Below are 119,930 nucleotides of genomic sequence, written 5' to 3' on the forward strand. Positions count from 1 at the left end.
CCCCCGCCCCCCGCCACCACCGCCGCCGCCTTGGTCAAAACCAGCAAAATTCGGTGGAACAAACCGTATAACTCGATTGGGTTTCAATAACCCGGTTGGGTTTGTGAATTGTGTAAACGTACATTAATTGATTCACCTCATTAACTTCTTTACTGTTTAATGCATGATGATACAACAATTTAAATAAAAGAAAACCTAAATAAATAAATGCATTATTCTCTCACTTTTCTGTTGATTCATACTACTATACCGTCACTTAGTCATTTTTCGCTGTTTTAGTTCCCCAAACTGCAACTATGCATCAATTCTTTGTTTTGAAGATATCAATTTTCAATTTCACATAACTAGTTAACACTTAGGTATGAGTATATCAGTATATGTTATATAGTTTATTGCTTAAACCTTCTTTTCTCTTCTTTTGTTTACGTTTTTTATGCTTTATTTGTTTATTGCTTTAAGTTTAACCTTAAATTTTTTTTTTCTCTTCTTTTATCTATATTTTTAATGCTTTATTTGTTTATTGCTTTAAGTTTAAGCCTTTAATTTTTTTTTTCTCTTTTTTATTTACGTAGTTTGAGATTTGCCTTTTTTTTTTTTATGTAGTATTTTAAGACAAGTGACAAGATTTTATTTAGCAAAGACTTCATTGCAATTTTATGACATTAATTTATATTGCTTGTAATTTTTATAAAATTTCTAATGATGTTGCTTGTGAAACCTTGATTTTGAATTATAATGGCAAGTTTAATTTAGGTACATGCCTCTATTTTTAAAAATACATATTCATGCTATGATTTCTTAAACTTAATTTTATATATACATACATATATATATATATATATAATTATAAAAGTTATCCATAAACTAATAGATTGCACAAAATGGTAATATGTGTCCTTTAGAAAAAAAAAGAGGAAATATTTAAACAAGAGCAGGATGATATAAATAGTTTGGTGAAACTATTATTATCATTGTTGTTATTGTTGAGATGATAATGAAGTTACTCAAGAAAGGTACTAAAATACTTTCTCTTAATTTCTTTTTGTCATGTGACTCCTTGAGACAGATAATTACTTTAAGTAAAATTTTATTATATATATTTTAAATGACTCACAAATTATTAGTATACTTTCAATTCATTTATATATAATTTTAATTAAGCCATGCATTGCACGAAATAATACTAGTATATACCTAAAAGATGAAGTGTAATATTTATTGTTACTACACTCCTATTGAGTCACCTCATCTGCCATATCATTAGCCATATCATTCATCCTGTTAGGACATATGTGTTTCACTTGTTAAGAACATATGTCACTTATTTATGTAAATTGGCTAATCCTTTGACAAAAACGCACTCTACTTGTAATGGGTAGTTCTAGGTGTTTTTAATATTTCAAGAAACAAGGTTTCAAGATCAAGTGTTGAAGTCATCAAGTCTGTCCAAGAAAAACAAGCTGAAGTGCAAAATCATTAATCTCGACACCTGCTCGATAGCTCATCGACACCTGCTATCTGTCGAGAAATATAAAAATCAGATTTTCTGATCTGATTTCTTGGATCCGTGAATATATTTTTGGGCGTTCTTTCTCCAAACCCTAAATATATAAAATGATTGTTTTAAGAGCCGTCAAGATGGATAAAAGTTGCAAGCATTGAGCAAACTTTGTTCAAGCAATTTATGATCAAAGACGAAATTCTTGACCTAGTTCATCTTCTCTGAAGAATTTGTTGTGTATTTGCACCAAAGGTTTTGTGACCAAGCATCTTCCTAATCTTCATCGTGTAGGATGAACTGAAAATTTTTGCAACCAACCTCTCCTTCTAAGTTGGTGTTTGAAGTCGCGTACTGGGATTCGCGCATTGGTTAGTTACGTACTTGGAGCTGTGCATCAAAAGGGAGAGCTGTCATTACAGATCAAGTCCAATTGGGTATTGGATAAGGGTTCAACTGTAGGTTGGTAAGGTACTTGAGATTTCTTACTTGTAACCGCTTGATTTGATAATAGTGGAGTTTCGGGAGTGGTGACCTGAAAATCACTCGTGTGAGGTTTTCGTTAAGGGTTTTTCCCATTCGTAAACAAATCACCGTGTCATTTAATTTCCGCTGCATATTTAGTTTATTGGTGATTTGTTTGTGCTTCACGCTTTACATGATTAATTGATTAATTAATAACTTGGCTAATTAATTAATTGGTATAATCACAAGGGTCATTCAGTTTGTGGCCTATCAAGTGGTATCAGAGTAGGCACACTCTGATTAGGGTTTAATCTTTGCTGTGTTTGATCCATTGACCCCTGTTTGTCATGGATAGAGGACAATCATTAATATACCTCTTTTATTTGATGGACTAACTACGTATACTGGAAAGTACGCACGAGAGCGTTTTTGCATTCCTTAGATGAAAAAGTGTGGCAAGCTGTAGAGATTGCTGGACCAAGCCAAAGGAAGCGCCGGCCGATTGGGATGAAGCCAAGATCAAGGCGGCAAGCTTCAACAGCAGGGCATTGAATGCTTGTTCAGTGCGGTCACTAATGAGGAGTTCAAGAAGATATCCTCAACTGAAAACTGCTAAGGAGGCGTGGACCATCCTCTAGACAACCTATGAAGGAACAAAGCTGTCAAAGATTCAAAACTTCAGAGGCTCACTACAAGCTTTGAGAGATTAAGATGGAGGAGGATGAGTCGTTTGATGAGTTTTATGCCAAACTCAAGGACTAGTAAACTCAGCCTTTAATCTTGGGAAAACCATCCCTGAACCCAAGATTGTGAGGAAAGTGCTCAGATCTCTACCCGAGAGATTCCATGCCAAGATTACGACTATTAAGGAATCAAAAGATATTGACAAGACTCTTTGACTGAGCTGGTTGGAAATTTGCAAACCTTTGAGATAGGTTATCTAGGATTGCAAGTCAAGTAAAGCAAGAGCATGGCTTGAAGGCAAAGACAGTGATGCAGATGAGTCTTCCGATGATGAAGATTCCAAGATGAAGTCCTACATCACCAAACAGTTCAAGAAGTTTATGAAGAATGCCAATGGAAGAGCATCGACAAGGAACGCAGGCAGTCCAGTTCTTCTCAGTTAAGAGCCAGACAAAGGGAAGAAAGATACTAAGGATGGCGGTCAGTACACTGTTTCGGCTAGGACCAAAATATTTTGGATTCATGGTTTTGTCACTTGAAGCATGAATGCCCCTACATATCTCAAGAGTATTGGGAAGAGTAAGGCACTTGCTGCAACCTTGAGTGACACTGATCCTGAAGATGATTCTGACAATGAGGACGATGAAAATCTTAAATACCTTCATTGCCACAGTTAATCCTACTGAAGGGATTGTTGAAGAAGTGGACGGAGAAAAGAACTGGTGGAGTTAAAATTCGAGAAGATGGATGATCAAGATGATATCCATTCAGCCTATGAGAACTTTACAAGCTCTCTGAGAACCATGAGAAATTGTATAGGTTGCCGCCACCAAGAAGCTTAATGATGTGGAACTTGATCGTGAGGAGTTTCCAAAAGTTTTAGAGAGAGAGAGAGAGAGAGAGAGAGAGAGAGAGAGAGAGAGAGAGAGAGAGAGAGATGGTCTCTTTCTTTTAACTAGTACATATAATTAGATGTTTTCCACACACAAAAACTTAGAAGAGAGAAAACGTAAGTTAGAGAGAGAAGAAAACTTACAGAAATGAGGAAAAGCTCCTCGGACAAGCTTTTTATGCTGAAAAGAGACATAAGTTTGGTTGGAGATTTGACCGAATTCAGGATATGTGCGCAAGAACTCTTGAGTGTAAAATTAAAGAGGCAAATCAGTTCAAATGGATATTTATACCTCCAATTAAAAATAACCGTGCGGGTTTTCCCACCCATAAAGTTAAAGAAATCTCCACTGTTAGATTACCATCACACTGTTGAATGTGGGAAGCACAGAGCCACCAAAATTTAATGAGGGCGCACTCCGTATACTGAATCACCAGGAATGTGTCTTGGACAGGTGAAAAGACTCTAGCACTGACGGAGGACAAGACTTGACAAGCCATGACAAAGGCCTGAGGACATCAAAATCCTCCTCTCCGTTCGAGGAGTCAGACAGCAGGATTTTGAGGGGCTATTGTGGGGTCAAAGAATTTGGCAACCCCAACCCATTTTATACTAACCCCAAGGCCCACGTTGAGAAGGAAGAAATGTCCAAGGACGAACGAAGAGAGTCTAAATTGCCAAGAAATATCGCCGAGGATAATCCCGTTCTCAACCAACCGAGATCATAGAAGGGAAGAGCGGCACGCCATTAAAGGCAGCCTCTCAGAGCATCCTAAGAAAAAGGACAAGTACAATGGGTCAGCCATGGGAGCATGGCAGAGGAGCAATTCAAGGAGAAACTGTCACCTCCGCATTAAATACCCACAACTAACGTTCTGGTCGCATTAATGAGGAAATGACCCCTGAATAGTGCTACCTTAGTTGCTGCAACTCACAGAAGGTTTGGGAAGGCGGCTAATGGGACAAGCACTCGAGTAGTGACCTGCATGATAAACAAATGGAAGGCCAAGATCAACTGAAAGGGGATATATAATATAAGAAATCCTCCAGGAAAAGGGAATCGGGAATTAGAAACAGAGAATACTGTAACAATTTGTATCATCTTTGAAACCTTTGTAACCAAGCACTGAAGAAATAATAAGAACAACAAGCTCCTCAGATGAGGGTCGAGGACATAATTTCACACTTTAGTCCACGTCCTTGTTATTCAATCCACTCATAACCATGTCTAGTTGTTGTAACCCTTACTAAGGCCTAGTTCTTAAACCCATTCTCTATAAATTTATCGTATTGGACTAGTTGAGCTTGAGTTCACTCATCCAATAGAAGCAGTGCTCAAACCTAGTCCCTACATGTAACATACCTTTAATTTAGGATTAAATATATTACCGCATATTAGATGTGATGTGTTATGAAATGATTACTACTTGCCATGTGGCACCATGTTCCACATCATTCTAAATAGATAGAAGATTATGCCACTTATCATCGTTGTGTGTATCCACCAATTATGGGATCCGACTTTTATATTATACTAGCAATGGGCCCGTGTGATGTGCAAATAATATTGTAAGCTACTATGTGAAAAGATTATATAGAATATTCAAAATATTTTAAATTAATAACATGACATAGTGTTGCGATAATATGAAGATGTTTTTGTTTAATTAATGATGTAATACAAAATTAAGGAGATGAAGAATTTAGAATATAGAGTAAATGTCATCTAAATTAGATATTAGTTATTATGTGATGTAACTCATAGGTTGATTCTTTTTTTCTTTTCTTTTTTTCCTACGATGCATTGGAGTTACTATAAATTTTTTGTAATATCATGTTAATGTTTATTTGGCTTATGGAAATATCTTAGAAAATTTATGATATGTCATGTTAATGTTATTGAAGTATGATAGTGGTGTCCAACAATGAGCTACATGTTTGGATTGAATCCATCCCTGAAGATGTAGCTCCCCTTGTTACACAAGATTATGTGTAATCTTTTCTAGGCTCTTATTGTTAAGGACATATTTTATGTAGTTGGCTAATCCTTTGAAAAAACGCATTTTACTTGTATCTGGGTAGATCTAAGTTGTGTTTAATACTTGAAGAAACATGTTGTTCAAGTCTAGTATTAAAGCCATGAAGATTGGACCAAGAAACAAGTGAAGAAAGGGTGTTCAATAAAGCTGGACAGATATCTCGACACCTGCGGATAGATAGCTCGATAGCTTCTCGATAGCTCCTCGACACCTGGCTATCTGTCGAGATCTTCAGCTGATGCTTATCGCAATCTCGATAGCTTCTCGATAGCTGGTCGATCGATCGAGAAAGTTTCTGTCTCCTCGACACCTCCTCGATAGCTGCTATCTGTTGAGATTCATTAAATCTCGACACCTCCTCGACACCTCTCGATTGATCGAGGTTACGAGAAATCAGAATTTCAGCTTTTTGATTTTTGGGCCAGGCTTATGTATTTGAGTAGGGTTTCTTTTCTCAAAACCCTAGACTTATATAAGGCTTATTTTAGAGGCCATCACAAGAGAGAATACGAGGAGAACATATGCAAAAGGTGATTGATGTCTTATTCTCTCTGAAAGAAGCTACTGCGTTTTTGTGCCTTAGGGTTTTGTAACCAAGTGCTTCTTGATCTTCATTGTTGATGAAGTGAAGAACTTTGCAGCCAACATTCTTCTTCCTCAAGTTGGTGAGTGAGTCACGTACTGGGATTCGTGCAAAAGAGTTAGTCACGTACTGGGATCCGTGCAACAAAAATGGTGGCGTTCATATATTGAAGAGTTCAGAGGTTCTGAAGCGGTAGAAGGTTTCTGCTATGAGTTCATCTACGGGGATTGTAGAGTCTAGGGACAAAGGTTTTGTACTAGATCTGAAACTTCTCTTTACTATAGTGGATTGCTTTTCGAGAAGGTTTCCCCCCAGGTTTTTTACTATGAAACTGGTTGGTTTCATTGGTTTTCCTGGGTCATCATATCTTGTCTTATTTATTTTTTTTCGCTGCATGATTTTGACATGATATTGATGTTTGTTTGTTTTAACAAGTTTGATTCATAATAAATCTAATTAACAACTTGGGTTTAAAACTTGTTAATTCTATTAACCGAAGTCTAAATTTTCTAACACTTATCAATAAAACATGGCCTCTGGGTGTGGATTCTCACCCAAAAAAAAAAAAAGAGGTATGATAGTAGTATGTTAAACACTAAGTGAAATAGTAATTACCTAATAATATAATTTTATTACTGTCCAAAATATGTAAAGAAGTGAAGTGGAAAGTTAAACAAAAAATTAATCTAACAAATCACCACATAGTAGGACTGCATAATTTCCCACATGAGATTTTTGCTTTTTTTTTATAAATTTTTTTTTATAAAAAATACTTATAAAATAGGGGCATTGGGGTTGTAATCCGTGACTCCCTGGGCTATCCTATAGTTGCAATTCCCCAGCAGGTCTCACGCTGACGCAGGTACCTGGTAGCAGAAATAGAGACCATGGTAGCAACAAGAGCACTCGAATTTGCTTTGGAGATTGGAATAACGGATACAGTGATGGAAGGGGAATCTTTGCTCGTTACTTAAGCCTTGGTAGCTCATACAAACTCTCTGGCTCCTCTTGGTTATTTGATAACTGATGCAATATTTTTATCTAATAATTTTATATAATTACACTACACTCATGTAAAGAGAGAAGGTAATAAGGATGTACATAACCTTGCCAGGCATACAAAACATATTGTGGACTTTGTTGTGTGGATGGAGACTGTTCATCTACCCTCTTTTTCTGTTTTCCAGGCTAATTTAGCCTTAATACATTAATGCTATAGCCTCTGAGGCTTCTTTCTCCAAAAAATAAAGAAGTATACATGACATGCTAACATAATGGCTGCCAATTATTTATTTTTGCATCCATCATCATTAATATGACATTTGCATCACTAGCAAATCATCACACCTTGGGCTTTACGGATCCCATTTGGTTAAAAAGAAGAACCATAATAATAAAGTTTGTCAAAAGATCTTGTTGCGAGTGAAATCTCATATTGAATAAGAATAACAAAAGAGAGCTGTTAATATAACACAATTGGATGTTTGGGCCCAAACTCATAGGTCTAAATTTTTTGGGTTAAGTGATATACTTACATATTATATTAACTACTCAATTGGAGGTTCTTTAAGGTATTAGCTCCCCAAATTCAGATCGTAACACCCTTAATTAAGGCATATGTTATATAATCATCACTCAACCTCCAAGAGCAACTACTCAATTTGAAGGGAAATTAAATTATCTCCCCAAATTCTTATCAGAACACCCTTAACTAAGTCATATCTAATATAATCATCACTTAACCTTCAATTCAAGCTCTCTGGGTGAGTGCAATTTTATAATATCTTTCAAAAAATATGGTGCACGCCTTAGTAAGTAAAATCAAGAAAAATATGTTGTGTTTCGTGACATAAATTTCCTACCCAGCTAAATCTTCCCCCACATCAAACTATAAAACAAAACTGTCTCGAGCCATGCATCTACATGTGGAAGAACCAAGAATTACCAAAAACCTTTTTAGTGAAATTATTAAAAAAATTACTCTGATTCAATAAATTAAGAACACATAATAACTGAAAACCTTGTCAAAAATTCCTTTTTGCAATGAGGGGACTTTCTTTCTCTCTCTTTTTCCCTATTCTTTGAAGAAAGTTGTTTGCTAGTCATATATTGTGTTAATATATGACTAGCAAATGCATGTCAATTTATTGTGTTAATATTTTAAATTTACCCTAATATGTAATTTATATATGTATCTCTAATAACAATTTAGGGGTTCAAACCTCACCTCCTAGGTTGTAACTAGGGAAATTTCAAGATGGTTTTTTTTTTTCTCAACAAATTCAAAATATTATTTTACAAAAGGTTTTCTAAAATATTAAATTATTTTCAAGATTTATTTTTTTCAGTCCTCCTATACCTACTAGGCTCTACTGGTGTAGGTATTTTTCACTTGAATTAAAGGAATGTCAAATGGTAAGAAACTTTAAGATCCTAGAAAACCTATAGTCTTATTCCTGACATCCAAAAAAAGACATTTTGGTGCACGGGTTGAAGAAAACTTAGGCTTTGATTTGCACTGGTTTGGTGCATGGTAATAGCCACCTAAAAGCCTTTTGAGTCATGCTTATAATATGTCTTATATATGTTTGCATGTAGTGCACGAAAACTTAAACAGCATGAGTTTTAATGGCACACACCAAATTTTGAATTCCCAATCAAACGTTAGTCAAAGAGCTTGTTAAAAAGTCTTCTATCGATCGAGTGAGTAGTTGTCAAATAATTGTTGCCAAAACATGATCGATCAGTCAAATATCGATCGAAGGGCAGTTAAACTCCTGAATAATATCTTCTTTTGAGTTGCATCATAAACTTGGATTTTGATTTTTGACACTCATGCAAAGTCATGGAATTTGTCATCTCTAAAACCTATCAGAATTATTTATCTTTATTATTTTCTTAAGAAAAAAAAAGGCACAAACTTCATATGGTGTAACCTTCTCAATAACACTACCTATAAATCATTTCCATAACTAAAAATATCAGTCAATTGATAATTTGTTTTGGTATACATACAATGAAAACATTTAAGGGTTTTTATTTGATAGGTGAATTATAGAGAGGGTCAAGTTAGACCCAATCCACTTTTCAGGCTACAACACTACCTTATTTTTCTAGAAGTCTGACTTCTTTGGAATCATTGAGGAAATTTTTAAATAATTCAACTTAGGTCTATCTTAGGGAGTTAATACTTTCATATGTAATATTAATATATATTTGATACTGATTGATCTGTAATATAACTTAGTGTGTATATATTATAAAATAAACTATTATTAGAGTATGTGCTCTGCACATGGGAACTTTTTAGTGATCATATATCTTAGTAGGAACCATGGGTTGGCAGGCATGCAAGGGTTCCTTTCTTTTTCTTTTTTTCTTGTTCTTGTGTGTCATCTACAGGATTACAACGGAACTAAACAGGGCCTACCTTACCCTGTTACCCACTATGCATACCAGTCCTCAACCATGTTATGAGTTGGACAAAATGATTAATAAGTTAAATGTATGTAGCATCAGTGTCATAGTACTCATGAATGGGGAATGGTCCAGGCATCAAATTCATGCCAGAGTTTGGGCCACAAGGATTAGTTAATTTTATATTTTTGGGAGCTTCTCCTGGCAGCAACAACACCCTTGAACTTTTATCCCCAAAAAAAAAAAAAAAATCCTTAAACCAATCATAAAGGCAGTGCTTTTTGTTTTTGGTGGTAAAGCAGCGTGTATTTTCTTTTTAAACAGAAGGAACAGCATATTCCTCAAACAACTTTAAGATCTACCCAATTCTGTACACAACCCCATTGTTTTGGGTTCTTCAAACCACTTTCATACACAAGCAATAATCTCTCCATCTACAAGAAACCAGAGTAAAAATGAAAAAATAAAAATTGAAGAACCACCTTTTTACTATCCCCACCAACCCCCTCTCTCTCTCTCTCTCTCCAATGCCCAGGTAGGCAAACCCAAGTATTCAATGAGTTGGAAAAATTGTAAGAATTACCCTCACTTCATATAATCCCTTTAGATCCTCAAAATGATCACTTGTTTGATTATGTGCGCTGGTACCCTCTGCTGTTCGATCTTGAATCTGGGTTATCACTCCGATCAGTGTCAGAAAATTCCTTCTGGGACTCGATCTCCATGCTACCCGCCTGATTTCTTCGGTGCCTTCGATCCTGAAAAGTGGAGGGACAAAATTTCTAATTTAAAACTTGGTCAGGGACCATCTGTCTGATATAAAGTTTCCCCTTAGCAAAGGGGTCAGAATTAGATGTCCAGCATTTGATATGCATTGAAAGGGGACCATGATAAACCATCAAGGAAAATCAGCATTGATCATATGAGCAGAGGAAATTAGAATTATTTAAAGCAGCAGGGAACAAAATGTGAGATGAATAGAAACGTGGTTGGTGTAGGTAGCTTGGCCACTTGAAATGTCAAAAAGAAAAGCGGCTGTCAAACCATAGATTTATAGAGTGAAATTACATTTCCATGGCAAAGACAAATATAATTTATAGCAATAATTGAAAAGAATTTGATGACTTCAATTCAACATAAAAAAGGGGAAAAATTTTAATGAATGGGAGGGGCCAGAAATAGGGGAGGGGTAATAAAATAAAAAAGAAAAGAAAAAAGAAGCAGCTTACTAGAAAGACAGAACTAATCTGTTTGATCATGCAAATAGAAAAGACTCAAACACTGGAAAATGTGTGCAGATTTCAACATAGGACTGCACCAGCAATCAAATCTGATATTACTAAAGTTACAAAAAGATATAAATATATCGTTCATGCTATTGAGAAAAATTCAGACGCTAACCTCTCTTGGTATGGGATACTCTTCAGATTCAAGCATGCGGACAACCTGGCTCATCTTAGGTCTTTTCTCAGAATCTGGATCAACACACCTCAAAGCAGTCAAAAGAGCACGTTTAAGGGCTCTTGTTGATGGCCTGGCTTCAATATTTGGGTCTACCACTTCTTCTGATCGCCTGCTTCCAACCATCATTTTCAGCCAATCGACCAGATTTACCTGCAAGTATTGCAACTCACATCATATAAAGCGTCAAAATCTCATTGGACCAAATAAAAATTACAAGTAAGACAAATGTTTTAAAGCCCAAAGTAGACTGTTAACCTGTCCTAATTCAATTGACCTACTGACCCTTTGAAAGTTTTGAACATTTGCTGAACCAGTTCAGGCCTTACGTTACCAACCCATTTCATTTTCAAAACAAAAACATGAAGATGTAGAAAATGTTGACTCAGAGGATTGAATATCAACATTTGAGCAGAAGATTTTACATGCAAACAACTTCTTTTGTTTAGAAGGACTAATGTTAGACATCAAGAACTTTTAAGTATACATCGCTCTTATAAAAGAAAAGCAGAAATCTAATAAATCTTTCCTTTAAAAGGCCAAAGAGATACATAGCAAAACTCTGTTCCATATTATCATACATAGAAGCTTTCTAATTGTCTTGAAGATAGGATCAAGGATGAAGACAATGAAAAAACATCAAAAGATAGGCTGTTTTGGTTTGTCGGAAAAAATGGGAGGAATTTTAAGGTTTATGACAAAGCATGTCACAGGCTTGAAACAGTGTCATTAGCCTACGAGCCTGCATAGAATTTTAAGTGTCACAAATAGGAAAGGTACTAAAGAGAGTCTTAAAAGCATAAAGTTGTATTACATGCAGACTCTTTTAATGGCATCCCCTTTCCATTTAAAATAATGGAAACTTTTGAATAGAAAGACAGTAACAGGGTAGGCATTGAGGTGCTTCCCATGGCTATAGCAGCCTATTAACAGGCAATTCAAAATAATAGAAGGGGAGCAACACATTCACACCAGCAGTTGGAGGCCATGGTAGTTCCTGCAGTAGTTACAAGACAGGTGGGGGGTCTTGCCAAGGCTACATATGATAGAAACCATTTCCAGTATAACAACAATTGACTCCAGTTGTGCAGGATTTATAATTGAATGCCAAATGTGACTCTAAAAGGTTATCAGGTATAGAAGAAAGTGTCTTGCTTTTTAACATTTAACATTTGAAAAATAAGTACTACAAGGAGTCATTCCACAGGCTGTGACTTTACTCTATAGGTCAACAAAATATCAGAATTAACCTTAGTTTTCCATGTCTACCAGCCCAGAAACAACAAGAACAACAACAAAAAACCAAACAAAACAAAAACAAAACAAAACAAAAAAAAAACAAAACAAAAAAACAAAACAAAACCAAAATGCAACATGGAGTTAAAACCAACTATAAGGAGACAGGTAAAAGAAGGCCTTAGGTTGCCCTGAAACAAGTTGCATTCCTGATATATAAAGAGAGATCCAAATCATGAAATCTCAACTTATAATTTACCACTACCCACAAATCAGTGACTAGTACTAAAAAGAAACATGAATCAAGCTCCTGTATGATTCCTGTATAAAAACAATTCAGTCTTTTGAGCAGTTACAACTTAGAAGACATATATACTAGTGAAAAATATTTCATTCCATACCTCATGGGCAGGACGACCATAATCCACTGGATCTCTTCCAGTAATTGCTTCTAAGAGCAGAACCCCAAAGCTGTAAACATCACTCTTTTCATTCAAAAGGCCAGTATTTGCATATTCAGGAGCAACGTATCTGCACAGTTTTTAGAGAAGCAGAGAAGGTGAGGAAACGAATACAAAAATGATTACTCCAACACAAACAGTCTAGAATTAAATTGAAACATTTTTAATAAAATGGAAATAAGATTTTATGGACTTGAAGAATTATTTACCCAAAAGTTCCCATAACTCGAGTTGTGACATGACTTTTTCCAGCACCCAGCAACTTGGCCAGACCAAAATCAGATACCTTGGCATTGAATTCATCATCAATCAATATGTTGCTTGACTTGATATCTCGATGCACCACTTTTGGCTCAATGGCCTCATGCAAGTAGGCAAGACTGCAACAAGCACACCACATTAAATGGGAACTAGAATGCCTAAAAAGAATTTGAATGAATTGACTTACGCTTTAGCTGTGCCAAGAAGAACCTTCACTCGGGCCTCCCAAGTAAGATATCCATGTTGACGCATTGCTCCATGAAGCCACTGCTCTAAGTTTCCATTGTTGACATACTCATAAACCAACATCCTGAAATTTTACCAGTATGGATTTATTAAATCCTTTGTTGAAGCTATCTCTCACATATCAAACCTACAAAAGATTTTTTTTGCTTCGCCTAATATCTAGTAACTAGTACTTGAATATCTTACTTTTGTGGTAACTGATTTGGATTGCTGATAAAAATATTTAGTAAAAACTGAAACACAATGTAAAAGAAAACAGTACCTGTGAGTCCCTTCAATGCAGTACCCCAAAAGACGAACCAAATTCTTATGACGCACATGACCTATAGCTTCAACTTCCACTCTAAATTCTTTCTCTGCTTGGCCCCTGGAGTAAAGAAGTTTAAAGAGTTCAACTTTAGCCAAAGTCACATTAACAAGAAAAAGAAATTCATAAATAAATCCAGGAAATCAATAATCATATTTAAACTCACAGATTGTTAAGGATCTTTTTAACTGCTACTGGAGTCCCATTAATCAACTGCCCTCGGTAAACAACTCCGTAACCCCCCTCACCAAGAACGTTATCCTTAGCAAATCGGTTTGTAGCAAGATCAAGATCCCTTAGCGTAAACCAGTGGCCCCAACCTAAGTGAGAGAATTCAGGCAAGCCAGATAATGGGGAAGGAGCGGTTATAGGATACGATGAGGAAGGCTTATACACAGTAACCTTACCAGAATCGTCACCAGATTGAGACCCGCCGCCATCTTTCTCTAAATGATGAAATGAACCTGACTGGCTGCTATTGTCTCCATTCTTCACTTTCCCCATACCCAGATGGACTAAAACCTTATCTGATTCCTTCTCACTGGATTTATCATGAATGGTGAGAAGAATACCATCACGAGGAACAAATTCTTCTGCTGATACTTGCTCCACTCGTACTTCCTTAATTTCCTTTGAAACAGTTGGGATTTGGGTAAGAGGAATGTTGTCCCTAGCTCTCCTCGATTTCTTCCTCGAAGTAAGACACATTGACAGCACAGAGAGGATAATTACGATAAATAACCCGACTGCAATCCCAATTACTTCCCAGACCTTAAGATCAAAAATGGCAGTTTTCTTTGATAATTCAGCATTAAGATCCGTGGCCATCTTTACAGATGTTCCAATGCCTACAGAATTTAACAAAAAGAGATATGACAAATGCAAAATTCATCAATGCAGAACCTCATTTTCAGATTGACTCTCTTCCACCATTCACATAACCATATTAAAATCTTGAACTCCTTTTCTAATCTTAGGCAATCATCCACAAGTGATAAAGTCTTCTAATCCTACCATGTCTTTGTTAGTATTTCAAGATATTTTTACTAATCCACACAAAACTAGAAATAAACAGAAGAGAACATGCTACAACCACAGAAACAAATAAGAATCCGAAGGATCATGAAGAACAAACATCAACATAACAACCTGAATTGATGCATTTCAATTAACAAATTCTTAGATCATAGTCTACAATGCAAACAGAAGATATAACAATGATTAGACCACTTCTAACATCACACAATTAGACAACTTCAAGCATATAAACAGAAACTTTTTTTCAACTTTTACACCCACAAACAGTCCCAAAAATAAAAATGAAGCCTTAAAATATAACAACAGCAACAAAATAGAATGAGAAGCAGAGCATTTCAAGTCCTTACCTTCCTACGATGGAAGGGAAGTAATCACCAAATGCCAGCTTCAAAAAAGTTCAGATCTTTGAAACCCCTTCACCATACTTTTGTAACCCAACAAATCTCAGATCTCTGACCCAACAAACCCCAATCAAGTAGAACCCATATGGTAAAAACTCAGATCAACCCAATTACCAGAAAAACCAATTGTATAGCCCAAATGAGTTTATTTCCTATCTGGGTTTTTTGCTTCTGTGGAAGCAAAAATGTGAAAGTGTGTGAATTTAAGCTGAAATGGAGCTTTCAGACACCTGCAGCACAGAGAAGCTTTCTTTTTTAATATAAACACAAACAGAAGAATGACAAAGAAAATTGTCCTCTGCTCTACTGCTTGTTGTTGCAGAGAGTAGAGTGAAAGGACATGAGAAAATTCAGAAAGAAGTGGTGGGGGATAATAATAAGAAGAAGAAGGGGTGGAGTTATCAGTGGTAGGTGATGGGTTTAGATGCCCTTCCAACACATATACATACAGTAAAAGAGAAGCATGGAATTCTGTAAGTGTAAGGTCATCTTGATTTGTTATGAACATGACTGATTATCAGTAATTAAATTGACTACTATCTTTTTCTTTTCTTTTCTTTTTTAATTTTCTTTTTTAACTTTTTGTTTTTTGGTTTTAGTTTGGGCAAAGTGTAATCTAGTGAAAGAAATGTTAACAATTGTAAACACTTCTATTGGTTTTGTTTTTAGTTGGGGGGTTTTTTTTTTTTTTTTCTTTTTCTTTTTTTTTTGCTTTTGTTTTTTTTTTATTTTGTGGGAATAAAGGTTTGTGTTATTGGTTTTGTTTTTAGTTGGGGGGTTTTTTTTTTTTTTTTCTTTTTCTTTTTCTTTTGCTTTTGTTCTTTTTTTATTTTGTGGGAATAAAGGTTTGTGTGGAGTGGAATTTTTAATGTATTAGTTGGTCAAACATCCTAATTAAGACAAGCAAAGTGATGATTACGATGTAGAAGAGGTTAGTAATGTGGCATTAGTGGAATTTTAGAAGAGTTTAGTACTATTTGGATGGTCAAATTAACAAAGATGATTACAGATTACAATGGGGGGAATTACAATACAAATTTTTAATGTCATTGGGAGATGAAACCGTGGTTTTTTTGAACTTTTAAGACTTTTTAAATTCTTTCACACATAGTAGTGATTAGCTCATCAAGAATTTTTGTCTCAGAAAAACAAAAAAAACCCTTTAGTGAAGTTTAGTGTTCTTCACTCATATGTGATTATGAGAGTTTTTTTTTTTAGTAGTTTGGTTTTACTTGTAGAAAAAATTACCACTTAAAATCAGCAAAAGTTCACATCACCAATTTTAATTTAGTGGGTATGACACTTGTCACCTTAAAACTTAAAAATAATAGAAAGTGCCCCAAATTCAATTGTCTGAAATAGTCCTTCTAACTCAAATCAACTTGGCAAAGAAAAAAATGGATCCCTTTTAATAAAGGTTAGCATTAGGTAATGACTTACTATTATTCGAATTTAAATTCAGTGAACTTTATTTGAGAAAAGGGAAAATAAAAAGGCAAATTGGATGAAGAAATAATAAATGTATCTGTCCAACTAAGCCAACTTCTACTGCAATTGATCCACATCCACTTACATGAGAACAATAACATATTGGGAATTGGGTAAAACCATATTGGTGGTGACAAATGCATTACCACTCTCTAGAATTTTTTATTTTTTTTTTTAAAGAAAAGGAAAAGAAAAAATCCATGCAAATTGGATAATTAAATGTCATCCAACTAAGCCAACATCTAGTACAACTGGTCGACTTTTACAACTGTATCATGGTACATAAGACCCTTTTTGTTGATGACAATTAACCAGTAAGTGCAGTCAAGTCACTGGACTGCAGAGTAAATACATACAAACCCCTATCCAAAATGAAAAAATAAATAAATAAAAAGGTCTAGTGCCACAATAATTACACACTTCTTTGTCACAATTGTAACGTGATAAAGTGTGATCAGTGAAAAAAATTATAAGTCCTTAAATAAGTTATAAAAAACTAATCACAGTCTGTTATATCATAATTGAGACGTAAAATTGTAAAATAATTTATGGTCTTATAACCCGTCATCCAAAATTCATTACATCCTTCTGTCAAACTTTTGGTGTCCCTTCAACGCCAAATTGGGTAAAGCCTTTAAATTAAATTGAATAAAGCCTATCTCACTCTATAAATGGATTTGATTACTGACTAGCAAGTATTACCAAGGGTTATTTTGCTAAGCAGTAAGTTTGCACTTTTTTTTGCACTCTATACAGTCAAACAGCCAATAACATTTTTTATATGTCTATGTGTGTATATAGAGCACATTAAATTAAATTGAATGTTATTGGCTAACGTAACTAGCAAGTATAATCAAGTACTCCTATGTTTTTGCCAACTGTATATATACTCGACTAGCCAATAACATAGTTACCATTTGCTTTATACTCTTGTGGTAACATGGGGATAGAATTCAATGGAAACTATCAATGCCATAAAAGTTGATGAAGCAAACTACTAGCTACAAGGGTTATTACTGAAGATGTCTAGATGAAGTCTTATCCACTCAAAATTATGTTGTTGAATGCTTTTTGGCGTTCAATGTTTGGGTAGCATGACACTCAGTACAAGAATTTCTCAAACTAAATGTCACATAGAATGTTCAGAGTTCAGACAGATTGGTATTAGGAGCTCCTTCACAATACCAAAAGTTTTTTTTATTTTTTATATGGAAATTCAACTTATGGCGTCTGATAACTGATTTTGATAATTGTACTCATTACCATCAGACTAAATCATCAATTAATTTTTGGTATAAGAAATTATTGAACCATAACTTTCTTATTCAATTATCAAAAACTTTACTAATTAAGTTACCTATAACTCACTTAACAATAAGAATATAGTTTAGTCATGACCATTATATACTTTTTTCTTTTTTTTTTTACAAAAGAGGATATTAATATTGGCCACAGCTGGTTTGGAGGGGCCGAGGCCCTATAGGCCCTATATATATATAGCCTAAGTCCACAGAGTGGCTGCACCTATTATGCACAGTTGTCAATTATAATGGTAACAACTTTAATGCCCATTTCCTATCATTGTCATGTAAAGGATTTTGACAAAAACTTTATATGTCTGAAAATTGGATAAGCATTAAATTACTTAATTAAATAATAACTCCCTTTTTTGATGATTTCTTGGGCATTTTTTGTTTTATAAAAAATTTCAGGAAATGGTTATCATTTGGTCTCAATTTTAAGAAATGGCATAGCAAAGACGCTCATTGCTCACCAACATCACACAAACTTCATTTTTGGCCTCATCTTATTTTGTGAGGCAAATTCATGAAAAACCACGGACTGAGATCTTTTAGGTAAGCTAAAGTAATCAATGTGTCTATCATCTAGCTAGCCTCTAAAGGGTGTGGATTTTCACATGCTCAATAAAGTTTATATTGAGTGTCTTATCTTTTTTTTTATATATGATCATAAATTTTTGTGGGATGCCATGTCTCATACGACCCCTCATTATAGTACAGTATTTAACTATATATTATGTTGAATAAATAAAACTTCTATATAATTAAAATATATATATATATAGATATAGGAGAATAGACTCATGAATAGATGACAGGAACATTTTCTTTGATTCATAAATAAACTATCTAAAAGATTGTTCAAATTAGGAAGAAAATAATCATAGGGTTACATACAATGATGCAAGTCACAAAGAGAAAAGGGTCATACCTTTAAGTCTAGCTGCAAATTAATGCAGAAGTGGGTCACGGGGTGCAAGGCATGTGGTGCTACATTAACATTGCTGGCATTATATATAAGGAGAAAGATGTTAATCAAATTTCTTCTTATGTGCAAACATGCAGAATAGATGCTTCAATTTAATGTGTCTTTAACTTAGCTACCTTTCAAAAACTGACAAATTTTTTTTATCTTGTACAAACAAATTGGCAAAAATTTTCAGCCTCTAGTGAGAATATGTATTTACTATCAAACTATCCTTAATCCCCTCCAAAGTAGAATGTAAATAAATTTACAAAAGCTAAAGCAAAACAAGTAATATGATATCATAACCTCTTCCTCTATCACACTAAATGAACTTCTTCTTTTTGAATTAGCATCTTTTTTTTCTTTTTTAAACTTATTTGTGTATGCCCAATTTTTTTAAACTTTTTTTTTACGAGAAATGCTAACAACTACAATAAGATGCTCTTTAAAGATGAATTATTGTGGAGTCCAGTTAATAAAAAATTGACATGAATTAATGAAAGAGCTTGAAAATACTGCTGAACTGATAAATGAAATTCAAAAAGTTGGCTTTATTTGCTGCAAACCCTGTAAAGCTAGTCAAAATTTTGACAAAAAGCAAAAAATCTAACATAAATTAATTTCTTAACATGACCCATTTCTAATAAGTGTAATCCTACTTTTACAAACTCTTAGCTTTCAACAAAAAGTTAACCCAAATGCACATAAATAATATTTTTTTTTTTGTAGCGCCTTTCCCATAACATATATATTTCCTTCCATAAGAGTTTATATGTGTAAAATATTTTTCATTATGTGGGTAGTGCATTTTTAAATAGTAATAACATCTTTTATAATGTCTCTTATTTGTAGTTCGAACCTCATTTCTCTCTTCCCTATCTATGTAACAAAACATTTATATATTTCTAGTTGTGAATCATAAAATATTTCTAAAAAAAAAAAATTCTTTTACTCAATATTCAGTTGTTTACCCCAAATATATTATAATAGGATTAAACTTCACGCTTGTTCTGCCATGCACTTCTACCTGTCCAAAACGTAGCGTAGGGAGAATTTCAGAAATTGGGAGATTGAACTATTCAATGATTTTAATTTTTGTATATAGAATTACATGTCCTTGCTGGCATTTTGGTGTCTATATAAGCTGTCAAATATGTCACATTATAAAAGATGTTACAGCCTAATCTCAGTTTCACATTTTAAAAAAATAAAAATAAAATAAAATTATAGGACCACTGTTTTTGGCATTGTGTCCTAGATAATATTTTCAAAGATTACACTATCATGAGCCCCATAACGGTAATTATAAAAATTAATTATTAGTCCGGTTTTCGGTTACCTCATTGTTTAGTTTATGTAGCTTTTGTGTTATTGCTCAATTATTTGTCTAATCACAATGAACCCAAATAATTAGAAAAAAGAATGCCTTGTATTTGAAGAAAGTTATTGTTTTCTTTCATAGAACCCAACAAATATATATATATATATATATGTGGAATCCTCTATTGTCTACCTTCTTTGTTATGGTCTTATGCCCTATGTTATTGGGCAGACATGCATATGGGGCCCTAAACATTCAATTAAATTATGATTATGGACTTCGTATTCTAATTGGGATTGCGTGTTAGCTTGTAAATGTATGTGCATCAAAGGCCTAAGAAGAAAATTAATACAATTCAAAATCAAATTTGATTTGATGTGATTAATTTTCTCATATTGTATAATGAAAATTATAAGGTCCAATCATGGAATTGAAGTCTCTAATCTATTATAGGAAACTAGTCAATAAGACACCTCTATAAAATAGGCCAATATTGCTAACGAATATAAATAACTAAATTTTTTTATATTAATAACCCGAAATCTATTACATGTTTCATTAGATGAGGTATCTTATGGAGTGGCTCCATTATATCACAATCATGTGGGACTCGTAGATATCTAGGTCTCACATGCTGTAAGAAAATGCTCTCATAAGACCGATCTGTAAATAAGAAATTTTCGTTGCAAAAATTCACTCAGTCCCTGCAAAATATAGGCACGTGAACATCAATGCTATGGATTTTTTTTAGTTGTGGCCTAATTTTGTGACAGTAAAGATTGGCTGTGGGGTATTGGATCTCTTTATTTTCAACAGTGTATTTATGGACAAGTTATGGCTCCTTGCAGAAGGACAAAGGAATCATTAGAAAGAAGCCTATGCAAGACAATTAATTTGCCTAATTGGGAGCTATATGTTTGTACGAACATCTAATGAATGCTATTGATTTATTTTTTTAGTTGTGCCTAATTTTGTAACAGTGTATGTTTGGTTTATGCGTACTGGATCTCTGTATCTTTAATATAGTCCAGTTTTAGAAGAAGATTTTCCCTTGCAAACGAACATATAAATGATTAGAAGTCCTTATTGGCTTGGCAGAATGGCAGCTGCATATATGGTTGTATGAGCATCTATGCCATTGAATTTTTCATCAGTTGTGGTCCAGTTCTGTATCAGTAATGTTTTGGTTGAACAGTACTGTTATCTATTTATCTATCCGTATATTTTGGATAAGGTGTCCCTTGCATCATTGCATGATGACAAAAATTGACTACAAAAGAAGTCCTATGCCTACGCAAGTAGGTTTATGAATCAATTTAACTTAATTCTTTATTAAAATTAAAGATCAAACTTAATTTATTCTATTTTATTTCGCTTATTAACTCATCATCAAGTTAGATCATATGTTTCAAATTTGGTACTTTTTTTTTTGTCGAACAAGTCTCAATTTATTTAGGAGCTACTTGAGTAACTTATTTGTTCCACCACATAGTAAATACCGCAGTTAATTTCATTATTCTTTCACAAATTTATGTTAATAAGTAATAGTTAACCTATATGTAATTTTCACTAGGTATAAATAAACCATTTATATTATTAATATATAATAATTTGATTTTTTTTGAATTTATTTACAAACTTATACGATCCATTTACAACTCATACAAATATATTTTTATATATATGTAAATACTCAAATTGAGTCTCTCAATCATAAGCTTGTTTATGAAAACAGGGCAAAATTTGTTGAATAGTAACTTTTAAAGAAAAATTTAGGTGAATAGCATGTGTTTGAAGTTATTTAGTTATGTAGACTGTTTTTGAAACTCGAGTTTAGTAAACTCGAGTTCCAACTCAAAATTGAGTTTAACAAACTCGAGGTCCAACTAGTATAGCTCTGATGTGGAATTAAAAAATAAAATAAAATAAAAAACCATGTGGAACTCGAGTTTAGCAAACTCAAGTCCCAGACTGTAAAAATTAATTTACAGAATACTAACACACTGTTTCTTTGCCTGCTTTGTTATCTTTTCGGTCAAAGTTAGTGCTTCAAATTTCAAAAAGATTGGGCTTTAATCATTTTCTTTTTGACCATGAAACCAAATGCAGACTAAATTCAAACCAGTGCTTCAAATTTCAAATAGGCTTGAATTTTTTTGTTGGAACTTGGAAGTGAAAAGCGGTGGACGCTTCATAAGAGAAGTGAAAAGGAAGGGCCTGGAACTCGAGTTTACTAGTGTTCCCTCGTGGTTTTTTATTTTATTTTTAAAATCCACATCAAATGACTACCAATTGGAACTCAAGTTTGCCATACTCGATTTTGGGTTGGAACTTGAGTTTAATAACTAACTAACTTTAAAAAACGGTTTACATAACTAACTAACTTTAAACGCATGCGATTCACTTAAAATATTCCTAAAAAGTTAGTACTATTCAGCAAATTTTGCCACGAAAACAGTATTATGTTTGAATTTAACTTGAATAATAGTCAAGCCTAAACTCGACTTGTTTTCTATATAAACATATATGAACAAACTTTTTATTTTCAACAAATTTTTTTATTTTCGAACTGAGTTATGCTCAGTTCATTTACAACCTTACAGAGAATAAGACAAATTAGGTAATTTGCTTGGCAGCATATGGTTGCACAAACATCTATATGCTATTGAACTCTTTTAGCTGTGGCCTAATTCTGTAATGATGAATGTTTGGTTGAAGAGTACTGGACCTCTTTGTCTTTTGATAAAAAGTGTGTTTTTAGTTAAAAAAGTAATGGATCTTTAAGCTTTTGTGGACCTAGCAGCTAACTTGCCATCCTCTCCTTTAATGGTTTTGACTTTTAAGTACATTTACGTGCCAAACCTGTGTGTTACAGCTAAACCCACAATGTCCCTTGCTTAGTTAGCCACTAAATACGCACCATATGTCTAAGAAAATCTAAATTAGAGCAAAAGTAAGCAGGCTTTGTAGAGGTTTTTTTTTTTCTTTTTTTCTTTTTTTTTTTTTAAAAAATTGCATGTATTTGCTTTCACATATTGTTTGTGGTTTGAAAAGTCTACTCACAAAACATTGAAAAGCCAAATATAGTCTTTGGAATAAATGGAACTTTTATCATCATAACAGGTACAAGGTACAAGAAAGTGGATGAAGTAGAAGCTGGGACGGATCTATATATTGACTGGCGGCAATGGCCCCTATTTTTTTAAAAAAAAAATTTAGTATATTAAAAGTGAATAATTTTAACAATTTTATTCAATAAAATTATATTTTGCATCTCTTTAATAATGTCATTGATTCTTTTAAGAGTAATATTATAATCACACACTTTTTTACAATATTTTTACAAACTATTGAGGTAGTAAATTTTTATTAGTTTGCACACTTGCATCACTTTTTACTTATCAATAACCACTCACTACATTAGCAATTTGTAAAAATTTTGTAGTTTTAGCATTTTCCACCTTTTAAAGGCCATAAAAATTAATAGATTAAATCTAAAATAAAATATATAAGTCCAAAAAATTAGCCCAACAACAAAAATTACCAATAATAAAGCTAAAAAAAATTAAACCCAATTAATCTATTTTACCCAAAGCAAATAATTTGTCCATTTAAAAAATTTTAAATAAAAATCCTTAGTAATAAATTAGTAGAGTCAAAGGCCGGAGCTGTCACACACAGATAGCAACAGAGCCGCCCCCCTAACTCTAAGTCCTAACTTCGTCCCTGAGTTGAAGATTCACATAATCTTGGATGCAATTAGTAAAATATTTACCAAGAAAAAGAAAATTGAAAGACATTTTAAAAAAAAAATGAACAAGGTGATTTTACTTAAATTACTCAAATTTTAAAGTGTTAGATGCCTGAAAAGTTATGCACTCACTCTTTTATGAGTCACTTCGAAAATATAGGCCTTAATATCATTCAACTCCCATCCAAAAAAAAAAAAAAAAAAATGTATCATTCAACTGTACCAACCAAGGAAGTCGATACCGTACCGGTACCGGCCGGTATGTACCGTACCGGTTTTTTTTTTTTTTTTTTTTTTTTTTAATTGCATGTATTTGCTTTCACATATTGTTTGTGGTTTGAAAAGTCTACTCACAAAACATTGAAAAGCCAAATATAGTCTTTGGAATAAATGGAACTTTTATCATCATAACAGGTACAAGGTACAAGAAAGTGGATGAAGTAGAAGCTGGGACGGATCTATATATTGACTGGCGGCAATGGCCCCTATATTTTTTTTTTTTAATTAGTATATTAATAGTGAATAATTTTAACAATTTTATTCAATAAAATTATATTTTGCATCTCTTTAATAATATCATTGATTCTTTTAAGAGTAATATTATAATCACACACTTTTTTACAATATTTTTATAAACTATTGAGGTAGTAAATTTTTATTAGTTTGCACACTTGCATCACTTTTTACTTATCAATAACCACTCACTACATTAGCAATTCGTAAAAATTTTGTAGTTTTAGCATCTTCCACCTTTTAAAGGCCATAAAAATTAATAGATTAAATCTAAAATAACATATACAAGTCCAAAAAATTAGCCCAACAACAAAAATTACCAATAATAAAGCTAAAAAAAATTAAACCCAATTAATCTATTTTACCCAAAGCAAATAATTTGTCCATTTAAAAATTTTTAAATAAAAATCCTTAGAAATAAATTAGTAGAGTCAAAGGCCGGAACAAAGCCACCCCCCTAACTCTAAGTCCTAGCTTCGTCCTTGAGTTTAAGATTCACATAATCTTGGTTACAATTAGTAAAATATTTACTAAGAAAAAGAAAATTGAAAGACATTTTAAAAAAAAAATGAACAAGGTGATTTTACTTAAATTACTCAAATTCTAAAGTGTTAGATGCCTGAAAAGTTATGCACTAACTCTTTTATGAGTCACTTCGAAAATCTAGGCCTTAATATCATTCAACTCCCATCCCAAAAAAAAAAAATGTATCATTCAACTGTACCAACCCCCAATCAAGGCATCAACTAGTACTTGAGAATGGATGCATGAAAAACCAACAAGTAAAACTTCTTCTTCTTTTTTATTATTATTATTATTTTTTATCCATAAAAATTCTTAACATTAATTTTCTCACACAAATAGTAAAGTGTTAGAACATGAAAAGGCCAAAAAGTAAACTTTCTCTAAAAAAAGTTTTATGCATAAAAATTCATAACATTATTTTTTTTTTCCAACACAAAAGTAGTAAAGTGTTGACTGCCAGTTAGTTGATGTGATCCTACGTGGACCCTCAATTTGTTTTTAGTCATGGCTTAACCTCATAGCTCTCACTTCTGTGTGTAAAATAGCATAATGTGTTAATTTTGCACATTCAATTCCAAAAATTACCAATATTCATCAATTTAAAAATGTGTAAATTGACATTGTTACTACTTACTATAATAATAGTGTAAATATACATAGTTGTTATTCGTATGCAAGCTTAATTATGACATTAAGTTAAATCAAACAACATACAAGTAACATTTTATAAATCTTAAAAAAAATTGGATAACCTGCATATAACATTTTATACAGAGTTTATGAAAAGTTCAACTTTTTCAGGGCTTTATGAAAGAGTTTAGCTCAAAGTCATTCTTGTTATTGTTATTTTTCTTAGAACAAAGTCATTGTTAGTTGATTTTGCTGCATTGATGTAAAATCAGTTCTCGTGAGCAACTCCTTTATGTAATTCGGTGATTCCAAATCCGTGAAATTAAACAGCCAAAGGCAAATAAATAAAATAACCAAATTTATTATCTATTATCAATAACTCGTGACCTCAGCATTAGTGTAAAATTTTCTTTCTCAAAAAAAAAAGCATTCGTTTAATATTTTCATTTTGTGAAAATTGTTGTTATTTAACTTATTTTCATTCTATCGTTTTGCAATATATATATATATATATATATTTGAAGCTAAATAATTGTATAAACCTAGGCTTTTCATTCATATTTTATGTGTGAATCCCATCCAAATTAGTATACGTTTGAATTAATTTTTTAGAATATATATAAAATTTAAAAAAAAAAAAAAAAAACTGTACATAAACACGCTAAAAAACCAATCCAAATTTTTTCCCAAAAAAGAAAAACTTAATTTAAAAAAAAAAAAAAAAAACTGTACATAAACACGCTAAAAAACCAATCCAAATTTTTTCCCAAAAAAGAAAAACTAATCCAAACTCAACATTTGCTTCCAAGATAAGCACATATAGATAATATGTTCTGCAAGTACAATCATTTTAAACAAAAATAAAACAAAACAAAAATCTCTAGGTATCCAATGCACCCACACACCCCTACAAAATCAACAAGATTGTCATATCATTCCGTAATTAAAGCCTATGATATGAATCATATGATACATCTGTCTCATAAGATAAGGGTTTGCTTTTTCCATGTTTTGCTAAGTCATATTGTTAGTTCATTCAGTGTGACATAAATAATTATTATGTACTCTATTTTTTTTATTCTTCAATAAGTAACTGCGTTGAAAAAAGGCAAGAACAAACCTGAGATTATGATTTTGTTTTTTTTGTTTTTTTTTACCTTGAAAGTCATTCCTTAATTATGTATATTTCATATGGATATATAACATATATCCCGTGACCTATTCATGTTGAAAAATTTCATTGCATTTGATTCCTGAGATCCCGGTGATTGTGAATTATATCTGTGTTAATGATAATGAGTAGTTTATACTTTTTATAATATATAATAATGATATGTACTCGGCCATGATAAAAATCATGGACTTACTAAACATGAAACTGCTATTCTAATTATGAATTTGGAGCATTTGGACCCACTTCACGGGCCAGTAAGAGTAACTATGGGACAAAGATTGCAGGCATTATTTGTGTCTGTGATGCTTCAAAAGTTTATACAAAATTTCAATCTTATGCATTCTTTTTTTTTTTAATAGAGAGTTTCAATCTATAGCGTCCGCTCTTGATGATAACTTTCTATCATCAGATCAAGACACCAATCAGTTTTTAGTGTAGACGGAAATTAAATTCCAAATCTCTTGTACAACCATTGGAGATTTTACTAATTGAGCTAACTAGAACCTACAATCTTATGCCTTCTTTGCCCTAACATATGGTATAGATTCTTAAGAGAGTTCATGATTCAAACATGGGTTATATAACAAATGCACTTAATTACATCTTCTCCTTTATATATAATTCCTACTTGTACAATAATCAAGAATGTTTTACATTGAAATATTCATGCTTCCCAACCAAAAAAAAACACTATATCACATATGAGTCCAAACTCCAAAGTATAAAATGGTACAATTTATGTTTCTTCTATATAATAATTTGAAGCTGCCACCTTATACTACGTACTCTTTTGACTCTTCTATTATACCATGGCATGTCTTTTTCCTATTCCTTGCTAAATAAGCATGTATTTTGTTATGTTTAATTATATGAGAGATAATTTTCTAATATTATTAGTGGTCTACCTCCTCTAATAGTAATAATATTATGTATAGTTCATAATTGTCCTTAATTTGACCAATAAGTCCCAAATTAAAAATTACATAAAAAATGAGAAAAAGAAACAAAGAAAGTAACTTGTGAATCATCAAATAAATTCAGATATATAATAAGGGCCATAAGGTGCATATAAATATAATTAAATAAATGGTATTCATAATTTCTCATTAACTAGCTAGAAGAAAGGGTAGGTTGGCTAGTCTAAGTAGTGCATAAAATTGAAAAGGAAACCCTAACAAATATGATTTGAAAGGTATTGTCCAGTATCAAGAAATTAAACACAACCCCAAAATAGGCAAATATTGAAAAAGTTGAAGGGTGACCCTTTGCCTCAATATAATAAGAAAAAGTTCCAAATGAGGCTCAAATATATATATATATATATATAGATTTTGATTTTTGAGAGACATGGCATGGTGTGTTTCTTAGATGGTAGCAATCCCAGAAATTTTCAAGAATCATATTCATATATTGGAATGTGAGAATTTGATTGCTTGAAATTAGATGCACCGACGGAGCTTGAGTTTCTCACTAATTTCCTATTGATAGAGCATGTGTTTCACGGCTTCTTCCTCTACTACAACAACTACATATTGTGTCAACATCGATGTGGATGCGTATATGCACATAGCTTAAGAAAATAGTGGTTAACATAGCATTATCTAAAATCTCTTGGGATCTATTGGGTTGGTGGTTCTATCTAATTGTCACAATGAAATGATTTATATTAATCATTTATATATATATCTCAATAACAGTGTCAAAAGCATGTATGATAGCTTGATTGATGCCAATATATGGTAGTGGGACAGGACAATTTGTGCAAAGATATTGGCTTTTACAATATTAATTGGAAATTTCTTTTCAACATTGATGGTGGATGTTATTTAAGCTGAACTAATAGATTTCTTTTTTCAATTTTATTTGTTTTTGTTTTATTATAAACTATTAACTTTTTTCATACAATCAGTATATTAAGGAATATCCAGAAAGGGATTGAGGAAATCAGTCCAAATGCCAGTTTTTTTTTTTTTTTTTTTTAAAGTCCAAATGCCTGGTTGGTTTTGCTTTGGAGAGATAAAAAGTGCTTTAAGTGGTTAAAGCTAGATGAATTTTTCTAAAAGTAGGTGAATTTTTCCAAACATTTGGTAATTTTGCTAAAGAATTTTAAGAAGATCTTCACTTTTAACCTAAAGCTGAAATTAGGATCTTTTGAAGAAGGGGAAAGAAAACTTTACAATTCACTGTTTATGTTTTATAAATTTAGAATTTTAAAATACTTCATTGTTAATTTGCTAAACATTAAAAACATTTTCAATTAAATTACTATATCTCAAATTTTCTACAACTAAGATTTTGTTTGGGAATTCATTAGGGAATGAAATAGAATGATCATAATGAAATGGAAATGAATGATATTAAACAGAATATATTTAAGTAAGGGAAGAATTTGAGGAAATGGAATAGAGATTTGTTAGTCATTTGCTAAACTCTCAAAATGCTAAAAACATTTTCAATTACCTCTCCTTCCTACAACACAATGAACAAATATTAATTTAATATGTTTTTTTATAGAATGACTTTTCATTTGATAATCATATACATTATAAATCATAATTAAAATAATATTCTTACACCTTTTCCCATTTCAAAGTCTGAACATATCATACAGCAGTACAAAAATCTAGAAATATTTTATGTTTGGTGCAAAAGACTGTCCACCATACATGAAAAAAAAAAGAAAAAAAAAAAAAAAAAAAAAAAAAAAAAGAGATAATAAATAATGAAATACATACAAATGAAACAACCAAAACACCTTGGGCCATATGTTTTGACTTTTAGGAGCCTTAATTTGGTTTATTGTTTAAAACATTAATTCCAACAATTGGCTAAGCAGAAGCTTCGAACTTAACAATTTCTTGACAAAATTAAATTTTAAGCATTCACTATTGTGCTGGTACAATATATATGTAGGAAAAGAAAAGCTAGAGGAATGTGATAAGAGATGATAATGGTGATGAAGATGTATGAGACTTTGAGCTGTGTCATCAAGTCATTTAATAAGTAAGGAGACAGTTAGGACTGAATTTAAGCTTGAGTAATGTGTCTATATCTCTGCTTATATGTCAAGAAAATAATTGGAAAGCCATTTTTTTTGAGAGGTCAATATTGAGGTTGATTGGAATTTGTTCAAAGCAAAGCTTCAATAAGTTTCTCATTGATTTTCTTTGTTTATTTATTTTATAAAATTCTGAATGATCTTTATTATGCCATTACCATACGAAGGTTGAGATATATATGCTGCAACAGAAACTGAGGTTGATGGGGGAACAAAACCAATTGCAATATAACTTCTAAAAAATTCTCCAATAGGCACATCAATGTGTTGTGTCATGTGTGTGTCAGTGTGTATTAAGCACCAAGCAAAAAGGCTAAAAGATCCCAATTGTTGCAGGATTATATAGCCAAAAATCAAAATATAGCATGGAACCTGTAAATTTTTTTTTCCTAGATTCATATAAAAGTTAGGACAAAATTTAGGTACAGTATATTAGGTGTTGTTCCTTAGGTTTCTTTTTTAAAATTCGACCATGTGGTTAATTAATTAAAAAATATACTTTCATCCCATGAGAAAAAATTCACATGACAGAATCTTAAAAAGAGAACCTAAAAAACAGCACCTAAATACTGTACTTAAGTCTTCCCCTAAAACTTAAACATTTGCACTGCATGCATGGGATCTATAAACACTTTTTTTTCTAGACAGATCATATAATGTTTGATTTCCACTTCCAGCATGTCATATGAACCCTAAAAACAATCCATATTTTTCTATGGACCTCTAAGACTTTACCATTGTCCAACTTTGAGCCCAAGACTTGACCCAAAATGAATTCAATTATAGCCCTAGTTACACACAATCTAAAAAGATTCATAATTTGACTTTGAAAAACACATTGTTTTTATCATGAACAAATTATTCTTATCTACTCAAACCAACTAGATTTCAATAATACATTGGTTCAATATTGCTTATTAACTTCATGAACCAAGCCTAAACTAACTCATATTTTTCAAGACTATGGGTCTATTTGGATAGAATTTATTTTGCTGAAAACTAAAAATTGAAAACTGAAAACACTGTAGCTAAATAATTTTTAAATGTGTGAATAATGTCGTGAGACTCATTTTTAATGAAAAAATAACTAAAAAATGAAGTTTATGAGATCTGTAAACAGTGCACAGGTGCACTGTTCACGGGAGAATAGTCAAAAGTTGCGATTGAAAAAAAAAAAAAAAAAAGCTAAAAACGCGTGAAAGCAAAACACAACGTGAATCCAAACAGATACTATCTCTCATACTTGGCCATGGGCTAAAGCTGAGCCCAAGACTTGGCCCATAATTGTGCTCAATTTTTTTTTTTTATAAAATAAAGTCATAATATGACATGGAAAAATTTATCTACAAATGGTAAAATAATTTTTAAATTTAGTATACAATACATAACTAAAGCTAACCCGAATACTATAGTTGACCCGCTTAATCAAACCCAATTCCCTAATTTGGAGTCACCCAAAATTTCAATCGACTTAACCATGGGCGGCGGCTGAGCCCAAGGTGTCCCAAAATAAATTCATTTCGGCCCAGATTGAGTTCCACACCAAAACGCACCGTTTTGACCTTCCCCAAGTTGTCTTTGACAACCCACTCCCGCTTAGATTGCCATTTTCAAACTCTCCCTCTCTCTCTCTCTGTCTCTGATAGTCCTATCAGTATCAGTCATGGGTTCCAAAGCAGGTAGAGAGAGAAAAGTTTCTAGCTTTTCATTTCCAACGTTAACATACACACACACTCACACTATATGAATGTGTTCATTTGTTTCAGGTGGGAATTCCATTGATCTTTGGTCAGAAATTGTAGACAACGAAAACCCAGAAAAGCAAAATCAACCCAAGATTGATGTAGTTTACAGAAGAATAAGACCCCAGAAAATATCTCAAGATGCAAACTTGTAAACCTTTCAATCTTCATTAAAGTTGTTGTCTTTATTTGTTTTTTGCTTTGTGAAAACATTGGCTGTTTTTTTGTGTTTTCTGTTTTCTGAAAGCATTTTGCTTTTTGGGTGTTTTTGTTTTGTGCTTTTTCAGGAAGCAACCTGGTTCTACTCGGCGGAACGGGAACCGGGTGAGTTTGGCAGCCCCCGTCAAGAGAGTCAGTTGGAACCGGTCACTTTCCACCAGGTTGTGATTGGTTTTAAGTTGAATTAGCAATGATTTTGCTCATTTTTGTTATATGGGTGTTTGAGTTTTTTCTTTGTTTCTTTCTTTTGGTATTGTATGTATTGGGATACTTTTGATTGGCTTGTCTTTTGAGTTTGATTGATGGGTAATTAGTGTAGTAAGTGTAAGGGTGTTGTTTGGGTCATACCTTTTTTTTTTGGTGTGGGAGTCCATTGCAGTTGGTAGATTGGTTGATTCAATTGAACAATTACATTTTTAAAGGAAAAAAAATTTTAATTGGTCTGGATTTTGGATTATCACTGATTTTGCCATCTTGTTATGTATTGGGAGTTTGCTTGTGTAATCTAGCTTAGTTGATGGGTGATTAGTGTATTAAGTGTAAGGGGCTTGTTTTGGTGACACCCTTTTGGTGTGGGACGGTGGGAGTTCATTGCACTTTTTAGATGATACCTTTTTATTGCTTTTTGTATGTTAAAATGAACCATACTTATTGATTACATGTGTGGATTTCAATTATCTCAATCAGTAAATTCTCTTATCGTCGAATAAGAGATATAAGATTCAATCTCCGCTTACACCAAAAACCAATTAGTGTCTTGGCATGATGATAAAGAACAGTGATCATGGAATAAATACCATAGGTCTAAAATACTATCATATCTATCCAAAAAATAAATAAATAAAAGAAAGCAAAATGCAATAATGTATATTAACATTGAGAGTGGAAGCAAATAGGGTGTTTTGGGAGGTGAATTTTTCAGTGGGGGAAAACATATCTATTTATGTTTTTGTGGTGAGACAACATCCTTTGGTGGTGGAATTCAGCAAAGTTTAAACAAAATTTTATTTTGTAAGTGTGATAATATGTTCTTGATAATGCTTGGATTCATCTCTCCAATCTGCTTGAATATACTTGACATGGGCAGGCTGATTTCTGTTTTGCCATTTGTTTTGTATATTGTTATGATCATGCGGTATTCTTATTGGATTTACATATTTGAATGGAAGCATTTCTTGCAAACATTGGCTCTTTTTTAGCCCACTATGTCATCTCCTGCAGTTGACATATACATTTTTGTTTTGCTTGAAGATTAGCTTCTGTTGCATATAGTATTGTAATTCAATTTTCTGATTGGCAGAGGAAGGACAAGTATTGCTGTTGGTGCTTGTGTGGATTACCAGCCTCAAGCAAAGCATGCAAAACGAAAAGGAAAACCTGCTTTGCCCAAAGTATGACTCTTTTAACTCCTTGGTTTTTCTGTTGCATGGCACTAGTAGTATAGAGTATCACCTCAGTTGCAATTACTCTCTCCAGTTTTTAAATTGACTTATGCTGTTGGTTCATGGTTTTTCCAATTGTAGTTCCTAAAATTTTGCAATAATTTAGGATATATTGATGCCTTGTTATCGAAATATTATGTGGTTCTTTGAATTTTTTCATGATAATTTCATACTGTCTTATGTCTTTGCTTTTTCAAGGGAAAATTTGTACAACCTCCAAATTTCGAGAAAGAAAAGACATACTTTCAAGAGGTTGATGCCTTTGAGTTGTTAGAGGAGAGTCCCTCACCCAAGAACTTTGGTACATGGGCCATGGACGGTCAAAGTAACAATATTATCATACCACATTTGTCCTCAAGATTAGAGAAATGGTTGTTATCCAAGAAATTAAATCACAGTGTTGGACCTTCCAGTACACTGTCTAAGATATTAGAAACTCCAGCCATGCCCTTGGAACCAATATGTGGTGATGATTTCGGTTCTTTGAATTTGAGAACTCCTGAAAAATCTTCTATGAAGACTAATTCACAGTTGCCTTCGGTCCAAAGCAGATCTAATTCAATTTTAGTCGATAAAATTGTGATTGAGGGGGATATCAATTCACAAAAGTGCAACACAGCGTCTGTGAATGAAGGTCATGAAGGTTGTGAAGATATAGAAGTTGCTATTAAGAAACTCTCTCTGGCATCAACATCGGCTTCACTGGATCATGATCAGTCAGATCCATTTGCTGCATTATTAGCAGTTTGTGGACAGTCATCTCCGTCAAAGCTAAAAGATGTATTCTCCAACTATTGGTTTGTCTCTTATTCCCAACTTGCTATTGTCGTATATGAGTAAATATTGCATGTACATAGTACACCTTGGTTGATTTCCATGATGTTGTATTATATGTTTGTTGCCATTTTTATGGAAAACTTTACTAATATTCTTATTCAAAAAGGCCATATCTGTTTCTGTTGTTTCTTCCAAAGTCAACTATTATGCTACTTTGTGATTTCATTTGTAAGGTATATGTTCTTCTGTAACCTCTGGGCTTGGTTGTCTTAATTAAGTTTACCTTGCTTTTATCAAATAAAAATTTGTTACTGAACTTAAATTGTTCTTTATTTTGCTTATATGCTTTCAGAACTTTTGACAGCTTCACTATGCAATTAAGGAAAAGAGACAAATTTGAAGAGAATGAATCTATTGTATTTCATTTTAAAGAAAAATAATAAGCATCTGGGTTGTGCAAAACAGAAGTTTGCACTGCTTCACATAGTAAAACTAAACTTATATTTGGCTGACAGATTTTGAAGGCCTTGAAATCTTTTAGATACTAATTAGCTTTAGTTTTTTAAAGAAGGAAATATGAGCTTCTAGAGAAAATTAGAGAGGCATCTACCTGATTTGATGAATAAAACAGAACACTAGAAATCTACCTGATTTGACTTTCCAATGGTCATCTAATTGCTTTAGTTAGTGGCACTTTTCTTTTTGTCCTCCTTTCTGCATAGGTTTGACTTGAATGTGATACTGCTACTGCATCTGCAAGCTGATTAAAGATAAATCTTCCTTGCTCCAGTGAACCAGAAAATATCATTAAAATTGGTGAAGGTACTTTTGGGGAGGCTTTTAAAGCTGGCCGCTATGTATGCAAAATAGTACCTATAGATGGAGACTTAAGAGTGAATGGCGAAGTACAAAAGGTATTTACTGCAATTACATTTCTTGTTTCTATGAGTTGTTTTGGCAAGTGATAATTGATACTATTGTTGCTTGGGATGGGGGCTATATTTGAGCATTATGGATACTTGGCTTCTTTCTGGTTAAAATCAGGGCAACGGCAGGATACTTGACTATATTTTGGAGATCTTGATGCCAATGCTTTTGAAAATTGCTTGGTTTCAATGACTTGAGGTTTTTATCTTGAGTGTTTAAATGCCATCCAATGTTCATGAGGGAAAAAAATTTGAAAGACATTGATCTTGTCATGCTATGAAATGAATTATGAGATGCTATTTGTTTTAGAAAAAGAGAATTCATTTTAGAAAATATTTAAGATAAAAGGGCTTTTATTCCTGTAAAGAGCCTTCATATTATATTTTAATATTCTTTTCAAAGTTTTTGTTGGCTGAAATCAGTGAGTCTTGTTTTATCACTAAACTTATTGTTTCTGTTCTCCAGAGGTCAGAAGAATTGATAGAGGAGGTCATTCTTTCTCGAACTCTTAATTGTTTAAGAGGAGATGGCGGCGATGGATGTAACTCATGCACTACATTCATCCAAACAATAGAGTACGTATTCCATCTAATGCTCAGCAGCTTTTCCATTCTGCAACTACTCAGCTTTTAGGTAGGTTACTAGGGTCACATTCTAGAAATGAATCAAGCCTAATGCGTGGGTATGTGGCAATGTGCCCTATGATGTGCAAGTAGTTCTGCAACTTGGATTTGGCTATGATAATGGTTTCCTGACCAGCACCACTACTTTTGCCTCTGTTTTAATATAGTGGGTTGAGCTTGGTCCTGGTCATGAAATTAAAGACTGGATATAGCCAAAAATTTCGCTAGGTCAAACCTTGACCACGCCCAACATGTTGCAAGACATGAACTTTAGTTCTAAATTTATACGCGGCGTATATTATGACTTGTACTGCATGCAGCGGATTTAATCTGTTTGTTATCTGTTTTTTCCTATAGCTTAAAGGTATGCCAAGGTTCCTATGATGGCACATTGATCAAAGCTTGGGAAGATTGGGATGAGAAGAATGGTTCAGAAAATGATCATCCCAAGGAGTTTCCAGAAAAACAGGTTGCTTATTGTCTCTATGGTAGTTTCTTGTAATAGTCTTGTAAACTACCCTCTACTACAAACAAACATAAACACATTGTATATGCATATGTATTTATATGGTCAATCTAAATGTAGTTTTAATTTCTTTTTCTTTTTCTTTTTCAATATTACTAATGAATTTGCATTCAGTGCTATGTCATTTTTGTTTTAGAACATGGTGGGAAAGATCTTGAAAGCTTTGTACTTTTGAACTTTGAAGAGGCAGAGAGTTTATTGGTTCAGGTAAATGGCAGATTAGAATTGGGCTTTTAAGTGAAGTCATGAAGCTTTGTTAATCTTTTATTTAACAGACTGCCCTTTGTGGATTGCAGGTAACAGCTGCCTTGGCTGTGGCTGAAGCTGCATATGAATTTGAACACCGAGATCTGCACTGGTATGGTGACTTTGCAATCTATTGTTGCAGGAATGCTCATTTTTGATTGGCTAACACATGAATACACATTCGTTACAGGGGGAATATACTTTTAAGCCGGAATGGTTCTGAAACATTGCAATTAACCCTCGAGGGGAAGCATATGGTTGTCAAAACCTTTGGATTGTTGATATCAATAATTGACTTTACTCTTTCAAGAATCAATACTGGTGAAAGTTTTCTGCCTTTTTGCTATGTGTTTGGTCCAGTAAATGGTTTTATGATTGCGTAATTAACAAGCATCCTTTTATGCACAGGTGAAGATATACTTTTTCTAGACTTATCCTCAGACCCTTATCTCTTTAAAGGTCCAAAAGGAGATAGACAAGTAAGGGAATAAACTGGAATCTATAGATTCCTTTTAGTAATTCTTTTTCTGATTTCACTTAATTCGTTAATATGCAGTCAGAAACATATCGAAAGATGAAGGAGGTAACAGATGATTGCTGGGAGGGAAGGTATAGCTGTTGCTAAAATAATTACTTTCAGTTATGAAATTCATATGGGAAATATTTTCAGGCTATTTTTTTATTTCATGGAAAATAGAGACCACTTGTAATTTTTATACTTCACAGATAAGATATTGATATAGATGAGTATATCGAACATTCTGATTCCCAAATAAATTAAGAGAATGACCTAATTGTTTATTGTTACTTTATGAAGCTGAATTAATGTTAGTTTTCATATTTTACAGTTTCCCTAGAACAAATGTGCTGTGGTTGCTGTATTTGGTTGATATATTACTCCTGAAGAAATCATTTGTAAGTTTTCCTCTATAATTTAGCAAATTAGTCTCTTGATTTTATGTTCATTTAACACCAAAAAAAAAAGAAAAAAAAAATCTGGGAACATGATTGAGCCTTTAGTTTAGAAAGAATAAAGCAAACTATTGCTTCTGTATTTCCCAATACGAACCTTGATGAGCTCAGTAGTGACTCGAGTTGTTAATTAATTAATGCTGTGCCAGGAACGCAATTCAAGACACGAGAGAGATTTGCGATCATTGAAGAAGCGGCTGGACAAGTATCATTCAGCCAAAGAAGCCATTTTTGATCCTTTTTTTAGTGAATTGTTGATCACAGAATGTGACTGATAAGTGGGGAAGCAAAAGCAATAGAGGTGGTGATGCACTAGAAAAGATGGTATTTGTCTTGTACATATTTAACAGGAGGAGCAGCTGATGATCTTTCCTAAAATTGAACATCTTAATGCTTGGTGAAAAATATGCTAACTGTGTTATTATAAAAACTAGCCGCAGACCCACGCAATGCGTAATAATAGATAATTATATTTTAGTTATGGTATAGTATATAATTAATTTTGTAGAAAATAATTTGTTCTCCTAAAAAATTAAAGAATTTCTAAAAATATTTTTCATTTATCTATCTCAAAAAATGTATCATCATTTTATTATTTGGATTTTTTTTATTGATATTATTCATTTTTTAGGTGGTCTATATTTTGATAAATTATGTTATTGTGCGTTATATTTTCCTAATTTGCTTTTCTTGTACAACTAAACTGTTTGAGTTTCAAATATATTATTCAAAAATTTCACTCTTAAAAAAATATTATTAAATTTATAATTTTTTTTTTTATATAGTAAGAGTAGTTTCGAACTATTAATTGAGTTTTCTTTTCCCAATACACGCCGAGGACCACCTCATCCTCGGCCTGGCGAGGGGGATTTTGGGGAGAGACTAACCCCAGAGTAAGCTGTCATTCTCACATTTAATGCATTCAACAAACTCCCCAGGCCGCATTAATGGGGAGGTAACCCCTTGGCAGGATAACGTTGATCAGAGTGAACCACTTGAGTACTGATAAGGCCTCTGATGGGACGGACGGCCAGGAAAGAAGGCAAATAGATGACCAACAGATGGAAAGAGAGGATAGGAAGATGAAAACTATAAAAGAAAAGTTAGTAAAGTAAAAGAGTGGGGGGGGAAGAAAAAAAAGCAAGAAGGAGAGAACCATCAGGCCTCCTCGGCCACAGGCCGAGGAGTATTCCCCCGCTTATAAAGAAACCCTTAGCAGTTTTTATAGAAAAGTTGATGCATGGTGATCGACAGCCAGCACCTAAACCTCTTAGCCCACTCTCTATAAATTTATTGTCTGGGCTTATTGGGCTGAAAACCCATCACTCAGGGTCAATCCAAATTGAGTCCTTACAATATAGTAAGAGTAGTTTCGAACTATTAATTGAGTTTTGTTTACTAATATAAATCCATGAGATTGGAATTGCATATTTCTTAGACATTCTGAAGAGATTATACTATATTATAATTTTAATATTTAAAATAATATGTAGGAAAAAAAGTAGATTTTATGTCCAAAATTGAACACTTTACCTATCGAAATAAAAGAAAATAATTTGTATAACATAAAGAGAATGTGATCTAACAATTTTTTTTACTACATACACTTTCATTTATTAAGATTTACTTTTCTTTAACTGGATCTTCATATCACATTTTTGTTGTTATGCTCCTATTGAGCCTTCACATCTGCCACATCATTGGCCTTATCATTATTCTTTTGATTACTTATTTTTTAACTTTTAATTCTTTGATGATATTAAATATATAACTATATTGGCTTTACAAATTTATCTTAGGCAATTTTATCTTTACATATTCATTTATTTTAATATTAATTTTATAACTAAATAATAAAACAATGAAAAATTAAAACAAAAATATTGTCTATGCATATTCATCTTAGGCAGTTTTAATAGTTGATAAACACATTTAAATACATAGCTAAGATTGTTTTTTGATATAAATTCAAAATCTCACTTCCAAAATAACTAAATATTATGTCTAAAAAAAAAAAATCAAACAAAAGTTATAAGAGGGGAAGAGAAGACTTGTGATGGAAAACTTAAAAAATCAAACACACTACCAAATCGTATTAAACCAAAATAGTATTATTAAAAAAAAACAATGATTCCTCAACCTTAAGCAAAGTTGCAAAAATTAATAAATAATATATATACATATATATATATATATAGAGAGAGAGAGAGAGAGAGAGAGAGAGAGAGAGAGAGAGAGGGAGAATAACCACCTCTAATAAAGAGGTAGAAAATAAAATGAGAAGAAGAAGCGTCAAAATAAAAAAAAAATATAATCATAAGGCAAATACCAAATAATCCCAATCACGCTATATAATAGAATATTATAACATTCTTGTAAACTATCTTTAAAAGCAATAGAATAGCATTTAACAATCATAGAAAAAAAAATGATAATAACTTAAAAACACAAAACCAAATTTCATCAACCCAAAGTAAAATTCTAAAGAATACATAAATTCATCAATTTAAAGTAGAGAAACAAAAAAATAAAAAATTCACACAAAAATAAAACATATGAGAGAGAGAGAGAGAGAGCAATAACATTTTTCATGTGAGAAAATATGTATAGAATGGAAGAGAAAATGACATATTTATAATAATAGAATGGAAATAAGAAAAGCCCAAATAAAACGAAGAGGAAGGGATAAATGAAAAGTGACATAAAGGTTGAGAGTAGTAGAGAGATGAAAATGTGAAAAGGAAATCATGATTGAAAATAGTGGAGAAAAATGAGAAATAGGTAGATGATGTGACTGTTGATATGGTTTAACAGAAATGTAGTAACAATAAATATTACACTTCAACTTTTAAATATATATATATATATATATGGAATATCGATAACAGAGATGCTAATTATCTTGGATGATTGTGCGAGTAAATTGTACTGGACACAGTAGCTTCCACATATTGCTTGGCGACTGAATTTGCCTTTTTTATTGGTCCAAGTCCAATGAGTTTGACAAGACCTGATTTTTTGGTATTTGTATCAATATAAGGATGACTTGATGCTCTCTTGTTTGCACACTGGGAATTTGTACCTTTCATTTACAAAATGGCAAATCCTACTAGTCATGTACTGAAATGGACATTGGAAAATGGCAATTGTAATAGAAATGTGAGGTGCTACTGGAAACCTATTATGCAAAGATTGAGAATAGTTTTATTTTCAATCCTTAATTTAATAGTACATACAATTTCTTTACCTGAAAAATAATTTTAGGAAAATTCTTGAACTTGATACAACTTTTGCTTATCTCATACCTTAGAGATATATTTTACTGTTATTTAGTACTTACCCTTTGTGCAGTGCTCATCAATATTAATAGTGTCTATTTGCATATTTTGGGATCCAGGATGTTGTTTACAGTTTACTCATGACTGCAGTGGAGGCTCAGCTGTTTGTAAAGCCAGCAAAGTAGAAGCATATTATGAACATGCTGACAAACTCAAAAGTTAAAGGGGCTCCATATGATCAGCTCAAAATACTTTCTATCTTCTACAATGATCTTGCATGATGTGTTTCCAAAAGTTACGGACATTTACACCTCATATGCACCTTTCATCGAAATCTCTTATTTGTAGAACAGAAAATGACTGGTTAAGAGTTTGTATGAGAAAGATCATCACTACTTTTTTCTTTTCTTTTTGATATAATCTGCGTAGGCTTGTTACAATCAAATCTGACTCAGGAAGAAGAGAATGATCTTATATAAACCAATCCCACTTTCATTTATGATGCAATCAAACAAAACCAAAAGCAAAAAAGCATAATATTCATGTGCCAAAATCACCAGAATTGGTTTTCTTTCTTCTCTTTCCGCTTTCTCAGATCCTTACAAGGAATCCTTTAAAACTTTTTATTTAAAATTTATAAAAACCATATCACCAGTATGAATGTATGACCATCTCTCTCTTTCTTGCATGTTTGCTTTACGCCAATACCTAGTCAGACAAGGAGCTTTTGATTCATTAATTTGAAAGAAGAAAAGCACCATAGATAATTCCACATGGGTTGTCCCCAGTCCCCACTCATGTTGTATATTGATTCTAACTTATATCCGCAGAAAGAAGAGGAGCCGCTAATAGTAATATAGTATTGGTTAAAAAAGGCTAGTCAGCAGAAGCAAGATCAGTCCACAAATAGGCCTAATTGGTTGAGACTGCTTTGCAGTATAAAATTTATAATGCACTTGTACAGAGATCTCATTTGAATATGTGCCAATGCACAGGCGTGGTCCTGGCTCACCGCTCATGCATCCAATATGTGCGTTCCTTAATGTGTCTAGGAGACTGTGTCAACTCAACTCAGTCTCCAAGATGTATCATGCATGAATTTTTTATTTTTTATTTTTGCCTTAAGCTTAGGAATAATAAAAACATGGTAAAGTGCAAGAATATATGTTGGCTAGCGAGTTACTGTTTGGAAAAGTTTGTGCAAAGTATCACATGGCGAAAATGGTCATTTTCCATAATTTACGAATAATGTGACTGAATGTACATGTTTTGAAATTATTTAGTAAAATGCTTATATTTTTAACAAAATTGAGTTATGTATAAAATTTGACTTCCTCAAAATTGAGTTATGTGTATATTTTTAAGTGAAACTTAACATTAGTAATGTTAAGTTTGAAATTTGAAGTAACAAAATATGCATAGAACTTAGACATGGCAAAACGGGCGGGTCGGGTCGGGTTCGGGTCGGGTCAAACGGGTCACGGGTCAAAAACGGGTCACTTTAAGCGGGTCAAAATCGGGTTGCGGGTCGGGTCGGGTCGGGTTGACCCGTATTTTTCACATGAATTTTTTTTTATTTAATTTTTATATAGAAAACAACATGTATCTATCATTTGGAAAGTTATGCAACAAATTACTTAATGTAAAATGCATTATTTTGAATTCACCACTTATATCAAGAATAAACTCAATTAAACTTATTAATACTTATTCAACAATTTTAAAATTATACAAATCCTAACATTACTATCTAAAACAAAATAACACAAAGATAAGTAAAACAAATACACAAGTTTTATTTCTGCACAATATCAACATTCCAAATATAAAACAAAATTACAAATGACTTATTGGATAACTCATTTGATAAAGAATAAAAATCCCTTTGTGCAGTGCTCATCAATATTAATAGTGTCTATTTGCATATTTTGGGATCCAGGATGTTGTTTACAGTTTACTCATGACTGCAGTGGAGGCTCAGCTGTTTGTAAAGCCAGCAAAGTAGAAGCATATTATGAACATGCTGACAAACTCAAAAGTTAAAGGGGCTCCATATGATCAGCTCAAAATACTTTCTATCTTCTACAATGATCTTGCATGATGTGTTTCCAAAAGTTACGGACATTTACACCTCATATGCACCTTTCATCGAAATCTCTTATTTGTAGAACAGAAAATGACTGGTTAAGAGTTGGTAAGAGAAAGATCACTACTTTTTTCTTTTCTTTTTGATATAATCTGCGTAGGCTTGTTACAATCAAATCTGACTCAGGAAGAAGAGAATGGTCTTATATAAACCAATCCCACTTTCATTTATGATGCAATCAAACAAAACCAAAAGCAAAAAAGCATAATATTCATGTGCCAAAATCACCAGAATTGGTTTTCTTTCTTCTCTTTCCGCTTTCTCAGATCCTTACAAGGAATCCTTTAAAACTTTCTATTTAAAATTTATAAAAACCATATCACCAGTATGAATGTATGACCGTCTCTCTCTTTCTTGCATGTTTGCTTTACGCCAATACCTCGTCAGACAAGGAGCTTTTGATTCATTAATTTGAAAGAAGAAAAGCACCATAGATAATTCCACATGGGTTGTCCCCAGTCCCCACTCATGTTGTATATTGATTATAACTTATATCCGCAGAAAGAAGAGGAGCCGCTAATGGTAATTTAAAAAAGGCTAGTCAGCAGAAGCAAGATCAGTCCACAAACAGGCCTAATTGGTTGAGACTACTTTGCAGTATAAAATTTATAATGCACTTGTACAGAGATCTCATTTGAATATGTGCCAATGCACAGGCGTGGTCCTGGCTCACCGCTCATGCATCCAATATGTGCGTTCCTTAATGTGTCTAGGAGACTGTGTCAACTCAACTCAGTCTCCAAGATGTATCATGCATGAATTTTTTATTTTTTATTTTTGCCTTAAGCTTAGGAATAAAAACATGGTAAAGTGCAAGAATATATGTTGGCTAGCGAGTTACTGTTTGGAAAAGTTTGTGCAAAGTATCACAGGCGAAAATGGTCATTTTCCATAATTTACGAATTATGTGACAGAATGTCCATGTTTTGAAATTATTTAGTAAAATACTTATATTTTTAACAAAATTGAGTTATGTATAAAATTTGACTTCCTCAAAATTGAGTTATGTGTATATTTTTAAGTGAAACTTAATATTAATAATGTCAAGTTTAAAATTTGAAGTAACAAAATATGCATAAAACTCGACACCAATAACTTAATTTTGTTAAAATATTTTAAAAATAAAAACATTTTGCTAAATAATTTTAAAACAAAGGCATTTTAGTACATAATCAGTAAATTATGGACAAATGCCCATTTTTTTTCCCAAGTACGACCTTGAACCCTGATTTAACTCCTGTAATTGACACTTTTTTTCACTAAAAGAAATGGAATTATGGTGGATATAAAAGAACAAGTTTTTGCTCGGAAATTTATACAAGATAATAATCCCCACATCCCCACCAAAAAACATAATAATAATAATAATAATAATTTACATGGTCTGTCAAGGACTTTAAGGTCATGATAATGTCCATAAGCACGAGTAGATCTGTGATTTAACAGCGATGATTTGCCTTGTTATGGAATATTGTTTGTGTTGTACAAACTACAACTTATGTAATTCTTCCCGAACTCCATCTAAAACAAAAAATGAACTTATCAAAGAAGGAATGCGGAAAGTAATATGAATTTGAGGCCTAATACCCGGAACACCTTTTTCCACCTGCAAAGTTGATATTAATTAGTTCTTGTAATGGTTTTTGCTTAGCTAAGCCCAATTGACTTTGTTGTTCTCTTTAACATTATCCAACCAACTTCAAATCCTTGTCCTTTTAGGTTAGACCAAAGGGTGCCCCACTACTGTCATCCTTCTAGACTAATCTCGTTATGCGTGTTTGAAAATTCATGGGGATTTTTTAATGATTGATTATTAAATTATTGTTAAAAATATTATATTTATGAGTGTCTTTAAAATAATTATTAATAAATTATACTAAAAAAAATTTCAACACCATTTTCATGAAAAATATAAAAAATTATCAGAAAAATTAATTGCCTAATGTGTGCTTGAAAATTCATTGTGATTCTTTAATGATTGATGATTGAGCTTAAAAAAAAAAGATCTGATTAACGGCTGTCCTACATTTGTTAATACATTATTGCTAAAATGGTTATGTTTATGGGTGTCCTTAAAGTAATTGTTAATAAATTATATTAAGAAAATTTTTAACACTACTTTCACGAAAACTATAAAGAACTGTCAGAAAAATTACTCCAATTGACTTATCATTTTTCCATATAATGTTTTTAAAAATAGTTTCTAAACCAATACTCTAAAGACATTTATTAACATTTTCTTTATTAAAAAAGTTTTAATATAGGAAATAGAAAAAGTTGTCGAGTATTAACTATTTTTTTTTCTCATAAAAACATTACTAAATACCCTTGAACATCCATTAACTTTTACCTAAAAAAATAACTTGGACAAAAGTTCCATCATACCTAAAAAAGAGTACGAGTTTGAAAAGTTATACATAAGCTAAATAAACTAAATAAGTTGAAAATAAGCTGAGGCGTATGAGTTAAGCCAACTTTTGTGTTATCAGAAATTTCCTTTGTCAATCTGTAGATCCATAAAGATAAGGCAATAAATTCTTTGCAATAATATAATCGTGCAAGGTTAATCCAATAGTTACTGCCTAAAGCTTTTGGGTCATCACTAAAATGTGATTTTTCTTTTTCCTTTTCTTGTTCAGAAATAGTAACTTCTAATATTCATTGTCTGATACTATACTGACAAATATAAGACAGACATAGAGAATATCTATGTGACGATGTGGGATTTTTTTTGGTTTAAAACTTTGATGTTCTTCCTTTTTTAAGATGCCTATATTATTACTAATCCCTGAAACCAAAACATGGCTAAAAGACAAGGCAATATGCAATATAACCCCTTACTGTAGTGGATGTGTTTGTACACGCATGTGCACATGGTTTGTCATTTGCCTAGTCAGGCTGCTTTAGATTTTGAGCTTATGGCTTTGGGAAAGATAAAGAAGCACAAAAAACATAGTTGGACTTGATTCTTTACACTGTAATATTATTAGACAGAATATTTCCAACCCATCCTTCATGACAAAGTAACATCTTTTCTTTGTCATTACAACATGGCCATCTTTCTTTTAACACTTTTATCCGTTCTCTCTTTTGACCTTTATCTACTATACTTTTTCTCTTTACTCTCTCTTAACGGCTTTTATTCCTCTTCTATGTGCATTGTCCTTAAAACACTGCCATTATATGCATCTCAACAAAAATCCAATTGGGTCTCTTTCTAGTACCCAGAAACACATCTCACTAATATGGCTAAAGGAGCATCAAAATGCCTCTTCATTCTCTTCCTGTCACTCTTTACTATATGCTCTTCTGGTAAGTAACTACTATTACTCAAAAACCAGTATTTCTTTCTTGCAGTTTGCTGTGGAAAAAATCCAAGAAACATAGGCCCATTTTCTATGACTTTTTTCTTTTTCTGAATTTGCTTTTGGTTTCTGAAATAAGTTAACAATTACTGGGGATTTGTTAAACTAGCTTACTGTACTAAGAACCCAGAGTTTGATCAAATAATTAGTAATCTCAATTTTGTTCAAATTAGCCTTTTGTGATGCTGCATATATATTATTATTCCTTCTGATTAATTTCTTGTTGCTATATTGGTTTATCAGTGTCAATTGCCTGCTTAAATTCACTATTAAGATGAATATCAGGTCATATTTTGAGTGTCTTATTTCCCTTTTTATAGGAACTCTAGTAGGTTTCTCCTGTAAAGCAAGAGCAACTGCAACTTCATCACCTACTAGAACTATATCATTCCTGAAGCAAAACAAGGTCACCTTGTCTCAGATTCGGGTTTTTGCAGCAGACCATAAGGTTTTGAATTCTCTATCTGACTCTGGTGTATCTGTTGATCTTTACTTAAGTAAATGTCTAGTTGGAAGTTCTGTTAATTCCAAGTCATCTGTTATTTCATGGCTGAAAACCCATGTTGTGAACTTTCTTCCACGTGTCAACATTCATAGCATCATAATTAGGGGTGGCAAAGACTATTCAGGACAAATTCCACTACCAGTGGTTTTGTCTGCCTTAAAATCAATCCATTCAGTCCTCTGTACCCTTCATCTAGAAAGTGAAGTAAGAGTCTCAGTAGCATTCCCATTGTCAATCTTAGAGAATTTGAATAGAGCATATGAACGAGACCTGCAAAGGATTTTTGGTTTTATCAAGAAGGTGAGGTCATATGTCATTGTTGAAGCTGGTATAGATGGACAATTAAGCATGGGAGAAGAGTTTGTTCAGTCTATGATTGAAAGAGTCACCCTTGCCAGTTCTTTTCTCCCTGATGTTCCAATGGTTGTAACAATTAAGAGCCCTGCTGTTCCTAGTGCAACTGAAGTAGCCCAATTCACTGATAAGGTCTCAAAGTTTTTAGAAAACAACACTCAGATTAGAGAACAGGTAGTTGGTTTATATGCAGAAGTATCATTCATGGAAGATTTTGCACAGAAGGAGCTCAAAAGGGAAGAGGAACAGATCTTTCTGTCTCACCGCAGGGAACTCCTAAGCAAAACCAACCTCAAAACAACTTTACAGGACACATTCCCACCAACTACAACCTTTCCCACAACTCCAATATCGACAACACCAGTCATCCCCACTCCAGATAATCCTCCAACCATTGTCACAGTTCCTACTACTAACCCTGTCACAATTACACCAAACAATCCTGGTGTTCCACCATTAACAGTTCCCTCCACCACACCTGTCACGGTACCACCAACAAATCCTCAATATCCACCTGTACCAGTCACCAATCCAGTAACAACTCCTAGCACAGTCCCAGTGTCACAACCAATAACTAATCCTGTAACAACTTATCCAGCCCCATCAGGAGCTGTTCCAGTCACTACCCCTGTCACAAACCCGGTAGCACCTCCTGTAACAACAAATGCTCCAGCAACTCCAGGACAAAGTTGGTGTATCGCCAAGAATGGAGCATTGGAGACAGCACTTCAATCAGCACTGGACTATGCATGTGGAATGGGAGGTGCAGACTGCTCACAAATCCAGCAGAGTGGCAGTTGTTACAATCCGAATACACTTCAAAACCATGCCTCATACGCATTCAACAGCTATTATCAAAAGAATCCAGTGCCAACTAGCTGTGACTTTGGAGGGGCAGCTGTGATAGTTAATTCAAATCCAAGTAAGATCATCAGTTCCATTGATCATTTGATCTTTTTGTTTCTTGTAAAACATTTTTGACATATGCTTCACAAAATGAAATCATATCTGAAACCAATTTGAATTTGTTAATAGGCACCGGTTCTTGCATTTTCCCATCATCATCAACATCATCATCACCAGCAGCAACAGCAACTCCAACACCAACGGTAACAACAACCCCAACACCAACACCAACAACATCATCACCACCAGATACAGGTGTATCAGGGTAATGTGTTATGTTCTCATGTTTATGGAAACTTTTCATTACTACTAACACTGGAAGAATAACCTTTTAGATGTTTCTGTTTTATTATCTCTACTTGCAGCTCTGGTACTCCACCCTCAGTGATGAATACAAGCAACCCAGCTTCCGGCACCACAGTTTTCGGGTTTGAAAACCCTCCTGCTGCAAACACAACAACGTCCTTTTCACATGGTTTACAGCCCATTATTGGCTGCATCATTTTGGCAACATCCTTTGTTACTGGAAAGATAGTTCTGGACATGTAGAGTTGCTACTTCTGCACAATGATGAATCTAGTGTTCAGAGTTCCGGGTTTTCACGCTGTGTACAAATCCATGTTTGCAGAAAAGGAATTAGAGGTTAGTTTAACAAGGCAGAACTAGAACACCTACATCCTGCTATAATATTCACTGGCCTGCATGATCTTACCTGGGATCCAAACATGTTTGCTGCTGAATCTCAAATTTCTAATTGAAACATAATCACATGTTCCATATATTCAGTCGATGATGCTGTGTACAAATCCATGTTTGCAGAAAAGGAATTAGAGGTTAGTTTAACAAGGCAGAACTAGAACACCTACATCCTGCTATAATATTCACTGGCCTGCATGATCTTACCTGGGATCCAAACATGTTTGCTGCTGAATCTCAAATTTCTAATTGAAACATAATCACATGTTCCATATATTCAGTCGATGAAGTAGGATGTATACTAGGAACTCTTGATCCTGTATATATGTTAGGATTTGTGGAGACTCTAGTTTTTGTGTGTAGGTGATTTTCAGACAAATTGAATAACCAAAGTGCTCTAAAAATTACTTGAGTCGTGTGGATCTAATTTAGTTTTTATTGTTTACAGTTAATTTCACTAGATCTAACAGCAGTTCATTCAAATTACTTTACGGATCAAGTGTGTCCACTGGTTAATAAATTTTTAAGATAAGGCCATGTTTCAACATTTTACAGAATTTAAATGGCTTGCAATTTACACATCAATAGGATATAAATGTTCGGTTTTAAATTTGGCCAATAGCATAGCATGGAAAGCTATCATTTAGATGGCAACATTTTGAAAGGAAAAATTTTCAAAGGAACCTAAAACTATTTTAGACCTTCTATTAGCTAGACTTGTATTCATCTTTGTGTAATATTGTTGAACAAATTAGAGCCCTTCAATTATTCTTGGGATGCAATGTGCCACAAGTTTTTATGCTAGCATAAACTTTTTTTTTTAATTGATAAGTTACATAGGCCTCCGCCTTAGTCTGTGTTTAGTGTTATATATTTTATTCACAACTAGTCTCAAGCCCAAAAAAGTAGAAGAATTGTGGTAAGTTAATAGTCAACATAAAATTTAATTACACTACTATGAATGATATTAAGTAAGCATCTAGAGTCTAGACTTCTAATGACTTTTGAACCCATGAGCCCATCCTTATCTTTTTTTTCTTTTCTTTTTCTTTTTTACAAAAGGAGCATATACAATTAGAGGATTTAATTGACTGCTTTTCATCAAATCAACTTTTCAATTTAGGAACAAGCCCACCTTTAAGATGTTATTTCATTTCCACGTGTTGTTAGGCATAACAATCTATCAAAAACTAGTGTAGAAGGAATTAATGAACATAACACAAATTAGTCAAGAAGGACATCATAGTTGCCCAAGACAAAATGATATAAAGTAAAAAACCAAATCAGTGTGAGCCATGTGCACTGACTGTTTTTAAGAAAATTTCTCCGGTCTCTCATCCATCGGATGCCAATCATTCTAATGAAATATTTTGACTTTTGGCAATAAAATGATCCATGAAACTCATCATCAATTGAAGCTCCAACAGATTTGAGATTCCATTACCCGACATAATCCACCATTGTCAAAATTAAGCAAATTGTTTAATTGTTGACATTTTAAAAAACAAGAATTCAACCACCCTGCAAGAACTGGCCAGAATTGCAAGCAGTCAGTCATTATCATGCTTGGCAGCTAATGAACCACTAAAAGAAAAACTAATATAGCATGTCTAGTCAGAGTACATGATGAATCCCTCAAATATGACAATGCCATACATAGATTCAATTCATGGCACAACTAATTCAACACAAAAGAAACACTGCAAAAAAGGCATATTCTCAGCTAAAACTACATAAGAAAGAGAAACTCTACAATGCGCATTTCTACAACGAAAATGTCCTCTGCAACTTTCCCTAAACTTCACAGCTACAAAAGGTATCGGATCCTTTATACACACGAACTAGATAACACATTGCTTTCATCTCTTTGAAAAGACCACCAAGATCACCATTGACATGGAAACAACGATCTTGAAGCCAGAAGATTCCCAGAAATTTTGTTTTTCAGCACCCATAGCTGCACTTTGTTGTTTTGCTGCCAACTGATCTCTGAGTTCTTTTAGGGCTTTGTCCCTTCGCTCTCCCATCTGTTGATGTAAGAAGTAGACATTGGTGATTGAATTGGATATGTGAGCAAGCCAAGAGGACTAGGAAAGGAATACGGGAATCTCAAATTTATGAAGTGACCATTATTTATGAAGTTTGAGCAGGTTGAGCGTTTTTAAGTTACTCAAATTTATGGAAGTGACCATTATTTATGAAGTTCAAGTAGGTTGAATGTTTTTAAATTACTCAAAACTAGATATTAATGAGCTGGCCTATTGAAAGTGGTCTCTATCATCAGGGTAAAATAAGGCTGTTGCATTCCACCATGGGCCTCTCTACAAGGAATAGCATATCAGAGGCCACTTAAACCATAATGGGGTGGACCATTTAGTTGACTAGGACCTGACCTGAGTAGCTCATTGTTAGAATTAGAAAAGGGAAGCCACCCTAAAATGGGTGTGGTTCATCTTGTTGATGGGAAACCTATGTTTTCTGTAAACAGGCACAAAATTAACTTGCATGCATAAGGTTTGTGATTGACAAACCATAGAATGATGAAGAGTTAAACATTACCCTTTGGAGCTTTCGGGTCTGGGAACGAGATTCCTGGAGGCAGAATTCTAATTTCAACACCCTCTTTTTCAGTTCCTGGTCAGCTCGACGTTGCTTCTCTAACTGTTTTTCAAAACAGGTTTAATTGCATAAACAAACAAGAAATGTTAACCTTAAAGAAGTGTAGCACTAAGATTGTGAACAAATGAACAAGTATTATAGAGGCAACTGAAGGCGAATGTACCTGTGACTCCAATTCCTTGGTCTTGTGTTTCCAGTGAGCAGACATTATCTTGATTTCATCCTTCAGTTTTGCTATTTCTTCATCCTTAACAACCAAAAGCTTATTAATTTTATCAAAATTCTTGGGAGATACTTCATCTAATAATTTCCTCAGTTCACAATCCTTGCTTGCTCCAGCTTTCGAAATAGCTTGCATAATATCATGTTCAATTCTGAAAACATCATCTTTAAGTTGCTTTTGGGAAGATTCCCTTGCTTGAAGATCCCTCTGCAGACTATCTAATTGATCTCCTAACCTACTTATACGATCCTCATGTGCTTTTAGTGAACTATTCTTCTCATCTAATTCCTTTATAAGTGCTAAACACTGGAGCTGTGCTGATTGAGCTGATTCAGCACTTGCATCTGCAGTTGCTCGAGTGGCTGAAAGCTGAGATCTAAGATCATCCAAGTCCTTAAGGTACTGTCCCATTAAAAACTTACAATTAGGATTATTGAATCACAAATAATGGGAGACAACCAAGATCAAACTAGAATACATAATGAATTGAATATGATTATATTGCAAGCAATAACTGTTGCTAAAGATATTTAAATATAATTAATGAAATTGCATAATAATTGAATAAATAAATACTAACATAACTGGATCATTAGAAAATAAATGCCCTTAAATATGCTCGGCAATACAACAAACCAATTGGCAGATAAGATCCCAAAACCTTTGTAAGAACTTATTAAGTGGAAGACATCTAGTTTTAAATATTTGCCAAATTTGTTCAAGTTACAGGATGAAATATGACATGAAATGTGCCTGATCAGAAAATGCTAAATAATTTTGGTAGCAACTAGGACAAGGTTTTCACATAAAGATATATTTTTCACTTCCACTACAAAAAGCTTAGCCTTTTTTTATTATTATTCAATAATAAAAATCCTAGCCAGTTTTGTCACAACCATGTAGCCAGTCCACATTCAACTTGAAGTCATAACATAAAAAGGAGTGCTACGTCCACAATATTTTCACAACAAACCATAGGTGGTAAGTAGTTATTGGTTCTAATTTGAATTTACAACTTAAATTACATTTTTGCCGACCTATAATAACCAATAACAACCCACTACTTAAAATTTGTTGTGAAAATGTTATGGACATAGCATTTCTCTAACATAAATCATATCTAAATAAGAGTGGATGCCTAGAAGGATTCAAAACATAAGGCTCTTTTGTTGCAAATTAAACCATTTCCTGAAAAACATAAAAAGTGATACATAACTTGTTCAAACACAAAGACTAATAAAAATCATTACATCATTCATTTATGAATTATGACTTTTACCGTTTACTAGCCTTTCAGTAGCATTACTTAATTTAGGGTTTGAAATGCAGAAACTTCTCTGGTGCTCATTAAATAATAATACTTTTAGCTTTTCTATTTAGGCCACACCATGGCATAACATTACACATTTATATAGCACACTTTAATAATTATGTAATAAATAACAGAGAATGTTTAACACACATCCATAACGTAATAATTTCAGTTGTTAAAACTGCTGCATAACCCGTAAGTTTTTCAATTTCAAAAGGCTAAAGTTCATATGAACTTTTTCTCCAAGGGCTTGCTCAGTTATAGCAATATTCCAAATGAAGGGCAGAATTTGATCTTTTTTTACTTAAGAAACAATGCTAATTTATCAAGTGAGTTGCAGACAAATGCTAGTAATTTTTGCTTTGATAAATTCCAAAATTAATAACCAATGTCAGATAAATTCATTATCCACAATTTGCTCGGCAGAAACAATGTAACATGCAGGGGGAAATGGCAAATATATTTAGTATGAAACCATCACCACTACTTTGTTGCTTCAACTTTTATAGAAAGTAGGTGGCTGTGAAAAGGTTATATCTAGAATTCAATACACGTCTTCGTGGAAAATCAAACATAGCCATGAAAGCAAATAGACAAGCAAATGATTGACTGTCAACTTTATAAGGGTGGGTTAAACTAGTTTCATTAAATTTCAGTCTGCTTATCTATACAAGTTTTCATTAAGAAATGGGTCTCCAGCACATGTATCACCAAAGTGTCACATTCATAATTCAAATTTGAATTTAAAAAAATAATTATGATGAGTCTGAAGTTTGATTTATGAAATTTCCTCATTTTCCTTATGTTCACATCTATATCTGATCCATACAGACAAAAACGTCTTAAATCATCCCAGCTAGTAGCTACAGATAAAGGAAAACAGTAATATAAAATCAAAACACTTTGGTGACTTGGTCACCTTTCCTCCAATGGGCTCCGCCACAAAAACAAACAGGAAAATAATCAAAAAGCATCCCAAATAGATGCGCATAAAGAAGTGGGGTTTATGTGATTAATTCAAAGCAGAAAAATAGTAAAAACCAAATAAATAATGCACAAGATCAACTCAAGCAAGAAAAGCAAAAATGACCATAATTAGTGAATGATGACCTAAGTTCAAGGCATCCACCAAAAAGCTAAATCATTTTAAATCAACTAATAACAAAATTGAAAAGTTAATAAAAGAAGAAACAAAATTAAAAAGAATAGTATATGAGTGGGACCTTCTCAGCAGTAGTTGCTGAAGCTTGTAGCTGTGCATTCCTCTCTTCCAATCTCTTCTGTAATGTACCAATCTCTTCCTCCATGTTCCTAGCTTTTGTCTCAGCTTCCTATTGAAACAAACCCACCAAACAAAAATCACTCAATCCCAACAAAACAACTTCAAACCCCATATGACCCCACTTAGCAAAAAACTACCAAAAAGAGTAATGATTATTGACTCTCAAAGTTCCAAACCATTATCATATACAAAGCTAACAAAAAGAACCGAGAGTTACAAAATCACATGCCTGTCTTGTTAGAGATTCTTTAACATATGATTGCTCCTGAGATGCCAACCGGCTCCGAACCTCCTTCAACTCCACCGCCAATGACACCACGTTCCGCCGGAAACTCTGCTTCTTCTCATTCAAGTCCTTTAACAAAGGATCAATATCTCTAGCTGATGCAGCTGATGACAAAAGCGGCAACGATGATGACACCACCGCCGCCTCCGCCGCCGCCACAGACGAAGATGGTTTCTCCACAATTGACATGAGAATTATAAGCTCTTTTTCAACAAGCTGTGACTGTGTCTGTGACTTTTTGTTGCGAAAGATCTGGTGTTGTGAGCATGCACTGAATCAAGTCTATGGCCCTTCACACCTCTGCATGTGAAAATATTAGTTGTGCATTAAATTTTGAGAGGTCTCCAAGAAATGGGTATTTAAAAAATTCAAAGAGAAATAAATGAAAGCTTAAAGAAGCGGTAACTTGGAAAGTACTGAAAAGGATTTGACAAAGTTTATGTACAAAATTCAAATTTAAAGTCAATTCAAAGTGATTTTCATTTTCATTTTCAAAACTATTGTATCATTTTCTCCTGGAAAACTAGCCTAATAAAATTTCAATCACCCATTTTCTTGAGAAAATCTCATCCAAAAAAAAACTAAATAAATAATAAATAAAGGTCACCAATTTTTTCTGGCACATATAATAAACACATACATGCAGAGCTCCACCTCAACCTTTATTGAGAGAGAAACAAATAGAAATGTTAGAGAGAGACTCACTCCAAACTCCAAAGGCCTGTCAACCTCACCTAATAACTTGTAGTTAGAAAGACAACAACAACAAAGGCACAAGCTTTTAGAGAAAGAAAAAGACACTGAACTAAATGGGTAATCTCAGATTTGAAATTAACCAAAAAGAAAAAAAAAAAAATTCAAACTTTGAAGCTGATATAAAAACTAACCCTCCTCTGCAAATTTTCTCAGGAAATTTTTAACTCCAAGAAAAAGATTTAAAAAGCTGATCTTAAGACCAAAACATAAGAAAACGTCGTCTCTGTCTCTTTTACGTTACCACTCCTTCACATGAAGGACACCATGATTTCACAAGCAACATGTTGCTTAACAAAACCAACCACCTTAATTAATTAAAAAAAAAAAATCAATCAATCAAAATAAACACACACAGAGACTGTGTGTGTGTGTGTGTGTGTGAGAGAGAGAGAGAGAGAAATACCAGATTTTGAGCAGAACCCATTTCTAGAAACATCATTCAGAGCCAGAAAATGACTTGAGCTTATCTAGATTCTCTCTGTCTTCAAATTTTCAACTACTTCTTCTTCTTCTAGCTGTTTGTTGAGGTTGACAAAAACGCTAAAATAACGATAGTCTGATAGTCATATAATCAAAAGGCGCAGATTCAGGCTCTCATGCTTCTCATCACACGATCCAGAAATGGAAAGGCCAATCACCAGTAGACTAGTAGTTGTCTCCCATTTGTATTTCTAATACTACTATTTACCAACTAATATTACTCACACACCGTTAATTTTGGTGTTTTATTTATTAAATATTTATTATTAATTATAAAAATTAAAAACTCAGTTTTTAATTTTGCTATTATTTTGTTTATTTTTATTATTATTTATAGTTTAATTGCACATTTTAATACTGATTATAAGCCTCGTAATACTATTTTAACTAATTTTTATCACTTATTTAAAATAATTTTAATAAAAAAAATTTAATTTTAATTTTAATAAAAAAAATTTAATTTTAATAAAATGAACGTGCGTTTGAATACTGCTTAATTATAAAAATTAAAAACTGAGTTTTTATTTATTTTTTGGTCTAATTATTATTTAAGTGTATCTAGTTTTGTCTTTAGTGTGAGTGTCCCCTGTGTTTAAGCGACATGTCTTTCCTCGGAGACAGCGAGGTTTTAGGTTCGGAGTGTCCGAGTCTTGGGTTTGTGAGTCTGACAACTTCCGAGGCTATTTTGGATTTTGATTCGTTTTGAGTCTCAGCGCGGCAAATCCAAATTTTGGGGGTTGGCCAATGGGGTTTGGACGCGTGGTTGAGTGGTAACCGTACGACTTTATATTTTGGGACCATAGTGGCGGGATTTGATTGATTGGGTTGAGGCTCGGATTCTGTGATGGGCCTTTGATTTAGTGCCTTGTTTTTTGTTACCTTTTTGGGCTTTGTTTGTTTTTGAGAGAATTTTAGTTGAGAGAGAACGCAGAAAAGAGAGAGCCAAGAAACTTACCCATCCTCCACGGCGAGACCATCCACACACCGACGATCCACACACCGACGAGCTCCAAGCTCCGATCCACACCAAGCACCGCGTTGCCTTCGATCGCCTCCGCTCGAGCTCGCTTTGCCGCGTGATCTCGCCTCCGCTCGAGCTCACCTCTGCCGGCGACCCACGAACCCAAAGCCCAAATTGTTCGACCCAAACCCAGGCGTTCGATCCATTGCCTTCGACCTTCGACCTACGACCCAGACCTTCAACCCAGACCGGGGATGGCCGCAGTGGCTGTGGTGGAGGTTGTTGGTGTCGGCGGTAGAGGGTAGGACCGATTATACCGGCCCGATTCCCAGTGGAGATGAAGGACGGCGATGGCGAGATGGGTGGGAAAGTTTTGTTTGTTTTGTTTGTTTGTTGTCGTCGCCGGAATTAATCTTAGGAGACCCATCTTAGTTTTGTTTGTTTAAAGTTTGATTGTTGTTGTTGTCGCCGGAATTAATTTGTTGTTGTTGTTGTTGCGTTGTTGTTGCCGGAATCAATTTGTTGTTGTTGTTGTTGTGTTGTTGTTGCCGGAATCAATGTGAAAAAATGGTAGGAAAATAGCATTTTCCTAATAGAACCAACACATAAACTCTATTTTCCACAACAATTTTCATAATTCAACCAAACACTTAAAAATATTTTCCTTTTCCGAAAAATAGTATTTCCGAAAAATACATATTTTCCGGAAAACGTTTTACACGAAACAAACACAGCCTTATTATTACAATGGAATGAAAAGAAGGATTTGAACCATCTTTGTTTTTATTAGGAACATAAAGAGATGTAAATCGAGTTATAAGGCTTTTTGGTATGTAAAAATATTGTGCTATTTTCAATTTGACTCTTGATAAGTTGTAAAATAAATTACTAAAAAGATTATTAAAATTGCTAAAATTGTTGAGTTATTAAGCAATTGGAAGAGGAAAAAAAATTGATAAAGAGCATAATCAAGAAATTAGCATGGTTCAACCAAACGGCTTTTATCTACTACAACAAACTTAATATATAGTTTATATATTAGAGAATCCTAAAATATCTTAAGATTAGTTTGCTCACTCTATAAGTACGTGAACCTACAATAAGTTTGGACATCTCTAGCATGAATATTTGTAAAGTTATCAAGTTTGTCCTTTCATCTATTTTTGTTAACTTCATTTAAGGTCGTACCAATTTTTTAACATATCATATCATCACTTCACGACTAAATTGATTATTTATTAATGCTTTTAATGACTAAATTGCAAATTTATAAGTTTGAGTGAAGGAAATAGAAATTAAACTAAACTTTAAGGATCCAATACGTATTTTAACCAAGTAATTTTGAATGAGAATTTTTTTACAAATGTTAATATATTTCATGATATTGATGGTTAGATGTATTTATTAATATGTGGTGGTATAACAAAACGATTTTTATTGTAATATATTCATATTGGCATGACAACTTAGTGTATAATAATTCCACTGTATATATATTGAATTGTAAAAATTTAGCAGGAAAGTAATTAATAAGATTACCACTTCAATTACTTTTTTAATGAAAACAATGTTATGATATTTATTAGTGGATGACTACAAGTTGCTTAAAATCATTACAACTATATGACTAGGATGTCAACTTGTCAAGTCATTATCAATTGTCAATTTGTCATCCTCCTATTGGATCAAATTTGAAAGCCGTTGAGTGGACAAAATTAGAAGATAGAATAAAACAAATGTTATTTTAAATGCACATACATACCTAACAATTTCATTTGCTTTGGTTTAATTGACAAAGGAAAAGAGCCGCTAGAATATTAGAGGAGGAAACGAAGCATGCATGTTCTTCTTTCAATTTTCAAAGAAGAAAATAAGTATACATACGTAGAATTTGTGTTAGCACTTAGCACCATTTTTTTAAAATAATTCAATAATTATACTAAATAGAGAAGGAAATATCTGTATTAAAAATATTAAGAAGTGTTAGCAACTTTTTATTCATTAATCTTTCTTAGGTTAGGATTATATGTTGGAATTAGCTAATTGGTGGATTTAGATTACATATATATGTCAGAACTCAGAAGGCAAAGTAATGGCTAAAATGTCAGAGAAGATCTTGAAGCCTCCATCAGTTGAGATTTTAGAGCTGTTGACAGCAGGGCAACAAGTTTTCACCAAGCAGTCCTTGAGGGGGACGTTGAGTCTGTCATTAAGTCTGCATAATGGTGGTATGGAATTTTCGCAAAGTGATCACATTATAAAAGTCATTTTGTCTTATAGAAACTCTTTTCAGAGTTTATCCTTTTCTCATGTTGTTAGACAAAGTAATGTCGTAACTTATGCCTTAATCCAGAGAGCAAGACTTTTTTTTCATCTTCAAGCTTGGATGGAGTTTGTTCCTCCTTATGTATTTTCTATTTTAATTAGGGACTTTCCCAATTCATGATTAATAAAGTAGCATATCCTTTCTTCTCAAAAAAAAAAGATTACATATATATAGTACTAGCAATTAAAAAAAAAGATGTTACGTTTACAACAATTTTACAATATTTTTACAACAAATCATAGATGATTAATTGTTATTGGTTCAAATTTGAAATTAACACTAAGATTACTTTTTTGCCCCAACAATAATAACCAGTAACAACTTGCTACTTAAGATTTGTTGTAAAAATATTATAGACATATCATTTCTCTTAAAAAAATCACGTATATAGTACCATACAAAATGTAGGCATTAATTAAGCACTAATATCTCACAAATAAAAATGAACCATGAGTTTTTAACATACTAGTACAATTTTTTTTTTTTTTTGGTAAACAAAGTAAAAGGTCTACATACATTTATTATTAGGTGTTCATGCAGTGTTATTGTTCTGCATGCCCTCAACAACTAGTCACAGCTCACAAGCTAATTAAACTCAATTTCTTTAACTAATTAATAAGCCCTTATTGTCAGAGATTTGTGGTTAGGGTGTCGTTATCAAATAGTAGAAAACTAAGACCATCTCTATTAATTCCATAGACTATGGACTATGTATCTGCAGATGCCCAATTTCTTTGCTAATCCATGCACATGCTGCTACGCGGAATAATATATGAAAAACTTCGTCATTGTTGACTTTGCTTTATAAATTCATCCACATGAATTCAAGAATTAATGTGTGACCAGCCTGTACGCTCAATATTATTATATGAGAAACTCAAGCTTTTTTTTTTGGAGAGAGAGAGAGTTTTAACCTATGATATCTGCACCTGATGATAGTTTTTTATCATCAATCCAAAACACTAATCGATTTTTAGTGTAGACAGGAATTAAACCTCAAATCTCGTATTTAGCAAAAAAAAAATCTATTAAACTTTTTCTACTTTTTTTTAATTATAATTTGAGTCAACTGTTTTCTTCTTGACATAATCAATTGGTGTTAGTGGGTGATACACATGGGCCAATACTCGAATTCTCAATTAGTCTATTTTATATCAAATATGGGTTGGTATAAGTCCTTTGTTAAAATTACATTTTTATATTGGGATTCACGCAATACTCTTCTCATAATGTCATCTTTTATGGTGTCCTACTCCTATATGTACGTGTGTGTGTGTGTGTGTGTGTGTGTGTGTGTGTGTGTGTGTGTGTGTGTGTGTGTGTGTGGTGTGTGTGTGTGGGGGGGGGGGGGGGGGGGGCTCGTATCCACTTTCTCTCACCCCTGCTTACTGATTATCTCCAAAAAAAATTGTTCTATATATAACTTTTAATTAAAATGCACAATTGGTAAAAAAAAAAATTGTCACTTAGTAAGAAATTTGGATTTGACTTCCACTTACACCAAAAACTAATTAGAGTCTTGGCTTAGTGATAAAAAGCAATTATCATAAAACAAATTTCATATATTGAATTTTATTTATAAAAAGAATTAGTATTTTGAAAAATCTATCTTTCAATTATATATCCTTAAATACTGTAAGGACCTGATTTGGATTCCTAGCCCAAAAGATAGATGGACTTAGGCCCAATAAGCCCAAAACAATGAATTTGTAGAGAATGAGTTGAAAAACTGGGTTTTAATGAATCAAGCAACAAGTAAAATAGATCTCTATGACAAAGGAATGAAGATAACAAATTTACACTAAGGAAAGACGTCCTCGGCAATGTCCGAGGAGATTGGTTCTTATATATTTCTTTCAAAGTTTGATTACTAGTTTGATTCCTAATTGCTATAGTGTTTTTCATCTTAATTTTCTGATCCCCTCCTCTCTAGGGGTCCCTTACATTATATACCTCTCTTTTAATGATCTTAGCCCTCCATTTGTTGATCATCCAAGTCACTACTTGAGTGTTTGTCTTATCGAACACCCTTTCTAGCCCTCTGTGAGTTAGGATTGCCAAGGCAACACTGTTCAGGGGTCTTCTCCACATAAATGCGGTCAAAAAGTTAGCTGTAGAACATTCAATATGGTGGCAGTAGCTTTTCTTTAGATATTTCTGAGCTTTCATCCCCCTTGTATGCTTACAATACACGTTCCTATCAGTAAAGCATCCTAGAATGTCGCTTAGAATGATAGAATATATATTTGATCTGTGCTTTAGCCATCCGAAGAGATAGCCCTTCTCGGACCACATTCCCTAGCTTTTGTGCTTGCATATTACTCATGGGATTCTAAACTTAACATCTTCACTACTGTTTACTCAACCTCGGACCAATCAACGTCCTCGGCTAAGGCCGAAAGCCCAACATACAATTTTGGGTCATTATCCCTACAAATACTTATTATGTAAATCTACCATTCAATCCAAAAATCATATTAGCTAGTAGATTTTTGTTAGATTTTTAAAAAGTGTATATATATATATAACCCATAAATTTAAACCTTACTAATTTTAGAATTATTTTGATACATATTCAAAGGTAGAGCTAAGGGGGTTGAGGAGAGACAACTACCCCCTAACTCCTAAAAAACCTCATAAGTATTAGTTGTATATAGAACTCCTTAAATGCTTTGCCCGCTCTGATCTAAAGAAAAAAAATGAAAAGTAGTTCCTACTTAAAAAAGAAAAAAATTCTAACACTAAAAAAAGTGGAAAATTTACACAGCATGGAGGTATTCACAACACTTTATTTCACTTTTTAACCAAAACTAACATCACTTTTGTTTTAAAAAACTTTTATTTTCTCCTAAGATTTATAGCATTCACACTAGCTCGTGCAAAAATTTCTGTCTATTTTAGCATAAGAATCTACTTTTTCAATTTTACATATTCACTTTTCAAAACACCCCACGTTAGATTATCTAATTTACATTATATTTCATTAAAATATCAATTTTTGTTATTTTTTAAATTGTTTCTCTTTCTTTACACACAATAGCCACCATTCACTCTCTACCTCCATTCTTGAGATACATAAAGAAAGAATAAATAACTAAATATAAAATGAATAGTGTCAACGTAAATTTACATGGTTATTGTATACGCAGATTAATGTGGGTCAATTTTAAACAAAATTGTGTAAATTTTATACTTTTTTCTATTATACACGAACTGGTGTGAATGCTAGCATGTCACTTTTTACAACACTTTGGATATTTATCCCTATTTTTTTTTCTTTCTTATTTTGAAGAATTTCAATTGTTTGTGGCTCTACATCTACAACAAAGCATTTGTAGTGAGAAAAAAAAAAGGTTTGATATATAATTATCTAGCCATATAGATTTGGATTAATTCCTGCACTAATCAGACAACAATTAACCATATTAATGAACAAAGTTAGGAAAATGAAAAATCAGATTGCATGGCTTAAGTCTCTGAATATGAATAATTTGATGTGTCACACTGTCACTATATTATTAAAGTTACAAATACAAAGGTAGTTGAAAAGCAACTATCCTAACTAGGAAGAAATGGAAATGGAAGCATCAAAAAGAGAAAACATTGCATTACAAAAGTTAAATGGTAGTTGCATAGAACATACTTAATACACCATAAATAAGGCCACAATAGAAAAAGCTTCCCTCAGGGCAAGATTTGACTTCTTAAAGAGGACTAGATGATAATAAAAGTACAACATGAAACCAAGAGGCTTCAATATTTTTTTTAAGAGAGTTTTAATTTATGGCGTATGTTCCTAATAATAGCTCTTTATCAGTAAACTAAGACACCAATCAGTTTTTGGTATAAACGGGAATTGAACCTCAGATCTCTTATTTAACTATTAGAGATTTTACTAGTTGAATTAACTAAAACCCACTGGCTTCAATATTTACTTTTAGCAATGTTGGAAAAATTGATGTTAATGTCTTTCATGTATTTAAATTAATCTCTTGTGTTGGTTGTTATTTGATAGGATAATTTTTATGATAATTATGGTTGCTTACAATGTTTTATATTGATATTCATGATCTAATAAAATTTTATATAAATATTGTTATGGTGTTTCGATAGTCATCTGATTGATTCTGAATGATATATATATATATATATAGTTTGTTTGAGATCTACTTATTTTGTTGAAACTAACTTTTTTTTACTGAAAGCACTGTAGATAAAAGTAAAAATTAACTAAAATAATATAGTAGGATCTATGAATAGTATCAAAAAGTATAATGAGCTCATAAAAAGTAGCAAAAATAAAATGAATAGTAAAAAAAATAGATTTTTTAATTTTTGCCAAACACAAATAGTTTCAAGTTAATATCCTTATAATAGTTGGTCCCAATAAAAAAGCACACAGCCGCGCTCGGTTGAGATTTAGCCACATACATGTCCAACCCTTATGGTCACGGAAAAAGAAAAGGAAAAAAAGATACACATGTTGTAAGTTGGTTGGAGCCATGTGGCAATATGAGACGAGAGTTCTACAATCTACATGGAACATCTAATTAAATCCAAGATTGAATTTAATATTGAATCTCATTGAATTTTTTTTTTTTTAATTCCAAATAAAATATCCTAAAATTGCCCATAAATAAAGGCTCTTCATGTGAGAAAAGAATATACTTAGAGAACCACCATACTAACTCTCTACCAAAAAGAAGAGATCTCGAAGTTCCTAAAGAGCACTATTGATGGTTCGAGATCAAAGTCATTCATATTCCCTTAAATTGAAGCAGGAATTTTCTTTTAACTTCCACTTGACTTAGCTTGAGATCAAGCCAACAACCCTTAGCATTGAGTCAAGTACTTCCATATACACATCTAGCAAGATGATTTCAAGAAATTATTAAAGATCTTGGGTTGTAAAGTGTATTGGAGATCAAATTAAATGAATTTATAATATTCTTTCTTTTGAAGAATTATATAGATAATTGTACTCACATTCATACCTATCAATACAAAATCAATTATTCGTCATCGTGTGATTCCATATGAAATTTGTGTGTACATTAAAATTAACAAGGAGTTGGGCAAAGTAAAATTTGAATTCAACCATTAAAGTTTATTGACTTGCGAGTAGATGTGTGCTCTTGTTTTGCTACAATAAGTTGAGGTACCTTGCCTAAGGTTTGAACATGTGCTCTCTCATGTGAAGACAGCCATAAATGCCAATAAAGTTCTGTTTGCTTTGGTAGATTTTTTATTTTATTTATATATTTTTTACATTTTCTAGTACTTAATACATTGGAAAATATGTGTCAAAATAAATCATTTTTCATTGTCAATTGAAAACAAGCCAAATAGAGTGGAAAATGCTTTCCACCTTTTAAAAGTAAAAAAAAAAAAAAAAAAATCCTTCCCAAAGTTAACCTCTCGCTCTCAATAACGATCTTTAACAAACTATTGACATATTTTTTCCAAATGGCATTTTTTCCTCAAACTTGTTGAAATCTATGCTTTGGGTCACTTCAACAAACATACACCTATGAAATCTTTCATACAGGTTGGCTGGAAAAAACCTCCCGAGGGTTGGTTTACCCTAGACACGGATGGGTTGGCTCTTGGGAACTCGGGAAGGGCAGGGCACGGAGCCTACGGAGGTCTGCTCCGCAATAGTGATGGAAGTTTGGGTTAAGGGTTTTACTAGAGGGTCAGGCAACACTAACAGCTGCCTAGCAGAACTTTGGGCCTTGAGAGATGGGCTAACATTGTTTTTGATCTAGGAATTCTATACTTAATTTTGAAATGGATGCTTTGTTTATTGTTCAACTTACAAAGAATTATACTCTTAACCATCGCTTGGAACCTTTACTTACTGATTTCTGGAACCTTTTGATGGGCATGCCTTGGACTCAGATCAATCACATCTACAGAGAAGCCAATTAATGTGTTGGTGCATTAGCAAAACTTGGCACTAATTTAAACTATGCTTTTATAACTTTTAATCACTCATCAGATATGGTGAAGAACTTGCTCACTCTAGAAAAGGTAGCAAACCGTTTGTAATAAATTTATTTCTATTTCTTATTAGTCTAATATATTAGCCTTTTTAATCAAAATTATTTGGAAATTATATGAAATATTAATATATTTTTTCATGCGGGTCAAACAACATAAAATATTTTATACTTTTTCGTGGGTCATATCTCAGTGACAACCAAATTACTGCGTGAAAATGAATAATTTTTGTCGAAAAATAGTTTCCAAGTAGGACCATTTAAAAAAAATATATATATATTCCTGTTACATATGGATAGTTGATCAAGAGACTCTCGTTTGCCGGAGTGTGTTTTGTCTTGTAACATTAATTTGTACTAATACGTAGTAGCTTTCATGCTAACGAATTGGCACTTTAAAAATGGAAACCTTAATTTTAGCAAACTGTAAAATCCATGAAGGGACAGTTGAGACATTGAACAAGCTGGCTAGAATGAAGCATATATATATATATATATACTAATTAATTAAAAAAGCCCTTTGCGTGTAAGACCAAGTCAATTCGTTCCTCCCCACAAAAAATGGCATCCCAGTCGACATTCGTGACCGGACCCACTTGCGAGGTTATATTTTATATTTTGTTAGAGGAAAGTTATGGTGCAGATTGCAGAAACCTTATTGGTTGCACTGCATGGACCTCGTCTCTTCTCTTCTCTCTCCGCGTAATTTTCTTTATTTATTCAGAAGTGGTTTTAATGAGTAACAAAAATATTCCTTTTACATTAGAGTCAATCATGTAAGAGAAATGTTATATATAACAGTTATACGAAATAAATTTTTTACCTATCATAAAGTATTTTCAAAACTCATAAATGAGTGAATATCACACGAGATACTTTCTTAAATTTTTATATTAATCTTTCACATGGTAAATACTCTTATTCGGATGTCCCCGAAGGGACCGGTAAATACTCTTTAGATTGTTATACAATAAAATTTTCTTATTACATAAAGATGATTGATTGATTTATCATGAAGATCTCAAAGATAATATAAATATTAATAGATAAAAATAATGTACTTTTTACGGGATGAAAGAATGCAAACAGATGAATTTGGGAAGGTGGCAAGATGTCAAAATAATTGGTCTAAAAATATATATATTATTGGAAAGAGTTTTAAAGAAGATTTTTATTGTGGTATTGCAATATTTGTAAAGAAAGGTGCACTTTTTTCTCACACAAATAAAGGAGGAAAATGAGCAGGGAATGGGTAAAACTTATCAAACTTCAAATATACACTTGTCACTGTTATCCGATCGAGTAGATAAAACCTAAAAAGATTACAAAACATACTTCTCATAGTAATTTAACACTGTAATTAAGTTGATACTAAACTTGATTAAATTTATCTTCCTCTCTTAACAAAAGAATCTTTGAACTGATCACAAATTACTAAAGATTGAATGAGGAATAAATTCCTAAACCATACGGAAGATTAAAGCATTAATTAATTTTCAGATGCAAATCTAATACCTTTAAATTTCTTCCATTTTCTTCATTGAAAAAAGAGAGAGAGAGAGAGAGAGAGAGAGAAGAAGAAGAAGAAGAAGAAGAAGAATTAAATGTGATTCCCTGGATAAACTCCTAAAAAGAAGTGACAAAAACAGTAAAGTGATCTCATAATCCATCTTCATAGATTCACATATTCTACATATTGAGATTTTATACAGTTTACCATCATAGAGTTTATAAAATTCTATCTTATCCACTTTGAAATAAGTAAAATAGATTTTTTTTTGCATCATTACTAAATTAAATGGATACGAAAATGATTATAGCCAATATATGATAAAATATATTAATTACTAGGATCATAATCCACCTTATTCCCTAATTAGTTTAGAGACACAAATTTTTTTACAATTTTGTTTTCATAACTGCTGTTTTGATGTTGCTCATGATTATAATTCTTTTTTATTTCACTTTTTGACCATTGTTTTTTTATCATCAAGCCAATACAATAATTGGTTTTATCAATTTGTTTTTGGTATAGGTAAGGTTTGAATCCTAAATCTCTTATTTAACAATTAAAGACTTTATCAGTTGAGTTTTTGGTATTTAGAACCCGTGCTCAAATAAAAACTTATTAAAATAGATTGGGGAATGGAATGGAAAACAAACAATAATTATCATTTCACATAGAAATGGCTATATCTTCAAATTAAAAAAAAGGCTATATCCTTATTTAAATTAAATAATTTATTTCTTATTCAGTTCCCAAACAATTATTTTCCAAATTTCATTCAATTATTTTCCCCTTTCCAAACATCTTAAATTAATAATCTAATTTATTTTCCTTTATAAACCCACAACTCTTACTATCAATCAAGACCACAACAATTATTACAGTTATCTTATGTAGCCGACAGTTACTAACAACTTGATATTTTTACATAAACTCACTGTTTTTTTTCAATACCACTCACACCTTGCCATCTTATTAGACATGATACAAAGTTGTGCCCAAGTTGTCGTATTAGAATTTTTGAACCCAGATGACTCATTCTACACCAACAAGCTACAACAACCAAAGCACACGACGAGTTACACGACAAGGCAAGACTTGAGAGTCCCTGGACTGACCGATTCTTCTCGTTGCAAACGTGAGTCCCACAAGGCAATATAAAAAGGTGAATCTACCACCATACATCTCCCTCTAATCCTCATCATCAAATTTATTCGTCACCCAACACTTTCACATCACAGCGAGGGACACAACTGTGAACTGTGACAGAAAAAACAACTGCAACTAATAAGTCAACAAAAGCCAAACCAACTTACTCTCCTCCTTTATTTATTAGTATTTTAGACTCTTTCTCCACCACCCCATTTTTTTTATCTTTCCATCTCCAAAAATGGAGAGCACCACCAGCGTCAACAACAATGGTGGTGGAAGCAAAAGTACGGTGTTTGGTTATGGTGCGGCAAAGACATCTGTGTGGTGGGACATAGAAAATTGCAGGGTTCCAAGAGAAGGGTACAACCCAAATGCCATAGCTCAGAACATAAGCTCTGCGTTGATGAAGATGGGTTATTGTGGACCCATCTCTATTTCAGCCTACGGTGACACCAATGCTATCCCTGATCCTGTCCAGCATGCTCTTTCCAGCACTGGCATCTCCCTCTACCATGTCCCCGCTGGTATAAAATTGCTAACCCTTTTTATTTTATTTCTTTATTCATTTTTTATATGCTTTACCATGTGCTGTGGTGAATTTTTTTTTTTTTTTTAATGGAAGTTGGTCAATTGAGTTGTGTGTATGAAATTTTGGAGCTTGATCTATGATTGGGTTTAAGGGGATCAATGTTTTTGCTGTGCTATTGGGTAGAATTTGGCTTGATGGGTTATGCGTATGAAATTTTGGAGCTTGACTCATGATTGGGTTTAGGGTGAGCAATGTTTTTGCTGTGCTTTTGGTTAGAATTTGGCTAGTTGGGTTATGTGTATGAAATTTTGGAGCTTGACCCATGATTGGTTTTTGCTGTGATTTTTTGTAGAATTTGGCTAGTTGGGTTATGTGTAGAAATTTTGGAGCTTGATCCATGATTGTTTTCATTATGGTCAATGTTTTCGCTGCGATTTTGTGTAAAATTTGGCTAGTTGGGTTTTGTGTATACAGTTTTGGAGCTTGATCGGTGACTGGTTTAATGGATTCTTTTTTTTTTTTTTTCCCTCTGTGGTAATTGTCTTTGCTGTAATTTATGTGGAAGCTGGCAGGTTGGTTTTTGTGTATTACCTTTTGGAGCTTGACCCATGATTGGTTTCATTAGTTTTTTTTTTTTTTTTTCTTTTTTTGGGGGGGGGGGGGGGGGGGGGGGTTTTGGGGTGGGAGAGGAGGTTTTGATGTAGCAAATGTTATGTAGTTGCCTATTGGGTTATGTATACTTTCAAGCTTGAGACACGACTAATTGTATGATTTTTTTCATCATTTATCTTACATTTGCAAAACTCATGTTGATGTTATTATTTTCTTGCAGTAGAATATGTGTTTGTTTAAACCTTAATTGAAGGTGCATTGGGTATATAGGTGATAGGGAATTGATCCAAGTTTTTTGGAGGAGATTTTATCGTCCAAACTAGTTGACATTCATATAATTGTTTTATTTTATTATTGGTAGAATATTATATAAATTTTAGTCATCTCCTAGTTGCCCATCTGACATGCATAGAGATTTTAATTAATTTGATGTGTGTAGAAAATTTATGTTCTATAAGTTTATGATGTGGTTTTTGTTGTTGGTGTTTAATAATATTTATTACTAGCATCATAAAAACTATGTTCTGTTTTTTTCATTGTTCTTCTACTGTCAAAACCTTGTAATATCTTAATCCATTTGGTAGTGTGTGTCCTATTTTGTGAAAAAGTTGCATTTGGTTTATTGAATATCCTTGACAATGTAGTGTAATACTGCAATGCTCTATACTTTGTTAATATTTGATTTTTCATTTACTTGTTTTGGTTGATTGCATTGCATCTGGTATTTTTGTTCTGCTATGATATATAATTTTTTTTTTATTAATGTGAATATAGGGGTCAAAGATGCAAGTGACAAGAGGATTTTGGTGGACATGTTGTTTTGGGCAGTGGACAATCCTGCACCGGCTAATTACCTCTTGATTTCTGGTGACCAGGATTTCTCTAATGCTCTGCATCAGTTGAGCATGAGGAGGTACAACATTCTTCTAGCACAGCCTCAGCAGGCTTCTGCACCTCTTCTTTCTGCTGCCAAGAGCATCTGGCTTTATACCAGTCTTTTAGCTGGAGGGCCGCCAATAATGAACGGTGAATTGCAACAGCTTGTTAATAATAATAGCTATTCATCAAGTTCCAACACATTACAGATGCCAGTTTCTAATGCCGTTGGTATAACACAACCTATGAAAACCTATCAGGGTAATCCCCATATTGGAAATCATAATATGGCATATATAGGAAAGGGGGTGGACAGTAGATGTCAAGGAAAATCAACTTCAAGAAACTTCAGCCAAGCTAATGGATCAAAAACTTTGAGTTTACCAGTAGAACATTACAGCAATGTGAACTCTCATCAACCTGGTAATTTTTCTTATATTCCAAATGTTCCTCCAAGTAGACCTGCCCAAAATTTTGTTCGTGGCAATCCTGGTCCTTCATGGAGCAATAGCAGTAACCACCAAAAAAATCACCAATATAATTATTCATTGTCATTACGGCCAAACAACTCTGCCACTCAACCTGCATTTTCACCTCGTAATATGCATCCACTTCCACTTAATACTAACACTTTTGTTCCTCCCTTAACCCCTCTGAGGCTTAATGGATCCAACTTTACCTCAAGACCACCTACAAATGTGCCTGATATTAATTTATTGAACATCTCTGGATATTCCGACAGTGTTCACAGCCCTCCTACTGTCCAGCAAAGAAATCAAGAGCCTAGACATATTTCTGTTACTAAGTCTTCAAATCATGCATGCTTAAGTGAATCAAAAAATGGATATATGGTGCAGAAGAAGCTGTCAGTTTACCCTAACATGCTGAATAATGGATATCCTCGTGATCCAGAGTATCCATCCTTGTCTTCAGCAGAAATGGGTGGCACTAGTACCTGTATATTGGAGACTCCTGGATTCCCAAAGCCTTCTGGGTATGTCCAAGGCCTACTAGGGGTAATCTTGCTTGCATTGGAAACCCTAAAAAATGAAAAGATAATGCCTACTGAAGCAAATATAATTGATTGCATTCAATATGGAGACCCCAAGCATCGGAATATTGACATTAAAAATGCTCTGGAGAGTGCTATTGAGCAGCAGATGGTAGTGAAGCACATTGCCGGTGATGTGCAGTTGTATGTTCCTAAGAACGAGAAACTTTGGCATTGTGTGAACCCTATAGATGGTAATCCTAATCGATACTCAAAAGTTACATGGGATGAAACTGAAAATTTTCTAACATCCCCTGCCGGACGATCTGCAATAATCGCTTCTCAGTGCAAGTAACACTTCTACTTTTGCTTCTTATTATATGGCTTACTGGAATTTCCCTCCAGTTTCTCTTATCTTCTGTTCTATCTTTTTTGTAGGTATGAAGCAGCTAGTATTTTAAGGAATATGTGCCTGAAAGAGCTTGCCTTGGGTGACATACTTCAAATTTTAAATATGGTAATTACTGTAAAGAAATGGATTGTGCATCATCTATCTGGATGGCAACCACTTATAATTACTGTTGCCCAGACTGAACTCACCTAGGGGCCATAGCTAGTCCATAAGTGTAAACTGAAGCTAAACATGGGAAGGGAAAAGGGCCTGAAGAGATCTAAATGGTGCCATTTAATGATGGTGGTTTGGACTATAGATAGTTGAAAGGAGGCTCTTTTTCCCTAGAATTATAATATACTTAGTAATACCTAAAGGTTATAGAATAGTTACATATAATTTTATATCATATTTTAAGTTTTATTGATTCTATATATATTTTACAATATATATATATATATATTCTAAAATCAATATAACTTAAAATATGATATAAAATTATATGTAACTATTATATATATATATATATATTTTTTTTTTAAGTTTTATTGCTGGAGTTCTCAAGTTTATCTTGGGGAGAAATTGAAAGCAGTGCTTGGACAGAGTTAGATCAGAATTATATGATACAATTTTCTGAGGTTGTGGAGTTGCTAGTTGCCACAGTGGACTTCTTGCGAACCATTTAAATGGGGATTTAAAGAGAAGATCAAACCATTGTTTGTTTTGCCTATGGAGCATCAAGCATGTTAGTTTCCCATCACCGAGACAGTTATATGTATCACAATGAGTATTCACTATTTGTTCGCTCCAATTGTTCATGAAGGTCCACAGAAAAGGGCATTTATATTTTGTGGACAGTAGTTTTTTTAATTTGGTCATGTCTTCAAGTTGAGGCAGGAGGTTGAACTACTGGACAGAGAAACAGAAGACACTACTTACACAGTTGACAAACAAATGAACACAAGTTATACAGCTGAGGAAGCTTTTTTATTTATGCAATCATGTAATTGGAATATGGAAATCTATTGGTGGAATCTGATTAGCCTTCTATGATCGTATCATGCTATGAAGGAACATGGTGGGATTAAAGAAAATTGAAGCCAAATGACAAGGGCATGTCTTATTTAAGACAGGAATGCAGCCTACAGAGCCTTTGAGTTGCTCTCACTGCATATTTGAATCATCTTGCTACATTTTGGTCTTTGGTTTTTTTTCCTTTTGTCGTGGAACTTTCTACTGTAGATGCATGAATATGTTTCATGGTAGAGGCATTGTTGTGCTCATAATGAGTTGAAGAATGTCAATAAATTTGTTGTCTGTATCCTTATTGTTCTCCTTCGTGATTCTTGTGTAATGGAAGCCCTTGAGAAATTATATGTTTATAACTTGGGACCGGTTAATATGTGCCATAAGGGCACGCATTAAGTTTTTTATTTTTGAAAATATTTTTTCGAGAATTGAAAAAACTATCATTACTTTTTTAATTCTCGAGAAAACTTTTTCCAAAAATGAAAAATTATCCAAAAATAGAAATTAAGGGCACACATAAGTAAAATCCTTATAACTTTATTGATGCATGCCTGTGCATTTACTTATACATACATATAATTGAATTTATGTATTAAAATGGAAAGTAACTATTTCTAACAGCAGTGCTTGAAAGTTCTAGTGAGGGGAATCAGCCACAGCATCAGAAGCCACAACCTCAAATGTGATAAAATCGAGAAAAAGTTTTTAGCCAAACATGCAATTTGTTCTGAATATGATTCTTAAAGAGTTAGCCTTGGCTGTTGCGTTGCTGTGGACCATGTATGGATACTGGATGCAAAGGAATGTCAAATTTCACAATATTGGGTACATCAAAATAGAGGAGGAAATTATTTAAATGATTTCTAGTAACCCATAAAAAAAAAAAAAATCAAATGATTAGATTGGATGTTAAGGCTCGGATAAGTCATGTAAATGAGTGAAAACTTGTATACAAAGTGCCTTGTGGTCTCTTTTTTCCGTAGAAAGGATGTTACTTGTTACTTTGTTAGCAAATAATTGTAAGGACATAGGCTTCCTGTTATTTGAATTGTAATTTGGATTATATATTTTTATTTTAATAAAATGTACTTATTCATTTAAAAAAAAAACACACAATGTTATATATCCTGAGGGTAGAGCGTAGAGTATTACTCTTGGTAGAGTTTTTTTTTTTTTTTTTTTTTTTTTTTTTTTTTTTTTTTTTTTTTTGCGTACTTTATATTTGATATCATATGATTTATATCCCACTCAAATGTACCAGTAAATTAACATAAAATTCATATAAATTTAACTCAATTCAAATGCCTTCTTCGAAACACATGAATGAAGAATTCAGCCAGACTCACATAATCATATTTATCATGGAAGAAAGTATACCTTGCATTTGTTGTATGCAATGTAAACTTTCTCCTACCGTAGGCCAAATAGAGTGACAAATAAGTGAGTTAAAAAATGAAAGAACCAAATGCAACGTGAAGCGCTATTTGATACATGTCGTACATTTTTTCTATCACTACTTTCCTTTGAGATAGGATAGGAGTCTACCACCGATATAGATAATATACATAATATTATTATTATTTTTTTGAGAAAGAATATACATAATATTATGTATTATGTAATTGTGTGTGATGTTATATATCTGCTACATAGGAACAAAAAACAACTATAATCTTTTAGCTTATTAATATCTATGCTCTTTTTGCCACAAAAAAGAAAAGAAAAGAAAAAGGATTGACTAGGTACTCCGTTTATTCAAGAGGAAAAGGATTATGAAGTTTTGTTTCAAACAAATTATATTCATGCACATGAGGAAGGTTTTTGGTTCAATCTACAACAAAATTAACTCTATCTTCTTACTTTGGGGGTAATCACATTGGTTAATGGACACGAGTCTGTAGTTTATAAATATAATAACATATGAACTTTTGAGGTTTATTATTTATTTATAAGCACTAATTGATACATGTTCCTTTTCCTTTTTTTTAATTCTTACACACTTTTTTTTGGATAGATACGATAGAATTTCAACTTATGATATACACTTTATAATGATTACTCTTATCATCACTTTAAAACACTAATCAATTTTTGGTATAGGCGAGTTTGAATCTTATATCTTTTAATTGACGATAAAAAAGTTCTATTACTAATTGAACCGACTAAAATCCAAATTCTTACCCACTTTTTCTAACAGAAAGTGATTAAAAAAAATAACTAAAACTAAAAAACTAAAACATAAAAACTAAAAAACAGAAACACTTACCTTATGGTTTATATATATATATATATATATATGTTAAAAAGAAATCAAACTGAGGCTTAGCAATATTATATACACAAAACACAAGATGCACATCAGCTCCAGAGTTTTTTGTTGATGTTATTGTAAAGGAGCAAACCCAGCTAGCTATTGTGTAATCTCTCTCTTGTTTTCAATATATTTTCTATGCGGATTATCAAAAGAAATCTTCGTATCATATATGCAATACAAAAAAGATGGCTAAAATGGTTCATGGATATCTGAAATACTGCATGGTAATAAAAACCCAGTACCCAGATTAAGAAAAGGTTTCATTTTTTTTTTATAAATCTTTTTTCTCATTCTGAGAAAATGGAAATGAATTTACAAAAAAGAACCAAAAACAAGAAGAAGAAAAACAAAAACAAAAACAAAAACAAAGCTACCTTCTGGAGAAATGAAATGGGGAAAGAAGCCCAGAAGAATCTTTGGCAGCCCAACCAAAAGCCTCAGTGAGAGACCTGAGTGAGAGCAAGGTCCGCCGTCGCCGCCGTTGCCGTAGAGTTCCCAAGACTTCGCCGACGAGAGAGCTCTACTTGCTTCGAGAACTCCACTTGCCGTTCGAGCTTCGACAACACTCTTCCGCTGCAACGGGTTTTCTGCCGCCGCCGGTTTGAGGGGTTGGGCTTTGTGTGAATGTGTGAAGGAGACGGAGAGGGTTTGGGCGTTCTGGTTTGAGAGTGAGAAGTGAGTGAAATTAAAATGGCTTTAGATTTTAGAAATGAGTTTAACCGGAGTGTTGAAAAATTTTTAAACGGTACTCGAGCTTCACAAACTCGAGTACTGTTTTGAATTTTTTAAATTCAACTGCTACAAGCAATTGGCGCCCATACAGATCAATACCCGAGTTTAATGAACTCGGGTACCTCATTGAACAGTACTCGAGCTCAGGAAACTCGAGTACTGTTTGAAATTTCTGACTAAGCTGCCATGTCAGCGTGCCACGGTGGAAGTCAAAAAACATAGTACTCGAGTTTGCCAAACTCGAGTACTTAAAAAGATGGTACTCTCCTAATTATTTCCGAAACAGTGTTTTTGGGCCAAATTTTTCCAAAATTAATGGTAATGGGCCATTTTGGCCAAAGAGAGTCTATAAAGTATAAAGCAATAAAGCCCAATGGCCAGTAGCTTGGTAATATATGGGCCGGGAACAAACAGAGATGATTTGGGTGTATAGAACAAAACCCTTGCTTTCTTGCACATTTTAGCGAGTAAAATGCAAAAACCAAAAGTCCCCTCCATTGACACTATCGTCTCCTCTTCAGTAGCGTCTGCTGAATTCAGTCTGTTGCATCTCTTCTCAGGTCAGTGATCACCATTCCTTTACATCTTCCTTCTCATTAGTTCATTTTCCCTTGAAAGTTATTTTCTTTTTACCCTTCGAGAAATTCTTCTTTTTCCGAGAAAATATAGGTTCATGTTCATGAACTCCTCAAATGGCTGTAAAGCTCTCACCTTTAGCAATTTCCAAGAGAATCCCCAAATGGGTCACTCTCAATGCTTTCATTTCTTCAGTTTCATGTGCTAATACCATCGAAATTTTCCCTGAAAACAATCAAAATCCACTGAACTCGTCTGACTATGAACAAAATGTTAACTTTTTAAGGAATAAGCTTGCCCCGGATAACTTAATCCGGGTTTTGGATAATACCAGTGATTTGAACTCAGCAGTGAGGATATTCAAATGGGCTGCTCTCCAAAAAAGGTTCCACCACACCACTGATACGTATTATTGGATAATTCTGAAGCTGGGTTTGGCTGGAAATGTTAAGGAAATGGAAGGTTTTTGTCAGAATATGGTGAAAGATAGGTGTCCTGGTGTTGAGGAAGCTCTTGTGGCATTAATTAATACCTTTGTTAGGCATGGTAGGCCGAGTGAAGCTATTCAGGTTCTTGTTAATATGAACTTGGGTGGTTATAAGCCCTCTATAGATACATTTAATGCTGTATTGGGTGCTGTTGTGGAGGAGAAGAGGGAATTTCAAGATGTGATGTTTGTTTATAAGGAAATAGTGAAAGCTGGAATTGTACCAACAGTTGATAGTTTGAATTATCTGTTGGAGGCTTTGTTTGGGACCAATAAGGTTGAGTCTGCTTTGGATCAGTTTAGAAGAATGAACAAGAAAGGATGCAATCCTAATAGCAGGACCTTTGAGATAGTCATAAAGGGTCTTGTTAAGAAAAACCGAGTGGATGAAGCTGTTAACGTTTTAGGTGAAATGTTTGAACTTGGGTGTCAGCCTGATTTGAGTTTTTATACCTGTACAATACCTTTATTTTGTAGGGAGAATAAGCCAGGGGAGGGGATTAGGTTGTTTAGATTAATGAGAGCTTCTAACTTTGTTCCTGATTCATTTGTTTACGAGGGTCTAATACAGTGTTTGTGTGAGAACCTTTTGCTGGATGATGCATTGAACATTTTCAAAGAGATGATAAGTAGTGATATAAAGCCGGCTAATAATGTGTATTTGGATATAGTAAATGGATTGTGTACATTAGGGAAAATAAATGAAGCTATAGAGTTCTTGGAAGAGAATGATGTTTCTGAAACTTCTTTACACAATATATTGCTTGGAGTTTGTTGCAGCTCTGGTAAATTTTCAGTGGCAAAAGGCCTACTTGAGAAAATGTCTGAAAGGAACATAGCCAACTGTGATTCTTGGAATTTTCTTATCAGATGGCTTTGTGAGAATGAGGGTATCAGGAAAGCATTTGAACTTCTTGGAAAAATGATTGTTTCTTCATTTATTCCTGATTGTGCCACGTACTTGGCTCTAGTTATTGGCAACTGTAAATTGAACAAGCATGATGATGCTTTGAAGCTGTTTCATGAGATTCGTGCTAAATGCTGGATTTTGGATTCTAAATCTTATTCCGAGCTGATTGATGGTCTATGCCAGGCGGAAAGGACTCTAGAAGCTGCTGAAGTGTTTTATTATATGTCTAGTAATAAATTCCCTCTTCAGTCTTCCTCATTTGATATGTTAATCAAGGGTATTTGTACCACGGCAAAAGTTGATCAAGCAATAAAGTTATGGCAGTTGACTTACTATTCTGGCACTTATTGTAATAATGGAACTTACAGTACAATTATGCTTGAGTTGTCTAAATTAGACAGGGCAAAAGATGTGTTAGTAGTTTTCTCACAAATGCTGATACAGGGTTGCAGTCTTGATCAGGAAGTGTATAGCTTCCTCATACAAAGCATGAGTTCACTTAATCGTATAAAGGAGTGTGTCTTCTATTTTAACATGATGGTTAATGAGGGTTGGGTACCTGATTCTAAAAGACTATTTGATCTTCTTTTGTGTATGTCCAACCATTCTCAATTGTGTGTGATTTCAAGTGCGATCAATAAACTTATTTCTAATTCTGAAATTCTAAATCCTGAAATTTACAACATTTTGATTAATGGCTTCTGGAAAGAGGGTAATAAACGTGAAGCTTGTCGATTACTGGATTTGATGTTGGAAAGAGGTTGGATCCCAGATGCTACTACTCATGGATTGTTGGTTGGATCTATCGCTAGAGAGGAAGCAGATAGGGGGGCATATGCCCATGACGATTCCACCACACAAGATGCTGTTAGTAGCATCCTTACTGAGGGCTTAGGAAATACGTGATGTACCCACTTAAAGTAGGCATGGACAAAGACAAAGACAATGTTGTTCCTCGTGAACCCTGATAATCAGAACTATAATGAGTGGCAAAAAGATGTTATACTATGTTCAGTGAGAAAGAGCTGGATTCTTTTTTCTCCATGCAGCGATGTAGGTGCTCATAAGGGCAATGACATCCTCCAGGTTTGGTTGTCATTATACTTACAGTTATTGTATAGGTATTTGATGTTTTGAACTTTTGATTATCAAAAAAAAGTATTTGATGTTTTATTTTCTCTATTTATAACTTGCAGTAGATTTGAATGATTGCATTATTTATGTGAATTGCAGGTTGTTACAAAGGGTCTGAGAGAAAATCGTCAGATTGAGGAGGAGACGCAAGCTTTTGTGTACAGCAACTAATGGCTTGAGGCTGAAGCTCCAATGGTACAAAACTTGTGCCTTAAGCATGGAATTTGATGCGTTGGATGGGTGCAAATCAATCAAAAAATACTGGACCACTTTCCCTTAATTCTGATCTCTTCCGCTATCAGGTAATAGGAGAGCTTATCCAGGAAAAAAAAAATTGTGTCAGGAAAGCTATCTGAATGTGGAGAATGACGGTGTTTTTAAGGTTTCATTCACCTTGACCAATAATGGGACATTATTGTTGGATGCCAAAACTACAAATTCTGCACCCATATGTATGAATGGTATGTAATGGTTTGTTTAAAAATGTCAAGGCTTACATTAGGGAATAGGTCTTTATTTTAAGATGTAAGCTTGAAGGTTGAAGGCTCAAATGTAAGAATAAGAGTGTTAATTTTTTGTGTAGATTTCAAATTTGGGATTATTATCCTATTTAAGAGTTGAGACTCCTTCCTATTAAAAAAAAAAAAAAAGAGTTGAGAATTCCAAATGTTCCAAAAAAATTGAAAATTTTTCACATTTTAATATTTTGTTTATATTAATATTTGGAGTTATAAGAAATATTAATGATTTTATGTACGTGTCAAATAATAGAAAATGTTATTTGTTTTGGTAGGTTTGCAATTAAACTCAGGAATACAAGTCATTTGCCTATATTTTGGTATTTTGTTGTTGTTATTTTTATTTTTATTAATTATAATAAATTATAATAAGGTTAATAAGAAGATTGTAGACACGGAAATCCCTATTCCTAAATGCAGATACTGCTCATAAAGTCCAAGAAAATCTCATTTCACAGATACCCTCCTTTTAGATTGGGATTCTCTAAAGTTCTTAAAATAACTTTGATGTAGAGAAAAAAATAAAAAAAATAAAAAACTGTTATGGAGTTCTTAAAATTTTAGTTATTTGTTGTTAAAATGAGTGGTTTAGATTCATCACACTGTTAATATTTTAAGAAACATTAATAAACACCTAAATCCTTGTAGTTCAATGCTATTGTCTAAAATTTTAAGATCTCTATCGTGGAATTAGCTTAAAAAAGGATTAAAGTGTTTTTTTTTTTTTTTTTTTCGGGGGGGTGGGGGGGGTTTAAATTTCAGTTAAGATTTTAAAATCTCTACTTTGAAATCACCCTAAAAAACAATCTTACATTTTATTTTCTTTAACAAACTTCCATTCTGATGTCCTCTCTTAGGTGTCTGGATTTACTTGGATTTGGATGTTAAAGAATTCAGTAACACAGGCATATTTATCTACCCAAAATAGGGCTAACTTCTTATCACTCTTTAATGTTTTGTTTATGGTTATGCCGACAAGCAAGTTGCCTCATATACATCGAGGAAATGACTCAGCTATTGCCTATCTTGCTCATACCAAAATGGGTTCTAAAATTAGCCTCGTAGTTTTGACAATCTTGCATCAAAACCCTTCAGTACCTAACTACATACTGTTAGCTTCAGCAGGAAAAAGAAATAAAGAAAAACTACATACTGTTAGCGACATATATGATTTTGGTTGCTTTTGAGAGGCACCAAACTCATTTGTGCTAAGTGCTAACCTCCATCTCATGCATTCAAAAAGCTAGATGACCCTACTTTTGAAATGCCCTCTCCATCATCATAAGAGAAGAGTAGAAAATAAACAAAAAAGAACCAAATAGAAGTTCTTTTTTATCTCCTTGCTCATGGCGCAATTTGATGAGGAAATAAATCAAGATGAATTGATTGGAAACATGGTTGTGTTGGGTGTTTCTCTCATAGTAATTGCAGCAATTGTCATTGGCGTTGTTGCCGGGTTAGATCACTCCCAAAAACCCTAGCAAACACAAATGACACAAATGTCACCCTTGACTCGATTTGTAATGAAACAAATTACAAGGAATCCTCTAAATCTAGCTTAGAACCAGTAGGTAACCAAATCATAGTAATAATCTATTTCAAAGGTTCTGTCAATGTTACCATTTCAGAGTTTTTTGGATCGATGGTAGCTATAATAGCTGTGTAAGCCAGGAGTGACAGGGGTCAAAGCACTGGTTTTGTGGTCCATAACAGCAATATTGACCGAGACAAGTCTTACTACCTTGAAGGACTGAAGAATCACTTACCTGGGCATGCCACTGCAATCATTTTTGGGAGATCCAGTTAGTCCAGAGGGATGGTTTAACAACAATAATACCTTTGGAATTGAAACTGACCCTTGCTGAGTATGGTAACAAGTGGTTTGGAGCTCAAACCAACAAGAGAGTTAAATGTTTCACAGTTGGTCGATTCATTCAAGCACAAAAATGGTTACCAGGCACTGATGTCCCTTTTCAGGCTGGGTTTCTTTCCTGAAGATAGAAAGAGAAGCATGTGGGGGAGACTCAACAAAGAGAACATGTAATGTTTTTCTGCCGCCAACAAGAAAAGGAAAAAGAAAGTGATTAAAAGAATTGGAGAGAGCTGTCAATTTTATTTTGTTCAGGTATGGACAGTCACAAACTTTAGGCAAGCAACCTGAAAGCTATTTGCTATCCAAAGGTGAAGAATATTTGTATTTAGAAGAACCTAGGATTAGAAGTAAGCATCCCTAATGACAAATGCCGCTGCATAGCTTCTGTTTTCCATTGACTGTTTCTAGAAAGATGCATTCAGAAATTTAACCCAAGCATCGCGTTTAGAATGCAATCAATTTTGCTTTCAGGTCTTCCCATGTTCAGTTTCTTGCTAGCTCGAACTAACCCTTTTTTTGTAATCAAGAACCAACTTGTTTCTCAAGATCTCTCTCTGGTCCTTTTTGCAATCCTATTTCTGTGGGCTAAGTTTGTGTTGTTTGTAGGTCTTATGCATGTATATTTTGAGCGTGCTAACATCTTTGTCTTAATCCATGGCTGTTTTATGTGTAAATAAAGATTTAAGCCAAAGTAAGAAATAAATGCATGATTCACTGATTCTTGCTGACATATTTGGTAATACAGAAACCATAATCATTGAATAACAAGTCTCTTAAACCTATGTTGTCTTAGTTAAAGCTATTGAGAAGCAGCTGGAATTCAGGAATGTAGACATGCAACCCCCACGACCTTTTCTGGATGGCATGCATTATGCCTTCTGCTTTCACTTTGGTTGCTGCAAACCAATTACCAACTTTTGCAAAAAGGGCAGGGAAATATATTGAGAAGGTTCATATATGCAGAAATCATAAAATCAAGAATTCTTTTTTTCTACAATTCCAAATGAATCACCTAATAAGTGGTAGCGATGTGCAAAATTAATAACCCAAGACTGCAAATTTGATTTTATACTCAAAGGAAGAAGTGATGAACCACACACACAATGACTTGTGCTTTTCTGCAGTAGAATAGGAATACAACAATTTTACTACTAATCTGGCAAGATATCTTCCCCCTTTTAATGTGATAAGAATGAAAGATTGCATTAAGCAAGATCTGAAGCGAACCTGTGTAACAAAGAGAGAAAAGGTCTCTTGGCAAAGTACTAAGACATGAAAAAGAGAGGGTTTCAGGTCATTGAATCCAAAATAGTTTTCTATAAGTTCTATGTCCATATATTGTGATTGTGTATATATATATATATATTGCCAACCCTATTGTAACACATTATTAGTGCCAAACTGCAGCCTGCACTTTGTCTGGTATACCTCTCTTCCAACAAGAAACCCATAAAGCATAAGTCCTTGAAAAGATCTACAGTAAGTCAGAGGACAAAAATCTAATGCAGAAAAAAATTTGCTGGATCAAAACAATAGCACTAGTTAAATAATTCATTAACGAACTCGTAAAAGTTGAATTTTCTTCAAACTTCATAAATAACTCAACCCTTGGCTTAGCAAAAAATCAACTCAAGAAAATTTTTCGTAGCTGTCATTGTGACTAATATTTACAAAATCCCACAAAAGCAAATATCTGCATCACTAAATACAAGTAAATATATGCCATTATTTCACTAGAAAAAGAATAACATCTTTGTCTTTAACCAAAACAGAACCAAAAAAATTGGGAATTAGCAACTATCTATATCTGTATTAGACTGACTACCAACGATAACAATGTGCCTACTAAAAATGACAACTGAGGCACATCAAATCAATTATAACTACACATAATCACATAATTCTCAAAAACCCTCCCGGCAAAACCGCCAACAAAATGTATACAATCACTCACCGAAGAACATTCTTTGCGTGCAATCTCACATATAGTGAAACTTGAAATCTCTTTTGCAATTCATTAAGCCAAACTCCCAACGCACCTGCAATCACATTGAAAGCGCACACAATACACAAAACCACAAATTCAATCGTTGTCGTTGTAGTTGTTATTGTCATAATCTAGCTCTCATTTTCCTTCCCGTTCGCATTACTTGCCCTACACTCAACCTCAACTTTTCTCTCCTGGAAAACCCCACCAACACCATTACTACAACTATTGTTATTATTGTTATTCCTGGGAACCACGCTTTCCAAAGACTTTAAATTCCCATTACTCAAAACCCCATCTATATTCTTGTTTTCAACGCAGCAGTCCTTCCGTCCTGCTTTAGCCTCCACCATGGCCAGATGCTCCATGGCGTCGCGCGCGCGCTTCTTGGCAGCTGCAGCCTCGCGGACCTTCCTCTCGGCCTCGGCACGCGCCACGGCAGCAGCCTTGGCCATCGAGGCGGAGGCAATGCGGGCGGCGCAGAGGAGGACGGAGGCGGAGCGGGCGTCGAGACGGGTGGCGGTGTGGGGTTGGAATTGGAGGAAGGAGAAATTGGGGTCGGAGCAAGGAGGACAAAGGAAAGAAGAAGAAGGGTTGTTGGTGGTGGTGGTGGTGGTGGGGAGGCAGTGGGAGTGGGTGAGAGAGGAGCATTTGGAGCAAGGGGTGTGGTTGTGAATTGGGGGGTTGGGAGGGGTGAAATGGTCAAAGCAGAGAGGGCAGAAGGAAGAAGGGTGGAGGCGGAGGACGCAGGAGGTGCAGAGAAGGCGATCGACGCCTCGGAGCCTGACGTGGTGGAAATGGAACTGGGCCCACTTGTGGTTGTGGGTGTCCGTGTGGGACCCGCCTGATTGGCTTGCTTTGCCGCAATTGCTGCATTCTGCTTGGCTTTTTGGGGATGGTGATGGTGGGTTTCGATTCGTGTTGGGATTGGAGGGTGTGGAGAGGTTCATTTGATTATTGGTATTAGGGTTAGGATTAGGGTTAGGCTTGCAGAGAGAGGAAGGAAGGAAGGAGGAGAGTGAGAACGAAGACGAAGAGGGAAGATCGAAGAAGTGGGTTTCTTTTTATTAGGGTTGAGCCTACGACGTCGTTTCTTTAAACTAAGGTTTTTTTTTTTTTTTTTTTTTTTTTTTTTTTGGGGGAAGGGGAGGGGGGGTGTTGCTTAAACCTAGATACTATCTTTCACCCCTTTTTACTAGAGGAATGGTCAGTTTGAACTAGAGCATATTGGTGACTAAGAATATACATTGGGTTAAATATCAAAGACTAATACACATTATTTCTGTTAAAACTAATTGTCAAATATTAATATTCCCTCATACCTTAACTTGTTTGTTTATGTTTTCTATAAGCTGTATGTTGACTTTACAAAATTTCATCATGCAAGAAGATTTATTTATTGATTTTATGCTCTGAATTCTCCTTCCAAGGCAACAATATTTCATTCCTAATTCAAGCAAATTACATATGACTTTTAAGTGAGCCTCACTAACTTCCAAAACTCTTAACTTAGCATTTATCACTTTAGGGTATATATGTGAAAGTTGCTCCTTTTGTGGATCAAGGAATTTTGATGTTTGACTTAAACAAACATGTCAATAATGTTATGCTTGTTCTGACTTCTTTCCAAGTCAACCCAATTACAATTATTAATAGTCTTCTTGACAAAATAGCATTTTGAGTAAACCATATATAACAAATTTTGGTGTTACTAGTTCTCATAACAATACTTACACTAGAATGGCTAGTATAAGCTGTAATTCTAGGAAACTAGGTAAAGTACCTTTCTCTCCAATATAACCACGTTTCCTATTTCCTTTCTTGGTGGACCGACCAACACTGCAAATAGAGTCAATGTTTTTCGATGAGAAACCTTTCTCATTGTTGAAAATCAGTAATGTTGATGGGGCCCCTGTGTTTGTAATGTCCTCAGAAGTTATGACAAACTCAAGAGATGGATCCACTCCCTCCAAGTAATCATTATCTTCAGCATTCTGAACAAAATAAATTCAACATTATACATAAGGCAATAAAACTCAACCCTATTCTTTTACTCCATAAAACTATCTAACACTAAGTCTACATACAAAACTTTTTTTTTTTTTTCACAGAAACCATGTATAGAAGTTTGGAGAGAGAGAGAGAATAGAGGGAAAGGAGAGAAAAGACCAGGAGAACGATTACATTTTCCCTCATTTAAATGTTTTAAAAATTAAGTAAAAGAGTATTCCACTTTGTTTGGATGTTAATTTGGAAGGAGAGAAAATTATAATATCATATAAATTAACAATTATAACCATCTTTTGCTAATTTTAACAGTTCTTCTATGGCCACAACAAAATTCCATAAGCCGAAGCATCCGTCTACCATAAGTCAAAATAAAATAAAATTACATCCAGACCTGCTTAAATCAAAATTATTGTGAAGATGTTGCATGGTAGACTTCCTCTAATTTTGAAGCAAAGATTAATTCCCTTCCCTTTACATCCCTCTCCTCTTCCATCCAAACATAATTGTAAGAGAGAATTTGTGAACATTATACAACAAAGTGGTGTCCCTGGTGGGCCTATGTAAAATTAATAATTTGTCAACTGAGTGAGTTTGGCATCCTACAATTTCTAGTAGTTTATCAGTTAAAAAGTTATGTACCTAAGTTTTCTCTAAAAGATATAAGTTAATTTAGAAGTAAAATAATAATAATAATAATAATAAATTTTTTACTTTTACAGTGAAAAAAAGTGAGAAAAAAGCACAAGATGAAGCTAAAATCTTCTGGCCAGTTAAAATTGTGAAATCGGGTACAAACTCAGTTAAAATTGTAATAATCATTGCTCAAACATATATATCATTGAAAACCCATAACAAAAACATATATATCATGGGCATTCTAATTCGCGAACAGATATATCATTGAGAACTCATAACAAAAACACACAAACATATACTATTAAGAAAGAAAGAAAGAATGAGTTTGAGAAAGTAACCTGAATGAGTTCCATGAGAAAATGTACATCCTTGGCATAAAGCTCAGCAGAGAGGTTCTTGACAGCTTGATGAAGATCCTCAGTTAATGGGTTCTGTTCCCCTCCAATGGAGAACTTTTTTCTACGAATCTCTTCAACGTGTTCTCTCGCTGCAGCCACCATATCTGTACCTAACAACACACGCACACACTCACAAAACTGAGAAACCAGAGACTCACGCTTTTGCTTACACACAGAGAGCATGGTGAGACTGAGAGTGTGTGAAATGTACACACATGTATATAAAGAACTTTATGTAGAAGTTGCTGACGAAGCTTTACTTCTCAACGAAGTAGAACAAAGCTGAGAAGTGATGAAAGAAAAGGAAAGGGTCCTTGGAATGTACAGACATTAGCTTTACTCACTGATTCGACCACCTCATCTTTTTTTTGTTTGTTTTTTCTTTTCCATATTTCCAAAGGTGACTGACTTGAGAGCGTGGAATCATAGTGAACGGCTGAGAGCCTGAGAGACTTTTGGAAATTTATTTATTTATTTATTTATTTTTCCTTTTGCAAAGAGAAACTTTTGGACTTTGATTTGATTGGTCTCTTTTCTACTTTTCCTAGAATATTGTCATTTATTCATGATTATCACTCTTGTGGTTCTTTGGGGTATCCCAACGTACGATGCAATTATTGACGTGACTCCATTTGTTTAGATGGAATGTCTTACATATAATTTTTCACTCTTTTTAGTATTTGTTAATATCAGGAAAAATAAGTTAAAAAGAAAGTTAATATAAAATTATGGCTTATTTGAAAACAACTTTATTTTATGGTAAGTTAAGTAAAAGAAGTTGTAAAATTTTTTTTCAATACATTTGAGATACTTACTGTGGGGGGTAAAAGTCCCACCTTATGTATTGGGTCATTTGAAGATTACTGTGTGTTCGAAGAGAAAGAACTGATTAAGATAGAGTCCATCTGGAAGAAAGATACTTAGAAATAAAAGAGGAGTGCAGTTCGAAGAGGTCACCAGTGGTCCGAAGAGGTCTTCCTCCTCGGATACAAATAGTCTTGATCAATCAAACGTCTGGAAGGTCCGAAGGATCTTCCTAACAACTTCCATGATAAGGATAAACTTCAGGCACGTGTGGAGATGATAGGAACGGAAAAATATCTAGAAGACAAGCTACAGCCACCACATTAAATGCACTGCAGCTGCTTTTCTGACCGCATTAACGTAGAGAAGACCCCTGAACAGTATAATCTCAGCTATCGTCACTCACAGGGAGCTAAAAGAAGATAGCTAATGGGACAGGTACTCAAGTGGATGCTTAGATGAAGAACAAGTGGACGATGAAGATGATGAAAAATGATGCTATATAAAGTGAAGAAGCCTCTAATAATGGGAGATCGGAAAAAATCAGAATAAGGGTGAGAGAAAGGCTTTACTGTAGCTTTGAGAACTGTAATCACTGTTCAATCACTAATATATCTCTTCGGACATCAATTTATTTCGTTTTTACGTGTATCTTTATGCTGGTTCACACTTGAATGTTGTAGTTAACCATTGCCAATTTCATAATCAATCTAGCTCTTTCACCTACTCTCTACAAATTCATTTGTTTTGGACTTGGGCTACAAATCCTAACCCTACAATTTGCGCCGTCTGTGGGAAGAGCTTGAGTGAAAGTGGTAGCAACAGTTGATAATGGCTGAACCAGGGCAACAACCAACAGAATCTAGGGCATCCCAACACGTAGACCATTTTCTCAATTTGGAGCAGAGACAAGATCGAGAGGGCAGTGTGCATACTACGCATACTGACCGAAGCTAGTCACATGGCGGAAGTCACATATCTCATGCAGAGAAGAACCAAAACATACGACTAGAAATTGAAAGACTAAAGAGAGAATTGTGCCATGCAAAGAGGAAATGGATTTCTTCATATTCTAATGACCAATAGGACTTCACTTACAAGCAGAGATCGCAAACACCACTCAGTGAATCCTTTTCCTATGAAGAAGAGCATCATCATAAGAAGCAACCTCGAAGCCCATCACGTGGAGGCGTAGGGAATGATGCTATAAGCAGGGTTTTGAATCAAATCTCTAGGTCACCTTTCACACGCAGAATTGAAGAAGCGGGGCTTCCTCAGCGTTTTAACCAACCGACGTTTACCATCTATAATGGTAAAACAGACCCTATGGAGCATATGAGTCACTTTAACCAAAGGATGGCTGTCTACTCCAGGGATGAGGCTTTGATGTGCAAGGTTTTCCCCTCTAGTCTTGGACCGGTTGCGATGAGGTGGTTTGACAGCTTAGAAGTAGACTCCATCAACTCCTTCAGAGATCTCACTTAAGCATTTGGCTCCCGTTTTGTCACATGCCGAAGAATGGCCAGACCCTTGTCTTCGCTGCTATCCTTGAGCATGCAAGAGGGTGAGACCTTGAAAACTTATTCAGATAGGTACTGGGAGATGTTTAATGACATGGAGGGCAATTTTGATGGAATGGCCCTTAGCACGTTTAAGCTCAGCCTCCCCACTGATTATGGTTTAAGGAAGTCCTTAACTGGTAAGCTAGTTACGAGAATGCGTCAGCTCATGGACCGTATTGAAAAATATAAAAGAGTTAAAGAAGATCAACAACAAGGGAAGGGTAAGGACAAGGTTATCCCCCAAGAGAGGAGGGATTTCAGGTCGAATCGTTATAATAACAATAAACTGCGGAGAGATTTTGCTGGGCAATCAGGATCAACAAATCCTTAGGTAGTCAACACTGTATTCAAGGAGCCAGTCCACCAAGTTTTGGAAAAGATTAAGAATGAATAATTCTTTAAGTGGCCGAATAAGATGGTGGGGAACCCTGAGAGGCGTAATCATAATCTCTATTGCCAATATCACCAAGACCATGGGCATACCATTGAGGATTACAGAAGCTTGTGGGATCATTTGGACTAGTTAGTCCGCGAAGGTAAATTGAGACACCTCCTGCACCACTCTAGCGACCGAGGAGGTCAGATGAGCTTAGAGCCCCGAAGAGATGACCCTTCAAAGCTTCCATTGGGAACTATCAATGTCATCTTCGCAGCACCGGGGAGAACAGGATCCTGGCCATCCAAGGTTATGTTAGTGGCCCGGTTACCTGCAGGGGACTTTGGTCAAGGTCCGAAGAGAGGCAAATCGGATGCTCAACCAATTCTAGGGTTCTCGGACGAAAACAAGATAGGAACCATCCAACCCCATGATGACGCGTTAGTCATCACCCTCAGAATTGGAGGGTATGATGTGAAAAGGGTAATGGTTGACCAGGGCAGTGCTGTAGAGATAATGCACCATGATCTCTACAAGGGGCTGAACCTAAAACCAGGTGACTTAACACCATACAATTCTTCCCTAGTTAGTTTTGAAGGAAGAGTCGTCACCCCGAAGGGCCAGATACGATTACCCATACAGTTTGGCTTAGAGGTAGTGGAGGTGGATTTCATCGTTGTAGATGTGTATTCTCCTTATACGGCAATTGTAGCTAGACCTTAGCTTCATATGCTCGGGACTGTTTCCTCTACTTTGCATCAGAAAGTCAAATATCCATCTGAAGGCCAGGTTTGTGAAATCCGAGGAAATCAATCCGTGGCCAGACAGTGCCTGGTGGCTGCCATTCAGCATAAGCCCGAAACTGAGCCCTCGGCCAGGGCCGAAGGGGGTTTATAGCAATTAAAATATCGGGTATCGCCCGCCGAAGATCCAGACGAGGGCGCTAGATGTGAGGATTTAATAAAAGTTATTATCGGAGACAATCCAGAAAATTTTTTTCAGGTCGGATCTCAGCTGCCTCTTTAGGAGAAGGAAGAATTAATAGAGTTCCTTAAAAGAAATCTCGATATATTTGCCTGGAATGCTTACGAAGCCCCAGGAGTGGATCCCGAATTGATCTGCCATCATCTGAAAGTTAACCCCTTGATTATCCCTTAGAGGCAGCCTCATCGGCGCCCATCTAAGGAACATGCAGATGCAGTGAGAGAAGAGGTAACAAAGCTCAAACAAGCTGGAACTATTAAAGAAGTTTTTTACCTGGAGTGGTTAGCAAATACTGTGGTGGTGAAGAAGAAGAACGAAAAATGGCGAGTCTGTGTGGACTTCACTGACTTAAATAAGGCTTGTCCTAAGGATCCATTCCCCATGCCAAAAATTGATCAGCTTGTAGATGCCACTGTCGGCCATCCTCGGATGAGTTTCTTGGATGCTTTCCAAGGCTATCATCAAATACCGTTAGCCTCGGATGACCAAGAGAAGACTGCTTTTGTCACCCCTATTGGTAACTACCATTATAAAGTAATGCCATTTGGTTTGAAAAATGCAGGATCCACTTACCAAAGAATGATGACAAGGATGTTTGAGTCACAGCTGGGCAGAAGTATCAAAGTTTATATAGATGACATGGTGGTGAAAAGCAAAGTCGTTTCCGAGCATGTAAAGGACCTTGAAAACATCTTTGAAATTCTAAGAAGGCACAAGCTTCGTCTAAATGCTTCCAAATGCTCATTTGGTGTAGGGTCAAGTAAATTCTTGGGGTACATGGTGACGCATAGGGGAATTGAGGTTAACCCCGATCAAATAAAGACCATCCACAATCTACAGGCTCCTCAGAATCCGAAAGAGGTTCAAAAATTGACAGGAATAACAGCTGCCTTGAACCGATTCATCTCTCGGTCAGCAGATAGGTGTAAACCTTTCTTCTCACTGATCAACAAGTGGAAAGGGTTCGAGTGGACTGAAGAATGTGCTTCGACCTTCCAACAACTCAAAGATTATTTGGCCCGGCCACCAATCATGTCCAGCCCTGAGCCAGATGAGGTTTTGTTTTCCTACCTTGCTGTGGCTCCATGTGCTGTAAGTTTGGTGTTGATAAGAGTGGACCAAGGTGTGCAAATGCCAGTTTACTATGTGAGTAAGTCATTACATGAGGCCGAGATTCGATACCTGCCGCTGGAGAAGGCCATATTGGCAATAGTACTTGGTACACGAAAACTGCCTCATTACTTCCAAGCACATACGGTCGTCGTGCTCACATAACTTCCGCTTAAAACCATACTTCGAAATGCTGACTACACGGGAAGAATAGCTAAATGGGGCATTATCCTAGGGGCTTTTGACATCAAATACATGCCTCGTACTTCAGTCAAGGGCCAGATCCTTGCAGATCTGGTGGCCGAATTCACAGAACCTAGTTTAGAAGAAGTAACGGCAGAGAAGGACATGGATGAAAAATCGGTTGGCATGATTTCTCAACGAGGTCCATCACTTTGGGAAGTATATGTTGACGGTGTAGCAAATCAGAAGGGTTCTGGTGTAGGGCTGGTGCTAATATCTCCAAAGAAGATTGTTATCAAAAAATCAATAAGATTGAACTTCATGGCCACAAATAATGAGGCCGAGTATGAAGCTTTACTGATAGGGATGGCTATGATTCGAAGGATGGGAGGAAGATCAGTGGAGGTGTTCTTGGACTCGAGGTTGGTAGTTGGTCAAGTACAGGGTGAATTTGAAGCGAAGGATGAAAGAATGAAGGGATACCTAAGCCGAGTAAAGCGCCTGCAGTCGGAGTTTGACTCTTTTAATTTGCTGCATATCCCTAGAAATGGTAATACACATGCTGATTCTCTAGCCACGCTCGCTACCTCTTCGGCGCAAGATTTGCCGAGAGTCATCCTCGTCGAGGACCTACATGGGCCTATAGAAGCAAGAACAGAGGTAGTATAGGTTCACCAAATCAGGGCCGAGCTCAGTTGGATGGATCCTATAATTAAATTCTTGAAGGAGGATATTTTGCCCGAAGAAAGGGGGGAAGCCGATAAAGTCCGAAGGAAAGCGACCAGGTTCTGGCTATCCGAGGACCAGAAACTTTATAAACGCTCCTATTCTAGGCCATACCTATTATGCATGCATCCCAAAGCGGCTGAGCTACTATTAGAAGAATTACTTGAAGGAATCTGTAGGAGCCATACTAGAGGTAGATCTTTGGCTCACCGAGCCATTACTCAAGGTTATTGGTGGCCGAATATGCAAAAAGAAGCCCAAGAGTATGTTAAGAAATACGATCAATGTCAAAGATTTGCCCCAAACATATATCAGCCAGGTGGAGTCCTCAACCCACTATCTAGTCCATGGCCATTTGCTCAGTGGGGCTTGGATATCGTGGGTCCATTCCCTAAAACTGCAGGGAACAAGAAGTACCTTCTTGTCGGCATAGACTATTTCACCAAATGGGTCGAAGCTGAACCTCTAGCTAACATCAGAGACGTAGATGTGCAGAAATTTGTGTGGAAGAATATTGTCACTCGGTTTGGGGTCCCTCGTACTCTCATCTCGGACAATGGCCTACAGTTCGATAGAAAAGCATTCAGGAATTATTGTAGCGAACTGGGAATCACAAACAGATATTCTACCCCTACCTATCCCCAAGAGAATGGGCAAGCAGAAGCAGTTAATAAGGTCATAGTTAACAGATTAAAAAAGAGGCTAGACGATGCGAAGGGCAAATAGGTTGAAGAATTGACACATGTACTTTGGGCATACAGAACTACACCTCGTAGATCTACTGGAGAAACCTTCTTTTCAATGACCTATGGAGCTGAAGCTGTCATTCCTCTGGAGAATGGGTTCCCAACTATGAAAAATAGTTTGTTCATTCCGACCGGCAACGATGAGCTGCTAGAAAAGAGTTTGGATTTGATTGAGGAAATGAGAGAAAATGCAATGGTTCGATTAGTACATTACCAACAAAAGCTCAGGCAAGGCTATGATGCCAACGTGAAGCTAAGACCTCTAGAGCTTGGTGATTTGGTACTTAGGAAAGTTGTGGGCACTACGAAGAATCTAGCTTGGGGAAAGTTAGGACCCAATTGGGAAGGGCCATATCGTATTACCTCAAGGGTTGACATTGGGGCATATTTCTTGAAAGATTTGGATAGTCATGTAATACCACGTCCCTGGAATGTAAACAACCTTAAAAGGTACTATTATTAATCAAATCTTTACTTCAATCAATGTGCCAGTTTATTATGTAAAGTTTTTATAGTTCCTTTAAGTGTTTAAACTTAAATCCAATCATGCCTGAAGTCCTCGGACCAGATGATTTGGGTTAGTTAGCACTCGTTTACAGTTCCTTTAAGTGTTTAAACTTAAATCCAATCATGCCTGAAGTCCTCGAACCAGATGATTTGGGTTAGTTAGCACTCGTTTATAGTTTCTTTAAGTGTTTAAACTTAAATCCAATTATGCTTAAAGTCCTCGGACTAGATGATTTGGGTTAGTTAGCACTTGTTTACAGTTCATTTTAGTGTTTAAACTTAAATTCAATCATGCCTGAAGTCCTCGGACCAGATGATTTGGGTTAGTTAGCACTCGTTTACAGTTCCTTTAAGTGTTTAAACTTAAATCCAATCATGCCTGGAGTCCTCGGACCAGATGATTTGGGTTAGTTAGCACTCGTTTACAACTCTCTTAAGTGTTTAAACTTAAATCCAATCATGCCTGAAGTCCTCGGACCAGATGATTTGGGTTAGTTAGCACTCGTTTGCAACTCTTTTTAATGTTTAAACTTAAATCAAATCATGCCTGAAGTCCTCGAACCAGATGATTTGGGTTAGTTAGCACTCGTTTGCAATTCTTTTTAGTGTTTAAATTTAAATCCAATCATGCCTAAAGTCCTCGGACCAGATGGTTTGGGTTAGTTAGCACTCGTTTACAGTTCCTTTAAGTGTTTAAACTTAAATCCAATCATGCCTGAAGTCCTCGGACCAGATGATTTAGGTTAGTTAACACTCGTTTACAACTCTCTTAATTGTTTAAACTTATATCCAACCTTACCTGAAGTCTTTGGACCAGATAATTTGGACTAAGTAACATCTCCATACAGTTATTATTAATGTTTAGATTTATAATGAATCATGCCTGAAATTCTTGGATGTATTTAGTTCTAACTTACAGCAGGACTCCTCAGTTAAAAATATGCTTTGCACACATTCAAGAGGGTCTATGAAACTTTCATATCACTTACTGCTTTCATTGCTTATTACTAATTCTTATATAAACCATTCTTTTCAGTATTAATTTAAGTTATTTGCCTCATCAACTTGATATCACAAGTTAAGTTTACCTACACTACCATGATCACAAGTTATAGTTGTTCGCAATAATAGTGAGCCTTATAATATAAGCAACAAAGACATTAAAAGTAAAAGAGAAAGGATCTTATTGATCAAAATAGAATAGTTTGCAAACCCTTACATAATTTAAAAAAAAAAAAAAAAAAATAGCATCCAATGCTTTTCCCCAAGTTACATCGCAATACTCTCAGCTGACTGAAGCGAATTGCCCAGTAAGGTTGACCTGGGTCTCCTCCACCCCCAGCTTATACACTGCTTGCCTTTTAGCCTCGACTACCTGCTTGGCCAATTGAGCATTCTTCTCGACCAATTGGGCAGTCTCCCTGGCTTTTTGAAGCTCAACATGAAGATTATTGACCATCTCTCTCTCTATTGCCAGATTGATTTCAATCATTCGCAATTCTTTTCGTTGTTCTTCGGCCTGCTTCTCAGTATTTTTCAGGCCGGCGTCCAGACTGTCCTTCTACCTAGTCATTTCCTTCAACTACTCGGACAGCAGAGAATAATCCTCCTTCAGATTGCCCAATGATCTTTCTACCTCAGCACGAGAGTGGGCCTCCGCTTGGGCTTCAATATATGACTTCTTGTTCTACTCTTCGGCCACATAAACTTGCTGAGTAATCTACATAACAAAAAACTTTCAATATAGAGCAACGAAAAGGGTTAAATAAAAAATATTAGCACCTTAATTAAGCGGATTAGTTTACTTACCATGGCTAAATCCCTCTTAAGGGATAGGAAGAGCTCATATTGGTTGAAGCACCTATAGGACTCCACGTCCTTTGGAAGGAGAAGGGGTTGCTCCAAGGCCTCAGCAACGAGACTTGCCCTTCCCCCATTGTAATTTCTGAGGGAAGTCTCCCAGGGGATTGGAGCACCATCCAATTCCAGCCTTGGGGACCAGGTGCGAGGTCCTCGGCGCACGTTAGCCACGACACCCTCGTCTCCCACGACGCCCTCGTCTCGACTTTCTGTAGATTGAGCCCTCTTGCTCCTGTGGTCTTTCACCACCTTTTGTTGCTTGGTTCCTTTTAGAGGAACCACCTCTCTTTCTTCAGTATCAGTGAGGGGCCTTTTCTTTTTTAGATCCGGCAATGGTTTTAAGCCGAGATTAGGAGCCTGGGGAGGTGGCGAAGGAAGCTTAATAACTGGTTGAGACGTCTTGGTCTCTTTGGGCCCAGCTTTTTTGCCTCTATTCTTCATCAAATCTTTCAAGCTGGCCATATCCTCTTCCTCGTCCGAAGAGTCGTCTGGGACAATAGTTATTAAAACAGGAGGGTGAGCACTAGAATGCCTGTCAATTTCCTCCTCGGCCTCTGAAACTTGTATCACCAGACCCCTTTCCGAACCTTCTTCTTCAAATCTAAACTTATCGATTTACTCCTCAAGCGAAGGGGTAGAGGAAGCAACTCTTTCTCCTTCTGCAGCCTCTTCCAAAGGAACTTGTTGAATTGGTTGTATGAACTGCAGTATCGCTTGCGGATTTGGATGTGGCACAGGGGCGAGATCGAATGGTGCTAGAAAGTGATGCCGAGAGACATCTATTCGGTTGATCCGATAGTCTCCTTGCGTTATGGCATTGCTGACCGGCTGACAGTTGCTCGGTTTTAGTGTGTAACCGAGAATGAGGGGAACGACACGAAGTTGCCCGTCTTCACTTACAAAAATCTCTGATCTTACTAAGTAGTTGAGCGCGGCAACGTTCGTGAGGCTGAGCCGAGGAGAAATGCGTGCCTTATCTGTTAACACCACAACAAGAATTCAATCAGAAACTTGAAAATACTGATACAAAGAGAAGAAAAACCGTTAAAAAGCAAAGGTCCTAAATCTACTGTTAAGAAACCTAAATTTAGGATGTCCCACCTGGCTCTTCTGGTTGGGTTGGGCAATGAAGACCGTCTTGCCATGCGCCCGAGATGATCAGATAGTCGTCTTTCATCCCTTTGTTAGATTTGGGAAGGCAAGAGACAAGCTGAACGACATCGGAATGGGATTTAAGATAATATCCCGCCCCCTTCTGGCTATGACACTCGTACATATGTACCACGTCAAGCCAAGTGAGTCCTAATCCTAAATGACGGTTCAAAGCGTCAATCGCCCCCAAGATCCTAAAGACATTGGATTTACACTGATCAGGAGAGAGCTTATGGTTACGAAGATAATTTTGGGTGATAGACCCCACAGGTAGAGTCATTCCTCCTTCTATGAATGCTATCATAGGGATTACGACTTCTCCCTTTCTTCGGTCAGTTAATACCCTTTTTGGGGGACAATACCTCAGGTTTACTCCCTGTGGTATGCCGTAGGTTTCCTTAAATGCCTCTATTAGGGCAAAACTATTGACAAGGTATTGAAATCTACCCGTCCTGGTTAACTAGAAGAAGACATCGAATAATAATTGGGAAATGACAGTGCGAAGACTGAGAACACTGGCCGAAGAGAAAATAGGAGGTTCGAATAAGGGAGACTTACACAAACTAAATTGAAGAATGATCGTTAGCCCGTAGAGAGATTCTTACAGGTTCTTGGTAGAAATAAGATTGATAATTGAAAGTGCTTGGTGGATTGGAATGCTCGAGTGCACTGGAGAATTTGAGAATTTGTAAAGTAAAAGAGAAGTAACCTTATATGAGGCTTTATATAGGGACAAACGAAATGATAGAAGTTACCCCGCCTAAATGCTGAGGAAAAAGCTCACCCATTGGATCGATAGCCCACCATTGGATCCAAGAGATAAAACGCCGCCTGAAGTAATTAATAGAGCTTTGGGAATAAGGAAACGACAGTAACAATGATGAAGTGCATAAACCCATGCTCATACACGTGTGAATTCAAATACTTGTGTTTTTATTTCATAACAAATCAAAATCCTATTTTTTCTCCTCGGATGTGAGGGAAAAATTAAAATTTTGAGGGGCTATTGTGGAAGGTAAAAGCCCACCCTTATGTATTAGGCCTAGGGCCCTATTTGAAGATTACTGTTTGTCCGAAGAAAAGAAAGTGGTTGAGAATGAGCCCGTGTGGAAGGGATACTTGGAAATGAACGAGGAGTATAATCCGAAGAGAGCACCAACGGTCCGAAGAGCGTATTCTCCTCGGATGTAGAGAGTTTCGATCAAACAAGCACCTGAGAGGTTCAAGCGATCTTCCTAGCAACTTCCATGATAAGGACAAACTCTGGGCATGTCTGAAGATGATAAGAACAGAGAAATATCTAAATGAAAAGCTGCTACCACCATGTTTAATGCACTACAGCAACTTTTCTGACCGCATTTATGTGGAGAAGACCCCTGAACAGTGTAACTTCAACCACCAACACTCCTGGGGGACTAAAAAGGATACCTGATGTGACACATACTTAAGTGATTGCTTGGATGAAGAACAAGTGTACGATGAAGATGGTCTAGAAGAAGGCTATATAAACAAGAGAGGTCTCTAAAGAAAGGAGGGGGAAAAAAGAGAATAAAAGGGGGGAAAAAGAGAATAAGATGAGGAAAAAAGAGAATAAGATGGGGAAAAAGACTTTACTGTAGCTCTAAGAACTGTAATAAGTTTTCAATCAATAATATATCTCTTCGGACATCAATTCATTTCATTTTTTACGTGTATTTTTATGCTAGTTCATACATGGATGTTATAGTTAACCGTTGCTAAGTTCACAATCAATCTAGCTTTTTCATCCACTCTCTACAAATTCATTGTTTTAGGCTTAGGCTACAGATCCTAACCCTACCGTATTAAATTTAGGTAAGAATTTTAATATGTGACTAATTATGTTTACTTTAAAAAACAATTTGACTAATTATCTATATTTTATGATAAAAATTGTGTTTAATTTTAAATGTATCTATATGTATGCATGAATGCATGTGTTACATGCTTTAAAAAAAATTAATTTGACTAATTAGTTATATTTTTATAATAAAAATTTTGTTTAATTTTAAATGCATCCATGCATTTGCATAGAATTATATGCTAGTTTATTTTAATGGCCATAACAAAAAAGGTGTTTAGAATCTTCAAACCTCTTCGAATATTTGGCAAGAAGTTTCAAATCCAATATCTCATAGATATTTGAGACCTTAAGAACTGCTAAGCTAACTCCTTAAAGTTATTACTTATTAGAATTTAGAAGTAATATTTTTCAATAAAACTAGGACAACAATTTTACAATGATCCAACAGAATTTGCATTCTTCTATCTAATTAGTTTATTTATTTTATAATCCATGTGTGTGGTGGTAGACAATTTTGAAAATATTGTGAATTTTTGTTATACTTATAAAAATACTCAATATTTTTTTGTGATTAATTGAAATCTTTTTAACCCTATGATTAATTAATGTGCAATTTTAAAGAGAAAATTTTGAAATAAATATTGCGTTTAATATACAATTGCTATGCAAGTTATGCTATGTTAATGAACTTAAATAGAGCTCTTGAACAAAACAAGTTTGAAACTAAAAAATGAGTTTAGTGTTACTTCGATAATTATCCCTAGAGGTAGGCTCAATGGACTTGAGATGTAACGTAAAGTTGGAGGTTTCAGGTTTTATTCACCACACTATAGATTCATGGATAAATACTGCTTCTTTAATTAATATTAAAAAAAAATTATTTATCAATTCCATAGTTATAATAGAGAAAAGAGATTTGAACTTTAAATGTTTTTGTTAGAAATATTAGAAAGTGTTAATTCAGTTGAGTTACATGGATATTAAAAATAAAAATAAAACAAAATTGAGCTTAGTGTTAAGCTTTAAGGAATTTTTTTTGGTAAGTGTACTAATTTTATAAGAAAAAAAGAAACACACCAATATATATATATATATGTGTGTGTGTGTGTGTGTATTTATTTTGAGAACGAAAATACACCAAATTTGAATGCTATAATACTCGAAAGGATTTGACTTATAACTTGTTTAACTAAGGTCACAAATGTGAAATAAATAAAAAAAATTCAAATTCTCTATTTATAAGAAAAAATAATTTTGAATTTTTTAATATAGAAATTTAAAATTTAAAACAAGTACAAAGCTCTTACATTTTATTTTGTGATTTTTTTTTCCTAACAATATTGTCCAATGATCTTTGAACGCTAGACTTTTTTTTTTTTTTTTTTTTTTAATGTTTTGTAAAAAGGTATGGACAATAGTATTAAAGATTTGACTTATTTTTTGTCACTTACAAGATTCAATAGTTTGAAAATGTCCAAATTAAACATTTCCATAAACTTGAATTGTTGAGACTAGGTTTTAATGTTGGCAAACTATGAATAATACATTGCTTAAGTTTGGGGTTTTTAAACAAGTGTTATAATGTATTCAAGATGAAGTGTATGTTATTGCGCAACTTGTAGTTATCACAACACGTGCTTGATCAATTGAGAATACTAAGTGTCAATTGATTGATGCTAGCATTCAATCAATCCAAAGTCAAGATTCTAGTTTTTTGTTTTCAACCCATTCTAGCCCACAAATTGCCAAGGGTTTTGTGCCTACCAAACCCAACTATAAAAGAAGGAAAATACTAGAGTTACAAACTATCTTACAATTTTTTTTACAAATTACTAATGTAGCGAGTGACTATTGGTAAGTGAAGAAATGATATTAATGGTAAGCTCAAATGAGAACTAGTAAAAGTTGGCCACATTAACAATTTGTAAAAATGTTGTAAAGTAGTTTGTTACTGTAACATTACTCATAAAAGAAACCCTAGGGAATGTGAACAAATACTTTTCAAGAGCTTTTTATTGCATCTAGCTCTAGAATACAATTGAATCTTCTCATTAACTCCTCAAATGTGAAAAGGATTATCACAATTACAAATCAAACTTCAGGGCACCAATCTTTCATAAACCAAGCTAACAGGACCAAAAGCACTTGAATATTAGCTGCCCTAGCCATTTAGGCTTGAATTTTTTAATTACAGCTCCGCACAAAAGCACAACACACATGAACAACATAAATATATAAACAACTTGCTTCTAAAGCCACCTTGTTGACTTGACTTATAGCAAAACTGGCTGATTCAAGATATTAAGACTCCGGCGCATCTTTCAGCTGCAATATTTTATCTTTGATTATTAATGATCAGAAAAATGAAATTTAACAGAAGAATCACTTGACATTGTTTCTTCTTGACATCCATGACGTTGAGTAGAGCCTCGTTTATAAGCATTTTTGCATCTATGAATTGAGTATACAGCTTTGAGAAAAGGACAAAGCTTCGGAGGAGAGAAAGGGAGCTTTGTTGTTCACCATAATGACCTTTGCCATTCTGCTTCTGGATCTTTCTCAATAGCAACTTGCGTCAGAATGTAAGACATGGCCATTTGAGGTGCATCCTCGCCTAACAATTTCACCAGTATAGACAACTCTTCTCCAATAGGTACTGCATAAGTTTTACAAATGAGGCGATTGATTTAAGACAAAGGGGAGAAAACAGAAAAAAATACTTATGAGTTAAGCTTGAGAAATGAAAAGTTTCAACTATAGGTTTATTATGGCAAATCTAGCGGAAATTTTTTACTTTTGAAATCAAAATGATTTTATCTATGGACAATTAAGGGAAAACTTCTCTTCTAATGCCCTTTTCTAGAAAAGAACAATTATACTTGCAAATGTTTTAAGCTCTTGTAACCTCCATCCATCCCAAGATCAATCTGGTGTTTGATTCCACACCCATGAATTCTAGCAATTTCTCAAAGAAAAGTACAACATATTGAAAAATTTAGTAAGTTTTTCTGTATGCTGGATATAAGACCAGTATTTCAATGAAACATTCTATTTAAGGCAATTATTTATATGAACATTATGTAAAAGAAGGCTTGGACTAGACCTCTAATGCCCTGTAAGTTGAAACTCGTTCAATATGAATTTAAACTCACAAAAGCACAGCAGAATGACATTAGGCAATATTTACAGTAATAATAAAAAAATTCGTAATGATAATTACATAATTATATTGTTCTACTTCTTGGATAACATGAAAAAGTTAACAGAAAGCACATTTTGAGAAAAATAAGAATACTAAATACGTACATGTCGAGTTGAGATATGCAGTGCCAGTCTACCAGAACCCAGAGTTTATTTCATTCATGTACTTTGAAAATAAGTTGCTGATTGTGCGGGAAGGCTGAAGCCATGGACACAGCAAATAGAATAGGAAATTGAACTGCAAATGAAAGACAAGATAACTAAACAACAAAGGTCTATTAACTCTTTATGCACATAGTGACTATCAATTTTGATGTTTTGAAACAATAGCAAACAATTCAAATTTTGAATTTTTAGATTTCTTTGCAACTACCAAATGCTGTTTTTTCCCAAAAAAAAAAAAAAAACCAAACGTTGGTTGGCAATGTGAAAAATAGCATCAGTCAAAAAAAAAAAAAGATAAAAATAAAAATAAGACAGAAGCAAATGAGAGTTGCAAAATTAATTTGAAGGCATTGTTATATGTTAAAAGTACGAAAAGTCAATGATAATAGTATATATCCTCTTTTTAACTTCAATTCTCCTACCAAGAACGCTGATGCTACAACTGCTTGGAAAGTTTAATATAAATAGAGGTCATGTATGATGTAATTTCCTGGTGACGGCAAAAAAACAAAGGACATAAAGGCTACAAAGGACGAAATTGGAGGCCAATCTTTCAATCATCACTATAAAACTCACCCTATAGTGGACAACACCATTCTCCATGCTTGAATGTTATATCACGAGTTGTTTTACTATGTCAATTACCCTTGTCTATGATTTGAAATTGAATCATAGTATTATACCAACAGATTAATATGGCAAAAGAAAGACAAAAGAAACCAAAAAATTGCACGTCAAATACAGAACCTAATACAAAATCAGATCAATGTTTGAAGTACAAATCGGAGAACATTTGGTCATTGGACATATTAGTTTGTAAAGTGGGAAGACTCACTTCCTAGGCAGTTCAGGATCCTTTCTTGCATCTCCAATTGCTCGCTGAACTTCCTTATTCTGTAGTCAAAGCTCCCACGTAAAGTAAGGATTGTTTCCTATGGCTGGGATAGAGCTCCCTTCTGAACTACTCTTCTATTACGTTTTTCTAGAAAAGAGAAAAGACACTTGCAATGTGTAAGCTCTTTTAAACTGCATTTGGAGATCAATCTAAGGATTTGATTCACCACCTACCAATTCTAGCAAATTCACAATAAGTAAACCATTCTCAATAATATACAAAATATATTATTCCTGGGAACCACGCTATCCAAAGACTTTAACTTCCCATTACTCAAAACCCCATCTTTATTCTTGTTTTCAATGCTGCAGTCCTCCCGTCCTGCTTTAGCCTCCACCATGGCTAGATGCTCCATGGCGTGGCATGCGCGCTTCTTGGCAGCTGCAGCCTCGCGGACCTTCCTCTCGGCCTCGGCACGCGCCACGGCAGCAGCCTTCGCCACGGAGGGGGAGGCAATGCGGGCAGCGCAGAGGAGGACGGAGGCGGAGCGGGTGTCGAGGCGGGTGGCGGTGTGGGGTTGGAATTGGAAGAAGGAGAAATTGGGGTCAGAGCAAGAAGGACAAAGGTAAGAAGAAGAAGAAGAAGAAGGGGAGGCAGTGGGAGTGGGTGAGAGAGGAGCATTTGGAGCAAGGTTATTACTTATTAGAATTTAGAAGTAATAGTTTTCAATAAAACTAGGACAACAATTTTACAATAATCGAGCGGAATTTGCATTCTTTTATCTAATTAATTAATTTATTTTATAATCCATGTGTGAGGTGGTAAACAGTTTCGAAAATATTGTGAATTTTTGTTATACTTATAAAAATACTCAATATTTTTTTGTGATTAATTGAAATCTTTTTAACCGTATGATTAATTAATGTGCAATTTTAAAGAGAAAATTTTGAAATAAATATTGCGTTTAAAAAAGCTCTTAATTAATATTAATAGATATACAATTGCTATGCAAGTTATGCTATGTTAATGAACTTAAAAAATGCTCTTAAACAAAACAAGTTTGAAACTAAAAAATGAGTTGTGTTACTTCCATAAGTACTCCTAGCGGTAGGCTCAATGGACTTGAGATGTAACGTAAACTTGGAGGTTTCAAGTTTTATTCACCGCACTATAGATTCATGGATAAATACCGCTTTTTTAATTAATATTAATTTTTTTTATTTATCAATTTCATAGTTATAATAGGAAAAAGAGATTTGAACTTTAAACGTTTTTGTTAGAAATATTAGGAAATGTTAATTCAGTTCAGTTACATGGATATTAACAAAAAAATATAACAAAATTGAGCTTAGTGTTAAGCTTTAAGGATTTTTTTATTTATTTTTTGGTGAGTCTACTAAGCGTGAGTTTTATAAGAAAAAAACACACACCAATATATATATATATATATATTTAGAACGAAAATACACCAAATTTGAATACTATAATACTCGAAAGAATTTGACTTAACTTGTTTAACTAAGGTCACAAATGTGAAAAAAAAAAAAAAATTCAAATTCTCTCTTTATAAGAAAATCAATATATATATATATATATATTTAGAACGAAAATACACCAAATTTGAATACTATAATACTCGAAAGAATTTGACTTAACTTGTTTAACTAAGGTCACAAATGTGAAAAAAAAAAAAAAATTCAAATTCTCTCTTTATAAGAAAAAATAATTTTGAATTTTTTTAATATAGAAATTTAAAATTTAAAACAAGTACAAAGCTTGTACGTTTTATTTTGTGAATTCTTTTTTCCTAACAATATTGTCCAAAGATCTTTGAACACTAGACTTTTTTATTTTTAATGTTTTGTAAAAAGGTATGGACAATAGAATTAAAGATGTGACTTATTTGTTCTCACTTACAAGATTCAATAGTTTGACAATGTCCAAATTGAACATTTCCATAAACTTGAATTGTTGAGACTAAGTTTTTATGTTGGCCAACTATGAACAATACCTTGCTTAAGTTTGGGGTTTTTAAACAAGTGTTAAAATGTATTCAAGATGAAATGCATGTTATTGCACAACTCGCAGTGATCATGACACATGCTTGATCAATTGAGAATACTAAGTGTCGATTGATTGAGGCTAGCATTCAATCAATCCAAAGTCAAGATTCTAGTTTTTTTGTTTTCAACCCATTCAAGCCCACAAATTGCCTAGGGTTTTGTGCCTACCAAACCCAACTATAAAAGAAGAAAAATGCTAGAAGTACAAACTATCTTACAATTTTTTTTATAAGTTCCTAATGTGGTGAGTGATTATTAATAAATAAAAAAATGATGTTAATAGTGGGGTCCAGATAAAAATTAGTAAAAGTTGACCACATCAATAGTTTGTAAAAATGTTGTAAAATAGTTTGTGGCTGTAGCATTACTCATTAAAGAAACCCTGGGGAACGTGAACAAATACTTTTCAAGAGCTTTTTATTGCATCTAGCTCTAGAATACAATTGAATCTTCTCATTAACTCCTCAAATGTGAAAAGGATAATCACAATTACAAATCAAACTTCAGGGCACCAATCTTTCATAAACCAAGCTAACAGGACCAAAAGCACTTGAATATTAGCTGCCCTAGCCATTTAGGCTTGAATTATTTAATTACAGCTCCACACAAAAGCACAACACAAATTAACAACATAAATATATAAACAACTTGCTTCTAACGCCACCTTGTTGACTTGACTTATAACAAACTGGCCGATTCAAGATTATTAAGACTCCGGCACGTCTTTCAGCTGCAATATTTTATCTTTGATTATTACTGATTAGAAAAATGAAATATAACAGAAGAATCACTAGACATTATTTCTTCTTGACATCCATGGTGTTGAGTAGAGCCTTGTCTATAAGCCTTTTTGCACCTATGAATTGAGTATACAGCTTCGAGAAAAGGACAAAGCTTCAAAGAGGAGAGAAAGGGAGCTTTATTATTCACCGTAATGACCTTTGCCATTCTGCTTCTGGATCTTTCTCAATAGCAACTTGCGTCAGAATGTAAGACATGGCCATTTGAGGTGCATCCTTGCCTACAATTTCACTAGTATAGACAACTCTTCTCCAATGTTTACTGCATAAGTTTTACAAATGAGGTTATTGATTTAAGACAAAGGGGAGAAAACAGAAAAACATACTTATGAGTTGAGCTTGAGAAATGAAAAGTATCAAATATAGGTTAATTATGGCAAATCTAGCTGAAATTTTTTACTTTTGAAATCAAAATGATTTTATCTATGGACAATAATGGGAAACTTTCTCTTCTAATGCCCTTCTCTAGAAAAGAACAATTATACTTGCAATGTTTAAGCTCTTGTAACGTCCATCCATCCCAAGATCAATCTGGTGTTTGATTCCACACCCATGAATTCTAGCAATTTCTCAAAGAAGAGTACAACATATTGAAAATTTTAGCTAGTTTTTCTGTATGCTGGATATAAGACCAGAATTTCAATGAAACATTCTATGCAACGCAATTATTTATATAAACATTATGTATTGGACTAGACCTCTAATCCCCTGTAAATTGAAACTCATTCACTACGAATTTAAACTCACATAAACACAGCAGAATGACATTGAACAATATTTAGGGTAATAATATCAAAATTCTTAATGATGATTACATAATTATATTGTTCTACTTCTCAGATAATATGAAAAAGCTAACAGAAGAGCACATTATGAGAAAAATAAGAATAAAAATACATACCAGTTGAGATGAGATATGCAGTGACAGTCTACCACAACCCAGAGTTTATTTCGTTCATGTACTTTGAAAATAAGTTCCTGATTGTGCAGGAAGGCTGAAGCCACGAACTCAGCAGATAGCATAAGCAATTGAACTGCGAAAGAGACATGATAACTAAACAACAAAGGTCTTCAACTCATAATGCACATAGTCACCATCAATTTTGATGTTTTGAAACAATACCAAATAATTTATATTTTTAATTTTTAGATTTCTTTGCAACTACCAAATGTTGTTGTTCTCAAAAAAAAAAAAAATGTTGGTTGGCAAATGAAATTTACTTTTCATCCTAACAGTTTGAAAAAAAGCATTTCATGGTAAAAAAAACACAAAAAAAAAAAAAAAACCAAATAAAATACAAATAGAATAGAAGCAAACGAGAGTTGCAATTTCAATTTGAAGGTATTATTATATGCTAAATACAAAAAACGTCAATGATAAAAGTATACATCCTTTTTTTAACTTCAATTCTCCTACCAAGAATGCCGATGCTACAACTGCTTGGGAATTTTAATATAATAGAGGCCATGTACCTTCCTGGTGACGGGCAGAAAACAGAGGACATAAAGGCTACAGATGACGAAATTGGAGGCCAATCTTTCAAATCATCATCACTATAAAACTCACCACTATGGTGGACAACACCATTCTCCATGCTTGTAAGTTCTGTCATGAGTTGTTTTACTATGTTAATTACCCTTGTCTATGATTTGAATCATAGTAGCATACGAACAGATTAATGCGGCAAAAGAAAGACAAAAGAAACCAAAAAATTGCATGTCGAATTAAAAATCTAATTCGGAATCAGATCAATATTTGAATTACTTTGAGAACATTTGGTCACTGGACATATTAGTATGTAAAGTGGGAAGACTTACTTCCTAGGCAATTCAGAATCCTTGCTTGCATCTCCAATTGCTTGCTGAACTTCCTTTTTCTGTCCTAAGTTCCCACGTAAAGTGGGGATTGTTTCCTATGGCTGGGATAGAGCTCCCTTCTAAACTACTCTTCTATTATGCTTTTCTAGAAAAGAGCAAAGACACTTGCAATGTGTAAGATCTTTTAAACTTCATTTGGAGATCAATTTAAGGATTTGATTCCCCACCTACCAATTCTAGCAAATTCACAATAAGTACACCATTCTGAATAATATACAAAATATTATGTGTACTGGATGTAAGCCCATTATTGTAATGTAACATTGTATAGAATTGAGCTGAAAGGCAAACTGGTATTATTTGACAAAATTTTACTAATTGTGTGAGATTGAGATAAATCAATTCACGATGTCTAAAAAAGAAGAGCTAGATATTCTTAAATTGACAAAACAAAATGGAAAAGGGAAGCTTTGACTAGACCTCTTAATCCCCTGTAATTTGCAACTTGTTGACTATGTTTTAAAACTTAGATAACACATGGTGGAATGATGTTTGAACAATAGTTTTTCTTACCTATCAAAAAAAAAAATGTTTAAACAATTTTATGGTAATAATATAGATATTCGAAAAAGTGATTACAAACACATACAGATCTATTGTTCTACATCTTAGATAACATAAAAAATATTAAAAAAAGAAATGACAAAAAAGTATAAAAATAAAAACCTTGAATGTAAGCATGATGATGAGGAGAAAACAGAGGACATTAAAGCTAAAACAGATGAAATTGGAGGCCAATCGTTTAGATCATCATCACTGTGGAACACCACTCTGGAGAACAAAACACCATTCCCCATGCTTATAACTTCAACCACGGGCTGTGCCTAGCTTAATTAGCTTCATCTGTGATTTATATGATCAGTGACAACCATACCAATAGATTAAGGTAGAGAAAGATAGAATAAACTAAATAGTTGCATGCCAGATAGAGAACCTATTAAGGCATCAGAGCAATATTTAAAGGACAAATTTGGGAAATTTGTTCCTTGGAAATATTTGTTTGTAAAACAGGAAAACTTACTTCCAAGGCAGTTCAAAATCCTTGCTCGCATCCCCAAGTTGTTGCTGAACATCCCTTCTCTGTGCTCAGGGTCTGGTGGCCGGGATTCAGGGATTATACAAGCATCACTAAACTAAAGAATTTTGCAATGAAAACCATAATGTTTTAAATGATTAGAATAATATACTTTTAATCACAATGGACAACAATGATAATGATCTAAAATAAATATAAGGCCTAGAGGCCTAACCTCTATGTCAAGGAGATATAACACGTTAAGAGGAATTTCAAAGCCTAAGCATTAAACTAGGGATGAGCATCATGAGCCATACACGAGCAATCCAAAGAGTACTTAGCAATGCCTTCTCTTTCCTTCTTCTTTTTTATAAATTTTTGGGTGACTAGATGTACAGACTATTTCCAATAGCAGAATGTCAATTCCTACAGTGGACTTCACTACTATGCATTAGATTTTGAAAACCCGCTTACAAACATTAGAATCAACAAAAAGCAGCAATTTATTCAACTCCTATGCAAGATGAGGAGCATAAAAATAAGTATATAGCCCAAAAAGTATAATTCCAATTCCTACAACAAAACAGAGCTATCAAAGACTTTATGCAAAGGAGAAGCAACAAAAAGTATAGATTTAATAATGAAACAAACAAAACTAAGAAAAATATAACATCTACCATATCAGGGTTTTCTCTCTAAGATAGATCTTGTGTCTGTGTCCAATACTTAAAATAAAAATCACAAGCATATCTTGATTATTAGTTCCAAAGGGATTGTGATGGTTACTTAATCCAACAAATGAAGCTAAAGTATTTGTAACATCTGCATATCTACTGGTGGTCGCTTCTCATACTTTGCACTCTCCCATGCCTATGAAATATTTAAGCCTCTGAAAAAAAGCAAAAAGCATGAAATATTTACTTAGGAACTTGATAGATAGGAAGTTCATAACCCTATAACATCAAGACCAGATGATTAATAATTATAGGTTTGAGTTGTGAGGGCACCCCGCTTTCTTCTTTAAAAAAAATTATTACCAGTTGAATAAAAAAGGTTCAAGAACTAAATGATAAATGCAAGAATGAGTACAGTTACTAAAAAATTAAATAGTTTGCTTTTCATATGTCACCATTTAAGATGGACTGCTATAGAGATCACAGGTTAAGCCTGTTTGTAGCATCTTTGAATGGATAACAGGGCTTTTTTTATAATCATTGGGGTTTTTGTACTTAAAGCCTTTCCCATTGCTCTTTCTCTATCTGTGAATTATCTTTTTCACTCACTACCTACCTTAGTTTTGAGTTTTCATAACGTTTACAATGAATGAGGCCAAATGAGAACAAAACATTTTGCATGATGTTCTAAATGAATAAGATCAAAACATTCCTGCAATTTGGAAATAAAAGTTTTTGACCATGGATTAAAAAGCAAATGCAATAGCATCAAAAGAACATAAAGCTACCTACATGTGAATTAGAATTGAACGGCCCAAAGAAAACAATTGTAATATGGCGTCATTACCTTCTTCTTCTTCTTCTGTTTTTGAACAGATTAGTTACTAATTGGGGTCTGTCCATTTTTGAATGTCATTCCAAATTTGGGCAACTACTGATGGGAAAAAACAAGTGAGGCATTTCTCAGATCATCCCCTCCACTCTTGGTGGTAACATTCCATTCTCCCACACACTCTACACACCATTGTACTAGATCTCCAAAATCTGTAACACTAAGCCAAGAAAATTAGCACACTAGATTTCATACCCTAAAAAATAAAAGTAGAAATTACATAAGTTGAAAATTGGTCAATTAGCTAGCTCACCTTTCATCAACCACCATACAATATGGATTACTCAGGAGATAGCCATGATACACTTCCTTGCTGCAGAATGAACTGATAAAGGAGTATCTTCTATAGTGCTTTCTAAAATGTGCCTCCATGAGTGACACCTTGCTTCATCATAAAATGTACTTCCCCAGATCTGATGTTTGGTTTAAATAAGGCCAAAAGAAAATTTGATATTCAGCATGAGGTTTTTATAGATGGAAAAGATTATAAGTAAAAAAACGAAAGATGATTAAGCAGAAATATCGAGATATGCCTAAGAGTAGAAGAGTACATAATCCAAGGTATTTTGTCTCCTTCTTGCCTGAATCCCTGATGGTCACCTTGTGCACTTCACACACTTCCATGTAACGAAATACTTCAAACTGTAAGACAAGAAATAAGTATACAATATTACTTTATAAATAGATAACTAGCAAGTACCTAACCCTATAGCATTAAAACTTGATAACTACCAAAAACATTTTTAAGCTTTAAATGCCCCTCTTTCTTCTTTATAGTAGTATTACTCAAAGAATTGTTATATGCACAAAACTCATGCTTTTTCCCTAACTACACATGGTTTGGGTGGAGGGCACTTACCATTGCACCATGGTTTGACTTCTAGTATTACTCATAGAATGAAGAAATAATAATTTTCTAGCATTGATAAACAAAGATAAAAGATTATGTACAAATGTTACTAGCATCTTTGAAGTCATAACAGAGCTTTCCACAAAAAGCACTATGATATGATGTTAAGATTGAGAAATATTTTACATGATGTCTAGACTAAAGGAGAGCAAAAAATTCCTAGGGCATTATTAGGTTAAAAAAATAATAATAATTGACCATGGAACAAAATGCAAATGTGGAAATAAGTTAGAAAAAAAATAGTAGAAAGGACAGAGTAACATATTCAAGAAACAAAATTTAAGTGCCTAGATCAAGAAACACATCACTAAGACAATAAATCTATATGCATCCAGATTCAAACTTTTAAAGCTGTAACATCAAAGCCTGAAGATTAGCAACTATACACTCAAGCCCTCAAAATTTAGGATAGAAGGTTGCATAAGTTGTAAATGGTAAAAATAAAGATATTAAATAACAAGGCCATATGCCAATAATAAAAATTTACTAGTAAAGTTTCAGCACCATTCAGTTTGGGTTCTTTTTAAAAAATAAAAACAAAAATTCTTCCTTACATTCACACATGCATCCCGGTAATGTTGCAAATAGTGGTCTCACTAGATAGAATAATTGGTGATGGGGTCGTTGTGAGTTTGGCCTAAATTTGACAAAGTTGCTAGTAATTTCTTTGGCGGGAGTTTTTGAGAGATAATTCAAATAATAAATTGATGTTTCAGCCAAATGACAGAAGTAGCAGAAGAGGAAGAAGTTACCCTTTATTGGTTCAGACTTGCTCACACGCCCTTAAGAAAACCATTGCTGACAATGTCGTTGTGAGTTTTGCCAAAATTTGATAAAATTACGAAAGGTCATTGTTTGTTTACCTGAAATCAAGAAAATCAGCAAGACCCATATAAAATATTAAACCGCAAATGAAATAGAAAGAGGTAGGCATTTGAATTTAGTTGTTTACTTTTAAATGCAAATGAGTTAAAATTTTGTGACTCTGTTCATTTGATTAGTCTATCTAAAATTCCAATTTATTTATTTATTTTTAAATTATTTGTGAAATTTTATTAAACCCATCAGTCAATTTTGGATAAATCACAATATAGCTCTAAATCTAAGCAACAACAATAAACCGCGCTAATTCAAATTCATGTGAATATGTTAAATTTCATAAATCTACGTTGTTAGTAATTTATTTTCCGTGGGAATTTTAACCAGAAAATGAGAATATTTAATTGATAGTATTTGTTTTCAAAATAAAAGAAGAAGCCGAACTAGTTAATTACTGCAACGTGGGAATGGAATATCGGTTAATTTGATGATTGGGATGTGAGAAATGTTCCTTCAATGGAGTTGTATGCAAGAAATTCGGCAACGACTTTAACTTTCTGCAGTAGTGAATTGTCAACTTTTGAAGACGCGGCATTATAGTAATACAGTCTTCGTCTTCTTTTCCTCCTTCTCTCGTTCCTCCAATCCATTCTTCCCACTCGCTCAAACCAAAGAATTCGAGATATTTCAAATTTGGGAATATTTTCATGTCTTCTTTCTTGTTTTCAGATTCTATTCCCAAAAAATCAACTCCAACTTTTTTCAATCTCTGCGCAAACGATATAGTTAATGATTCGAGGCACGGAGGCGTAATAGAGACAAAGCTCTCTCAAATTGATTAAAGACGCCAACCAAATAGGAGACATTGTGGTGCATAAGCTTAATACATTACGTAACTAATGCGTAACCTCTCCCAGTCTTGAGGTGGCTCTAACGCATTTAAACTTAATACATTACTCACAATTCTTCTATCATTCGGAGCTAAGGCAATCGGATCAAACCCTCCATTAAAAGATAGATACAAATCGCGAAGATGGTTCAAATTTTTATATTCTTCAATTTTACTTCCTTTGCTATCCTCATCACTTATGAGGACACCATTTATTGTTCTAAGAGAAGTCAATCTTCCAATCCCTCTTGGAATCACTAAATTATATCTAATAAGAAGTCTTAAGTTAATTAATTTACCTATTTTCTGTGGTAATATTTTGGGTGAACTCATAGACTCACCAAGCCTCAAAAATTGTAAATTGCATAGATTACATATAGTTTCAAGCATTTCACATTTGTGAAAAGAAACATATTCTTTACACTCATACAAATCGAGATACCTTAAATGTATTAAATTTCCTATTGTATTCGGAAGTTCCATCATGAAGTGCTAAGTTAATACCCGTAAACGGCTAAAATTCTGGACTAAATTGGACATGTTATAATCACTATGATTAAAAAAGATGACAGTGCGTAGATTTTTGGATCTATCAGTAGATGGAGGAAATTGGGACCCTCTTGAATATCCCAAATGGCAAGCTTTAGTAATTGATTGCGCAAAGTCATGCACTATATCATGCATTTTGTACCTCATGCCAAACCATTTATATTCCTTGCATTCTTGAAAGAAAGAGCGAATGACTAAATTTTCAAAGTATTCTCGTGCCATGATTTCCACCTCCATATTTTCCTTTGACTCAACAAATCCATGTGCTGTCCACATATATACCAACTCATCAACATCAAAGACATGATCTTTTGGAAAGACAGCACAGAGAAACACCATTTCAGTGGTGATGACAAATCATAGTAACTCAGTAACAATGGTGCAAAAAGACCTCTTTCAACATCTTCTAATTCCCACAAATTGCTATTCAAAACATTCTTCCATTCTTCTTTACTTTTCTTTAAGCACATGAGACTCCCTAGAGTCCTTGCTGCAAGGGGCAAGCCTTTGCACTTCTTTGATATTTGTTTGCCAAAGTCTTCTAGTTGCTCACATTGCTGACGATCCTTATCAAAAAATGCTATTTTACTAAACACCAACCAACAATCTTCCTCAGACAAGTCCTCCAACTTGATTGTATTTGCACTTTCCATCATTTTCGCAACTTGGTCTTTTACGTGTGGTGACTAAAATTCTACTCCTTTGGGAACCACAATTTTTGAGTGCATCTCTGAATGGCTTCCACATTACAGAGTCTTCAGTCCACACATCATCAAAGACAAGAAAAAACTTCTTTCCCCCAACTTTATCACAAATTCTATCCAATAGACTTTGCAATGCAGTCAAGTTGGAGGATCGCCGTTCAATAGATTCAACGATTTCTTTGGCAACCTTGCATTGATCGAAAGGATTTGAAACACCAACCCACACTTTTATCTCAAAATGGGCTTGCACCTCTTGATCATTGTAGGCTAATTGGGCAAGAGTAGTTTTTCCAATACCGCCCTTGCCCACCAAAGAGATTACATGGGGGTGTTTATCTTTTTCAGTACCCTTGCCCAATAGGGCGCTCACTAGATCATTCTTAACCTTATCACGACCAAGAATTTCAGACACATCAACATAAGAAGTAGTTTTTGGTCTCTCAACTACTTCTTCAATGGGGCTACTCAATTCAAACCCGTACATCTCCCTCTCTTTGTAAATCTCATCTAATTTTTCGTTAAGTTCTTTTATCTTATGAGCAATATCACGATGCAGTAAAAGATTAGGAACTGAGAAATTGAAGTTGGAGATGAGGGGCCATACCTTCCTCTTCTTAGAAGTACTAGTTTCAGCTGTTTTCTTTTTCTTCGAATTCTTTTTGTTGTTTCTCAATCTCTGCTTTGATCATGACAGTGTTCCACTCATCCAACACGTCGTCGATCTCGTACGATACGCCTTCGAGCTTATCTAACCAAAGCGTCACAGCTTCCTCCTTCAGCTGCCTCTTCTCAGCATCATTGAGCACTGCCTGAATGGTACGGAATTTGGTTTCAAGCTTTTGGACTTCTTCCTTAACAGTTACAGTCAACTTGAACTCTGAAGAAATGAAAGAACCAAGCCGCTCCACGATAGCAGAAAGTAGAGCACCAGCCATACTTTGGAAATGGAAATTCGCTGGATTACACGAGATTGAAAGAGCAGATGGTAACTCAGAATGCTTGATGGTTCAGGAGAAAGGAAATAGTCTAGCTGCTCGAAGTATAAAATGAAGTTAAGGGCCCACATACTGATAAATTTAACTTTTAATCTCATATTAACCTTTTATTTTCACCATTAACAAATGAACTACTGGAAAATAAGTACACAAACATTGGGAGATCATTTTACTTTTCATATTTTGGGATGTTACGAATTTCCTTAAATCCTTCCATTACTAATAAGTAATAAGGGATAGATGCCAAATAAAAGTGGCTTAAAATGTCCATTAAAAAATAAAAAAGTGGCTTAAAATGCTTTTTTTTTTGTTTTTTTTTTTGTTTAAAATGTAATTAGAATAAGTGTTTGTTTGGTTAGAGCTTATAAAGTCAGTTATTTATTTATTTATAAAATATAAGTATATTATAATATATTTTCAGTAAAAAACTAAATAGGTTTTTCCAAAAAGCTTTGCCTCTTACTTGATAAGGATTAGAGACGTTAGCCCATATCCAGCTATATAGGAAAATGCATATGGATGTAAATTGTAAATTGAAGATTTGATCAATAAAATCTTGATGAATAACTTGTAACTTATATACTGGTAGTATAAGATCAGTTAGGTGTTCCAAACATCTCTTGCGCAAACCATAGTTAACATAACATAAAGAAATTGTTAAATCTCACATGAATTTTCAGATATATATATATATATATATATATATCAAGAGATTGAAAGAGTATACGGTAACTNGGCCGCATTAATGGGGAGGTAACCCCTTGGCAGGATAACGTTGATCAGAGTGAACCACTTGAGCACTGATAAGGCCTCTGATGGGACGGACAGCCAGAAGAAAGGCAAATAGATGATCAACAGATGGAAGAAGGAGATAGGAAGATGAAAACTATATAAGAAAAGCAAGTAAAGTAAAATGAGGGGGGGAAAAAAGAGAGAACAAAAAGGTCTCCTCAGCCACAGGCCGAGGAGCATCCCCCCATTTGTAAAGAAACTCTTAGTATTTTTTTATAAGGAAAGTTCATGCATGGTGATCGACGGCCAGCGCCTAAACCTTTAACCCACTCTCTATAAATTTATTGTTTGGGCTGGATTGGGCTGAAAACCCATTCATATTCAGGGTCAATCCAAATTGAGTCCCTACAATATATGTATAACACTATCCAAAACTGTTTTATATAAAATATTACAAAATTATTCGTGCATCACACAGGTAACTTACTAGTTTATATATAAAAGTATAAACCTTATGTAAGAATGCATGAGGTCCTGCCACGTGGCACTCTAATATTGCATTTAGCCAAATAGATCTTAGTAACTTATTTTTACTATTATATAAATTTAGCATTTTTAACCCCTTTTTATTAAATATTTTTTACTGTTATCCAATAAATTATAGTAACTTCTTTTTACTATTATATCAAATATGAGTTGTTCTTGACAATTAGACCAATTAGACCAAAAGTTATTTACTACAAAATAAACTACCTTTTAAAAGTAGACCAAACTTTATGAAAAACTCAAGCTCAGTTATTACCTTATATATTATGGCCAAAGTTTGACCCTTCCCACATGTAAATCAAAACAAAAACTCTTACCCTCTTACAAACTCTCTTCTTCCTCCTCCACGTATAGATGATACTTCTAGAAAATCTCATTATCATGAAATCATATCTCCATTTTTCCCCAATTTCAATTCAATATGCTTTTGTCTATTAACAATGTTCTATGCAATTTATGCAGACAAATTCTCTGTCATCGACCAGTGCAACAAAAATATATATAAATCTTGAGATCCCTGAGGTTGTTGAAATAATTGACAAGTGCATATTTTTAAAATTTATAATAACAAAAAGTCTAATAAATAGCATATACTATCTCACAAAATGCCATTAAATTAATATTTTATTAAAAAAAATTTAATGATAGGAATGGTAAAAAAACATGATCCTATACAAGAAATACCAAAAATACATGCAAAAAAAATTTCATAGGAGGATTTATCTTTAAATAATATGAAGACAATAGTAAAGATAAAATGTATTGAATGAGATCCTACAAAACAACTTTGTTAATCATTTCAAATTATATTCATCATTTACGTAAAAAAATAATAATACATCATATTATTTACATTAAAAAAAATAATACATATTAATTTCAAAGTTCATTGCAAGATGTGAACTGGTAGGGTATGGCAACAATAAGTAACATTGACACAACAATGAGTTGGTATTGCATTTTGTGTGTCCTTTATGAAAGGAATGTCAAACCACAAGCAGGATCATTTTGGTGTGCAAAATGTGAAACAAAAACAAATCTTTCTATCCCAAAGTTAGAGGCACTCACATTAACTACATACTCTCCAAATATTTATAATATATTTATCTCACAATAACTACTATATATATTGTAGGGTCAGTTTTTGCGGCCCAAGCCCAAGGAGGTATGGATTTGGAACCCTCTGAGCCCAAAACAATAAATTTTGTAGAGAGTGGGCGAAAGGGCTAGGCAAATAATGAAAATTACAGTATTAAACAGCAACACCAATGAGAGAAGTTGAATTAATGTGCTCTCGGACTAATGAGTACTCTGTCCGAAGAGAAGTTGTTCATTGATAATCAAGGGTTACAATTGCTGGAGCTACAACCATGTAAGGTACCCTTTCTCTCTCCTGTTTTTCGATCCCCCTCTATCAGAGGTACCCTTCCCTTATATAGCATTGCCTTCTTACATCTCCTCCGTCCATTTGTTCGTCATCCAGGCACCCACTTGAGTACATGTCCCATCACCCCACTTTTAGCCTTATGCGAGTGGCGGTAGCTGAGAAAGCACTGTTCAGGGGTCCTATCCACATAAATGCGGCCAGGAAGGTAGGTGCAGTGCATTAAATGCGGTGGTTGAAGTATGCCTCCTTGATATTTCTCTGTTGTCGTTATCTCTATGTGTGTCCGAGGTCCTTCTCCCTCTTGACACTTGTCAAATAGATCACTTGAACCTCCCATACTCGTGTTTGACCAAACCTCTTCGGATCCGAGGACGCATGACTACTCGGACATATGAGTATCTCCTCGGATGGTATACGTGCTCATCCCCAGGCGTCCCCCATTGGCGTGGGCTTCCGACTGAAGGCCTTATCTCCTCGGATGAAGAGTGTTCCTCATTCAGGGCCTCGGGCCCAATAAGTTGGGCTGGGTTTTTCTCCCCCCACATATATATATATACACACACACACATATACAATTGCAAACTACTTCAGATACAGGATTCAAATTGAAGTTTTTTATGCAATTGATAAAACAAATTTTGTGATATTTGATTGAGATGCCGAGAAAATCCTAAATATATCTACAAGAGATCTTGCTGAAAAATAAACTGAGGTACAACTTATTTAAATTATTGTAAAAATATTGATATTGGAGAAGGAATCCCACGTGATTTGAAAAAAAAAATTAGGAAAAAAAAATATTTTCCTACTTCATCATTTGAATAAATTCAATCTAAATGATGGTTTTGAAAATTGCATGTTGCTAAGATTTTTGGTGCACCTTCAAATGACAAAAAGGTATGGAAGAAATAAAAAATATGCACAATCCAATACGCTATATTAATTCTTTTTGCTACACTATTCCAAAATTAACAAAAATAAAAACATTTACAAAAAACTGTCACATCATTGAAATTTAATATAAATGCAAATACCTACGAAAAATCTTAGCGACAAAGTTCAAACTTTATAAGATCCAATCAAGAATCTCCCGGTACCAATTCATTAGTGATTAACACAAATGATGCAACAAAAGGAAAAAGTGATGAAAGCTCAAAAATTAAACAAATATGGATGGACTAAACTTCAAACGTTGAAGATGGAGAAACTGATGATGATAACAAGCATTACCATACTGCAATAACAAAGCATTGGAGAAAAAAAAATTCTTACTGAAGTTTTTTACTACATCACATAATAAAAATCAATAATATAGAATGAATTAATATGCTTTTATCAACTTTTATTATACAATATTACTCCAAAGTTGTTTTAATTATTGCTTATTACTTGAACAAAATAATTATAATAGATATATGTGAGTAATTTATAATTGTTACTTTTTATGATGAATTCATTACTAACAAATTTTTATAATAAATATGCTATAATATATATATATATATATGTAAGGTAGGAATTTGTTCCCCCCACATCTGATTGTATCCTACCGCGGTGCCTGGCGCGGTGCGGTTTTGCCCCTCGTCCCCGAGTGCAAGACCAAGCAAGGGCTAGACCTTGTACTTGTAATCCCACATCGGTTAGAGAGAGCGCCCCACTACCCTTTATAATGCTTCAGGAGCTTGGGTAGTGTACCACTACTCACATGTGGGGCGCTCTCTCTAACCGATGTGAGTAGTGGTACACTACCCAAGCTCCTGAAGCATTATAAAGGGTAGTGGGGCGCTCTCTCTAACCGATGTGGGATTACAAGTACAAGGTCTAGCCCTTGCTTGGTCTTGCACTCGGGGACGAGGGGCAAAACCGCACCGCGCCAGGCACCGCGGTAGGATACAATCAGATGTGGGGGGAACAAATTCCTACCTTACATATATATATATATATATTATAGCATATTTATTATAAAAATTTGTTAGTAATGAATTCATCATAAAAAGTAACAATTATAAATTACTCACATATATCTATTATAATTATTTTGTTCAAGTAATAAGCAATAATTAAAACAACTTTGGAGTAATATTGTATAATAAAAGTTGATAAAAGCATATTAATTCATTCTATATTATTGATTTTTATTATGTGATGTAGTAAAAAACTTCAGTAAGAATTTTTTTTTCTCCAATGCTTTGTTATTGCAGTATGGTAATGCTTGTTATCATCATCAGTTTCTCCATCTTCAACGTTTGAAGTTTAGTCCATCCATATTTGTTTAATTTTTGAGCTTTCATCACTTTTTCCTTTTGTTGCATCATTTGTGTTAATCACTAATGAATTGGTACCGGGAGATTCTTGATTGGATCTTATAAAGTTTGAACTTTGTCGCTAAGATTTTTCGTAGGTATTTGCATTTATATTAAATTTCAATGATGTGACAGTTTTTTGTAAATGTTTTTATTTTTGTTAATTTTGGAATAGTGTAGCAAAAAGAATTAATATAGCGTATTGGATTGTGCATATTTTTTATTTCTTCCATACCTTTTTGTCATTTGAAGGTGCACCAAAAATCTTAGCAACATGCAATTTTCAAAACCATCATTTAGATTGAATTTATTCAAATGATGAAGTAGGAAAATATTTTTTTTTCCTAATTTTTTTTTTCAAATCACGTGGGATTCCTTCTCCAATATCAATATTTTTACAATAATTTAAATAAGTTGTACCTCAGTTTATTTTTCAGCAAGATCTCTTGTAGATATATTTAGGATTTTCTCGGCATCTCAATCAAATATCACAAAATTTGTTTTATCAATTGCATAAAAAACTTCAATTTGAATCCTGTATCTGAAGTAGTTTGCAATTGTATATGTGTGTGTGTGTATATATATATATGTGGGGGGAGAAAAACCCAGCCCAACTTATTGGGCCCGAGGCCCTGAATGAGGAACACTCTTCATCCGAGGAGATAAGGCCTTCAGTCGGAAGCCCACGCCAATGGGGGACGCCTGGGGATGAGCACGTATACCATCCGAGGAGATACTCATATGTCCGAGTAGTCATGCGTCCTCGGATCCGAAGAGGTTTGATCAAACACGAGTATGGGAGGTTCAAGTGATCTATTTGACAAGTGTCAAGGGGGAGAAGGACCTCGGACACACATAGAGATAACGACAACAGAGAAATATCAAGGAGGCATACTTCAACCACCGCATTTAATGCACTGCACCTACCTTCCTGGCCGCATTTATGTGGATAGGACCCCTGAACAGTGCTTTCTCAGCTACCGCCACTCGCATAAGGCTAAAAGTGGGGTGATGGGACATGTACTCAAGTGGGTGCCTGGATGACGAACAAATGGACGGAGGAGATGTAAGAAGGCAATGCTATATAAGGGAAGGGTACCTCTGATAGAGGGGGATCGAAAAACAGGAGAGAGAAAGGGTACCTTACATGGTTGTAGCTCCAGCAATTGTAACCCTTGATTATCAATGAACAACTTCTCTTCGGACAGAGTACTCATTAGTCCGAGAGCACATTAATTCAACTTCTCTCATTGGTGTTGCTGTTTAATACTGTAATTTTCATTATTTGCCTAGCCCTTTCGCCCACTCTCTACAAAATTTATTGTTTTGGGCTCAGAGGGTTCCAAATCCATACCTCCTTGGGCTTGGGCCGCAAAAACTGACCCTACAAT

The 119,930-nt window shown here is 34.2% G+C and overlaps 8 protein-coding genes and 4 long non-coding RNA genes across 19 annotated transcripts; 4 read left to right on the forward strand and 8 right to left on the reverse strand.

Annotated features, from left to right (window-relative positions):
• Positions 1-9,886: 9,886 nt before the first annotated feature.
• On the reverse strand, positions 9,887-15,483 carry LOC112025768 (probable receptor-like protein kinase At5g18500). Of its 2 annotated transcripts, XM_024058453.2 has the most exons (9): positions 14,936-15,483; positions 13,958-14,398; positions 13,717-13,870; positions 13,506-13,610; positions 13,185-13,307; positions 12,946-13,116; positions 12,677-12,806; positions 10,980-11,192; positions 9,887-10,336 (listed from the first exon to the last, which is right to left on the reverse strand). In XM_024058453.2, the coding sequence occupies exons 2-9, from the start codon at positions 14,376-14,378 to the stop codon at positions 10,211-10,213; spliced, it is 1,443 nt and encodes a 480-aa protein (XP_023914221.1). In that variant the 5' UTR covers positions 14,379-14,398; positions 14,936-15,483; the 3' UTR covers positions 9,887-10,210. The 2 variants fall into 2 exon arrangements, with proteins under 2 accessions (XP_023914221.1, XP_023914220.1); XM_024058452.2 differs by having other exon boundaries at positions 13,717-14,398.
• Positions 15,484-31,207: 15,724 nt separating this feature from the next.
• LOC112025776 (serine/threonine-protein kinase haspin homolog) lies at positions 31,208-37,596 on the forward strand. Its single transcript, XM_024058466.2, has 15 exons — positions 31,208-31,396; positions 31,484-31,610; positions 31,747-31,839; positions 32,979-33,069; positions 33,319-33,917; positions 34,688-34,811; positions 35,290-35,399; positions 35,805-35,916; positions 36,088-36,180; positions 36,270-36,331; positions 36,410-36,540; positions 36,628-36,698; positions 36,776-36,828; positions 37,068-37,134; positions 37,341-37,596. The coding sequence occupies exons 1-15, from the start codon at positions 31,381-31,383 to the stop codon at positions 37,464-37,466; spliced, it is 1,875 nt and encodes a 624-aa protein (XP_023914234.2). The 5' UTR covers positions 31,208-31,380; the 3' UTR covers positions 37,467-37,596.
• Positions 37,597-45,677: 8,081 nt separating this feature from the next.
• On the forward strand, positions 45,678-48,510 carry LOC112025757 (uncharacterized). Its single transcript, XM_024058442.2, has 4 exons — positions 45,678-45,927; positions 46,301-47,761; positions 47,875-48,010; positions 48,111-48,510. Exons 1-4 carry the CDS (start codon positions 45,861-45,863, stop codon positions 48,292-48,294), a joined length of 1,848 nt encoding a protein of 615 aa, XP_023914210.2. The 5' UTR covers positions 45,678-45,860; the 3' UTR covers positions 48,295-48,510.
• A 1,508-nt stretch (positions 48,511-50,018) lies between these two features.
• LOC112025782 (nuclear envelope-associated protein 2) lies at positions 50,019-55,562 on the reverse strand. 5 transcript variants are annotated; one of them, XM_024058470.2, is made up of 6 exons: positions 55,323-55,562; positions 54,107-54,463; positions 53,819-53,926; positions 51,224-51,685; positions 51,001-51,102; positions 50,019-50,468 (listed from the first exon to the last, which is right to left on the reverse strand). In XM_024058470.2, exons 2-6 carry the CDS (start codon positions 54,350-54,352, stop codon positions 50,301-50,303), a joined length of 1,086 nt encoding a protein of 361 aa, XP_023914238.2. In that variant the 5' UTR covers positions 54,353-54,463; positions 55,323-55,562; the 3' UTR covers positions 50,019-50,300. The 5 variants fall into 5 exon arrangements, with proteins under 5 accessions (XP_023914238.2, XP_065630969.1, XP_023914242.2 ...); XM_065774897.1 differs by lacking the exon at positions 55,323-55,562 and adding an exon at positions 55,051-55,279; XM_024058474.2 differs by lacking the exon at positions 55,323-55,562 and adding an exon at positions 54,869-55,032.
• An 11,848-nt stretch (positions 55,563-67,410) lies between these two features.
• On the forward strand, positions 67,411-72,131 carry LOC112025773 (uncharacterized). The gene is made up of 3 exons (XM_024058460.2): positions 67,411-67,871; positions 69,263-70,706; positions 70,794-72,131. Exons 1-3 carry the CDS (start codon positions 67,586-67,588, stop codon positions 70,957-70,959), a joined length of 1,896 nt encoding a protein of 631 aa, XP_023914228.2. The 5' UTR covers positions 67,411-67,585; the 3' UTR covers positions 70,960-72,131.
• Positions 72,132-75,225: 3,094 nt separating this feature from the next.
• On the forward strand, positions 75,226-78,544 carry LOC112025772 (pentatricopeptide repeat-containing protein At1g63330). Of its 2 annotated transcripts, none has more exons than XM_024058457.2 (2): positions 75,226-77,915; positions 78,028-78,544. In XM_024058457.2, exon 1 carries the CDS (start codon positions 75,514-75,516, stop codon positions 77,698-77,700), a length of 2,187 nt encoding a protein of 728 aa, XP_023914225.2. In that variant the 5' UTR covers positions 75,226-75,513; the 3' UTR covers positions 77,701-77,915; positions 78,028-78,544. The 2 variants fall into 2 exon arrangements, with proteins under 2 accessions (XP_023914225.2, XP_023914224.2); XM_024058456.2 differs by having other exon boundaries at positions 75,226-77,880.
• Positions 78,545-82,021: 3,477 nt separating this feature from the next.
• LOC112025780 (uncharacterized) lies at positions 82,022-83,361 on the reverse strand. The gene has a single exon (XM_024058469.2). It carries the CDS (start codon positions 83,254-83,256, stop codon positions 82,438-82,440), a length of 819 nt encoding a protein of 272 aa, XP_023914237.2. The 5' UTR covers positions 83,257-83,361; the 3' UTR covers positions 82,022-82,437.
• Positions 83,362-83,739: 378 nt separating this feature from the next.
• Positions 83,740-85,688, reverse strand: LOC111993639 (protein NO VEIN-like). Its single transcript, XM_065774871.1, has 2 exons — positions 85,291-85,688; positions 83,740-84,300 (listed from the first exon to the last, which is right to left on the reverse strand). The coding sequence occupies exons 1-2, from the start codon at positions 85,531-85,533 to the stop codon at positions 84,037-84,039; spliced, it is 507 nt and encodes a 168-aa protein (XP_065630943.1). The 5' UTR covers positions 85,534-85,688; the 3' UTR covers positions 83,740-84,036.
• A 13,481-nt stretch (positions 85,689-99,169) lies between these two features.
• LOC112004063 (uncharacterized) lies at positions 99,170-100,802 on the reverse strand. Its single transcript, XR_002882052.2, has 2 exons — positions 100,489-100,802; positions 99,170-99,838 (listed from the first exon to the last, which is right to left on the reverse strand). It is a non-coding gene; the product is annotated as an uncharacterized LOC112004063 (long non-coding RNA).
• A 348-nt stretch (positions 100,803-101,150) lies between these two features.
• On the reverse strand, positions 101,151-101,707 carry LOC136068144 (uncharacterized). The gene is made up of 2 exons (XR_010629544.1): positions 101,617-101,707; positions 101,151-101,530 (listed from the first exon to the last, which is right to left on the reverse strand). It is a non-coding gene; the product is annotated as an uncharacterized LOC136068144 (long non-coding RNA).
• A 2,131-nt stretch (positions 101,708-103,838) lies between these two features.
• On the reverse strand, positions 103,839-106,713 carry LOC112004072 (uncharacterized). The gene is made up of 4 exons (XR_002882054.2): positions 106,065-106,713; positions 105,720-105,852; positions 105,148-105,280; positions 103,839-104,508 (listed from the first exon to the last, which is right to left on the reverse strand). It is a non-coding gene; the product is annotated as an uncharacterized LOC112004072 (long non-coding RNA).
• Positions 106,714-107,626: 913 nt separating this feature from the next.
• LOC136068154 (uncharacterized) lies at positions 107,627-113,569 on the reverse strand. 2 transcript variants are annotated; one of them, XR_010629564.1, is made up of 6 exons: positions 113,181-113,569; positions 110,368-110,478; positions 109,257-109,347; positions 108,959-109,118; positions 108,661-108,857; positions 107,627-108,028 (listed from the first exon to the last, which is right to left on the reverse strand). It is a non-coding gene; the product is annotated as an uncharacterized LOC136068154 (long non-coding RNA). The 2 variants fall into 2 exon arrangements; XR_010629565.1 differs by having other exon boundaries at positions 108,661-108,865.
• Positions 113,570-119,930: the final 6,361 nt, after the last annotated feature.

Source organism: Quercus suber, unplaced genomic scaffold, assembly GCF_002906115.3.
Source record: "Quercus suber isolate HL8 unplaced genomic scaffold, Cork oak 2.0 scaffold_101, whole genome shotgun sequence".
Classification (NCBI taxonomy): domain Eukaryota; kingdom Viridiplantae; phylum Streptophyta; class Magnoliopsida; order Fagales; family Fagaceae; genus Quercus; species Quercus suber.

Coding starts and splice junctions, on each gene's coding strand:
- LOC112025768 (XM_024058452.2), bottom strand. CDS start 14,378: ATGGCCACGGATCTTAATGCTGAATTATCAAAGAAAACTGCCATTTTT. Junction 12,807..12,945: donor CGAGTTATGGGAACTTTTGG/GTAAATAATTCT, acceptor AAAACTGTGCAG/ATACGTTGCTCCTGAATATG. Junction 11,193..12,676: donor ATGGTCGTCCTGCCCATGAG/GTATGGAATGAA, acceptor CAATACTTGCAG/GTAAATCTGGTCGATTGGCT.
- LOC112025776 (XM_024058466.2), top strand. Junction 33,070..33,318: donor GAAAACCTGCTTTGCCCAAA/GTATGACTCTTT, acceptor TGCTTTTTCAAG/GGAAAATTTGTACAACCTCC. Junction 35,917..36,087: donor AGGAGTTTCCAGAAAAACAG/GTTGCTTATTGT, acceptor ATTTGCATTCAG/TGCTATGTCATTTTTGTTTT.
- LOC112025757 (XM_024058442.2), top strand. CDS start 45,861: ATGGCTAAAGGAGCATCAAAATGCCTCTTCATTCTCTTCCTGTCACTC. Junction 47,762..47,874: donor GATAGTTAATTCAAATCCAA/GTAAGATCATCA, acceptor ATTTGTTAATAG/GCACCGGTTCTTGCATTTTC. Junction 48,011..48,110: donor CCAGATACAGGTGTATCAGG/GTAATGTGTTAT, acceptor CTCTACTTGCAG/CTCTGGTACTCCACCCTCAG.
- LOC112025782 (XM_024058470.2), bottom strand. CDS start 54,352: ATGTCAATTGTGGAGAAACCATCTTCGTCTGTGGCGGCGGCGGAGGCG. Junction 51,686..53,818: donor CAGCAACTACTGCTGAGAAG/GTCCCACTCATA, acceptor TTAATGGGACAG/TACCTTAAGGACTTGGATGA. Junction 51,103..51,223: donor CCAAGGAATTGGAGTCACAG/GTACATTCGCCT, acceptor TTTGAAAAACAG/TTAGAGAAGCAACGTCGAGC.
- LOC112025773 (XM_024058460.2), top strand. CDS start 67,586: ATGGAGAGCACCACCAGCGTCAACAACAATGGTGGTGGAAGCAAAAGT. Junction 67,872..69,262: donor CCTCTACCATGTCCCCGCTG/GTATAAAATTGC, acceptor ATGTGAATATAG/GGGTCAAAGATGCAAGTGAC. Junction 70,707..70,793: donor ATAATCGCTTCTCAGTGCAA/GTAACACTTCTA, acceptor TCTTTTTTGTAG/GTATGAAGCAGCTAGTATTT.
- LOC112025772 (XM_024058457.2), top strand. CDS start 75,514: ATGGCTGTAAAGCTCTCACCTTTAGCAATTTCCAAGAGAATCCCCAAA.
- LOC112025780 (XM_024058469.2), bottom strand. CDS start 83,256: ATGAACCTCTCCACACCCTCCAATCCCAACACGAATCGAAACCCACCA.
- LOC111993639 (XM_065774871.1), bottom strand. CDS start 85,533: ATGCTCTCTGTGTGTAAGCAAAAGCGTGAGTCTCTGGTTTCTCAGTTT. Junction 84,301..85,290: donor TTCTCATGGAACTCATTCAG/GTTACTTTCTCA, acceptor TATTTTGTTCAG/AATGCTGAAGATAATGATTA.